The sequence below is a fragment of the Anopheles marshallii genome, chromosome X, assembly GCF_943734725.1.
Source record: "Anopheles marshallii chromosome X, idAnoMarsDA_429_01, whole genome shotgun sequence".
In the NCBI taxonomy this organism is placed as follows: domain Eukaryota; kingdom Metazoa; phylum Arthropoda; class Insecta; order Diptera; family Culicidae; genus Anopheles; species Anopheles marshallii.
The window spans coordinates 14,787,244-14,899,213 of NC_071325.1; the positions used below are offsets into that span (position 1 = coordinate 14,787,244).

The 111,970-nt window shown below is 40.7% G+C and overlaps 18 protein-coding genes across 20 annotated transcripts; 8 read left to right on the top strand and 10 right to left on the bottom strand.

Moving 5' to 3' along the window:
- Positions 1-22,242: 22,242 nt before the first annotated feature.
- Positions 22,243-30,012, bottom strand: LOC128718006 (katanin p80 WD40 repeat-containing subunit B1). Its single transcript, XM_053811684.1, has 6 exons — positions 29,976-30,012; positions 29,057-29,184; positions 28,634-28,967; positions 26,314-28,180; positions 26,152-26,226; positions 22,243-22,480 (listed from the first exon to the last, which is right to left on the bottom strand). The coding sequence occupies exons 1-6, from the start codon at positions 30,010-30,012 to the stop codon at positions 22,243-22,245; spliced, it is 2,679 nt and encodes an 892-aa protein (XP_053667659.1).
- Positions 30,013-31,095: 1,083 nt separating this feature from the next.
- Positions 31,096-32,421, top strand: LOC128712041 (serine--tRNA ligase, mitochondrial). Its single transcript, XM_053806939.1, has one exon. It carries the CDS (start codon positions 31,096-31,098, stop codon positions 32,419-32,421), a length of 1,326 nt encoding a protein of 441 aa, XP_053662914.1.
- Positions 32,422-34,271: 1,850 nt separating this feature from the next.
- LOC128707527 (uncharacterized) lies at positions 34,272-35,882 on the top strand. 3 transcript variants are annotated; one of them, XM_053802486.1, is made up of 3 exons: positions 34,272-34,893; positions 35,064-35,304; positions 35,765-35,882. In XM_053802486.1, exons 1-3 carry the CDS (start codon positions 34,272-34,274, stop codon positions 35,880-35,882), a joined length of 981 nt encoding a protein of 326 aa, XP_053658461.1. The 3 variants fall into 3 exon arrangements, with proteins under 3 accessions (XP_053658461.1, XP_053658469.1, XP_053658477.1); XM_053802494.1 differs by having other exon boundaries at positions 34,272-34,887; positions 35,061-35,304; XM_053802502.1 differs by having other exon boundaries at positions 34,272-34,887.
- A 1,499-nt stretch (positions 35,883-37,381) lies between these two features.
- On the bottom strand, positions 37,382-41,176 carry LOC128708116 (3'-5' RNA helicase YTHDC2-like). Its single transcript, XM_053803078.1, has 3 exons — positions 40,981-41,176; positions 39,387-40,502; positions 37,382-39,324 (listed from the first exon to the last, which is right to left on the bottom strand). Exons 1-3 carry the CDS (start codon positions 41,174-41,176, stop codon positions 37,382-37,384), a joined length of 3,255 nt encoding a protein of 1,084 aa, XP_053659053.1.
- A 1,524-nt stretch (positions 41,177-42,700) lies between these two features.
- Positions 42,701-44,992, bottom strand: LOC128717813 (uncharacterized). Its single transcript, XM_053811523.1, has 6 exons — positions 44,557-44,992; positions 43,793-44,197; positions 43,611-43,717; positions 43,305-43,473; positions 43,044-43,242; positions 42,701-42,943 (listed from the first exon to the last, which is right to left on the bottom strand). Exons 1-6 carry the CDS (start codon positions 44,987-44,989, stop codon positions 42,784-42,786), a joined length of 1,473 nt encoding a protein of 490 aa, XP_053667498.1. The 5' UTR covers positions 44,990-44,992; the 3' UTR covers positions 42,701-42,783.
- A 3,119-nt stretch (positions 44,993-48,111) lies between these two features.
- LOC128712153 (uncharacterized) lies at positions 48,112-50,004 on the top strand. The gene is made up of 3 exons (XM_053807050.1): positions 48,112-48,530; positions 48,607-48,779; positions 48,953-50,004. The coding sequence occupies exons 1-3, from the start codon at positions 48,112-48,114 to the stop codon at positions 50,002-50,004; spliced, it is 1,644 nt and encodes a 547-aa protein (XP_053663025.1).
- Positions 50,005-50,667: 663 nt separating this feature from the next.
- LOC128707463 (putative aldehyde dehydrogenase family 7 member A1 homolog) lies at positions 50,668-52,360 on the bottom strand. The gene is made up of 2 exons (XM_053802418.1): positions 50,951-52,360; positions 50,668-50,880 (listed from the first exon to the last, which is right to left on the bottom strand). Exons 1-2 carry the CDS (start codon positions 52,358-52,360, stop codon positions 50,668-50,670), a joined length of 1,623 nt encoding a protein of 540 aa, XP_053658393.1.
- Positions 52,361-53,114: 754 nt separating this feature from the next.
- Positions 53,115-54,323, bottom strand: LOC128709997 (short-chain dehydrogenase/reductase family 9C member 7). Its single transcript, XM_053805040.1, has 3 exons — positions 54,133-54,323; positions 53,833-54,041; positions 53,115-53,761 (listed from the first exon to the last, which is right to left on the bottom strand). Exons 1-3 carry the CDS (start codon positions 54,321-54,323, stop codon positions 53,115-53,117), a joined length of 1,047 nt encoding a protein of 348 aa, XP_053661015.1.
- A 1,738-nt stretch (positions 54,324-56,061) lies between these two features.
- On the bottom strand, positions 56,062-57,591 carry LOC128713859 (elongation factor 1-gamma). Its single transcript, XM_053808733.1, has 2 exons — positions 57,583-57,591; positions 56,062-57,333 (listed from the first exon to the last, which is right to left on the bottom strand). Exons 1-2 carry the CDS (start codon positions 57,589-57,591, stop codon positions 56,062-56,064), a joined length of 1,281 nt encoding a protein of 426 aa, XP_053664708.1.
- Positions 57,592-60,032: 2,441 nt separating this feature from the next.
- On the top strand, positions 60,033-64,042 carry LOC128709208 (uncharacterized). Its single transcript, XM_053804195.1, has 3 exons — positions 60,033-60,859; positions 60,981-61,488; positions 62,678-64,042. Exons 1-3 carry the CDS (start codon positions 60,033-60,035, stop codon positions 64,040-64,042), a joined length of 2,700 nt encoding a protein of 899 aa, XP_053660170.1.
- A 751-nt stretch (positions 64,043-64,793) lies between these two features.
- On the bottom strand, positions 64,794-67,809 carry LOC128719777 (aminopeptidase N). The gene is made up of 3 exons (XM_053813446.1): positions 67,615-67,809; positions 65,137-67,538; positions 64,794-65,067 (listed from the first exon to the last, which is right to left on the bottom strand). Exons 1-3 carry the CDS (start codon positions 67,807-67,809, stop codon positions 64,794-64,796), a joined length of 2,871 nt encoding a protein of 956 aa, XP_053669421.1.
- Positions 67,810-69,219: 1,410 nt separating this feature from the next.
- Positions 69,220-70,891, bottom strand: LOC128710490 (palmitoyltransferase ZDHHC6). Its single transcript, XM_053805548.1, has 4 exons — positions 70,825-70,891; positions 69,720-70,498; positions 69,456-69,646; positions 69,220-69,382 (listed from the first exon to the last, which is right to left on the bottom strand). The coding sequence occupies exons 1-4, from the start codon at positions 70,889-70,891 to the stop codon at positions 69,220-69,222; spliced, it is 1,200 nt and encodes a 399-aa protein (XP_053661523.1).
- Positions 70,892-71,541: 650 nt separating this feature from the next.
- On the top strand, positions 71,542-73,303 carry LOC128711788 (xaa-Pro aminopeptidase 3-like). The gene is made up of 4 exons (XM_053806678.1): positions 71,542-71,608; positions 71,682-71,917; positions 72,001-73,054; positions 73,119-73,303. The coding sequence occupies exons 1-4, from the start codon at positions 71,542-71,544 to the stop codon at positions 73,301-73,303; spliced, it is 1,542 nt and encodes a 513-aa protein (XP_053662653.1).
- A 683-nt stretch (positions 73,304-73,986) lies between these two features.
- Positions 73,987-74,760, bottom strand: LOC128706845 (glutathione S-transferase theta-1-like). Its single transcript, XM_053801790.1, has 2 exons — positions 74,643-74,760; positions 73,987-74,573 (listed from the first exon to the last, which is right to left on the bottom strand). Exons 1-2 carry the CDS (start codon positions 74,758-74,760, stop codon positions 73,987-73,989), a joined length of 705 nt encoding a protein of 234 aa, XP_053657765.1.
- A 5,092-nt stretch (positions 74,761-79,852) lies between these two features.
- Positions 79,853-86,752, top strand: LOC128707257 (coactosin-like protein). Its single transcript, XM_053802212.1, has 3 exons — positions 79,853-79,906; positions 86,247-86,570; positions 86,636-86,752. Exons 1-3 carry the CDS (start codon positions 79,856-79,858, stop codon positions 86,750-86,752), a joined length of 492 nt encoding a protein of 163 aa, XP_053658187.1. The 5' UTR covers positions 79,853-79,855.
- A 2,631-nt stretch (positions 86,753-89,383) lies between these two features.
- LOC128710328 (28S ribosomal protein S29, mitochondrial) lies at positions 89,384-90,589 on the bottom strand. The gene has a single exon (XM_053805382.1). The coding sequence runs from the start codon at positions 90,587-90,589 to the stop codon at positions 89,384-89,386; it is 1,206 nt and encodes a 401-aa protein (XP_053661357.1).
- Positions 90,590-91,440: 851 nt separating this feature from the next.
- LOC128712175 (phosphatidylinositol-3-phosphatase SAC1) lies at positions 91,441-93,751 on the top strand. The gene is made up of 6 exons (XM_053807073.1): positions 91,441-91,472; positions 91,699-91,790; positions 91,864-92,313; positions 92,392-93,125; positions 93,204-93,482; positions 93,566-93,751. Exons 1-6 carry the CDS (start codon positions 91,441-91,443, stop codon positions 93,749-93,751), a joined length of 1,773 nt encoding a protein of 590 aa, XP_053663048.1.
- A 2,964-nt stretch (positions 93,752-96,715) lies between these two features.
- On the top strand, positions 96,716-98,141 carry LOC128710501 (uncharacterized). Its single transcript, XM_053805560.1, has 3 exons — positions 96,716-96,721; positions 96,849-97,050; positions 97,285-98,141. The coding sequence occupies exons 1-3, from the start codon at positions 96,716-96,718 to the stop codon at positions 98,139-98,141; spliced, it is 1,065 nt and encodes a 354-aa protein (XP_053661535.1).
- The last annotated feature ends 13,829 nt before the right edge of the window (positions 98,142-111,970 follow it).

Here is a 111,970-nt window from a genome sequence, read left to right on the forward strand (position 1 = left end):
CCGCGTACGATGTACAGGCGTCGGCATCAGGCGGAACCAGGCGACAAATTGGATCTCGCAGGCCAATTACAGCGTGACCTGCTCGTCTAAAACTACTTCTCCGTGTCGAAATCAGCTCAAAGTTCAGTGGAACTGAAGCTTAGTCCAAAAGATTTATTTCACTCAACACAACCAATACTTGCGATTCGCATTCCTCTATTTCTACCCAACGTTGTCAACGCGCAGGAAGCTTTGCTTTAATTAATTTCCAACGCATTTCGTACATCCCTTGGCATGGCAATAAAAAGGCAATTGCCTAACCACGTCGAACACAAGACCCATTTCTCGCCCACAATTAGTTCCGGGGTAGGCAAATTAAACGCGCGGAATGCGTGAAATGCAGATGGAGGTTTGAAGAAAAACCCCAGACAGCAACAACCCTATTCTGTGCACATAGTGCAGAATAAAAAAGTCCCTTGGAGGGAATGCGAATAACTTCCAGCTTCAATCACGTAGCACTTGTGTCGTTGCTGGGTATGATGATGATGCGGAAGATCCGCCAGTTCTGTCCAACACCTGTGACGCTCACTGACCCAGGCGCGTGGAACAGATCTACAGGGAAAGGGCGATACCTCTTTTTTTTTTGGCCGGGGAAAACACTTGTTGACCCGAACAGTGATCAGAAAAAAAGCGATGAAGTGAGAAAACCCGAGTTGAAGAGATATCGGAAAATGCGGAAAAAGGAAAGGCTTCTCCAGGCGTGGGAATGGAACCTGCTGGTTGTCACCATTGCGTGGTAATTGGATTTTGACGCACACCCATCCGTGTGCTGGCGAATGTCCGTCGCGCATGATATGCATGAGGGTACCGTCGAGGCTACTTCCCTCGCCCCGAACTTCCCATCTCGCAACTAGCGAGTTTATGCAAAAACCCCCTAGAAAAAAAAAAACGAGAAAAAGTGGTACGAACATCGAAAGTGCATTTGACGTCTTTAGATCATGAGGGCGCAATGTAATCCACTTCATCATTCTCTTTCTCTCGCTCTCGCGCTCAGTTCAGCAGAGGATTTACCTTTCAGATTGCATCCTTGTGTTTCATGTCCGGAGCAGAGCACAAGTGCACCGAATCACGGCCCCCGTAGCTTAAAAAGGATAAACGTGTTTTTATTGATGTATTTCAGGGTGCACATGAACTATATGGGTGCGACCGATTTACCCAAACTCGTGTGAATCCGTCAGGTTGCTTAAAGTAGTAGTTTACGCTACTGTTGATTGAGTTGATTAAAATCCGTTTGCTAAACACTCAGGTCGGGAACAGAGCAAGGTCGCAAGCTGGGAAGTATTTCTCCATGTACGTCCTCTACGTCCCTTTACGGTTAGAACGTAGAGCAGAACTTTTCACGATATTATTATGCCTAATCGATGATGATGTAAGTATGTCGTCTCAACAGAATCACTCTAATTCTATGCTCATGTCTATTTCTACTGAAACTCAAATGCTGGAGCTAGTTTGAATTACCAGATTTTTTTAACCCATCTAGAAATGAAGTTAGACAATGTGCAAAAAATAAAACGAATGACTCTTAATACAACGACATACATTCGATTTCGATTCGAGAGCTGTGCAATGTTTATGGATGTCAATATCCCAATAGCTGAAGTTATTCGTAGATGACACCATTTTACCATCAAGGATCCAAGTCGGTTGTTCATTACTATACAGTAATTTCTTCCTTATTTACTCCGAATTCTACCTGACTCTGGAATGTACTCCGACTCCATCGTTGGAAACCCCTGCTCAAATCCGAAGAAATTCTAGATATCGAGTCGGGTGCTCCAGAATATTCCATACTGCTTCAAAGTACTGTATTTACCCCTTGTACAGAAAGATCTTCCGCCTCTAGTGGTTTTATATTGGGCAAAACTTCGAAATTGACAATTCACACGCCGATCATCTCAAATTTTGAGTGTATTAGAAATCGACTACAGAGTTCCTAAGAGTTGCACCAATGACTAAAGAAGCATTTTATTTATTACTTTAAAGCTTCATTCGACACCTCAAATCAGCCACAAATGCTCATTAATGTTTGTGTCACTAAGGTATTTCTGATGACGTTTGAATGTGTTTTGATTGTTATATGACACAAACAAAACATTAACGCCACCCTCGCAGAAGTGTTTATTACTTCATCTGAAGTACCACAGTAGTACCAATCTTGTGACCATATTTAACAGAATACTTGAAGCACTTCGCTACGATGATCTTATTTCACGAATTAGCTTAGGTACGAACCATTAAAAAGGAACATGTTCAGTTAACCAATGGTTTCACGGTTGAATAATAAACGAAAGAAATGTTAATATTCTATGAATTCATATGTTGCTTCAATGTTATTCTCGCTCCCGTTGACTGTTTTCAGCCACTTTTTTTTCTCTTCTTCTGCGAACAACTCAACCAAACCGTGCAATCTGTCACTTGAAACCGTTCAATGCACCCGCTGGGAGGCTACAAGGATCGCCGAGATACGGCCACTGCTTTCCCACTTCCTGCTCGTCTGCTCGTGGTTGTTGTTTCCAAACCCAGACATAAAGCGACACCTCTCACCAGCGGCAATGTGTCATAAAATTAACACCCTGTTGATGTAAATTCTTCCGAATAGTTGGCCCATCTATAAAATGTTCCGGTCGTAGCTGGCATGAATTGGCAGGCAACAGCCAACCTAAAGCAATCGTCCCAATTCCCTTACACACAGAGCAACCAACAACATTCACTCTTCACTTTCGCCTTTCACCCAGCAACAGTCGCGATGGGACTATCACTGCATGGACATATGCTTCTACCTGTTTGTGGTGGTTTTTCTTGTCTCTTTTTTTTTAAACAGCCAATTTGATGGCCAAATTGCATTCAAAAAGAACCACGCATAAATTGCCACCTCAATAAACCATTACGGCTCGGATGGAAATGGGACGGCAACCAAACAAATTCAACCCAAACTGTACCAATATTCCAGACACAACAGAAATATAAAATACAACAAAAGTATATATGAGTTTCATACAGCAGCGAATGATCAACCAGGTTGCGGTGAGCGAGCAATAGTTGTGTAGCACAAAAAGACAACAGTAGGAAACCCGCTCCGTCCGCAAATAAACCGTCTTGAGCTTCAATGCCCAATAACAAATGGATAGTTTTATGTAGTAAACTATATTTTTATATCCCTTCATTAGAGGAATTTGTATTTTATTTTATTTATTTTTAATCGTTCGGAAAACGCACTGGGGAAAAACATGTATTGGTAATCAGAAGCCATTTTGACACAGTAACATAATGTAGTATATTGACATCATTATCGAAGATGTTTGAACCGAGTGTTTCAAAGAAAAAGGAAAAAAGCCCGCAGTGTTGCAAAAACAATTATTACCTTAAGTATCTTGATAGTTCCAATTATTGCTTGAAGCACGTATCGTTAACTATCACTATATCAGATTTCAAAATATGCCGGAAACCCTTTATTACAAGTATCAATATGGAACCCGCGGGATGAAGCATTGATGACCTCAGAAAATTCGATAACGACGTTCAAACATGTTATTAAATATATTTGGATGAAGTTGGATCAACTTTTGAAGACATTTCAAAATTAGATAATAGGCGGAGTACACCCGGGATAAGGTGCTCTTGCATTGTTCGGAGAAAGAACTGCTTCCAAATTAATAAGAATTGAACTATGTATTACATCATTGGTTTACGGCTATCCTACGTAGCGGTTAATTACCAAAGGATTGAGCTGGCAGCAGAAAACCTCGGGTTGGAGATTAACGAGGCAAAAACCAAGTTAAGGGTGGTACTGCCAATGGCCCTGCTAACACATCCTAACTTACGCAGGTCGTCCAGAAATTCTACTATCTTGGGTCAAAAGTCAGCATTGACAGTAACATTGATGTTGAAATACGCGCTAGGCTGCTGGATGCCAACCGGTTATACTACGGTTTCGAACGACTCGAGTCTGAGGAAACTGCTCCACTCAAAGCACCTGTCGCGACGAACGAAGCTGGGTGTATGTAGAACTTATATAGTTCCAGTACTCACATACCCCTCTGAGACATAAACTTTTCTGCAAAACTGACGAAACCGTCTTAGCTGCGCTTGAGGGGAAGATGTTCAGAAGGATTTTTGGCCCCGTATGTGAGGAAGGACAATGGAGGAGACCCTTATGTGAGGAAGGACTATGGAGGAGCCGCCACAATGACGAGCTCTTTGAGCTGTACGGCGAACTTACTGTCGTACCGCGGATTTTCCACGTATGGGCTGATCATGTCATGAAAATGACACTGGACGACCCAGCCCGTAAAGTCCTTTTTGGTCGTCCACATGGAATGTGTAGGCGTGATAGCCCCAAATTGAGATGGGTTGATGGCGTTGATACATCCGCCAGAAAGGCGGAGATAATGGATTAGCTCGACCGTGAGGGGTTTAGAGGACTCCTGCAGCAGACCAAGACCACGTAGCGATTGTAGCGCCGGATAAGTAAGTAAGTAAAAATTATGGATTAAGATTAAGTAGTTCCTATGGTATAACAAATAGATATACCAGCATCTATCCTCGATCCTTACCGAAAAGAGTCAACGTATCAAGAACCTAAGGTAATCCAGTTTGTTTTCCCAATTTTAAGTCATTTTGTGATTTTTGTAGACGACCTTGAGAGGATGTGAAACTATCGTTTGTCGCCCGTAACGACAGTAACATATTACGAGTAACATATTACTCCAAACATATGAGATTCCAGGACTCTTTTTTTAATATTCAGAGAATTAGACAGTGTTATCGTTATGATAGTTAGATCTACAGGTATGAGAAGAGTTCAGGATTGATCAAACGTATCAAGTATCATCTAAGGAAGTTCTTCAGATGAGCAAACCCGAAGTCTAAATTGGAGTGATAACGCTCAACTCGCTAATTGTCTAGGAACTATGTTTAGTATTATTGAAAAAATAACGAAAAAATATGATATATTGCATTTTAATAATTTTGCTCAGGAACAATATGATAGAGTATGAATCTCTGTTATTTGTTCCTCTTCAAGCTTCTAGACTTGATCGAAGATCGTTATAGCTCTTCTAGTTGTATGAGTTATATTTTGCTATCTTCTGTAGCCAACACTGAAGAATTTGTAAACATTTAAAATGCAAATAAGGCTAGGAATTACTGGATGGTTGCCACTTTTTGTAAATTCTTCAATCAGAAACTCTAAATACTTTTCCTTCTGCCACAACTCACTGCTGTTGCGTTGTACGAAGTAAGCCAGGATACAGAAGTTGTCATGAGAGCGTGTAAGGACCAGCAAAGGACGAACTACCATTGCTCGCAGGCGGCTACCAATCGGCCTGTTGCTGCCGTTCGGCATCGGTACAGGGTCCAATTCGCTACCCAGAAGGAAAACCCCTCGGCTGCCGACGCTCGGTTTTGCCAGAACGTCCTAATTGAGGTGCGCACTGTATAAATATATGGTACAATAAAACTTTATACGACGCGCTCTAATGATAGTGTGTACACGTCTTGCCTTCGGTAGGCAGGCGGTGGACGGTTGGGCAAGCAGGGATGGTGCATCACACACCAGGGTAGGACCAGTATCCTGCCAATGTCCTGAGCATGAATTACCATTTTCGGGAAACCGCTCGGGCAACAAAAGCGTAGGAGCGGCGGCCAATAATGTAGCATGAAGCAAAACAGCAGCCAAAACATAAACAATGGGCTGCATTTGGCCAACGGGACGGCCAGCAAAGGGGCCCTTTTAACCTTTCCCCCTCGATCTTCTCCTTTCCCAAATCGAACACAAAAATGTGCATCCAGACGGATGCTTTTGCTGCCGTATTATATGGCCAACCGTTGCCCGTGTGGTTCGACGTGGGATCTCTCGCCCAAAAACCCGGAACGGTTTTCCACGCTGGAGGTGCAATGTCGAAATTTATTGCTGATGCTGCTACGGTCTCGAACGACTCGAGTACCAGGAGGTGCTAATATTGGCTGTGAATGATAAGCAGCGTACCTCTAAGTGTGTGTGTGTGTGTGTGTTTTGTAAATGTGTCGGGCGGAGCTTATTAGCGTTGAGCTGCCTCAATCAGCCGGCCACAACAAGGGGCCCAAAACATTCTGACAGAAACATCACTCGTAGGGGGAGTCCGTACCGTCCCGCTGCGTTGTCGGATCGCGTCCCAGAACCAGCGGGATCAACAATTGCACCGTACCGGCGTTTCAGGCCCGGCTGTCAACGGACCACCCCCAGCAGGTTGCCGTCCACGTCCTGGCATGTTGCTGTTGGGCACGCAAGGCGTGCGCAAGCATCCGTTCGGCCGTGTGCATTGCTGGATGCATACAATTAGCAAAAGCCATAGGCTGTCGGGCACAAGGTAGAACCGAACCTTCCGGAACGTGTCACAGCGCTGCCGAACGAATCGCTTCAAACCAAGCACACCGGAGATGGCAGAGTCCTCAAACTGCTGTTCAGATATGGATATGGATAAATAATGGTCTTCCAGAGGCAAGTTATTGGCAGTTTGAGACAACCATTTCCATGCTCATTGGACACAACATAATTACTGAGATGTACAACGCTCAAATGACATGAGAGCATACTAGCGAGTTGTCTACTATTGGAAATAGTTCGCAAGTTGGAACATCTGAACAGTATCTCCGGATACCGCATATTAATTGCCCTAATTCAGAACACCCAGCACGCTTTATTAGAATATAGAATTCAATAACTAAGACACAACGAACATTGGGCTTCCCCCCTTCGTACTAATTGCCTTTGTGCGAGTCAATATGCACCCAAGGGTGCTCATTAGACCATCACGCGAGCGCCACGATTTAGAACACTTGACAGCTCCGTTACACACCTGGACCGAGCCAGGACTCAATGATCCGAAGCTCAAAACCCGACCAACCGAGAACTTGCAGTTGAGCGGAATTAATGGCGTATCCGGGTTGGTTCGCTGTAACGCGCGTGTCCCAGAATACATTCAGCTGACACGTCGGCTTTACTCATGCGCGTCCAGCCAGCAATCGTCAGGTTTTATTTTTCTAGCGAGAGCAACAGTCGGCAGAGCTATCGGGAAAACATATGGGAAAACGAGCAAGTGGGGGTTGGAAGAAAAAACGGAAATTAATTTTCTCCAGTCAATAAAATAGCCTTTCGGGACGTATCTCCAGTGGAGGGTGAAGCAATAGCTAACAGGTACGACTGTCCGTTTTGATCTCTCCGCGTCCGTCATCGGTCCACCCAGCAAGTCTTGGTGCGTTCGGGGCGGCCCTTAAACTAGCCTTAATTAATTTGTCTTTCAATGGATGAACTTTAATTCCTGCGCTGGTCTAGAGATCCGATGCCATCTGCCTCATTGTGCATTTTGCATCGTAAGCCATCACTTCATTTTATTATTTGTGATTTTGCATCGCAATGCAGTCAGTAAAGGTGAAGGTTTTCAGTAGAACAATCCTAATTTGTGTACCGGTAGCTTCTGGTCGTATTTGCAAGCGGTTAAAAATCTCACCCTATATTGCGGTATTTGAAGGTCTCAAGGTCTTGAGGGTGGTAATGAGTGTTGGGAAAAGGTAAAAAATACCCTGCCTCACACACACACGCAGTGTTGTGGCAAACCGACCTGAAACAGGCGTTTTATTGACACATTGGAAACGTTTTACAGCGTCTAGTAAATGACGTTTGCCGGGGTGCTACCCTTTGCAACCGTCCACAACCTTTAAACTACCGCTTCGGGAACAATCACCTGCACCGTTTATAATATCGAAATCTTGCCGCTTCTGGGCAGGTTTTTACCGCACGACGGGTACACCCGGGCGGTTTCCCGCCGTGCCCGACAGGCTAATTTAAAATCAACTGACCGGACCGTGGAGTCGGGCTGTGTGGGCGTGACTGCTGCGCTCAAGGTAGCTGACCGCGGGCGCGCACGGATAAAGGGTTTGCCGGTGAACCGGGAAGGGGGAGGATTAACGGGCATGTTGACAAAACTCACACCGCCCGGTGATCGAACTGGGCCGGTGCGTTTGTTTTTAAAGATAGTTTTCCCTTGGGCACTGTTTGCGTCTTTCGGCAATACCGGCAATCCGTCCAGGGTAGTGAGAACAGAAATTATTCATACAGCACTTCCATTTGCTGCAATCAGCTGTGGTCAAAATGGAACACCCACCGTAGAAGGTTTACTGTTTACCATCGGCAGACCGGGCAGGCTTTGAAACTAGCGACCAAACGCCCTGTTTTGTGCCGGACAAGACCAGCAAAATCAATGCTTGTATTGTATACAATAAACAAAAGAATAGTGGTAAGAAGTGGACAAGAAAAATAAGGGCCGGTCACTAGATTGTACATCGTCATGATTACTATTGAATAGCTGTCGAACGGGGTATTTTCCCCCTGGGGAGAGAAGAAAGGGAACAAAAAACAATATATAAACAAATCGCGATATGAATAATCCCCATGAATCGAGAAAATAGAAAACGATGAACCGCTTAATCTATGCTCAGTCGTACACGGGTGCGTGAGCCGTAAGGACGAAAACAAGACATCAGTGCAACGTCGGTGGGTAAATAGAAACGTGTAAAAAGCGTCATCAGCCACGTGACCGCACGCGCTTCTTTACCGATTTCGGTGCATTACAGCGAGGATTCCGATTGATTGATTATAATCGCCTGCTGGTGCGCACAAGAGGTTACGTCTCTTATGCGAAAAAAAACAACAGAATTCCCCCCCATCGCAAAGGATTAACAACGCTGACGCCGGGTTTGATACCGATCATGCCGTCCTTGGTGAAAATCCTATCAAGAAGGTAAAATTGAATCTTGTTTTATGGTGGTATATGTGTGCTTTAGTTGATTAATTAAGAGTTCCCAACAAAAAAATACAGCTATTCAATATCAGTGACATCAGTAACCCTCCTTTAAAAGGGGTGATGTTATGCGTATGGCAACTAGTTGAACTTGTTGAACCTCTTCCAAACGGGGCTCTCATTCTTGATCGACAGCAACAGCATGTTACCACGCATTTGCCGTCAAAGTGGTACAACATCCCGGAAGCGCTCTGCCGACATCATTCTTCAAGGTTTGCCCTCCTTACCGTGAGGATCATCCCGAACGAAAAACGGACAACAATGCGCAGTTGAAGTCTGTCAACTCGAACCCGGTAGCTGGTAATGGTATTCCAACTCACGGAATCTTCCCGCGTTTACACACTGCCCAATACCGGCATGCTCTTAATCCTCCGCCCAAAAGCCCATAATGCAGCAGCACAAACGCACTGCAACAACCCAACCGTTTGACGGGCATGTTGGCCCGGTACATAACTCACTCAGCTCAAGCCGCCATCAGCATGTCGAAACAGTTTAAGAAACAACACCCCAAAAACGTCGTAAAACCCTATTTAGAGACCTCTGCGTCCACGGTAAAATGTGGAGTGAGCGTTGAAAACGAACAGTGTCTCTGCGGTGCGGTGTCTGTACAGTGCGCACCGCATCCTAACTTGCCGCACGTTTCGCGGCCAGATGAGCTAATGTAATCATCCGTAACCGTGCCCCCCCTGAAAGGGCAGCAGCCCCGGTTTTTAACGACTTTTCTGTCTCTGTGATGACTACAATGGGTCTTTCATCTGCAGCTGCATTTTTATTTACTCTACTGGCTACTGCCTCACCCGCAAACTGATCGGGCCGGGCGCGGGATACATTAGCAAACGAGCGGATGGTGGTTTGAAGTTGATCCAAATACCTACAGCAGCGTTACTTCAAATATCAAATAAACAGTACGTGATTGTGTCCATCGACGGCGGATTCGAGCTGGGGTTTACAGAAACCATCTCTACTTGCTTTGTGCCAAAGTACCGAAGAAGTAAAACTGGGCGAGTCGTCTTGTGAGCTTCACGTGAAACAATATCGGGGACAGTTGATGCTCCTACTAGGCAAGTTCAATTTTTCAATACTTCCTTTAACATCTTCGCTAGTGTTGGGTGAATCCGAATGAATCTTTTTAACTATTTCCAAACATTCATGAATTTTCAAATAGCCATGAATCATACAAGATCATACAAGATCAAAAAAAAATCACAACATTCTTCATAACACGCGATTTGGCGAAAAGCCATGGAGACTTTAATCCAAGTCACCAAATTGCTAACTCCAAGTTTTGAACAACTTTCAAGAATAGCTTGATTGAAAAATTTAACATTTTATAATAAATGAATGTAGCAATGATTGCGCCAAGAAGCAGAAGTTGTGCTGTTTCGTCTTCCGTTCTGCTTTATGTCTACATCTGCTGTCGAATGCTCGGTATTAGGTCGGATATGCCTGATTGAGTAAATCTGACGGACACTAAGTGACTCACTATGTCTAACGTTATTTAAAGGTTTTCCCAATGACAATTTCAAATTACGTCGACTTGTTAGCGTTATATTATATGACGCTGTCTGTGCACAACAGGATTGGTGCAAGACACGATGCATAGGTGGGTCCGTTACAGATGGCAAATAACTAATATGAAATATCAATAAAATCAAACCAATGCTAAATCTGACCATCAAAACTATCGTGTTAGCCGACCGTTTTCATGAAATGGAAATAGTCACAAATTGACAGTACGGAACCGAGAATATAGCGGCACAAGCAGCTGCAGGAGATCGCCTAATACGCATTTCCCGTCCGAGGGCTGACGTGCCGAAAAACCCGACGGGAGCTCGACTTTTTTAATCAACAAAATCAAATTTCTATAAAAACACAGCTCCTGCCGTGCACCATCTTCCGTTATTGTGGACCGTTTTTGCCGACGCGACATCGGTACGGTACCGAGCGGGAGAACCGGTGTGTCGGTAATAATGCTGCACTCGCAGTCTGTGACCTTCCGCGCCAACCAGCGAGTGCCCTCCGGAACGTACCGGTTTGTTGCTGATTTGTTGTATCTGATGGCGTCGAATCCCGCTGACTCTCGCGGGGCATCCAGGCACGTCCAAGAGGGGGTTTTGGGATTTTTTTTTTCCTTTTGAAGCCAATCCCCGCAAATGGCTGACTTTAGCGACGAAACCGTACCGCGCGCACCGTTCCACGCGAGAGCTGTAATTATCTGCCCGGCACGAAACGAATCAATCGAATGCTGGCATCACTCCTGTCAGCATCCCTTCGCGCGATTCATGTGCACCATTTGTTCCCAATTCTGCGAGAGGGTGATTGCAAAATTACTGCTCTTTACAAACCGGGGGTCTTGATTGTGTGTCAGTTTATATTTTCCTTTTTCCTTTCGCTACACCGAAATCAAACTTTATCGAATTTGTGTACGTACTCACGCCCTCCGCCGCCTGTATTGGAAGCTATTATCTACCGGATCTGCCCAGGTACTGCCCTTCGTGCGCTCGTCCAAATGAGTACGTTACCGTGCCGGGGCATCGCCGACACGCGAACACCGTGATGATGTACACCGTGTGGGGCCCGGAAAAAAAGGGCATCAAATTTACTGACGGGCAGGTCAGAACCAGCAGGCAAAACGATGGTGGCCCCGGTATAGTACGGCACGGTTCCGGACGTGGTCACCGATTTGGACGTCTGATTGACCTCCGGTGGACGGTGTTGGTCAGTTTGCACCACACGGGTGGGGTGATGAATGTAATAATTGTGGGTTTTGGGTATGCGGTATCTGCTACAGGAGTTACCGGAGAAGTAGCCCGATCCGAAACCAATCTAGTGCGACATGTTACCACACCAGGTACTCATTGGCATGATCTCTTGGGTAACGTGGGTCCGTAGGTTCCTAATCGAGCCCAATGCACACGAACGGTTACAGCACCTTTCGTGAGGTCTGACATTCTATGCGACGATTCTGTGAGATTTGCTTTTAATGTACTTTTTGTGAAGATTTATATACAGATATCACAGTCTCTTCAATTACTTACCGCCTGTCCAACAATTAACCGCTCTGTGCTAATTTTGTTGAGGTGAGATTTACATATACAAGTATATCATAATGGTACAATAAAAGCGTGTCTTTAACAACCTTGTTTTTTTTAAGTAACACATATTCAAGTACCTCATAATATCTTCGTATCGGTCGTCGATTAAGCGGTGCTACCATAGGGAAGGATTTGTTTGCAAGAAGCAAAAAATCCTATTAACCTCTGTTTCTGTTTGCGGCTGCTCATTCATAAATTTTGCCCGACATCATCAACGTCACATTCGTTTGTTGTAAATTACCTTTCCCCGGCAAAAGGAAAGTGGACGTGCCAAACCGAATGCCCCGCCACGCTCAACCGCATCCGTGAGGATGGTGGCAAGTTCAAGGTTGCTACTGTTTTGCGGATCCGCAAAACGGCAAACCGCCGACGACTGGTAGTTGTGGCTGTGGTGCGAACTTGCCGAACCCCCCTCCCCTACCCTACCTCCCGGGACGCTGGTGGCCCGGACCCAATGATCCGGGCGGAGAGGGGGAGGGAGGGGGGGGAGGGGGGAGGGGGGAGGCGGCGAATCCCGAAGCGATATACTGCGGTTACATCGACTGGTACAATTTGAGGTTAGATTACGGTGAGGTACAAATTGTGCTCTCTCGATTGTGTTCTGTGTGTGTGATTTTTTTAAGGTCTTCTTAATCTGTTATTGCCCCAGTGGCACTGCTAACTGGGTCTGGTAATCCTTCACCCGCAAACCTCGCCAAAAGATTGCTAACGAAGTAGGCGAGGCAAGAAAGAAAATACACATCAAGAATCGTGTAAAGCTTTGGCAAGAGGCAAGAAAACGCACTGGCCGATAAATCGATTTGTTCTGCTGTTGATTTGGTCCCGCTTCGATTGCTCCTATTTCGAAATGGATATTACAAGCTGGTGAACGCTATCATTACAAATCGACATTTGGAGGAGGTGCCTTTGTATGGAGAAGGTTAGGCAGAGTGGCGACCAGTAACTGCTCGATTACCGGCACCGGAACCAACCAGCACCAGACGCTGTGCATGAGTGCACGTATAAGAACGCAACTAGTGGGCATTGGGAGCGGTTTGCGAGATCTTCGTCTTCACCGCTGCAACGGAAGCAACCACTTTGCGGTGCGGACATAATCAACAGCATCATCATTTTGCATCGATATTGCCATTATCAGTCCCGTCCATGCTGTGGTTTGCTTGCGACAAGTTGCAGCCCGTTTCGAGGTGCGATAACTTCATCACCTGTTCACCCGCAGACATGACTACAAAAATTGAGAAGCACATCCGTCTCGGTCATCGGATCAATGGAGTGCACTTGGACGGAGAAGAAAAAGTATTCCAATTTTTCAAGCGGCGCAGTAAAAACGAATTGCACAAAGCAACAGAATAACTCAACAGATGGGAATGGCCCAACAGCTAGGACATTACTTTACCACTCAGGAATGCAAACACAATTGCATCTAGATTCACCGTGTCCATGGATTCTATCTGTTTTTTTGTTCTTTTAGGTACTTCTCTATGAAAAGAGGCCAAATTATGATCGCGCCGGTAATTCGGGAGATGTGTCATATTAATGATGAGCGAGAATTTGTTCTTGATTTTCTTTTGAAGCTATGGCTGGAGCTCTTTAATGACGCGCGAACCAGCCACCAGAGACTCGGACCAGATTCGACATCTTCATTTCGAGAAGGTCAATCGATCATCAGCCGCACAGTAACTGCGAAGTAACGACAGGCCCCAAAATGCGTGACCTTCGTAAGATCAGCTTCAGCAAATGATCAGGCGGTTCAAATGTGGCCTGCCAAGCTAAGCGTTATAATTGATGTCCAGACATAACTCATGACCGTGTGTTGCGAGAGTCAAGATTTATACCGACTCCATCACCCATGCCCACATGCTATGTTATTATGTTTGGGCACAAGTGTAGCATCTGTGTTGGAGCAGGCATTAGAGCTGAGAGGTGGTGGTGAAGTGGATAAAAATGAACAATGCAGGCCCAATCTGGTCCGCGCATCGATAAACTGCTCGGCAGATACCTTGCCGTGGAATGAATGGTATATTAATCTAATTTCACTGCCTATTTGGCTGGCCATAATAAGAATTCGTTGGGATTTTCCCTTTCCATCACCAGAATGGTAAGTTCTGAAGTTTAACAAACCTTCGAATCGTATAAGGTGGCAGCGAAAGTTCGTTCGGCAACAGCCCTCAATACGATACAACTCATTTCGTGCTCGTACCGGTTCTCTTGAGGAAGGTTCTGAGGTTAAGCATAAAAGTACAGCAAAGCCCTTATCTGCATTACACACCAAAAACTTCTCTATGCACCCAAGTACAGTAATCTCGAGCTTCTAACAGCAAATCCATTGTAACCTTCCGCATTCGCTTTTGTAAGCACTCGCTTCCAAACCCCTCTTAAGCCTCTTGACTTCCTCTTCGGCTAATCGGATCGTTTCAAGTTGGTGTTTTCTTTTCAACGACATTTCTTCTCAAATAAACACCTTTCGAGCTTTGTTTGATAAAAAATTGACATCTTCGCCCCGGTTGTAATAATGGAAGATACGAAACAAAAAAACCGAAAAATAGTTCGCGTTGCGTAAATCCCCACCCGTCCAACATCTGGAGAACTTCGCCGTTCTCTCAGGAATGTCACACCGATGCTTTATTTATTGCTTCTTGCTACCTTTTCATCTCCCCCGTGCGGTACTGCATCGACAGTATGCGATTGGGTCGTGGCGTGCAGCAGTATCAGAACTCATCAAATTCCCCGCGACAAAACTGGAGGCAATCCAGCTACCGGGGTACTACTCGGGGATCACAAATACCTCACCCCGGAGTCTGTTTTTTTTCTTCTTGTGTTTGTTTGGCTGTACGTGTCGGGTGCCGGAGTGTGATTTGTTCTTCTCTCGGGATTGTTGCGCTTCAAGTGACAGGCGACCTCACTTCTGGTCGATCTGCCGATCGAAGGGCAGGAAGGGACGGTATGTTTTGATAGTTGCCCACGAACGCCTCGACCGCCCGCTGCGCGTTCAAGTCTCGATCACCACGGGGTGGCGCACACACCGTAGGGCACTAGCCCATTATCGAGAAGCGGCGAATAATCTCAAGTAGCGTTGAGCGGATCGAAGCAGCAGGAGAACGAGAAGATCCTTTTCGAAGGAATGGCGTAAGAAGCGGCAATGGGACGACACGGTTTTCTGGATGTCTCTATTTCTCGGCTGATCATATTATATTCCATTAGACCAGTGGTTCATGTTCCTTTATTGCCTATCGGAACTGATTCTACCCCGAAGAAAAGTCGAAATGCCGTAGCCCCTTTTACCCTCTGCGCTCTTTTCAAATATGCCTTTTGTGTGTCCCTGCTGCTGTGATGTGACACGGTAAAGAAAGAAAGTTACGATTGATTGCATTTCGCTTCTTGGTAGAAGTAGTCGGTTATTGTCCATTATTGGATTATTTTTGCAGTAGTTCCATACATCAGCAGCGTTTAAAGATGTCCGCAACGAGTCATGTTTGTATATATGGGCTTTTGGGATCACAAAACAGACATATATTTCTTCGAAAGAGCAAACAGATCGTTTCCTACCTAGGAAGCGTGACACTTTTTCCAGCATTGAATTACATTAAATACCTTCCAAAATTAAGTCTAACAGCGATTTAGTGTCCAAACAGATTCTTCAGAAGGGCTTATGCCCCGTGCAACCTTCTCGGGGTCTCACAATAGATTGAGGAAAGGGTTTCTGAGTCAATCTATCGTGTAAATTATACACATTCCAGATGCCGTGAATACCTTGAATAACTTGATCATACTCGAGGCATGACAGGCGACGACCAACAAACCTTCAACATTCCTCACGAATATCTGACGTTCAATATATCCTCAAGAATTCTTGTGTTGTGGTGCTCAGCAAAGAAACGATATCGAATATCCTCATTTCGATGGAGAAAACCGAAACGTTTCAATTACCGTCAGATGCATCTGTTTGAAGCAAAAGATTATCATTACCATCTTTAACACTGATCTGTTCATGATTTTATTTTAAAACCACTTGGTGTTCTCGCTCAAGTATGCTGACCAAGTGAGTGTGAGCTGAGCTTTTGGTTGAGGCAGAATGATTATCGAACGATACATGGCATAAGATCTCGCTCCAATGCTTCACCTTTAATGAGAGTTGCTTTAGAAAAGTTTAACGCAATCCCTTGCAGAAGTGTTAAGCTCTTACACGACAGCTCTGCCTCACACTGCGACTCTTCCTACTCGAATATGACTTTAAGTATTCTTTCAATATCTCCGCATACACACACACCCGTTTCGGCACTCGAACCGAACAAGATGGCTGCTGTTTACACTCGGCTTGATGGTGCCATACTATGGTGCGTAGCTAAATGAACAGCAGCAAGTCGAACAGGTGCCATCGTCAAGGGAACGGGAATGAAGATAAGTAATTTCTCCAGCTGTATCCCCCGGTAGCATCTAGCAGAAGGGGTTGAGATGACGGTACCTTGTTTAAACTTCTCAAGCCTCGTTTGTTTCTGCGGAGAAGTGTGATAATAAGTATAAAAATAGGGAAAGGGGCGTTTCGGTACGAGCGAGCGTCAACGCCCCGAAGAAAAGACCGACCCGCTGGCCGGGAATGTTGCTGAAGGTTGCTAAATTAAAATTCCGCCTTGGCTGACAAGATTTATTTGCACAAAGTTCCGTACGTTTTATACCCGTTTTGCTGGATGGGTGGGAAGAGGGGGAGGGATGATGTCGGCTAAAATCTATTAGGTGTTTTGGCCCGAACCCTTAAATTCGATTGCGAAAGAGGCTACACCCATCAACAACAAGGCGACTTAGCATTTTGTTTACTTACGGTACAAGTTGAGCAGCAGCCTTCTCCATCCATTCGTATTCTATTGAATTTACTCATCCTACACACAAATTCACCACCAACTACACCATAATCCATTGTTGCACGTTCTTCCTCCTTATCAGATTGGCATTCCCTCGCACCTGCACGTTACTACCAGCAACCGCACCGTACGTTCACTATTAAACAATTAATTATTTTCACTCACTCGCACTCACATTCACTAAACAACGCACACGCCAGTCCGCAGGGTTTCACGCACACGCTCACAATGTCTTTACAGATTATTTTTATGACACGTAAATCTTCCTCGGCTCAAGTCGCTTGTAGTTTGGTTAAAACCACTAACTCCATCTCCAGCGCTCTCAACATTGTACGGGAGAAGGTCAACCTCGCCACAGCCACCATCGATCGATGTTTGAGTTCTCATGCGAAAAGCGAATCTTTGAAGTCATAAATCGTGACGGGAGCTAGAAGTATTTCATTTTTATTTAAACGCTATTCCCACCAGTCTCGGAAGTCTTCTGATCTGCGGCTGCTCTGGAACAAACAACAACATACAAAAAAACAAACTTCAAAAGCATTTCCAAGCACAAAACACAAGAAAGTGAAAAAACCCGGAACCCAAAAAACACAAATTCTTTGGCCAAACTGTGTGTGAGTTTACACTGTTATTTTTTTTACCGACTCGTAAGGAAGCTGCATCGTTAAGCGGATTAGCGGCAACCATCGTCGGGATCGGCGTTTCAAAACTGGACCCCGGTAATGAATACAGAGGTTCTTTTCTTTTTTTTTTTTTTTTGTTAATTATTATTATTATTGTCACGGATTAGGACGGTTAATATTAAACGGACCAGTGCGCCCATTTAGAAGGGAGGAAAAGACTTAGTTGTTTTGTGAACTTTTTTATCGAGAAAAAAAAGAAAATACGATAACGGAAGACGGACACTAAAAAACGGAGCGAGGGCGCAATTAAATCATCCTCAGTCCTAAGAGCAGAATCGTAAGCGATTTTTTTAATGTCTCGCGAGACCGACTATTCAGTTTTTTTTTTTTTTGCTTTTTTTGCTAGAACGTTTGCTAGAACATTTTAATCAATTACCTTCAAGTAAGATTTGTTTATACTCGTTTGCCTTCCATAGTCAGTGATAGTACTTGGGACAGGGTAAGTTGTTCTGCACGCTTACCTCCAAGTACCTCTGGAGGCTCCAAAGCTCCTGGCTCAAGCTTGTGTATATGATGACACTCTACTCGAGAAGGATGTGACGGAATAGGAGTTGAGTATAAGACAAGCAGGAGAGAACCTACCTTATTGCAGAGGACTTCATTCGGATCCGGAAGAATGGATTGAGCTGGTTTCAAAATAAGGCTGGAAATCTATATAGCTGCCAGCCCGGGGTCCTCTTGATGATCAATCTAACAAGCAGTTAGAGGCTCCACTAGCAAATTACATTATGCTACTGTCACCTAGCGTAGACGAAACTCTATAAGTCACCCATTGGATCAAGAATAAAAAGACACTAGGGATAGACGGAGTAGTAGCCGAAGTGATTAAAAAAAGGAGATGCAGCACTAGAGACTAAATTTTATCGAATTATTACTGAGGTATACGAGATACGATGCATTGTGATTGAACTCTAGACATCATTTATCGCGTATACAAAACGGGAGATATATATCATACAACATATTAAACTCGCCAAACTCCGAAAGGCATAATGATGCCCTCCTCATCCTTTCAGTTCTTCCATTTGGATAGAGCAGACGTGTAGGGCCAAAACTGAGATGGAGAGATGGTGTTAATGCATTCGTCAGCAAGACCGGAATAATGGATTGGCGCAGACACCCGACCGCCAGCGGCTGTAGCGTCGAATAAGCAACTAAGACATTATCATTACATTTGCATTCAATAAGAAATGAACACAACACGATGTAAATTAATAAAACGAAACATTTGTTTGTTTGTTTTTTTTTTTTAAATGAGTTTGCAATTAGTCATCACGAACTGCAACCAACCTGAACATCCTCGCCTTTGAAGTTAGCATTTCGTCTTTTTTATTATATTATTTTTAATTAAAACCATCGCAATTGTTGCCCCTTTTAATAATGTTTTCCCCTCAATTCACAACTGTCTTCATTAAGTCATCAGCTAATGTTTTGATTGCTATTTATGATTTTATCACGGGCACTGATATTGTTTTTTTCGGTTCTTTGCTTCGTTTTCAGTCGCTTATCACTTGCTATTGGTTTATGTGTATAGGCGAATGCAATTGCAAAATAAAATTCGGCAATACCGATCAATTAAAAACTGTAGTCACTGTAAAAAACATGTTCGTATGTAGCTACAACATTTTTTTTTAACGTTTGTTTCTGTATTTGAGAGAAGAAAGCAATTCTTTGTCGGCACGACAATCTTGTTCGGTTTAATAAGTGTTTTAATGAGATGTTTTAAAAAATGAACCAACAGCAATGTAATTCGGCAAGTTATTTTTGTACATTTTTACACGCGTACAGTTGTGTGTTGTTGTCAAACTGCTTTAGGCTGTAAGGTGCTGCAATATGGTAGTACGGTTGTTTGTTTTTTTTTTCTGTTTCTGTTGATTTGAGGTTTTTAAATATCTTTAACGTTGAGCAGTTCGTAATATAGTAAGGCCAACCTCAAATTTAGTTTTCCGTGTTATGCGCGCTCGCGCGCCGTGCTAAGAATGTGTTGTGCAGATTGAATATCTGAAGAGCTTCTAGGTAATGTGGTTCTTCGTCTACAACCAGATTGTTTGCCTGTTAGAGAAATAGTATCATATTGACAGTGGTATCGCAATTTCGCAAGTATGTCTGCGAGCGTGTAATTAGCCTTCTGTTTTTAAAACTGATTATCTCCCTTTTTACAACCCCTGTTATGCATATTACGTTCCATGCTTTTGTGTGTATCTTGATTTGCTTTTGAGGCGATTTATATACAGTCATTTCCCGAGTTACGCGACACTCGAGTTACGCGAATTTCAAAATTTTTACAGTTCGTGTAATTTTGTACATGGAATTAATTTTTTTATTTGTCAAATTTCTAATTCTCTCAAAAATATGTTTCATTTTAATATTTAAAACATTAATTTTGGAAAAAAAATCACTCTAATTGTCGAAATAAACTTAAAAATGTCAATGATTAATGTGCTTCGGAACGTGAAACGGAGAAATCGATCACTGATAACTAAATATAACCGACATTGTAAAGGATAGTCGAGTTACGCGAATTTCTCTGGCACGCATCATTCGCATAACTCGGGAAAAGACTGTACAAAATCACCCTTCGATATGCACTCTCCTGTTTTGCACTCTTTTTGTTATAAAATTGTAATCAATCGTAAAAGGGCGGAGAAGGTAGCTTGGGAAGAGGAGGGAGGAAGGGGAGGATGGACATGGTTTAGTATACTAGTAACATTGCTCATTATTGTCTAATTATCTACCGTTCGTTTCCGTGCTTTTCGTCAGGCGTAAATGTATATTGACTATACTTTTAGGCATGCAGCTATGTAAATGTAATTCTAGTATTTTTGGTTAGTGCCAATCACTACACACGTTCGCTCTCATGCTTAATCTTTTTTTCTTTTCTTTTCAAATCATCGAACCCTCAGTTTCCTGCCAATGCCGCTAAACTATCGAAACCGTTGAGTTCTCATCCAACAACACACGTCATTCATTCGTCTGCACTGCATTTTTTATCCATTTGCACGACCATACTGTACGTATTTCTATTTTGTTAACTTAATATTTTACAGCAAATGGTTCACGCCATTGCGCTTCATTAACTGCTATAACCTAGCGAGTTAGCTAATAAGATCGTAATTAGTCATTAGTGTACGACTCCTTTTTACCACCGTTCTGGTAATCAGTATCATGTTAACTTTACTTCCGTTTATTTCTTTTTTGCTTTTTTATTTTTGTTAATGTATATAGTATCAGGCCAGTTGCTAGACTCAACGATCATCAACAAACGACTTAACATCAGTCTTATTAGATATCGTAGTAGAAGAAAAGAAACGGGTTTTGTTCAGCAAAATTAAATTAAAAGCGAGCGCGACGCCTAAGTGTGTGTAAAGGCGCAACAAAAAAACAAGTACAGCCTAGATCAAAATGCGAGCGTAATATAATTTAAGGAATGGGAGAAATGGAAAAAAAAAACCAGGACAGCATATACATGAATCTTCATCCACTCTAATGCAGTTTAGCTCACAACTGTTTTGACGATCTATGGTTGGGTTAGTGTGAGATGGGTTAATGAACAGAGTGTGAAAAAGTTAGTGAACAGAGTGTCGGGTAAGTAATGCAGTACAGTCGCGTAACACGGTACGAGTCACGACACTCGAATTACGAGAATTTATCTGGATTACATTATTCGCGTAACCCGGGAAAGGATTGTATAACCAATAATGCACAGGGTTCAGTCCGCACCACAACTCATACGCTGGGTTGACTATTTACCTAATAAAGTAAGACCCAGCCAAAGAAGATAGCAAACTATTTAGACATAGTACAGACCTACAACGATTATGTAGTCAAAACCAAAACAAAAAAGTTCTCTCGTAGTGCAGTGACGATTTGGAATATTCATATTATTTTTGTTAGCTGACATAAAGAATTTTGCATAAAAAATAAATCTCCTGCACCACAAACCACGTACTGAGAACAGTTTTATCACTAAAAATTTGCCTGGAAATAATCAACACTGAGCTCAGCGACACAAACCGCCTTCAAGCTAGGAAACTGTAAGGCATCGGCAATAAGGCAAACAATTAAAACACCGAAACCCTATTGATGGCTATTGGTATATAGTTCAGATTACAATTGATGCACTACGCTTTTTGAAAGCTACAATTAATCACAGTGATCCTCTCCTAATTGAATTTGAGAGAATATGAACAATTCCAGTCAAGACGCTTGCTGCCGGGTTGCTGTGCACGTGACGTAAAGCCCATTTCCTGGCTCAGGTTTTGATCACATAACGGCGATCATGGTCTGGTGTCTAATGTCTGGCGTCTGAGTTAATGGATTCTAATTTATTTTTCTCATAATAGGTAGCTGCAATAACTTCACCTTGACATGTGCGCGATACGATGTGTTTATGATTAGATCAGAAGTGGAGAGGAGAGAGGGCTGTTCGATAAACGTTCAACTGTAAAGAGCATCGCAATACTCGCAAGGTTTAGAACAGATTTTTTACTGTACATAGCTATAGCCCGTACTGACCAAGCTTTCACATGCATGCCACGCACACATGGTTATCACTTTAGAGAGAAAAAACGAAAACAAATTAAAACGATCACGAGCATTGCTACAGGATCAAAGCTACTACGTTGATCACCAGCTAAGCAGATCAGAAAGAACAATTTGCAAATCCCTCAGGAATAATTTTTAATGAAACGGAGAAAACTGAAGAAAACTCTAAGCCAAAAGCATCAACGGTCTATCAGATGTCCACTATCATGTTCTGCAACTGCTGCAAGTTGCTGCCCATTTTGGGATTTTCCGGCAAACATCGTATTCGCAGCAGCCAGTTCTTGCACTCGAGACACTTGCTCTGGCGCTCTTCCCGGCTAACGTCCACGCCGATCGTACACGCCCCCCACGGGTCGGTGTTTTCGCGTATCACGGGCAGAAACGTGGACAGTATGACACGCAGCGTATCGCAGGCTCGGGTGCAATGGCTATAGAAAGAAAGAAAATGCAGATAGATATTAGCAAGGCAGATGATTGAGAAATAAAAGTGTTGTTTCTGTGTGTGTGTGTGTGTGTGTGTGTGTGTGTGTGTGTGTGTGTGTGTGTGTTTTATGTTGTTATTGCTTTAACGCTACAACAAGCTTGGAATGTCTTGCTATACTTTACATACTTAGCTTTGCGATACTTAAAAATCCAGATTAAAGGTACGATAAAACTGTGCTCTTAATCCAATTTGATCATTTGCATTTCCGGAAATTATAGTTAGTATTCAGTGATCGATTTCTTCTTTTCACGTCACGAAGCACATTAATAAATGATATTTTTACAATTATTTGGACAATTAGAGTAAGTTTTTACCAAAATTAATGTTTTTAATATCAACATAAAAAGTATTTTTGAGAAAATTTGACAAATCCAAACTTCAATTCCACATACAAAATTACACGAATTGTCAAAATTTTAGGATTCGCGTATCTCGAATTCGAAAAACCAGAAACAAAAAGCATCATCTAGTTTTTAATTAATCGTATTTTGAAGTTGTATTCGAACGCCCTTGACACGGGAAGCTACTCTATGGTTTTGTCGCTTCACCCGGGCAATCCTAAATGTCTGTTCATGTTTCGATAGATAGATAGATATTTCGAATTCTACCTTTACCAGTTATTACTAAAATTTTTCTCTTGATAATTAAGAATGTTTTTGGTATAAACAAATGAGTATTTTTATTGTACCAATGAATAGACAAAATAAATATTAAGTACGCCAATTGGTCGAATTGAAAAAAAAAACGATTATTTTTTAGGAAGTTTCAGAATTTTTCGATTGAGATGCTCCAAGTTCTTCATTTTGATTCATAGAACACTGAGTTACGACTAAGAACAAAACCAAGCAAACAATGTTGATGGTTATTGGATATTTTGATTGCCGAATGTATAGAACATTCGATAATACGAGTTTAACCATTCTTATCAAGAACATCGCCTATTCCATCGGAAAGTCATTGTAAATACTTCAAATATTTAAATACTGCAAACTATAAACTCTGAGTGGAAAATAATGGTAGCGTGGAATTTAAAATACAACCCCAATTAGTCCATTCGAAGGAGTACTTCTGAAATCTTCGTCATTATAGTGTTTAGTTAACAATACTGATGGAGCAAATAAAAGTCTCAAGACCTTTTGTGGAGTCAACGTAAACTCTAGAAATTTGCAACCGTATCAAATCCGTTTGTATAAATAACTCTCCAAAAAATTATTTATCTTTTCAAACGTATTTGCATCTAATAGCAAAAAAAAACACACACACAATTACAACTGCAAGTTTTTCGCAAAATACATCAAATTACAATGTCAAACATAACGCAGTAAATTTTTTTTGTTCCTTGGCAATATTGTACGGTAATTTGATATTGTTGATGCAACTGGCACATTAAACCGATCGGCACATTTAATGCCCAAAACATCCCTACAAACAGCAACGTGGTAAAGTTGTATTGTTCGAAGCCACGTCCCCGTTTCGAAATGTCCCAATCGGTACAAATCACAAAATGTACACATAAACAGGAAGCTTCATTCCGTATCCCTTAGGGCAGGGCACGAATATATGCCATTACTGCGAATTGCTGTTCTTCATTACCGTTGCAAAATAGTTACTATTGTTCGGCTGGGATTGCTCCGACACACAGGGAAGGCAGATTGCATGAAAACAAAATCATATCTCGCTTTTCCGCCATCCACTGCTGTAGCGATTTCCTGCTATCCTCATGTCGTGTTGATGATTGCACTCGTAGTACCGAGGCAAAACAAGCCAGAAGATAGAGGCTGCCGTAATAGATACTTTTCATAATCTTCCCATCAAATACCGGTTCGGTCGTTCCCGGCTAGCAATACCCGTGGGCTGACATTTGTTGCGATCGGCGAATAAAATGTCTGCGATATGCACCTAGGGACACACGGACGTCCTGTGCACCATATTTGGGTTGGACGCTTGTCGTTGGTCTGCCCATCAGGAAAGGGCCGACGCCATCAACAGCAATGGCGCATAAAGAGACACACGAGCAGCAGCGCAGTTCTTTTTTGTTTATTAATATTGATGTTGTGTGTTTGCTTGCTATCCCTCGGTACGCCATCCACTTCACACTCGAGAAGATGTTTCTTTTCCCCTGGTTACAGTTTTGTTGTGTAAGTGTTTTATACTATCGCTTACTTTCGGCAGGCTGCTGCTTAAAATATTATTATTACAGTAACTCATAACAATCCCTCATGTTGCATCTTACATCATGAGGTAAGTGAATGATGTATTTTACACATCTTAATATGACAAATAAAACCCCAGTCGTATAACTGCACTGATTATTTTTTAGACATATTATCATTTGATATAGCCCTTCATATAACTTAAAAAGTTATATTCTATCAGCTAATAAAGTTAAAAATATTATATTCTTAGCGTCGCATCGGTACCAGTTGGTATCGGTGTATCGGTGTTGTGTATCCATTAATCGCCATCGTACTTCGTCGCTAATAATGTTACACGCAATATATTGTTGCACTCTCTTTTCTGCAACCTCCGCTCGGCCCTTGCCAAACAGGGGAAACCACTCCCTCGAGGAAATCGCGCAAAACGCAGTACAATAATATCGAGGAGTGACAAAGAGTGACGTTTATTCGGCCGAGGGTTTCGATAATACCGGTCGCTGATCACAATCACTACGAGATGAAAGACAGGCAAGCGTGTACATGGCGGTGCCGGTTGGTTTTGCGATTGACCCCTCCCAATTCCTGCTCTGCGGCCGTGAAACTTTACCCTTATGTTTTGGGATGATGAGAATTGTGGCCCCTTCTAAGCCCTGCCGTACACAAATATTGCATACAACAAGCATAACAAGCAGGCAATAAGACAGTATCATTTTTGGTGAAAAAACATCTCAATTTTTTTAAATACTGTACAGGTTTAACTATGATACATTCACAAAACGTTACACTAACAAACGGTTAACACTATAATACATTCACAAAACGAAGAAAATGTATTCAAAGTTTGCTAACCGAAGATTGAACCTTTGCAAACCCAAGATATTCTAATCACACTTCAACACACAAAAGTATGCTACCTTATGCTGCTCAGGCAACATTTGATGATTAGCCTGCGCAAAATGTACTTCTCACACTAGGCCCCTATTATTTACGTCAATCATAGGCCCTTGAATATATATGTAACATATAGCAGTTACTATTATAAAGTTATTTGTCACTTCCTTGGACAATTAAGATATAAAATAAATTCCCAGTCATCTCGAATAAGTTTGGGCCTCTTCCGTTTCTTGTTTAACACTAGAGCTAGTGGACCAGTCATTTTGACTATCACGTTTCATTTTCATCATATTAATATTTGGGGTAAAGCAGTTTATCCAAAGTTGATGCGTGACTTTCACATATTTTTTCTGTTTTTCACATGACCTCAACAACGTTTTAAAACATGATCTTTAAAATTGTTTGTAAAGTGACCATCAACGTTAAAATCCATCAACGGTTAAAACGCGTGGTATTTCTAGTGTTAAATAAAAAATATATACGAAATAATCAACAAACGTTAAAATCAACATGCAAGTGCAATTACAAGAAAGAGAATTATTGGCAGTGAAAATATTTTACTTACAATTTATACTCGCTCTGTAGCAGATCATACACCTTTGGCAGTAGCAGCACGCACATATCAAGTGTCCATTGGGAACTATAACAAAAAATAAAGGCACATTTGGTTAAAACTATATGAGCTTTGTTGGGCCAATCGAATTGGCAGTTCCAATCGACCACTTACGTTTTCTCCAATATTGCGCCGAGCACGTCGACAAGGATATGCTGATCGTTCATGCGTACTGCCACCTTCAGCGCACCAGTTACGTCGCCTGATTTTGTGTAGTTCCGGATGGCAGATAACAGTGCGGTTCGATTACAAAGTGCCTGAAGCGTAGTGTCGTGCTCGTTTCGTAACACCTGTATTTCGTATTCCATGCTCGAACTCTCGTGACCACCGTACCGAAGGATAGTGGGTCCTACGGCCGGTTGGTCTAACATTAGTGCTCCCACATTCCCAACACTACCATAGTCTGTCTGCGCCTCCCCATGGGCGTTCATTCCCGCATTCTGGTTAATGCTGGATGCTCGCTGACCGTAAATTCCACCCGCCGGTCCAGCTGTCGTGCGATGGCGAATATCTAGCGACGTTTTCGAGCGTACCGGCTTGGTAACGATTTGTACCTTTACGTTCGCGTTATGTTGCCGAGAACGTTCAGTGCCCCCGTTCGTGCCGTTACGCATGCCCGTGATCTGAGCACTGCTCTCGCTACGCTGAATTTTGCTCATGCTCGACCCGGTGCCACTTTGGTACGGTGGCTGGTGGCTCTGGTGCCGGATAGGTGAGCTGCCGCGACTGATCGGCTTCTTGAACGTGACCGCTTCATCTGCCGGCAGTTTGTTTAGCTCAAGTGTACTTTTCGAGGTGGCAAGACGTCTTACAAGGTTCCCTGCCGATCGGCTGTGGCCTACGCCACCATGAATGCTGCCGGGTCGTCGCTGGTCTGACGCTGTGCTTCCCGACGCCCTCATGTTTCCAACTCGTCCGCTCGTCCCAGAACCACCGCTCTTTCCCGTGCCCGATGTGCCACCAGCCGTGCCGTTCACAAACGCCGAACCGGAACCACCAGTCATCTGTTGACTGGCACTTTTCGGTGCGTAATCCGGTGGTTGTGCATTGTTAACCGGAAAGTCTTCTTTTTCAACCTCTGGTACAATTCCCTTCGGTAGTGGGTAGTAGTCGAGGCTGTTCAGATTGTACATCTGCATCTCTTCCCGCACTAGATAGTGATTATTAACGAGCGGACCAGCCGAAGGTATTACCGTTTCTCCCGGGCCAGCCGGAAACGGTATGCCTACATTTGATCCATCAACCATTCCTCCATTTCCCAGCGCATCCAGCGAGCTTTTGGGTGGTGGAAGATTAAAATCGAACGCACTGCCATACGTGGCGTCCTCTTCGTCGATCATTTCGATGTTCAAGTTCGGTGACATACCGCCACCATTACCACTGCCCGCTTCTCCTTCCTGCGACTCCGATGCGACTCCTGCACCGGCACCACCTCCGCTGGCACCAATTGATAACCGCACCTTGCCGCTGCCTCTGCTGAAGCTCTTGCGAGACGTTTGATTGTGAGTGAATGATTGTGATTGATTTTGTGGATTGTAAAAGGCACGCAGATGCCCTAACGGTACAGCATGGATCGCAACCGAGGCTTCCTCGTACGTGCCAAACAACAGCTTTGACCCAGCAATTTTCATATCGCCCAACTGGCTCCAGTTCGAATCGATTCGATCGTACTCTCGATCCGGTTCCCATCCAACCACCGTAATACCTGCACCGGTACCGACGAACAAACATTTGCCACTCTCATCGAACGTGATGCAACGTACGGGCTGACCACTACCACCAGCGCCAGTACTGTGCTGTGCAGGCGTTTGTGTGATCAGTTGTCGTTTCTCGAGATCATACAAATCCACAGAACCGTCACTTCGACCGGCAGCCATTAGCAGATCTGTGGGATGATACTTTACGCACGTTGCAGGTGTCTGTCGTTCGGTAAACTCCATAAACAGTTTGCTCATTCTGATATCCCAGATAATTACACTTCCTGTAGAACAAAATTAATTAATACCTAATTAGTTTATGATCGATAGAAGGTATAATACAGATAATAATAAGAAAGATATAGAAAAAATAAATCAAAAAACTATCATAAATGTTCTACAGTAATACATATCAGTAAGTTATATTTTGTCTCACGGATCTCATTTTGACTGATACTATTCGTTCTGATCATGTTAATTTTTGCAATTGTTAAATTCTACCGTAGTTGGTGTATGACTTTTACATATCTGTTCTACAAGAACTCCACTTCTCTTTTCTCTTTAAATTGTTAAATGGAAAGAATGAGAGTTGAGTTTTAAAAGTAACTATGAATTAAAGCGCTTGAGAATGCCGACAATAATATGCAATCATAATAATCATAATTCATTTCAAAATATTCAATCAATTCGAGTAACATTAGCACAACAAGCACAACTTCTGTGACTTAGACGCTTACCTTCAGCACCGGCCGAAGCAATCCATGATCCATCCGGTGAAAACTTGACAGAGTTAACATGCGACATGTGACCCCGGTATCGTTTGATGCATACCTTCTCCCGGACATCCCAGAGTCGAATCGACGTATCATTGCTACCGGACACGAGATATGTGTCACTGTACGGATAAAAATCAAGCGTGCGGACACTCTTCATGTGTCCAAACAGCGAGATGGAGTCCGATGCGTTCAGATTCCATCGCTTTATTACACCGGTATCGTCCGCCGAGTAGACAAAGTCATCGGAATAGGCAAATTTCACACAATCGATAGACGAATTGTGCCCGGGAAGTGTCTATAAGAGTAATGAGTACCATGAGGCGATAAATATCAAATTATTGTTATAGTTATTTAATTTTCTTGGTATGATGCTACGAAGCTTACCATAAAACACTTTTCGTCACCGAATGTCCATAGCTTTAGGTTTCGATCTTGACCTCCAGTAACCAGAACGCGTCCAGTTTCTCCAATATCTAGGCATGTTACTTTACTGCTATGAGCTTGAATAGCATCTATAGGAAGGGAGAGTATAATAATCAGTAATTTATTTGATACTTTAACAAAATATATTTTAATTTCGATATGACGATAGGTATTGGACTGTGCTGGAAAATTGTTGACAGATCAAAGAAATGATTCACACTGTTGAAAACAAAAGCCTGTTGACGCTGAATTGGCGTTTGGTGAGCCACGCTGTGGTATTAGTATGTTTATAGAGATTTTGGGAACGGTGTAGTTTTTGTGAACGGTATTGTGTCTCTAAAATGTATCGAATCGCTTTGGGTTGTCTCCGTGCAAAAGCATCATTTTCGTACTTTTTTTTTTGTGCGCACCAACTAAACTAGGAGGATTGGTAGTAACAGAACCAGCAAATCGAACATTATGCCTAATTTGGTACAGGCGCATAACCTTGTGCTCCGTTGCACCAACACAACATCCGACCTTTTAGTGACGACGGTCTCAACACACAATCACTATGCCCGCTTTGAAGCTGGCAGCAAGGTGAGAAGCGGTACGGGAAGGGGAATCGTAGGGTCGCTGGTTGCTGTATTTATGTTGAGTTTTATATGCGATTCCGTAGTCGATATAAGCGATGTTTTCCCGAAACTTGGCAGAGCATTAGTGTTTGATAGATCTGATTGATAGGAGTTTCCGTTGTTTCCGGTTTATTATATGTCCGTCCGAGACGACAAAGAAAGGAAACCGATCGCGACGCGACAGTGAAGGACATAATGCAAACAGATGGGCACAGTAATCCACTAACAGTATTCGCACCCACCCACATCGAATCCCCAACACTCACATAGTTTGGACGGCAGCTTCTTAGACACCGATGCCATATCCTAGAGCGGGCCCCTGTTTTCCAACCACTGAATATCACCGTCCTGGTACGGACCTACAGCAAGTCAATGCCTTTTCGGTACGATCGTACGCGTTCCGAGCGGACAGGCCTGGGTGTAATCATTCGTGCAACCGAAGAAAAACGCTGCGCCAATTCCGTCGTTTATCCACCCTGTTACCTCTGCCTTCACAAGTTCGTTGGGTTTTGTTTTATTTTTTGCCACCAACTCCGGCTCTTCGCTTTGGGAGCCGTTGCGATGTTCTGATCCTATAAGAATCTTGTCTTTATTTTCGGATTGCCGAGACGAGTCACACTCTCGTTGCACTTTTTTCCTTCTTGCTGCTTCTAGGCCGAGTTTTTTTACAAACAAGGCCGACTGACAGCTACACATACAACAAAAACTTGCGCGATACGTTTGGTTTATAGGGGAAAGTTTATTTCTCACACATTGTTCAAGTCGCGGTCAGTCATCTCGCTCATTCTTGCAATTTTGGTGTGAATGTTGCTTGATGTCAAGGAAAAAAATCAGCTACGTAGAGTGCAATCCGCAGTTTTAAACAGATTTGGATATTCATATTTTGTTGTTTTTTTTGTTTAATATTCTACAAATTCATAGAACATATTTTATTGTATCATTTTATTCACATATAATCACCTTGAATAATGTATTTTAGGCTCAAACTGAAGCAAAGAAAGTAATACGGATGTTTTAAGGTAATGTATCGCTCAAATGCAGTGAAAATTTGCAACAGCTGCGATGAAAGGAACAAATAGCCTTGGAATAAAGCTAATCATTTGAAATTTGCTTCATTTTATGCATCTGCGACGATATTAAATGATACTATCATTGAGAATTTGCTGTAAATTGAAAAACGGCAATTTTTGTTCTCAAAAAATCCGGATGTCATTGCTGTCAAAAAAGAAACCGCAACAAATAGAACCTGACGGAGCCGGCGCGAATGCACGATTTCAAAACAACATGATACAGTAGGTAAAGGTTGAGGTAAAGTTTGCGTAACGAGAGAAATCACATATTGTTAATTTTTAGTCACTGTTTTAGGTGCTTCGTTTAATCTGCACAATGTTTGCACGAAAGTGTGTGGTATTAAAAGATATGAGGCACAGCATCTTACGGCTCTTTGCCCGGCGTATGTCCCAGCAACGTTTCAACCTGCAGGAAGCCTGCTTTGATACGGAATATCTGTTAAATCCTGCTAATATGCCAACTATTGAAACTAACATACAACACAGAAAGGGAATTGGTGATATACGACTCGTGCATAAAATTGATGAGCAGCTTTCCGCGGGAACAGCTCTAACAGAAAGCGAACGAGTCACCTTAAAATCCCAGCTTCAGTTGGAACTTAGCAAAATTCCCAATCGTACTCACCCCCAATTGCTTGAGTATGGCAACGAGCCAAGAATTTTGAGACGGTTCAATGAGCAGCACAAACGTGCCGATCGGAAATACTTCCAGTTCAATGATATCAGCAAGAAGATGAATTTATACCGGATGGAGAATTTGGGCAACTTTACCGGACATCGCTCGTACTATTTGACGGATGAGTTAGCTGAACTCGAACACGCCCTTATCAATTATACCGTAGAGGGTTTGCGCCGGCGAAATTTCCAGCTTATCACTGTGCCAGATTTGCTACCGGGACGCATTATAGAGAGTTGCGGTATGAGCGTTCATGGTGAACGCAATCAGGTGTACAAGTTGCAAAGCGATGCAAGGGAATCGCTGTGCCTTTCGGGCACATCGGAAATGGCACTGGCTGGTTACTTTGCTGGCCGTGTGATACCGGCAGAATCGTTACCATACAAGCTGATGGCTGTGAGTCGATGTTACCGGGCGGAGACATCAGCGCTGCAGGAGGAAAAAGGCATTTACCGGGTGCATCAGTTTACCAAGGTAGAAATGTTTGCCGTCTGCCGTCCTGATCAATCCGCTACCGTGCTCGAAGAGTTTCGTGATATCGAAGTGAACCTGTTTGACAAACTTGGACTGCACTTTCTTTTGCTGGACATGCCGCCGTGTGAGTTAGGTGCGCCAGCCTACCGAAAATATGACATTGAAGCTTGGATGCCTGGACGCGGCATGTATGGTGAAATATCGAGTTGCAGTGACTGCACGGACTACCAAGCACGCCGGCTTGGTATTCGCGTCTCAAACGATGTCAGAACGGACAGAATGGAAACATTTGCCCACACGGTCAATGGTACCGCATGTGCTATTCCGAGAATGTTAATCGCACTGCTGGAAAACTTTCAGAACGACAACTATACCGTAACTATCCCAGAAGTGTTGCGAAAGTTTATGAGTGAGAAGCAATTTATCCGTAGACGAAAGATGTTACCGGAGCTAAAGCTAACGAAACGGTTGATGCAAGAGGAAACGTTCTGAATAAAACATTTCGATACGCTACAAAAGTGCACACGATTCCCCGTTCTTTTGCACTTAGATTTAATTCAGCAAGAGGTTTTGAAAATCCTTTCACTAGTCTTTCATGTTTCACTAAATTGTGGAAACAATTAGTGGAAAATCGCGGGAAAAAAATTCCAAAAGAGTGAATCACTTGTCGGTGCATGAGAATGAGTGAGTTGAAGCGCGAAGGTGATTTTATGAATCTCAAAAGAGTAGGTAAACCTTTCAAATACTAATTACCAACCTTCCACTCTGATTTAGCTAACCGCGAAAAGAGCGATTATCCCCGTATCTAATGTAACAAAGAGAACAGAAAGAATACTTGGTGAAACTCTGGATACTATCACAGGCACAGATGGATAAGGGATAATCCAGACGTATTTCTGGAATTTCGTTGTAGCCTCACCCATGATGAGAAACAAAACAAAAAAGAACTCCATCCATGCAATGCAATGCAAAGAACCAGAAACGACAGAAAATTTGCAGAATTCCTTGTCGCACCGGATGTTAGTCGGCGCATTACATGAAAATTAAACCGATGTACGAGATTTATGAGCTACAAATGGTAGAAAAATGAAAAGCCAACAAACGGTACAAACCATTTAAAGCAAGAACAAAAAAGAAATAGTGACAGGCGGTTCCTCCCTGTCCATATGACGTAGGAAACACTATAAGAGTTTAACCGCCAACTGCAAAATCATAAGGCATGAGACAAGCTAAACGCCGCCGATATCCGACAGCTCAATGTGCAATGAGGCGTGAAAGTTATGCGATATTGAAATGGTATCGATATTCATCGCGAAGATGCGGTGTGCGTTTTTCTTGAAGCGAAAAGTAAGATACAATTTTTTATCGCTATCATATATATATGTATAAAACTGAATGGTCAGAGTATCAGTCAGGTTTTTGATTGCTCACAATGTTTAAAGCTCTTTCCCTGCCATTTTGTTCGATCTAAATGCAATGGATGCTGATAGATGCTGGCAATGAGCAGATACGTACATAGAACATAAATGATGAAGATTAAGCATAAATACGTCTTAAGAAATTTGATACGAATAGTAACCATCGATACCGAATGCGAACGAGTGAGGTAAAACAATTTTGTCAGTTACGTACCCCTCCAACCTGTTGGACTCCACATTCCCTTACGTATCATGTGATAAATGATGCACAACGGGCAATCGGGCTTGGTATGGTACATCCGTGGGCCAAAGATTGTGATCGAAGGTAGTGGTGTGCGCGCACATGGTCTGCAATTTGCGTGCGTGAACTCAAATTGATTTGAAACAATTCAAATTGTCTTCCAGTTTTTGGTGCTTTGTTCACCATGATGAGTGGTTGAACCTTCTCGCCCTGCTCTACGGTCGTCGAGATGATGGAGGCAACGATGGATGGCATGTGCGTTTCCTCGTCTACCATATCCAGCGGGGTCCCGAAAGGTTATTTAACCTACCCAGGCATAACCTTAAATCTGACGTGTGTGGTATAAAAGCAAACGGTTCGTGGTGTGTCTTCTCATTACGCCAGAAGTGGTGTAACATCCAGAATCGTGTTCTGTCTCTCAGAGCAGTGCGCAGCCGGCAAGGATTACCTCAAATCTCCTCTTCTATCAAACTACCCATCTACGCCTCCCGAGCGTTGGATCTCAGTGAGCTCTAATTGCCTCAGATATACATCAGCTATCCCCCGTTCGCTTGTGCATTCCTAGTTCCGGAACCGTGGTACCGTGTGCTAAGTGTTGTGGTATTACACACCAGTTTGTTGAGGAATTCAAAATTCTCGCGTTCGCTAAAAAATAGAATAAAACGGAGACCTTTTTTAAAAAAATGTCATACATTGGCAACACCTCAGATGTGGAGCAGGAGAAGAATCTGTCCGAATACCGACGGCAGCGCAGTTCTAGCAATCTGATGCCGACCGGCGCCAAACAATCGGTCGGCAGTCCGAAAATGTCCGATGTGCTGTGGAACGATAAACGTGCCGCGAGCCGTGCTGTGAATGCGAGCGATGACGACGACTCGGAAGTGTCAGACAGCGAGAACTTTCTCGCCAAGGGTGCCTTTCTGCTCACGCCCTCGCACGAACTGTCGATGGACCGTGCGGCTCTGATATGCGAAAAGATGAACTTTAAAGGTTGCTTCAGCCTGACGAAGACGGCCACCGGCATACTGTTTAAGTTTTCCAACCCGGAAGACTATCAGGCGGTGTTTAAGAAGGGCTTCCATAAGGTGACTGGGGCACGGTTCTACAAAAAGATTGCCATCCCGTGCCGGCCGCAGAAGACATTCATGCTGTACGTATTTGACGTACCGGAGGACCTGCCGGAGGAAGACATCCGGCACTCGCTGTATCGTTTCAACTCGGTGGTCGAGGTCGTCCGGCTGGTCGTGCAGTATCAGAAACCCGCGATCCAGCCGGATCCCGGTCAGATGCATGCGACCGGTAAGTGTACGCGAGCACGCGCCCGACTGATTCTGGTCTCTCTGTCTCTCTTTCCGTTTTTCTGCATTTTCTCTATCCCCATTTGTATGTCTTTGTATCTGTCTGTCGATCTACCTGTGTTCCGTTCATTTCTTCCCACGCGACCCACGGCGTAAACGATGCGCCAACGCCAGCAGCCGCCGGTGCGCCCCAAACGAAACCCCAGGTACCAAAGCTGCCGACTACCAAACCAATCGACGAGCAGGACGTGGCACTGCAGAAAGAATCGCCACCACCACCGATACGTATCACGCTCGCCTCGCTCGATGAGTACAATCACCTACTGCAGAACGGGTTGGACTTCTATGGAGCTACGTTTTTCCCCACCGAGGCCCAACTACCACCACACGCGGCCAAAATTGCTACTAAACGAGGAACGTAAGTAGAGTTGTTATTGATTGCTTATCGAGCATTCCAACTTCCTTTGGAGTCCTCTGTCGGTCTTTGCGAAGCAGAGAATACTTTGTACAACAATAATTACAGGATTCTGCAATAGTTGGGATAGAAAGAACACACTATACTCACCTCTCACGCACATTAATTAGCTATATAGAGCTGCAAGTTTTCATACAATTTGCCGGCAAATTTAAAAAGCCGAAAGCTGATTAACGAAGATTAACGAACAAAATTCAGTATAGTATGTTTGTTTCAAAGTCCTATCTATTGCAGATGCTAACTAATGTGTTCCGATTAAAGTCCTATTCAGTCTTTGGTGAAACAATGTTGAATCTGCTGTTGGCAATCTCGTACAGCTAAAAAAGATCACGCTCAGATCAGTTGTAAGCGTTGTGTTCATGCTAGATACTTATGTGTGTTCCCTTCTTCAAACTTCCATTAGACGCATGATTGACGGAAGCATTCCTGGGCGTGTGCGAGAGCTGCTCCCAGTATTTGATGCAGCGGGTTTCAGCAAAATTCCGCCGCCGGCATCGAAAACAATAAAACCGCGCCCATAAACCGCACAAGGACCAACATAAAGCAACGGCCAACTGCTTGGCTATCATCATCATTACCATCGTCATCGCAATGTCTTGCAGCGCCGAACATACAGCACGCACCATTCTCTTGCAACGCACATCTGAACACCGTTGCCGCCAACCGCGTGGCAGGAACCAATCAACCCGACACAGCTAATACCAAACCCCATTGCATGCTCCTTAGCGAAACAGTTTTTTACGTTGCCGCAACGTTGCGTGACGGATTGCGCTATGCGTGATTAGTTCAATGACTTGCCATCATCAAGATCTTCGCTCCGAAGCAAGAGCAGTTCAATAATCATTCCAGAATCCAGAGCATTGAGGCATGCAGTACACAAAACCATCATACAACCATATATCATATATATATATGTATATGTATATGCCCCGTTTCACTCCTTCCCTGCAAAGCCGCATACCTTCAACATCAACTTCCTGTTTTAAACTATTTCTCCTATGTTTGTTCCTACGTTCTAGCTTCCAACCTAGACGATCCATCATGTGCATAGCTTATGCAAATCCTATTCGAATAGTTGATGATTCCAAAAAGCCCTCCATAACCCTCATAATAGATCTACATTTTTGTTGGGAAAAAACAATAAAATTTTCTATCTCTATCACAGCACAAATTCTAATGACAATCCTTTGTTTGAGAAAAGAGTGAACGGAAACATTGTATGACCATTGATAACAACCGATGGGAGTAGTACGGATTATCAATATGTGATGTTATTTATATAATAAAAAAGTGATCCATTGTTAGGACAATGGAGGCCACTCGTACAACAGATTAGACAAATTGAGATTGAGATTTGGAGTGATGGCGTTGATAAGTCCGCCAGAAAGGCCGGGATAATGGATTGGCAGAGGACGGCGACCGTAAGCGGTTTAGAGGACTCCTGCAGCAGCCCACCGCGAAGCGATCGAAGTATAAGTTTAAGTATCGATAAGTAAGTAAGATGTTATTTAATCAAAATGATCTTTTATTATGGATGTTTTTCTTTAACACATCATTCGTTCATTTTCAAACAGATTTCCTATTGTCTCGGACGCGCTCCCGTATGGACCGAAGATGTATACGTACGACTTTCAAAAAGAGTGATATTCTAGGGTGAATACAGTCTACCATTCTACAACGAGTTTACTCCTTTCGTGTATTAGTCGTTATACGAAAAAAATTTAATTATAAAATATTGACCGAAAATGAGAAATAGCATTTGCCTAATGCGTTTCAAAATGATAGCCTCGATCAGTTTTTTTTTCTTTTTGAGGCCAACACCAAGCATTGAATATTTTTCAATAATTCAACTTATATTGTCGAGTATTGAAGTTATCTATTATGAAAGGAATTGAAAAATTTACTTGATTTTTTTATTGCTTTAAAAGATGAAGCAAATTTTCAACAAGAAATTCAAGATAACGGGATATGAAACAAGTTCTTACTCTGTGGCGCACCTAATACAAATACTGCCATAATTTTATCTCTTTCGTTGATATCCGCTCGATGGTTCCCGTTGCATATTAACAGGTTTTGCAAAATCTGGTAACTGATTTGTCACATGTATGGACGCATCCTCCGCAGCAAGTATTCTGCCCAAATAATCTAACATTTTGAGCTCATCCAAATTCATTTGATGGGCTCTGGGATTTTCAATAAATTTTAGAAAAAGCTCATTTAACGCTTGTCGAACGTGCAGTACGGACTTCGCAACTTTTTCCTTTGCCGTCAAATGAATCCAATCATCGATCGCTATTCGGCACTGTTTCTGACCTTTCTCGTCTTCATGTCTTACGATACACTCTGTTTCATCTAGTGAAAATGGTCCGGCAAAAATTGCTATAGTTATCGGTGATACGACCGTGTTGCACCGGATCATGGATCCTCTAACCGTTTTACATTTTTCCTCAAACGTCATCCACTTACTTGGTAGCGAAAGTGCATTATTCTGAACTTTGGCCTTTTTGGTCATATTCGCACCTACCACTGACGACGGGTGGATAAAAATTTTTTTCTCAAAGCGTGTTTTCAAGGTTTTTGAATACTTTTCCAAATAACACACGTTCGGGTACAGCCCTACGAGTAGTATACCTTTCACCAAGCTCCAGTTATAGGCATATACATTTAGCTCTTTTGCACTACTTGGCTCGTAAGATTTAACCATTCCGATCGTACACAAATGTCCGTGAAGTTTTTTACGCAAATCATGCACCATTAATAGCTTGCCATGATTTAAGAACAATCGATTGCACAATTCTTTGCGTTTGTGCATAGAACGAGTGCCCGACCAACGTTGATAAGCACGAATTAACGAGTAGCAATCGCTATACGAATTGTCTGACAAATCACGACGCATTTTTTTCGCCGTATCCTTATCGCCGGCAAATGGAGGTATCACGAAAAGATCGTTAACGCTCAAGATGCAAACAATCAACAATACAGACTCGTAACATTTCATCAATATACCGTATAGCAGCATTTTTCCCAACCTTGCGTCGACAGGCAACTCCGCTAGTGTGTATCCAAGATCGGTTACATTTTCGTCGTCATCCAACGCTCCTACTTTTTGGAGATATTTTATGCTCTGCTTGATGCTCATTGCTGCCGGTGGCGTTATTGCCTTATTTAGAAACTCCTGTATGGATGCATCCTTCATTATCATTGCTGTTTGCAAGCATATTTCTGTAAGCGGGACACGCAATATTTCCGGCAACGTATACTGATCCATTGCACAGTGGCGCGTTCTGCTGTACAACCGGAAACAGGTCCCCGGTCTCGTACGTCCAGCGCGGCCAGCACGTTGTGTGGCGCATGCCTGCGATATCCATGTAGCGTCTAATGAACTGGTAGATGTAAGCGAGTCATAATATTTTTGCTTCACCTTGCCACTATCGATCACGTACACCACGTCATCCATCGTTATGGACGTTTCAGCAATATTGGTCGAGAGAATTATTTTGCGTACTCCCGAAGGCACGGGCTTGAACACGGAATGCTGATCGGTCGTTTGCATTTTACTGTGTAGCATTAATATTTCTATGCAGTGCAAATTCGACGCTTTGCTACATAGCAACCCGTACTGCTCCTGTATGTCGTCGTAACCGGGCAAAAATACCAGTATGCCCCCTTCTGATTTTTGGTGGCAGATGTACATGATAATTTCGAAGATTAAATTATGATCGATTCTATCGTCACCGACGGAAGTATGATATGCATCCAACAATAGTTTGGCGTCGTTCGGTGCCAGCGTCGTAATGGGCATTGTTGGTAAATCGGTTTCCCCCATCGCTTGTTTCAGCAGATCAGAACATTTGCCACTTCCATTTACAAAGCAAGCCCAATCGCACGCGTTGTAGTTATTCTTTTCTTTTATGTTAGGATCCGCTCCCATATCCAGCAGCGTTTGCACGATTGCTGTATAATCTATTCGAGAAGAAAAAAAAACTTCAGATAACCACATTGAAAGTACATTTATGTTTAATTACCTTTCGCAGCTGCAATCATTAGTGCAGTCATTTGTGTTTCGGTATGCTGAAAGTCGATTGGAATGTTTTCCTCCTCGATCAGTACAAAAAAGTTACGAAAATCATTGGGATTGTTTTCTATCCAACATATCTCCAAAATATCGTTCATCAATAATATAGTTTCATCGTCGATATTGTCTGTTATCGGTTTAAATCGTTCGCCAAATTGGCCTACCGAATTTTTCATTATCCTCATCCGAGTATCGCGTACATTATGGTTACCGGTTTCTATGTTAAACAAAACATCTTCAAGAAAAACAATTTCTATAGGAAACAATCTGCCAGGTATCTCAATAACTGGACAGTTGTCAAAATATGTCGAAAATGTGTCTGACTCTATAGTGGCAGACATCAGAATAATGTTAAGGTGCGGATTTTTCGACAAATTGTCCTTCAAAGCTATCAGTAGAAAATCGGAATATTGATCTCGTTCGTGAACTTCATCAATAATAATGTGTGTAACATTTTTCAGAAAGTTTGAACACCCTTTACCCATCAAACATCGAAGCAACACACCGTTGGTACAAAATAATGCGTTCGTGGTGGGTTTTACTCGACTTTCCAATCGAATTTGATAACCCACCGTATCGCCCAACTGTTCATTCCTTTCGTAACATACTCGTTCCGATACTGTGATTGCACTGATGCGTCTTGGTTGCGTGCAAATGATCCGACAGGGTTGGTTTGTTTGTGCAGCCTCTTCTAAAATATACTGAGGAACTTGTGTAGTTTTGCCAGACCCAGTATTTCCTGATATTATAATGACTTGATTTTGTTGTATACACTTTAGTATTTCCTCGTGGAACTGCGCTATAGGCAATCGCTTACGGATGGCTTGTATCTCCGTGCAACCAGTCGGCAGTGGTGGAATTGAAGGCGAGACCGAAGTAACATTGATGGAATGTGATTGTAGAGGCTTTACTTTTCCCAAACGCTTGCAAGAGTTACGAAACGCGCTGTATGACTTCTCGATTCTGTCTAGCATCAGACCTGATTCCAGTGTTACATTTAGCACAGCATCATCGTGTGTAACATCCGGCAAACCTGTCTTGCATATGGTCAAGTATCTGTTTTCCCCTGAAGTAAAAGAAAAACATTTTAAGAATTTTCACCCAGTGTCAACCATTGCATTGGAATATTAGCCCATTATATCCCAGCGAATGGAATTTCATAAGCAAAAATACTTTCAAGGCTGTATTTATTAAACTAAATGGCCAAAAAATGTTTTTAATGGTATCAGATAATAATTTAAGAGTGCCTTAGTGCCAGGAACACAACAAATACTTTTTAGTAGTGTCCAAAGTTCGGGAAAAATTTAATCGAAAAAAATGATCATCTAAAATTTTGAAAAATTTGTAATTTAACTTTACTTTAACTTTTAAGACAAGCTTTAGAATCTATTTTTAAACAAAATTCGAAGAAAATCAAGACTATTATTTATTCTTCAGATATCTCACAATCTAGAAGGACCACAAAGCTTCATGCCATTTTGATTAATATTTCGTACCACTGGGATATCATGGGTTCTAGGATAATTCAATAGCAGAATGCTTACCTTTTCCGTGGGATCTTGATTTCAATTGCTTGTTCCGCACGTATTCGTGAATGTACGCACGATGTTGATTGGTTAGATCTGATGGAAAATCGTATTCCAGCTGATTCTCGTCTTGAAGAAACAGATCTATTTGCCTGTGTATTGATATTCGGATATCTTCTTCGATTTTTACGATAACCTTTTCTTTAGATGCCATCTTCAGCGAATTGTTCGCCCTGAACATGTGTGGACAGCATCAATCACAAAAAGCTGAATCATATGCGGTAAACAGTTGTTCACTTTTCAAGCATTTGTTCAATTGAATTTTTAAACTTTTTCGTTTGTTTCAATGTAGGATATATTTGATAGTAGTCTTCTACACGAATAAACCGCACACTTTTTATTAGCAATTAATAAATGTTCGGCTTATATTTTCGATATGCAAGCAAACCCCATATCACAAACTTCAACTCCTTTAGCTTCAAGAGACGTCAAGCAAGTCATCGAGCACAAAGTTGATACAACACAGGTGTAGCGAAAAGGCCTTTTTAAACGGTTCGAAGCAATGAAGAATCGAAAGGGAAAAAAGGAAAAAAAACGGTTTGTGTCTGTTCAACCCAACGATTGTATAATATCAATACAGTCATTTCCCAATTTACGCGACACTCGAGTTACGCGAATTCGAGATACGCGAATCTTAAAATTTTGATAGATCGTGTAATTTTCTATGTGGAAATATTTTTTTTATTTGTCATATTTTAAATTTTCTCAAAAATACGTTACAGCAATACGGCCTGGCTGACCTTAATGAATGAAAAAAATACGTTACATTTTACATATTAAAAACATTAATTTTGGTAATTTTTTTTTCTAATTGTCGAAACAATTGTAAAATATCATTTAACAATGTGCTTCGTAACGTGGTGATCACTGATCACAAAATACAAACGAAATTATAAAGGGGATTTGAGTTACGCGAATTTCTCTGGTACGCATTATTCGAGTAACTCGTTAGAGACTGTACTGAACTAGTTTAACTCGTTCAACTAGTACAATGTCTTGATACAAAATTCTAGATAATAGTTTTCAATTTTTTCTTTATGTGATTACCATAAAGCAAAAATACTCCTCCACGATCTCGAAATCACATCCCACTTAAGCACTTTCCTAATGGCTCTTAAACGCCAAAAATGCCGGTAGCACTAGAATCACACCGAGCTGTTCATTGACTTCAAGGCCTACGGTACCATAGATCAAATCGGGCTGACCTGATTCTTTTCAATCTTTTTGCTTTGCGGATAAGATCAACATCCTCGCCCATTAGCTGAAACGTGAGACATTAAGGATTAAATTAAAGTTCAATAAAACGAATACGGAGCATCTGATTGCCGGAGATTCTGACTGTGATAGAGCCCACCTGGGGCACAAAGTATTTGATGACAACGACAACCCGGTAGTTAAGGAACTCTGAAACCGTTTTGTAACGATCGTAACTTCGGACAATTTATGCAGCAAGGTAGCGCATAAGGAATCGTATTTGAATCGTAGAAATAGTGTGCTCCAAAAGACTTCAAGTAGGATATAATCTTTTTAATTCAGGACATTCCAATAACCTTCCTAGAGCAATATCCAAAAGTAGTTATTGACGTACAATATCTCAATAATACATCGTCTATGTTGCATTTCTCCAAATAAATAAATGAAATATTACCACAAAGTAGTTTTTTTACGAGGTTAGGTTATGTGTGTTTCAGTTTCTTTTTAATGGTTGTAATTTTATGTTTCATATCCACTATCAGGAAAAAAATGTTAATATTTTCCAATCTAACGGAGAATAATATTTGGTTTTTCCAAGCTGCTTAGTAAATCCACTTCAGTACGCTCCGAAAGACAGTTTTTGTAGCACAAATAGTCCAAAACTCTTCTCGGTAATGGAAGAGCTTGTATAAGATCTTTTCGCTTGATTGTTTTATGAATGACAAATCTGGAAAAAAAAATCGAAAATAAAATATTAAAATCCATTTGCGCGCTTTACCTAGGGAGTGAACTGAAACAAATAAAGGACAAACAGATGTTTTACTTACCTGCATATATGTTGCAAACTTTGCACATGTTTGAAACGCGAAACTGGTTTTGTTAATTGAACACGCATGGGGCCGTACTCAGGACGTCTATGCAGAAAAAATAAATATCTGCCGCTTCTCGAATGTTCAACGGCGTTTTCTATAAATTCCATTATTGTTCGTGATTTAAACTTAGCACATGATCCGAATGAAAATGATCCTGAGGAGTAGAAAAAGAGCATAGTCAATTTTTAATTCAAAACCCTAAATTTTTTCTTATACCTTGATCTTGATCTATTCGAACGTGTCGCACAGTGCCATTTAGTTTGAATGTTAGAGAAAATATGTAATGATCATCAGAGCTATCTCTAACTAAAAAGCTACCATCCGGTTCGTTTGACAGTATTTTTTCAGCACCTTCCGAAGTTATTGGACCCCAGTACCAACCGAACTAAAAAAGGGATGAAATGTAAGCAAATAACATTATAATCCAATTACAAACATTTTCCCTTCAGTTTACACTTTTCTGGCAAAGGTTAAAAATAATTCAACCTATTTGAGAAAAGTGGTTACAGTTTTCTACTTTACCTCTTGGACCTTTTCTATACTTGCAGTAAAGTCCATCGACGATTTTCTTTCACCTGATTTCCTTTTTTGGTCGCTAGTATCGCCCATTAGGTACCTTAAATCAGATTCTGCAAAATGTAAAGAGCAATATATGAAATAAATATCATCATCCAGAACCATTATCCTTGCTAATATGTACGTACCATTGGCAGGAAGTGGTGGCAGCTTCCGAGGAGTGTTTATCTTTTTGCCGATTGTGCTCTCATTTTTATCCTTAATGCACACGACATTATCCTTAGCTCTACTGGACACTATCGAACGTTTATTGCTCAAAAACGGTTTGTGATGTTGCTGTCGGCTCACTCGGAAAATGTTACAAAACTTTTGCTTAAGATTTACTGAAAAGTTTGACTTTTTGCACTGAGAACGTATCTCGTGTGAAATGGAATTGCGCTTGCTGTCTGACTTATCACTGGTATGTTTATCAACGACTTTAGATGATTTTCTGTCGAATATAATGTGGGGTTTATTGTTTTTACGCTCATGAATAGAGTTTATCTGTTCACTGTAGTTTAACAAATTATTCCAACTGTTTCTCTGTGATGCTTCTGAAAAAAATATCAACATACATTAGTGGATTCCATTATGCCGCACTATATAAAATACGTAGTTGTTTTCGGTTTGTTGTTAAATTAAACAATATGCATTCAATGCAAGGAACGACATATGCTTTCGAATAATTCACCCAGTGGCAACCACAAACAAAACCAACATAAATGATACATGCCCCCAATGCAATATTCTTTTCTTCATTTCTTTTTTTGTGTGGTTCACTGCTTTATCGAAACAATCACATCAATGTAAAGTAAGAAATCACAAAATTCATCTAAAAAAAAATCATACGAAACAAAGCTAATAGCATGGTTGTGTAATATACAATTCGCAGGTACGAGAGGATGAAACTTACCGTTCCGATTTCGATAAAAAGACGTTTCCGCATTGTACGTATTCCTGATTAAGTCAATTGGCGTTGTATAGATGTCGGAATCAATAGGAACGTTGTAAAAATCTAAAATTTTGTTGTCGTCTAAAGCATCGTGCGACATCGCTTGTGTTATGAACACGGAATCGTCTGCTTTATTTTTGATGGAATCTGTCAGCGAGTTATGTGAGCAAGATAAGCGAGTTCGAAGCGAATTGGAATTGCGTTGAATCGTAGAAATATTGCTTTTAGTATGACGGTATAGTGTGACAAAGCACTGCGACCGTTTGCCCGGACTCCATGTTTTAATTTTCAGCAAATACGTTTCAGATGTGTCAATTTTTGGTAAATGACAATTTAGCGGATCGTCGCTTACTTTACAAGCACTATTCTTTAGTTTACTCTTCTTCTCATTCATGGTGTTTTGCAGTTCAGTTATACCGTTTTACGTACGTATTCCTTGTAGTTGTTAAGAGACGATATTAATTCAATTAAACTGTTGATAAATATATACAATTTAAACTAGTATATCTGAAATGAGAGCAGAAATTGAGAAATCAATCGTTATGGACTTACATTCATTCAATAATACTTAATAGTATGAAACATTTTCCTATTGTTCTTTACATTAGTAAACTTTCAACTCTAATCTTTTCTTCAATAACTTCATGGCCACATACGATAGCATACACAGGGTAAATTTTTACGACGCAATGAGCTGTTTTGAAATCGCGGCCTAACTTACCAGACTAGTAAGAATGATAATGACCAACGTCACATACCAAGTGATGGTTAGTGGAAAGTTCTCATTGCTGTTTGCTACCACCTAGAACTAACGCCAAGGAAATGAGTTAGCTTGTCTATTTTTCAAACTAAACGCAGGATAGGGCCATCCGCGAATCTTGAGGTACCATCTTCTACAAGTCAATCTAAATCCTAAAAACAACTGATGACATAGCAATCATCAGTTCACGGATCTTCTATGAAGTGGATGCTTACCAGAGGATAGAGCAGCCAGCGAAAATCCTCAAGTTTGAAAATCCAAATTAATGATGACACCACCGGTGGCGCTGTTAACAAAACCATACTTATGCAGAAGTGAATTGCAGACAATGACCGTACCTTTTAAATCATCCTAAACTTTGCCTATTTTGGGTCAACGATTAGCATCAACAATAGCATTGATGTTAAGATATGCGATATAAAAACTAGCCTTATACATATTGAGTACGGTTTTGTTAACTACGTTTTATGAACTTGTGCTTTTACGCTCATTTTTAATGATACGATCATTTATGCAGTTGCAATGCATCTAAAATTGAATCGAATCGTATTGTTCAACCCGTATCCTATTGAAGATTTACACCTTCAGCAGCTACAATGAATTAAGCATTTGTTTTGGAAGATCTCATACAACATTATTAAGGAAAACATCTAAATGATTTATTATTGCAAAATTCTTCAAACAATTGTCTAACGTATGGAATGGTACTCTGAATTCTCTTAAAAAGAATTTATGTTGGATTTATCAAATGGAATGCTAAAGAATCTCCTACTGGTGGTGGTATCATGCAAACGAGCTTCAACTTTTGCTTGTTTTGCTAATTTTTTTCTCCATTTACCCGCCCGTATGGATGTGTACGTGTGGGCACTGGTGTGCAAGTTCGTGTGTGCGTATATTTGCGAGTGTATTGGCGATATATGTTCCACACAGATCCCAGAATAACCTTTCCAACACACATTTAACTATTGTTTGCACTCGATCAGAACTGTACCAAAATATTAATTCAAAGCTCATGTAACTCATTTCCAACCCCACTAGTCCATGAATGCCACTTGCATTTTCCTTTATGATACTAACACACATCGTGCCAGTTTCTTCCCCGTCGGACATTCCCTATAATGGTTGTAGACATTTCACATTTTGCAATATTATGCATAGCCTAATTTATGGTTATTCCAATCTATGCTACATCGTTACCAATGTATTCACACCTTAAATCACTTGAACACAGTATTCCTCACATTTGTTAGTTGCGTTGAAGATATGAAAAGGGTCACAAAGCACTATTAGCAATTTCTCTCTTCTATATATATATAAATATATATGTATATATATTTTTTATATTTTTCTTTCTTGAATACCTGTCAAGCTGACAGCTCAATGTTTATCGACAGCTATACTGGCTACTCAGTTTCTTGTTCGTAGGGCCAATTCCACGAGGTCTGTTTATTTTGTCTTTTATAACATTCCGGCAAACTTTAGACCGCTTTATGTAAGTAAACACTTAATTTTAATGTTAGTACAATATAAACCCCTAGTCGCGTATTTAGCCCGTGCCTGTCGTCGGTCATGGTGGTGTAATTCGATTTTGAAAATAATTTAACAAGCTACTCACAAAATACCGACTAACAATCTGGACGAAGTAATTTTAGATAGTTGGCAGTAGTTCTTATTGTAGGATTTCTTTCATTTAGTGATGTTCAAGTTCATTAAAATAACTAGCTCTGCTTCCAAGGCCCAAGTTGTCTGTGATGTTCTACAAGAACGGCCTATCGGTCTGTAATTGTGCACTCTACAGTCTGCATTGTGTCACTCAGAGGGTTATTTTCTTTGAACGAAGAAATAACGATTCCATCTTCATACGTTTATCCCTAGCTCTAGTAATACTCTAGCTACCTTCTAAACACTGCGATTAAAATGTATAAAAACCAAATCGTCTAGATAATTGTTTGGTTTCGTACTTGCTAAATGCCTACTTTTATCGGACGAATGAAAACATCTCCCCGCAAACCAATACAAAAGACTAGAATATAGAATAAAATGGTCTTTGTGTAATGAATAATATTTAAAAGCACATGATCTTTTATTCCTATGTCCGTATTTGTCACTCGATTTCAATTAAAAATAACATTTCTGAGAAATAGAGATTTTTTTGTTTTCCATGCTAAAAGAAAGTATTGTTTTCATTATACGAATCGGATTTGAAGCGGCTTCTAATAGGAACCGATATGTCAAAGCCTCATACGTCACGATGCTTGTATTCAACCGCCTGATTTCTTGCAAATATAACTTCAAGAGAAACGTTCTGCTTTTTGGTCCTCAGAGAAATAATAACAAAAATCGTAATTTGACGTGAAAAGTGAATGATTTGTGCCGTGGAACATCAAAAGCAGAATCTTGCCAAGCACCTGGTACGTGATATAATAAAAAAGAGGTATCTATTGTACTTTAAATTGTTGTAGGCGCCTGCTATTGTTGCTCCAAACGAATAAGCCCGATCAAAGTTGCAGCTACACCATTCAAAGTTGAACGAACAATAAAAATGCAACAATTTCTTGCGTCATCATCTAGTAAACATGTCGAATGGACGCTTATTAATATTTTCGTCACAATTACAGCGCTTTTATTCGTGTATGGGATGATCAGCGAGTAAACATTAATTGGAACATCGTGGCGACAATAACATCGAAGCACATTCAACATTCAGAGAAAACCCCAAAACAATAGGCAGAATTGAATTAGGAAAAGTTTTAACCATGAGTACCAAATTTGGCTCTATGGTAGGTTCCGAAAGTAATGACGATAGCAGCGATGACAATTCATCTCAAGACCGGGGTCGCACAAAGTGCTCGGAAAAGCGAAAGAAGCATAAAAAGCATAAGAAGCAGAAAAAATCTAAAAAACATAAAAGAGAACGATCGAATTCGTCCGATGGTGAGCGGCGCCACAGCAAAAGCGACACCCGCGTTGCCCTGAAAAGCAATGATTTGCTTGATCCATCGTTAATAAAGAGGGCTGCGAGAGATTCATATTCACCAGCAGAGAACAAATCCACTAAAGGTGGTAAACCAAATGCAAATGTAGTTGATGTGCTTAAACAGATATCATCGCGGTGGGATAGTTCCGGTGAAGGTGAACATTCCCGTCAAATGTTAGATAGCATGAATACCAGAATGTATGTGCATTAATTGGGAGAATCGTGAGTTTTATAAGGTTTCAAACAATTTATATTCATTTGAATACATTTACAGGCATCGTTCCGATTCCAGAGCGCCAAAAATTGATGGTTATGCTGATAAGGAACGTTTGCACCGGCACGGCTTATCTCATGAACAAAAATCAACAAAACCCATGATTGTTGTAGATGAGAGTGCTCATCACGTTGATACTAGAGAAAGAGACCATGCTTCTACAGCTCATCGAGGTAAGCACTCTAGAAAATATTTCCGCAAAATTAATGAACATAAAATGATTCACATACTAGTTGAGATACGCAATGTGATCGGTATGTTAAAATTCTTGACGAACCCATAACTTCATTTGATATAACATTTTCAATTCCTATATCAACCGTACAAACATGTTGATGATTTTCAGGTAATAGGAATGAAAACCATTATTCTCGTACATACAATAAACACGGGTCTAATCAACCGTATGAACGAGATAGTTATAATCGTAGTAGCCATCAAGCAAGTAATTCCCGCGATAATGGGAAAAAGTCCAGCAGTTCCGACCCGGCACATCACATTTATCAGACCAACAGGGATCTGCCGGGTGAACGATGTAACCAATCTACATCAGATAAATACAGCAGTGCCGGTAGTCGAAAACGCGGACATAACGATAGTCCTTACAAACAATCATCGGGAAGGGAACGCTCGTCGTCACAAAGACGAGACAACGTGGAACATCAGCATATCAGTAAGGCGCATATAAAATCAGAGAAAACCAGCCGTCATGATGAAGACAAACAACACGCATGGGGCAAACGAGGAGATAATAGATCAAATCCCTCTAAAACCATCGATAACGGCAAACGGGACAGTGAATCTGCTGTCGAGAACGATAAAACGGCAAGTCCTACCGAAAAAGAAAAACCAAATTTCGGTTTATCGGGGAAATTAACCGAAGAAACAAACAAGGTAAACGGGGTTGTCATTGCCTATTCGGAACCGCCCGGTGCCCGAAAACCAAAGCGTCGCTGGCGATTATATCCTTTCAAAGGCGAACAAGCATTGCCTACGCTCTACATACATCGTCAAACGTGTTACTTGGTCGGACGGGATAGAAGGATTTGTGATCTACCGGTCGATCATCCATCCTGTTCGAAGCAACATGCGGTTTTACAGTACCGTCTGGTGCCGTACGAACGTACTGACGGTACCAAAAGCCAATGCGTACGCCCATACATAATCGACCTGGAATCAGCTAATGGAACGTTCGTCAACAATAAGCAAATTGAACCAAAACGTTATCTTGAGTTGCGTGAAAAAGATGTGCTTAAGTTTGGGTTCAGTTCTCGTGAATACGTGCTGCTGCATGAAAACAGCAAAGAAGACAATGAGGCAGACGAAGGATACGATGCTTCTCCGGTGGTTAAATCTCCTAACGATTCTACGCATCTATCAAACGTAGAAACGAAGTAGACAACGTACAATTTATTAGGAGTATCTGACTAATTTACTCCTTTACAACGTGTAAGAGAAGAAACATGATAACAATAGGGAAGGAGACGAATTTGAATGACGTATACATTTCCTGATTGGTATAATTGATATAAACGTTATACGACGTAGCCAAATGAGCTGTGTCATAATTTACGAGGGATTAGCAATCGTAATAAGTTCAGTTAATGAAGTTCAATTCGTACATGCACGTTGTAAAGTTTATGTGTACATACAATCAGTTTATAATTAAAATATACTTTGGACTGTATGAAAAAAAAAAATCGATGCAGACAAATATTCAATGCATGTTGTGATAATCACCCTTACGATATTTAATATATCTATTTTATCTTAATATTTAAAATAATTTCAGACATGAATATCCCTAATGATTCACCTCTCATGATGGAAGACCGTTACTTTATCATTCACTAATAATCAAAGTAACTTTATAATACATGCATACAAAATAGTTACAGAGTTCGTTTTATATAGGATGTTCATTCTCTGTGGCATAAATACGCTTGAACCAACCCGAAAAGGAACTTAAATTTAATTTTTAAACAAAACAAATATGCATTTATTTATTTTCATATGTAAAATCGTTATGACATGGCATTGATGATCCCCTTCTAATCTTACTTATTCAAAAACTAGTCCCTGTGCCAGCGGCAAATCTTTAGAATGATTTACAGTAATTGTTGAACGACGGGCATACTGTTTCCAGGCATCGGATCCAGATTCTCGTCCACCTCCGGTGTGTTTTTCCCCACCAAAGGCTCCTCCGATTTCAGCACCAGAAGGTGAAGTGTTAATGTTTACTATGCCACAGTCAGAACCATTCTCTCCTATCCACTGTTGGGAGGAAAAGGGCAAATAGTTTGTTAAACCTTTTCACAATGAAATAATATTCTCAAACACTTACCTCGAAAGCAGACTGAATGTTATTGGTGAAAAGTGAGGAGGAAAGTCCTTGATCCACTTCGTTATTCCAGCTGATTGCTTCTTTTAAATTCTTGGTCTTGAAAACATACACAATCGGTGCGAACGTTTCTCGCCTAACAACAGGAGCATCGTGTGGCAAATTGGAAATAATGGTCGGTTCCACGTAAAATCCAGGTCGCTCAATAACTTTACCACCGCATTCTATTTTACCACCAAGGGAAACTGCTTCCTGCACAGTTTGCTTGTAATTGTCTACCGCCTGCTGGTTATGTACCGGTCCGTAAAGCGTAGCCTGATCCAACGGATGCCCGACACGTTGCATCAGATTAGTATATCGTTTGATTAGCTTCTGGACAAAACTGTCGTATAATTTTTCATGAATAATCAACCGTCTAGTCGTTGTGCAACGTTGGCCTGCGGTGCCAATGCAGCCAAAAAATGCGGCATCGAGAGCCATTTCCTGTGGCGCGTCTTCGTTGATGATAAGCGCATTGTTACCTCCGAGCTCAAGCAGACACCGACCGAAACGTCGCTGCATCTCAATACCGACGGTTTGGCCTACTGCAGTACTACCGGTGAATGACATCAATTTGACGCGTTCATCTTTAACCATTTGCTTGCCTATTTCATCACCACCCTGACAAAGTGTCACAATAGGTGGAAGATTGTTGCGCTTAATTACATCTGTCACGATTTTGGTAGTAGCAACGCTCACCAACGACGTACTTGGAGCACCTTTCCACACTACCGTATTTCCAACGGTAAGTGCGATTGCCGTATTCCACCCAAAAACTGCACATGGGAAGTTAAACGCCGATATCACACCGACCAATCCAAGCGGGTTCCATTTCTCCAGAATAGTGTGCTGTGCCCGCTCAGAAGGAAAAATGAATCCACCAAACATGCGCGACAATCCGACGGCGTAGTCGCATATATCCACAAACTCCTGTACCTCACCTACACCTTCCGGTAGAATTTTGCCCATCTCCAACGCTACCAACTTACCGAGCGGATCTCTAAACTTGCGCAACTCATCACCAATCTGACGAACGATCTCTCCTCGGAAGGGTGCTGGTAATTTTTTCCATTCTTGAAATGCAGATACACCAGCAGTAAGACACCGTTCCAAGTCCTGCTCCGTGCCCGTAGTTACTTCTGCTATTACTCGGCCAGTTCCCGGATCTATAGATTTAATCGTATTTGCTTTACCGGCAATCCATTCTCCATTGTAAACGCCGCTATTTATACGCTGCAGTCCGAGATCTTTCAAGAAACTGTAACTATCGTCTTCTACCAAGTAGGTTGCCATGCCTCTAGCGAATTTAGCACTGCTGACTTTATAGAACACGTTGGACAATTTGGGCGTTCTCTGTAACAGTGCACCTAACATGCTGCAAACTGAAGTAAATTCGATCGCTGGGATCACACAGGGATTGAATTACAGGCACTTACTCTACCTCGAAATATGCCTGTAGTCAGTTGGGGATCCTGTTGGCAACTGTGGCTGCTGATTCTCCTACCATGTGACACTATCTATTATTTGTTATCAGTTCGAAATACTTTCGCTTAATTGTATATTGCCTGCCCTCTTGAGCAGTTGAGAGACGGCAGTTCTCAGTGATAGTGCATGGTACCGTTGTGCTTTGAAAGCATGATAAGAGCAATAACACTGGTTATTTGAGAGTGCGTTACAAATACACCACTATGTTATCTGTGTGTTTCTAGGAGTCTGTTGCAAATGGTTTTATATACGTACACCCATGGATCAAGTGTTTCCTTGTATATTAGTGTTGCTCAGATTAGTTATCTCATCATTTTTCCATAACGTTTTCTGCTAGTTGCAATGCAATATTTGTTGCGATTGGAGGGAGCATTGGTAACGCAGCGACAAATAATCGTGCTGTGTGTTGTTTGTATTTGCATTAGCTTCTACCTGTGTAGTAAAGTATAGAAGATAAACTTGATTTGCAATCCCTAGCAGATTAAATAACCAAAGTATTTATGCTTCTAAAATACCGATAAGAGGTTTTTAATTCATTTAATTTATTAATGATGATACGAAATCTTTGTTAATTTCTTAAAATTTTTATTATTAATCATTGCGGAATTTCGAAGGATTAACGACTATTTGATATGCAACTGCATCAAAATACTGGCATTGCTAGAAACCTTCGTACAAGTCTATCCCGAATCGCTTGAGGAAACCAGCGAAAGGCATTGTAATAAAAGAAGTAGCGCCACGGCTCACATACATAATATGATTTAGGTATTTTATCAAATAGTACGCGACGAATGCAAACAGTTAATGGATCGGTTTCATTAAAGTTTTCCACCTGACGCCTTTGACAGAGTGGTTCAAGATATTCCCGATAACGGCTAAAGTAATCGTGATAAAATGTACGCTGCGTGGCATTCAGATTTAACCACATCTCGTCAAAGTATTTTACCTGTCGCGAACAGATATTGGAATGAAACACAAATGATCCTGGCATAAATTCTATGACCGGAACTTTATGACACGACAGTTCCATTCGTACTGCATCGGTCCAAGCACGGAGTGCTGCTTTGGTTGCAGAGTATACACTCAATCCTGGCAATGCTTGGCGCCCACAGTGGCTTGTAACGATAACCAATCGAGATCGAGACTCTCGCACCATATCGAGCAACGGTATGGTGAACAGCATAGTACCGATTGCGTTAACATTCAGTTGCAATTTGGCTAAATTGGTTGATAGCCATTCTGCTTCACCAAAACACATCACTCCGGCGTTATTAACAAGAGCGTATAAATCTGTAAAATGAGAAAAAAAGCAATTGAATGTTAATGGTCCGACCACTTTAGCCAGTGCGTATTCTACTTACGAGCAGAACCATTTGTTGCAAACCACTGTCGTATTTGTTGATGTGTGTGTACAATGCTTTCCTGGTCGTTCAGATCCAGTATAAAAATGATTACCTGTCCTCTTAGCTTTCCTTGAGATTGCAAATGTTTGTATCCTTCCGAATCTTGACTAACACACGTCGCCATCACTGTCATGCCTGCCTGCAGGCAAATACATGCCATATTGTAGCTGTGATTGAGACAGAGTACGCTTTTTACATTTTAACCAGATTTCTAAACTATGTTAAAAAAAAGAGATTAAAGTTCTGAAAGTTGCTTACCCTAATCCCGAGTCACAACCGGTAATAATGACTACTTCGTTGGTGCCTAGCCTGACCATGAAATTTGATCGTGTTCGCAGACTCTGCAGTAACTTAAAACCAACTATAGTCATGCAAGTACTTGCAAAAACAATGTTTCTATTTTTGCTGGTAGTATTGTTAAGCCAGTTGAAAAGTATATTCCAGCTCATGGTGTTATTGGTAGAATGTAATTTCTGTAAATTAGCGGAATAATATGCATATTAGAGAGATGTTGCAAGGATATTTCTTGATAAATGGAGTGATGGGATGAGCTTAGTGCAATGCAACGACTAATATGCCATCGTTGGCTGTACTATCATATATTCGGGCTTATAGCATGCCATAGTAACTTTAGCATAACAAACAAGCAAAAAAACATATGAGTTTCTTTTCGAAGAAATAATGTCTAAATGGAAACCAAAATAACATAACCATAAGAATACTCACAATTGCTCTGCACCACAACTGACAATGATTTCTAATTATGAATAGAATCTGAAATCATATAATGACTCGAAAGTATTCTCACTGTGCCTAAAAGAACTTGTTGCAAGGCACGGCTCAAATGGTACTGTAACCGATGAGGAATGCGATCTGTTTTTGGGGAATATGTGCATATTAATCATTCTACGCACACCACTTTATTAAGCCAAATGTAGAAGAATTATATAATCACCTCATCAGTATTTGTGCAGTCTCTAGAATAAAAAATATTTATCTTTCGGATAGCACCACTCTTCGCCCTTATGTACTCGTATTAATTACATTTGCACACATACTTCTGAAATGTTTTGAAGTGTAAACAAGTTTTGCACATTTCATTCTATTAATTTGCTACATTTATAATTCGAATTAGAAACACAGGCGAGCTGTAATTTATACGATCGATTGAACAACTTTATTCCACAAATACATTTTTTTAGGTAAGTCCATTTTTAATCGGTCGTTATTTGAAAGATTTGTCATCCGTTTCACGTGTATGCCTGATTCGATTTGATAATGAGAGCATGTTGACAATCGTTTAGATTGTTTATTCGCAGGTTAATAAATAAAAGCATTGGAAATGTTTTAAACAGAACTTTGAGAACGAGTTCAGTTTGGCAAATGAATTTGTATATTAATGTCAGCACAATTTTTGCTGTGTATTTTTAATTTAAATGTTATAAGTTTAACTAAATACAATTCATTACTTAACTGTTGTAAATTAACATAACTTCCACGCGATACACATTGATTAATATTCGACATTTTTCATAGATAAGTATGACAAAATAGGTGCATTTAATATTTAGCACAATCAAAACTGGACGTATTTAATTAGTTTTTGTAGTAATGCACGATTCAGATATTTGCCGGAAGATAGGTTAAAACCACTCAAATTAGTTAAGATAAGATCAACAACAGTGGACAAAGAAAAGAAAAAAAATATTGTTTCTTGCACTTTTATTAAGAAATGAGTCTATTGTTTCATCTGTATTGTGATCACTTTATTTTAATTGAATAAGACAAAAAACGAAGCCATATGTATAAAATATGTGAGTGGTGTTATTCGTTAGCCATGGTACATGTATTCAAATAAACAAAGATACAATTTTAATTCACTGTTACAAACAAAGGCCTGATTTGTTTTCGGTTCAAAGTTGGAAAACAAAAAAAAACCTTTTTGTATGCTTAATTGATTGATGGCAGCAGAAATACTGAAAGCTAGTAGGAGAGAAATCTGAAAAATGACGAAACCCGGACAATTAACCAAAAAGAATCACGACACTCATATTCTTCCTACATAACTTAACAGGATTGATAGTTGCTGTTTTATCCTTTCACTATACATTGATTGCAGTTAAATGACCAAAACCAACGGCTGAAACAGAACAAAAGTCTGCAAAATGACGGATTTAGGAAGATGAATTACTTGAATATTTTTCCCTGGTTGAATTTACGACCATTCTTATCGGCACCGGACCAGGAGAAGTATTGTGCAACCAGTTTCTTTGTTTCCTCCGAGGATGGGTCCAGCTTTTTCCAGTCGTAAACTTCATAGTCTACCTGCCAGTCTGGTGACAATTTAAAAGCCAAGTCTTGGCCACGCCAAACCCATACGCCGGAAATTGTACTGTTGTTGTCTTCACCAAACAAACAAACGGACGCAAAGCTTTGCTTGCGCATTTTATCTAAACGTTGAAACATGCCCGTAATCAGATTGCAGCTCATGAAGACCTTCGTTAACTCTTCCGGATATTTGTATTCGCCGTACCAAATCGAATAATGCGCCGGGTCGAATTTGGTCCAGAAGTAAGGAATTGATTTTTCCTCCTCTTCGTTCGAGTAGAAGCGCTTAAAATCATCGAAATTAAATGTACCTTTCGGTAACGTTTCGAACGGATCGTTTTGTTTCGGTTCAGCTGCAAGCAATTCATCGGCCGCATCCGGTTGTTCGACGGCGGCAGGTTCCGCCTTTTCTGGTGCTGGTTTCTTCTCTTTCTTCTCCTTTTTCTTTTCCACTGCGGCACTGCCACTCACTTTCGCTTGAAACTCGGCGTACTTCTTTGGATCGGCTTGCGCAACCTTGGCACACAGCGTTGGTGTTTTGACAACGGCTTGCACCTGCGGTTGATTCAAGATAGTTGTGAACCACCTAGTAACTGCTCCAAACGGTGTGCGGAAGGAAGGATCTAGCACATACTCGTACGCATGTAGCAGCGTGGCGAACACCACAACGTCAGCAAGTGTAACACGCTCTCCCACTAAAAACGTTTGCTTCAGCAATCGATTATTAAGGTAGGTTAATCCGCGGCGTAGCTCTTCCTTCGCTCGCTCAACGTTGTTCTTATTGTACGGCACAATGCCAATAATCGGGAACGTCCATCCTTGCACCGCAGGAAGTAGCTCGTTATCGGCGAAACTTAAGAAAGATTGTACTTCTGCACGATGGAAATCATTCGTTCCTCTTAGCTGTTCGTTGGCAACATAATAAGCAATAGCGTTGCTTTCCGTTAAGTATTTGCCATCCTTCGTTTCGTATGCCGGCACCTTTCCGCTTGGGAACTTCTGCAGGAATGATTCACTGCAGTTGGTTTCGCCAAAAACGAAGTCCCCAGCAACTTTCGCCACAACACCAGAATATTGAGCCGCAATCAGTACTTTGAAAGCACGAAAATTCTCCGGGTATGTATACAGAGTCTGCAAGTATAAAAGAAAAATCTTAAAACCTTGTCCAACAATAACAGCAATAGGTACGAAAATAATATTGGACTACAGTTAATTTGGAATAGAAACTAAAAAAGTACAACAGTACGCTTGAAGCCTATCGTCATTGCAATACACATCGGCACAACCCTATTACCCGGCTTACGCAAAAGATCAGTAGTATGCATCACAAAATGTGCACAGGTACAATACTAGAGGGCTTCAAACAAGCCGCTTACTTACACCGGCCATTTTGATGTTGTTTTCCGAGGAATTCGACAAAATGTACACGCTTTAAATAATTTTAAGTTAATTCGCGTGTTCACAAGTACGTGTCCGTCGGTGGCGGAAGTGAAAAGGAGGTCGCCACCGTCGAAAGAAACGGCGTTTGGCACATATTGTGGCCGAATCTCGTTTATCCGTGCCAATACCTACCGCCGAAATGTATATAATGAAGTTGTGATTAGGTGCATAGATGCTTCGCATAAATAACGATCATTTTTAAACAATTTTTAATCAAAATGGCAAAACTATCTAGAAAGAATACTAATGCAAACAATGGCAATTGCAATAAAAACTCGCATAGAACAATTTCACAATGCATTGTATGCGGTTTCGCAGATAACGGTTTTAATAAAAAATGGACCAATTTTAGAGATTTTTCCTACGAGATCTCTGCTACCTGAACCTGAATGAAGAACCCTGCAATGTCGTGTTTTGTATTATTTTGTAAAAATGATTATTTGTCAAAATATAAAATTTGAACGATTTTCTGTTTCAGTGCCACCCAAGCTTTGAGCACCTTGCTCAACACGGATAATCGAATATCCAGTAAATAGCCAGAACACTTGCCGATGAAAATCAAATACGGTTATATTATTTTATATTTTGTTGTTATACTATCACTCGTAGCAAATTTCTTTTTGTAATACAAAATTGTTCATCCTATCTTCTACATCAAATTAGATATTCTGGGATCTCCTTATCATTTTCATTCACAATTTGCTTGTTGAGCAAGCTTGAATTTTGGTTTGATTCATAATTGCGGCCATAGGTGTATGGGTATGGGGGTCAGAGTTTGACGAAATTAAACTATGCTAGTCAAATGTTAATATTTAGAAGTAAACATATACGAAACTATTTTAAATAAATTTAAATGAATAAATGGGTTTTTGACTCACATTACGAAAACAAAATTTCTTCATACTTGTTGTAAAAAAGGTTACTCTGGGGAAAGGTTTGTAAAATATGCGGACAACACTGAACGCGATGTAAACGCCGCTACATGATTTGATTGTTGGTATCGCATTCTAGGCTAATCAATGTGACATAAGGCTCCCTATGATGGCGTCATCAAAACTCGCTCTCTTTTTTGTTCGCTCTCTTTCTCTTTCTCCACTTGTTCTTTGGTTTCTTTTGGCCTATGCACCTTTTACAACAGGCACTGTCAGCTTACCGCATCCTACATGTCAAAAGTTTGGTGTGCAAAGTATGCCAGATACTGGTAAAGGAAAGTTGCGAATAATAACAATAAATAGTTTTCAATGGTTAAATTGCAACTAATTCAACAAAGTAGTATCTTGACGTGAGCTTGTCCAGTGCATGAACGACTAGACGCTTAATTAAAGGCCAATATGAATTCCCCTGCGTTGCTGTACGAGCTGTGACAACAAGAGTTGATGAACAGAACCGCTTCAGGTAGAGAAAATATTATACTTATCGGTTTCCAACATTCATCAAGTTGCGATATTCCCGAGAACTAGCAAATGGAGTAAAATCTCCATCATCAAACAGCTAAACAACGGTTTAAACGTGCAATTTACAGCGTAATTAAACAAATCAATAATCAATGTTTTTTTTTATAGATTCTTGCTTGTGGCAGCCTCCACTGCAAGGGTATTATATGCAGTACATGGAATAGCACATCTGTCCTCCGCTTCCCATTTGTTTAGTAAACATTTGTGTTTTACACGTATGACTTCCAAAAGTCTGAAACTGTAAGTATGTTTTATGTTTCACTAGTAAACTTAACCAACTTCTACTCCATCTCTGACGCGTTTTGTTTTTAATTACTTTATTTTGATATGCATTTGGTTTGTATTTGAGTTTGCAAGAGTTTTTCTTCTTTCTACCATTTCCTATGTTTCAATCTGCCAAAGGCTCCTTTTTATGTTTGCTACAATCGGAGAGTAGCTGCTTTTAGAAGATTTGTGTGCGAGGTAACGAGTCAAATACATTAGCAAGATTAGATAGATTCAATTAAAAACTACTATTGTTGATAAACTAAAGCATTAAGGCATGCCATTCATCACCGCAGCTTGTTTTCAAATACATGGATAGTTTTGAAATTTAGCTCTTCAGCTCTTCTGCAGGAAGATCACATTCCATATTACTACAAATCACACAAAATAATATCAAACTAATATATTCGGGTTAGTGGGGATTACGGATCAGAACAATGAGGAACCCGCTCAAATAACCAGTTCAATGAACTATATAACAATCACTACTATTGTGCAGCACCTACACTAGACGCCAACAAAAATGCTCGTGCCAATGAATAGATTTGTTTGTGTGTCCTTTTTATTTACAGATATCAAGACGAAGGCGTGGATGGAACGATTTTTGTTGTATCCCATTATCAAAGCAATTGAAGCGGATATTCAGTGGCAGATACTGCTATAAGGACTGTTATGAAAAGTCTCAACAGTATGGTAACACACACCATGAGTAATTCACTCGCAACGCTATGTAACATAGGCAACTCGTGTTATATGAATTCGGTGTTGTACACTTTACGATTTGCACCAAACTTTACACACAATTTACATCATCTCGTAGAATTTTTGGAGTTAGTGCTGCAAAAATCGATTGCAGATAGAAAGTACATAGTGCAACATGATGAGAATGCTCAAAATGAGTTAAATGTGATGAATTCTAAGCCGAAATCTTCCTTCCTCGGGCATAATGCAGCTGCGGGAGGAACGGATGGTGCGGCTGGACATTGGAATGCTAAAGATTTAATTCAACAGGACAGAAATGTGAATGGGTATGAGAAAGCGGCAACAAACAGAACATCTGTCTCATCCGATGGTTCTGCCATGCTCGGTGAAATAAGCTTTGGTGATAATGATAAATGTAGTGTGCTAAATAGTCCTACGCATAGTTGTAATTTCTGTAGTGCAGCAAAGCCTGCCTGTGCCGGTGATAATTGTAGTAGGTCAAGAAATTCTGATATTAGCTTTATTAATGGAAGCGGAGCAAAAAACAACCGACAGCTGGTTTGCGAAACATTGCATGAACTGTTCCACAACCTTGCCCGAAATGAGGCTTCCGATGTGATTGAACCCTTTCATGCCGGTGGATTGCTGCAGGCTGTACAAAGCGTTAGCAGTACATTCGAAGGAAATCAACAGCAAGACGCGCACGAGTTTCTGATGTGTATATTGGATAGCGTACGAGAATCCTGTCAAATACTGAACAAAAATCTAATAGAAAATCCGGATATTCTAAAGATTAGGTAAGGTTAAATATTGAAATGGCAACAATAGTCATAGATTTTAATTTTATTGCTGAATTTCGTAACTGTGAAATTTGAATGCATATAGTATGTTTATAACTGAATTTGTTTAACTTTTTAGCCCGTTTCCATCGCTTGAAAAAGCTGTTGCAACCGATGCAACGATAAATAATAGCAATACTACAGCTGCTAGTTCCGAGTCGAAAGTTAGTAACACACAGTTCATTACGCGCAATTTATTTCGTCGGCGCAAAGAATCATTGAAAAACACCAAGTCATGCATAAAAGATGGACGGTTTGATCCAGCGGCTGGCACCCTAGTTAACGTTCAAACCACTGCGGGAAGTAATTGTGTACATTCATGTACGGGGAAACAAAAGATTACTCTACCTAACGTAACTGCTGGTGTACAAGAATCAAGCGTAGTCCAAGAACGATTGAAGCAACGCATCCGGACATTGGGATTGAACTTTTTTTGTGAAGATTTTGAAGGTGTTACAGTATCGAGAACGAGATGCTTATCCTGCGAAACGGTAACCGAACAAAAGGAAACGATGATTGATATTGCCATTCCAATCACATCAAATGAAGTAAGCGATGCAGTTAAGAATCCTCAACAATTTTATCAGGTATGATATTTATAGAAGGCATTTTTTTATTAAGATTAGTACATTCTGCAATGTTAAATATTTTAACCGTTCACGGTGTTTATTTGATTTGACAATTCACGCATATTGTTGACGGCAAAACTCCGGAAGGTCATGCGAAGGAATGGCCTTAAAGTCCTTAGCTTTACCGCAAAAAAAAGGATAAGATTTCTGCCCGAAAGTAGTGTTATTGTATCCAATTGATAGTTAAACTTTCTGCTAGTGTTCTCGGTACGTGAGAACCTATGCCGCAAAAGTGTATCAATGGAAACTCTAACAGTTTGGATGAGGGCAAAAGACCCGGATAAGATTTCAAGCAAATCCTAGGAGAGGCCAAGAAAATTCATACGAAAGCTGAGACGTTCTCCTTTAAGGTTCTGAATTAAATCTACTTTATTAAACAAATTTTTGTTGCTTATATACCAATAGTGTTTTGTTGTTTTGGTACAGAATCACGACTCGACGACGTGTGGGTCTGTATATTTTCAGAATTTTATGATCTACGCTTATCTCTGGGTTTGTGTATCGAACCTTTCTCAAATATTTTCTTTTTTTCGGCCAGCGAAGTCGATTCCAATTGATAAGTTACAATTTGACACCAACCTAGCCGTTGTTTACGCAACACATGTATTAACCCACTTGGGACCATTTCGAATGTCGAATGATCGTACGACAACTTGAAGCCAAATTGTTGTTGCGTTTTGTATAAGCGAACGGTTGTACTTGTGCCTAGTAAATAATAACTGAATCAGTATACGAGAAGACAGTCGAGTTGTTTGCTACTCACACGTTTGAATTTATCTTAGGCGAGAGAGAAAGAGAGAGAGAGAGAGAGAGAGAGAGAGAGAGAGAGAGAGAGAGAGAGAGAGAGAGAGAGAGAGAGAGAGAGAGAGAGAGAGAGTTATAAGTAGTTAATTTGGATAATTTGATTGGTAAAGTTTTAATCTGATTAATGAAACATGATCTTCTTCTTTATCGATACAACAACCTCAAGAGGCCTGCAATTTCTATTTGTTTTACTTTATTTACACGTAGCCGGGTAATTAGTCTTACGTACGGATGGGATTTTTCACCGGTCCTGTCAAGTGAAGACCGGCGCCGCTACCAATACACCATCCATCCCTGAATATTTTGTTCAAATATGGTTCACCCATTTTTTTTTATTTCGCAGGACGCTTGCATAACCCAGGAATATTTTCGAGGGGATAATAAGTACAGATGTGAAGTTTGTTCCGGCTATACCGAAGCGTGTCGCACGATTTCGTTTGACATTTTACCACGGTTGTTGGTTCTACAACTCAAAAGATTCAATGGTGATATGGAAAAGATCAACAGCTATATTCCAACACCATTTATACTGCAGTGTTTCTGTGCGGAATGTATAGGAAAGTCGGACAACGAGAAGCGTCACATTTATCGACTATATAGCGTTATCACGCATGTAGGGGCACGAATGTCGGTAGGACATTATATCGCATATACCAGTTCACTCCAAATCCCACTGCATTACGTGAACTGTATTAAAGATCGTCAGAAAAGAGCTTTACTCGCAGCAGCCTCATTCGAGACGCAGGCGACACAGCATTCGGCAGATGGCATCAGCAATGCGGGAATCTCGAACAAAGGTCAAAGTGGCGCCGAAAAAAGCGCTTCCGGTCAATTAAAGAAGTTGTTCGGTAGCAAAAAAACATCAAGTGCAGGAGATATTAGCAAAAAGTTGAAAAACAATGTAATTAATCGTTTTTCCCCAATTAATGGCATGGAAACCTTGCAGCTACACACAAACGCAGATACCTGTCCTGAGAAGCCTGCCAGGGCGGGTTACATTGATAACTTCTACAGCATTCACAACATCGACGCAAATATCAATCATGCTCATGGTTCAGGCGATTTTCTAATCAGTGGGAGTGATACGTCCGGTCTGTCTTGTCAGAGCGTTGGGTGCTGTGCCGTGCTTGCAAAAGCTACGCATTCGAACGAAATACTGCATCCGGCGTCGAACAACGTGCGATATTTCGTCGACGATAGTTTGGCTAGTGAAAATGCACGAAACAATAGCATCCATAACGTATCGCCTGTTTCAACCGGGTCAATATGCAACAATAATTGTACCCATCACTCTCATAAGCCAGACGCTTCCAACGGCGAAGACCGTTCAAGTATAGTAGACTGTCACACTTCATTATTCGCCAACTCGGTGCATAACGAAGAAAGTAAAGATTTAGGCTATGGTAACGTTATCCATGATTCAATTACAAATCAGCCGCTTACATGGTACATGTGTGACGATGATAAGATAAAAATAATGACTCAGCTTGAGTTTGAAGAGGTTCTTTCACCAAATCGTCGTCACGTGACAACGCCATATTTGCTATTTTATGCTCGTTACGATGTAGCGCAAAATCAACATAATCAAGCAAAGGAGCAAACGATATCGCCTGCACAACATCAGCAGCAACCGTATGAACAAAAATTACACACGGCACTTACAAAACATGTGTCGCCAACAACAAAATCTGCCACAATATCTGTTTAGGTTGAGTAGCGTTGCAGATATACTTCGTAAAATGTCTTGTACAATTTTAAATGACTTAGTCCACTTATTTCAAAACAAAACGTAATATTTATGTTACAGCAAATAATTATGGCAAAATGCATAAAAACTCTGATTCTAAATCATCCCTACGGCTTACAGACGAACAATTATGAACAAATGTTAGATATTAGCTTCAAAAGAGATGAAAACCATGAAATCTGATATATGAAATGTATTAGAAATGAATAAAAAACTGAGCAATGTTCTATATATTTAAAGACTAATAAAATCATGTTTGATTGTTGTATCATGTTTGTTACTGCTATGAATAATATAATGTTTAACTTTAAAGTTGATTAACTTAACGTACATTTTAATGATGAAATCTTATGTAAATTGAAATTGAAGACAAACACGTAAAGCATTCATGACTAATATTGTTTTATTTCTTTGCTCTTTGTTTAATAAAGTAAATCAACTGTACAGTTTAAAACGTATAGAAATGCAATTAGAATGCAATTATCTTTATTTTGTTTATATTTTTTTATTTTTTTCTTTAACTTACACTATCCATTCATATTTTTGTTGCGCATAAACGACCGTTTATATGTAGCAGTTAACGTGTATTGAATTGTGTTCTTTTTTAATCAAACATATATATAGTAAAAGTTTGCAATAATATCGCAATGCCGTTTAAGTACTGTAACATTTCGGTGTGCTAAAATTAATACAAAAAAGCGCTTCATCGTACTTAGAAGTTATCGATTAAATTATCCAGAGTATTTGCAGCAGACCGTGTAGCTAAAATTGGAAGCAAACGTTCCATCTTGCCGAAATTGATCTTGGTCCATTTGTTGTTTGTCTGTGCCGTTTCCAATGCTTGCTTAACTCCTTGGTTTGCTTTCTCGAAGATGGTTGCCTTTTTCTGTATCAAATCGTTCAGCTCCTGTACTTCCTCGGTTGAAAACATTTGCTCCGCTAGTGGTTTGATGTAACGCGACAGTCGCGAAGTGTCCGGGCTCAAGCTGTGAAAAGTAGGTACATGTGAAAACTGTTTGTTTTTGAAGATAAGTTAGTACACAAATGCTACTTACAAATCGTAAATATCATTCGCCCGGTTTAGGAAAAAGCTTTTAGCTGCCATGAAACCAACGTCGTTTCGGGCAACACTACTGAACAGTATCGTTGCGTCCTGTTTACGCACACCGGACGTGCTGTTGAGCGACGATTGCAGGAAGCGCTCTACTAGTACTACCTGACGTGTGCAAGCAAGCGATCCAATGATCATGATCTTTTCCGCACCAACATTGCTTTGCAAATAGCGATGCCAAAGGAAATTCCACTGCGATTCGTTGCCCAAACGTATGGCGTTACAGTAAACCACTGGTCTTAGATCTATTGGGACCGGATTGCTTACGTCGGGATTCGTTTCCAGCATCCATCGTGAGAAAAGTTCAACAGAACGATTAACGCAATCGCCTACCTCGAACCGACATGCCCAGGAAGCAATTAAAGTTATTTGTTTGATGCCATCGAGTCGTTCAGTTGTCTTTTTCGCCTCGTTAAATACATCTAATTGTTCGTAGATGGGCTCTAGTATATACTGAACATAGCTTTTGAATATGTCATAGAGCGGGGTACGCTTTAGTATTCTGTTCAGACTGTTAAGGTTTGTCAATGCGGACTTCCACGGTATGTACGCCGTTTCCTGCCGCAGGTAGTTCATCATGGCGAAGGCAATGCCGTACTCCTGCTGACCAGTCCATGCCAGATCCATTGCATCGTCAATCAGTTGCGCACGGTTTAACAGCCCAATGTCGTGATATCGCGCACCATTCAACTGGGAGATAATCAAACGATAATTAGCCTTATCGTATTTAACCTTATATAAACCGGCTAGCTGTATATTAAAAATCACCCAGTGTTTGGGATCTGGCAAATCATCCAACACTTTGACCTGCTTTTCATGCTTCTCCTTCTCGCCCTTACATTCCATCCAACCCTTCGGGAGTGTATCGTTAAAGTCTAGCACCTTTGCTGTGGTATACGTTAAAGGTATCCACCAACAGTAGTCGGTAACGTTCTGATCTTTAGGTACTTCCGATGAGACGAAGCGCGTTTGCGTTACTTCTGCTGAGTTAGCATCATAGTTGCGCGTTACGGTTATAATCGGATAGCCTGTTTGCAGCGTCCACGAATCCATCACTTTCTTCACATCAATAAAATCCGGTAGCACACCGTTTGCATGTGCCTCCTCGGTTAACGACTCCCATAAGTTGTCCTGCTCCGCGTTACCGTAAGCATGTCGTTGCAGGTATCGGCTCACACCGTCACGGAACGTTTCCTCGCTCAGAAACAGATGCATCATGCGTATTACAATTGAACCTTTTTCGTACGAGATGGCATCAAATATTTGCGAAATTTGATTCGGATGCCCAATTTCTACCGATATGGGATGGCTTGACAGCAGTGCATCAAATTTGAAAATATCCAACGTGTTTGATATTGACTCCTCCTCAAGCGAATACCATTCCGGGTGCAAATAGTCCACTCCTAAGCTAGCGACGTACGTTGCAAAACCTTCGTTTAGCCACAAATCTGTCCACCAACGCATCGTGACTAAATTGCCAAACCACTGATGGGCCAACTCGTGGGCAATTACGGAAGCAACACGATGTTTATTGCTCGCGGTGGAGATGTTAGGATGGTACAGCAATGCCGTTTCACGGTACGTGATGAGACCCCAGTTTTCCATAGCACCCGAGGCAAAATCCGGGATGGCAATCATATCTATTTTGGGCAGAGGGAATTTCTGACGGAAGTAATCTTCGTAGAACCGTGTAACACGTGGCCCAATATCACGGGCATAGTCGACCTGATCGATCGCGTCTCGCCGTGCCCAAATCTTAAACACCACATCGCCCGGTTCCGTTGTCTTCGCCTCGCGGTATTCGAAATCATTCACAGTGTACGCTACCAAATAAGTAGACATCGGCACGGTAGTATTAAACTCGTCCAAAACCCATCCCGGCATACTATCCAGCGGCATTGAGCGGTTCAATGGCATGTTGCTTAGCGCAACGTATCGTTCGTGGTGTGCTAAGGATATATCGAACGTCGCTTTCATTTCCGGCTCATCAAAACATGGGAAAGCTTGGCGCGCATACGTTGGTTCGAACTGTGTCACAGCAAGCCAGGTTTTTTGCTTCGTTTTTTTGTCTATATAGCTGCTTCGGTAATATCCAATTAGTCCGGTGCTGAGATTACTCTCAAACGGGATGGATATTTCATATCTTTCACCTTTCTTCAACGGTGTGCTTACATGGAACACGGCATAGTCATGCTCTGTGACGTACTCCAGACTTTTGATATCTATTTGCTGCGACCGATTGGGTTGATTGTCCGATACAATCTCACGCAACAAAACTCGCTCTTCGGACAGTGTTAAATTTTTAGAATGTAACACAACTTTGTCCGTATCTTCCAGGCACAGGAACTGTAAAATAGAACATAATACAACACTATTGTAGAAGGCACAGCACATGCTTACGATCGATTTATTTCCAGCTTACCCGTATCACTACTTGTCCATAAAAAATAAATCCTCGTTCATCGCCGAGATGTGTGAATACTTGTAAATTGTAATGTTCTGGAGTGATTGATTTGGGTAGTCGGTAGCTGCTGTTCAGATTGCTTGAGTCACCTAAACTTGCTGCTATAACGGTTATAAGCAACGCCAATAGCATTACATTTCGTTCCATCGCCATAATGAATATTAAAAGGTATCTGAAACGAAATCAAACATTGCAGATTAATTTACAGTACTGCACACAACCTCCACTAATAAAATATGTATTATATCTATACACCCGGGTTGTACGTAACGTAGCCCAAATTTAATTGTTTGATAAAATACACCTAAAAATGTATATTAGAATTTAAAAATTCTAAAGTGTTTGACGCAAGCACATATAGGATTAAACTGCTTTAAGAAAAATCATTCGGACCGTTGTCAATACATCGCAAGATTTACACATGATTGGATAACTTGCCCATTCTGGGTTAAAACCTCCAACCATGAAAAAGGTAGGTTAAGGCTGACAACGGTTGCAGAGAGCCAAACAATGCGTATCGTCGCTTGGGTAACTAATATCCTTGAAACGTAAAAACCCTGAACTATTGGATTGCGAAATCAAGTCCACTCGCGATATAAATTCTATCGATTAACTTCACTTCTAGCAACAATAATTGATCTGATCTGCTAACTTCTTTGTAATAGACATGCACAGAACGTAACGCAATCTCTCTAACCGGACAGCGCACTGTACCAAACGATCGCGAAACAGTAGCAGTACGACCGAACTCACCAAGATCTTGACACCTTCTTCTCTCATCGCTCGACAACCAACATGGCATTTATATGCGAAATCATGCGGCGCTTCATAAAAAATGCGGGATGCGTTTAACGATGGAATAACTGAAACCAACAAACCACAATCATACTCTTTGGATCGTCAGTTGAAAAGAGAAAGGTTTACTTTACTGATTGATCAAACCACATCGTGGCACTTTCACGCAATCGAAGAAGTGATGGACACACATACAAAAACATTTTGTATGCTCGCCATTAAAGGTCCCTGGTCGAGCGGTCCCAGGTTGTGTAAAAAAGGTTTACTATTTTAAACCTAATAACCTAATACTTTAGTGAAATCGAATTCTAAACTTAGGTAGTTCTTAGATTGGGAATAAATTTAATTTTACATCGTTTTGGAAAAATATGAACCTGAACTTACATCACTAAAAAACCGGTTAGTTGGGTTTAGATAGTGTGTGTATAAGATGATCCCGTACGAATTTAAATCATAACCCTTAAAAAAGATCGTAAAATATTCCTCACTTGCACAAAAAAAAGTTTACATTTACAGTAAAGTGTACAGTTATGTTCACGCTAATCAATGGAAGATTAAAAGCATGATGTCAACAAGAGAAATGTTATGTACTAATTGTAGTAATGTACACGAACGCAGTTATTAACATTTAATTAGAACAATTTAGCGCTAATCCTCACAAAAACGGACGAGGGAAAAATCCTATCGAAAGATCTTCAAATGCCATTGGAAGTATAATTTCTCGATGACAAAAACCATTCGCTTGAACATGTGTAGTTTGGTGCGCTTTTAATCATCTTTTTTTATTTTATTGTCTAATGGTTGGGTTTCGGCTATTACATCATCGTACTCCGCATACTCTACAGCGCACTGACGAGGAAACCAACCGCGAATCCGTTTCAAATTAATATCACTGTCTGTTTCCTGTATCTTTTCACCAAACAACCAATGCCTGAAATGAATTGAATAATATATCAATTGACAAGACTCTTACAAACGTGTTAATCACATTACATGCAACATACTTCCTCCATCTAGTAACGCGAACGAGATCTCCAACAGCAAGCTTAATACGCGGTTCATCCGTTAGCGGCGGCGATAGGCATACCTTGAATCCTTGTGAAAAGATGGGTACCCAGCTGCCCGTGGCTGGGCGATGAATCGTATATGTTCGAGTTCGTGCTCTTTTCTCTTCTTTTTGTGCTAATTGCTCGCGCTAAATAAAAGAAAGAAGACATGGTATACTGGTAACATCGTAACGAAATCTAAGCACTCTTGTTTTCACGTACTGTTAAAGTGTACTGATCACATCCTTCCGCTACGGGCCAGTGTATTCCATTACCAGCGGAAGTACAGCTTATGTTGATTACCTGTTTCATATTGTTCCATTTTCCCAAATCATAGGGATAAACGAAAGTTTCATTAATGCGCTCTTTTCTAAAGCGTGCCTTTTCGAGTATCCAATCTTCAATTGCAGTACGATTGTTTAAAATTGCTCTCAGTTGGTATACTAACAGTGCGCCAACCGTGATTACAACACCGATAGCTAATCCAATATTAAACACGCATAAAACAAGACTCCAAATAGTCAGTTTCACGTTCACCTTGGAATAGTGGCCGTAATAAATGTACCAATCCCGATATAATCCAACATACAGTGAAGCGGCAAGAATCGTGGTTGCATGAAGACAACCGAGAACGGCGAATCCTAAAAAGGCCGTAAAATAGCCATGATTTGCCCAACCAACGCAATTGTTAATCCACGGACAATGGTGATCCATCTTGATCACACACCTGTTACACTTCCGGCAATGGTGAGATCTTGGTGCCTTGAAACCATCACAAACGTGACAAAACTGTAAATACTGTTCGTCTTTCTCTTGCTTAGGTTTCCATTTTAATTGTAAGTAACTAGGTCCTGTTAATGAAGCCATTATGAAGTAAAATCCAGTACTAAGCGATAAAGCTAAAAATACAGTTTGGTGTATGAATGCAGCCACGGAACTGTTTGCAGGCCACCACATTCCGTTCATATAAACTGTCATTACTGTTATAGATTGTATGATTCCTGAAATCAAAAATAGAAACCTTACTTAAATAATATGTGGAAGCGATTTATTATAAAAGCATTTTTGGTGTGGCATCTTATCATAAGAATTTTGCAATATGGTTAGATTTCTAATATTGGTGTTGTGCTGTATGCATCAATAACAAACAACTAAAAACTTAATGCACTTACAATACTTAATGAATTTTGGGTATTATATCTATGCGGTTGAATCATTCGTTAATCCCAATTCTTTGATAATTTATTTAAAAAAATAAGCGAAGAGATATTTCCGACCACATCATAAAAGGAAATGGTTATCTTATTTACTTTTTGAATGGACCTACCTATTGCAATCAATGGTCCCCAATGAAGGAAACGCCGGACTGGATTATTGGACCAATTGATGAACATTATGTCACACGAACAAATACTGCACCAAATATAGGATCTGTTGCAATGGATAAAGAAGCATATTAAGTTAAATGTTTAATATGACTCTCCTATTCTCAATTACCACTGCCACTGCTGTTGTTGAATGATGATCCGTTCGGATTTAGGTAAGCATCTAAAGATTTACAATAAATAAGGTGTTAGGTTTGAAGTTTTTTGAACGACACCCTTTGCACGAAATTTAGAAAACTGCATCAGTAAATAAATCTACTATATATTATACGAAAAAACAGGATTAATGTGTGTTGTAAGTATGATATTCCGTGAATCGTTCGTTCCTTTTGTCAAATAAAAGCAAAGCATTAGCAAAGATTTCTACAAGAAAGGTGTATACAACTAGAATATTTCATCGCTAGTGCTGTAGAAAAAAAAATTATTAAATTTGAAGAATGAATTTAGTGTTGATAGTAAAAATATTATCATTTCATAATCAGTAATAATGTTGGTATAGAATTTAGCGCGAAGCACTGGATGATTTCAATTTAATTTTATTGAAGTACCGAAATTTAATTACCAAATGTCATTTCTGCCACATCTTGCTCTACATACATTGGCTTTTTATTATGACTTTACTGTGTGTATTCTGTCATCCCAGGAACAGGTAGTCCACAATGTTCGGTGTTCCAAATATATTTCCAATGAATCGTACGAAGCACTGCAGTTTGCTGGTTAATAAATGTAATACAAATACTGTTTTCCTATTCATGTATGATGCCGATGTGATACTAACTTTTCATCTTTCATTGGTCAGTTTTCAGGTGGACAAATTATAAAACAAATCATGTATCGCCTGATGCAATCTTCAACCGGGCATGCCATCATGCAACGTTCGGTCAGCCAGTACATAGCACTCATCCACATTTAATTAGTCCGGGAGAAGTGTTGACAGGAATATCACTGAAAGAAGTTAAACTTAGACGACAAACATTTCTACATGCATTACGGGACTATGCGGCTCGGCAGATTGGTGCTGCTACAAATCATATTGTAAGTTTGTTAGAGTTGCTCATGGTTATGTTGTGATAGAGGTTAGAGGTTCTAGGTTATATACCTATCTTTAACATTTTTAGGTTATTATACCATCCGCTAATAAGAAGTACATGAGCCACAAGATTCCGTACGTTTTTCGTCAAAACACAGATTTCTTATATTTAAGCGGTTGCCAAGAACCAGATAGTGTGCTTGTGCTGGAAGTTGATTCAAATAACAATTGTAAAAATACAATTTTTGTTCGCCCGAAAGATAAAACTGCCGAGATGTGGGATGGACCCAGGACTGGTGTACAATTCGCTCAGGATGTGTTTGGAGTGGAGGAATCTTTTGATATTAATTGTTTAAAGGAATACTTGACGAAATACGGGTTTGCCAATCCCAACTCCATATACTGGTACGACGAAAAAGCGTCCGATTTGGCCGATGTATCTAAGATGGTTAGAGATGTAACCAACAATCAAACGAAATCACCAATCGAATTGATTCAAAGCCTTCGTCTGATAAAATCTGAAAGTGAGTGTGTGTTGATGAGAAAAACGTGTGAGATCGCCTCTAAAGCTATCAATACGACGCTTGAGAATAGCTATCCTGGCATTAGTGAACATGAAATATACGCCAATGTGGACTACTACACGCGTATCAATGGAGCGAACTTTTTAGCGTACCCACCAGTGGTAGCTGGAGGTTCCAATGCTACGATTATCCATTATATAAACAACAATCAAATTGTAAAGGGTGGCGAATTGATATTGATGGATGCGGGATGTGAATATCATGGTTACACAAGCGATATTACAAGAACTTGGCCTGTTGATGGCAAATTCAGCGATGCTCATCGAGTTCTGTACGAAGTTCTTTTACAAGTTCAAAAAGAACTTTTAGACTGTTTACAATATCAAGGAGGTGAAACGTTAGATCAACTCTTCGATACGATGTGTTCCAAAATAGGCAAATATTTACAAGAAATCAAGTTAATACCTTCCTCGCTTTCTGGTCTGGAACTGTCTCGAGCCGCCTACAAATTTTGTCCCCATCATGTGTCTCATTATCTAGGTATGGATGTTCACGATACTCCTCTGATATCTAGAAACATTAGGTTATGCCCCGGAATGGTGTGTACAGTAGAACCAGGTAACTATTAAACTGATGTATTAGTTATTGCACATCTATTGACAATATTTCTTTTTTTTGGCAGGCATTTACATACCAACACACAAATTAGATGTTCCGAGTGAATTCCGTGGTGTAGGGTTGCGCATCGAGGATGACGTGCTGATTAAGCCAAGAAAGGAAATAGAAATTTTAACTAAAGAATGCGTAAAAGATTCTACGCTACTAGAAGACTTGGTAAGCTGTAAAACAAGAGGCTCGTTGTCTTAGCTGACACAATTATGTTAAAGATTTAGTGTAAGTTAATAAATTTAAAATTTTGCTTAGATATTATATATCTATGTAGAAGGCAGATAAGTTTAATGTGTTTTCCATAATTTGGTCCCTTCTATACCAATCGCTCACTCAAACTAAAATATTCTTCATTGCCAGCCTTGTTCTGTATGCCATTGGTGCTCCATACCTGTTTGCCTTAATCAATCTTTATGTGTCAGCTTTCTTCTCCACTCTCTACTACAACCCAACCCAATAAAGGCCAACGAGTCGTTACTTTAAGTTATTTCAATCCCTCTTTGGATTTGTTCGATTTCATTTTCTCCTTGACCGTATTTCGTGCTCGCATTCAACTTCACCTTCTCATTTTTATAAATTCACTACCCAGGGTTGGGTATAATTTGAAATAAAATATTGGATAAATGTTCAGGCCTTAAAACATTTAGACGTAATCCAAAAAAAGTTTTTATTTATTATCATATTTTAACATTTTTTGTCTACATCGGCATAATTCACTGTGGATGCCTAAGCCCACTTATACTATTATGATTTGGAGAGAAAACAATATCACCACAACCATGCAACTTGTCAAAATATATTCCCATGTACTAATTAGCGAAAAATAGTTTTAAAAATCGTGGGCGAATATCAAACAATTTTGAATGTTTAGCATCCCCATCTCAGTCGTCATCAAGAACGGCAGGAGTAGCAATATGTTCTGGTGCCAGTCGATAAACATATTTATGGGCCTCATCATAGTACGGATTCGTACACTCCCGTACGGCTTTCAACCATTTGGCCAGATACGGCCTACCACTGCTTGGGTCGTACCCTGCTATTTTCACTTGTTCAATCTCACAAGCAGCCGATAGATCGGCTATGCTAATGGAATCTCCGGCGAGAAAAGGTTGCCTACCGTTGCATAATAAAGTTTGCTCGAAAAAGTTCAACCCGTTGTTCAATCGCTCAAGCAAACGATCCGTCTTGTCGGCATCCACTTCCTTACCCAGCAGTGGATTTAACCAAACGTGGAAAAAGTACAAGGATACGTCTGCGCGTATATTCAAATGCTGCCAGGAAAGGTATTCATCGATACGCGCCTTGCATACGGTGTCTTCCGGATACCAACTGGGCGATACTCGATACTCGCGGCATAGGTATTGGTAAATAGCAACGCTCTCTGCGAGTCGGAACTCCTGCTCCACAATGCAGGGCACTTTTCCATACCGGTTAACATTCGTTTTGTAATCGGTTGTTTTGTGTTCAACTAAAGAAGGAAAAACCAATTGTTATTATTATAGAACTAATCGTTCGTGACGCCAAACAATACTCATACGTTTTCTAAGCGCTACTGGGCATCGCTCGAAAGGAACCTTGTTGATCGACAAAAATATATAAAGCGCTCTTGATGGTTGCGACATGAAATCATAGTACAGCTTAAGACCACGGGACATTTTCCTTCGTTGTGTACAGCTCTGAATATGTTATAGGTTTGTTATTTACGTGTCCAATGTAGGAAAACACATCCGGATGAAGTAATAACATGAACAGAAATAACCTAGCTGAGGATCGTATCACTATTTTAATACACGAATATGCTGAAATGCAACGTAGCTTCAAGAAGTAATGAGAGGAACGAGTATGTTCACAAGCTGTAGCGTCAAATCATCCTCTTTATCAAATTGTTATCAAAAAGACCACTCCGTTGCAAATCTTCATCCAAAACCAGTTTGACACTTTGTTGACATAACATTTCACGTTGAAATCTCTGGATAAGCTTTTGTTTTAAAAACTGTTGTCTACTATGTTTGCGGTCGGAACCAAAATTTAAAATGTTTGAATCATATGTATTGTTTTTTTAACGAAATGATAATTGTTGAAAACTTGTAAAATTATCATTTGCGATGATAGCGAGATAATACATAAAAAAAGACAAGCATATCCGTGATCGGCCAGAAGCTATAAACCAAGGATCGATGTTTAGAATTAACATACGATACACTTTCAGGATCGGACTATCAATAGCAATAATATAGGCAAGGCGCGTCCAGGCCGTAAAAATCCACATCCAGGAAGATATTCGGTCTACACATTTAATCAGTGGATACTGATCATAAAACCTAGAGGTGCCACGATGCGATTGACGGGATCGATGAATGCACTAAACAAACAAGAGCCGTAAGAACGTGGAAATATACAGGAAAGGTTAGGAAATGCTCCGCTCGACAACTAGGACCAAGGTCTGGTCTTTAGGCAATTGTTTGTTTGGGATCAATATGAGAAAATCGTAGGTAAGAAATTCATGATAAGCTTAACTAACGTAAGCACAAAAACATTATATGAAAGTAGTATATAAACTATAGAATTTTCGCAATGAAGCATCATTTTAACTTCGGAAACGAACGGAAGTGTCAATTTCATTTGCAGAGTTGGATAATCTTTCTTTGACTTTCTTTCGGATGCTGGTTTCTTACACAACGTGTATTGACACACCACGCATGAATTCTTTCAGCCAACTTCAAGTCTATTATCAGCTTCTAGGTGACTGGCCTGTCCGATTGATTTAAATTTGAATACTTTAAATTAACTAGTGTATTGTAAAGATCAACGTTTAAATATGTGGTGGCGATCCATCACACGACACGAACCAGCACCAAATCACTACCGGGGCCGTTTTTTCGTAGCAAGTGTACTATGAAGAAAGTTTATATTATATAAGATACATGATCATTGAAGCGATTGAATTTAGCATTTATTTTCGCATTTTCTGGGATACATTGCAAGCATATTGATTATAAACTAAAGTAAGAAAATGAAAGCCGTACGATCGCGTAGAAATAATCATTTTCCTCGCTGCTATCAATACAGGTTCACACAATTCTCAAAATAAAGAATGGCAAAAAGCGCAAAACAAATATTAAAATAATATTTAGAACGGCCGGGCCGAGCAAAAGTTTAATATATGATGGATGATATAATGTGAGTAATGTAATGACATAAAATATATGATATAATGTGTATATGATGTAATGTATAATAGGTGAAATATAATTGTGAATAAGAAAAAAATATATACCTTGTAAGGTATTTTGAAAAAAATTATAAAAAATGTTCTCTGCATTATGCAATCGTTCAATAAATGATCGATCGATTGAATGCTGTGTTGAGTCGAAAGGAACGTCAATTATTTTATTTATTTATTATAATTATAATGAATAAATAAAATAACGTCAACGTCAATTATACTGGGTAATCTTCTGCATATATCATTTTCGTTACATTAATAAAACTCGTATGAAATGCAAAATTTCGAATTTTTGCAATTGCATTTTATAATCTATGCTAGATCGAGCTGGAAGGAACTTCAGCGGTAGAATAGGTGATTGGTGACAGATACACAACTGCCGTCGACTCACGACAAAATTTCGCTTTCATAATCACAGCCGCCTTCGGTATGGCTGATGTCGAAAAGTCGGTTTGGCACGAAACATCAATTTTGGTGGGCTGCTAATTCGGGCGGTGGTGATTTTGTGATGATAGTTCTAATGCAATCGGTGTTAGACAGTTCTGCCTGTAAATTGGCATTTCCCTGTTGCATTTCCTGCACGGTGCATGGTTCGCTTTGTCCATTGTCCACATTTACCGGGATATTGGCACCACTATTCGGTAACAAGTTACTGTTTGCATTACTTCCAGTATCTACCACGACGTGAATTTCAGTTTCAGATGCCTTAATCGGTTCAATTACGATATTCGGACGAATGTTTGAATTGTTCGGGGTTGTTTGCTGAACCAAACCCGCGTTAAAGTTGTTAAATGCCATGGTTTGAGGCATCAATGTCTACGAAGACCAAGTCAATAGAAATTATTAGGCATTTCCATGCAAAACGCATAGCATGTAACTATTAAATAGAAATGGCCAGAATACTTACAAATATCGGATATCCTTGTTGTGATGCTAATTGATTTGATACCGGCATTGATCCGACTCTGCCTGTAGTGGATAGTTGTATGTTTTGATATTGTTGACATTGTTGGATTGCAGGCACAACGGCAGCCGTTTGAGTTGCACAGTTGATTGCAGAAGTAACAAACGAATAGGGTGCAAATCTATTGCTCTGTACAATCGTTGGAAAGTTACGTATTGGACCTTCAAATGTGTGTTGTGCGCCTATAGGAGCCTGGACATTTACAAACTCTAAGATAGCTCCGCCTGATTGGATTATATTCGGCCATGCATTCCATTCCCCAGGGCGATTAATTTGCTGCTGTATGGAAATTGGTTTTAAATTAATAGAAAATTCTATTGTAAGATTGCAGAGTAAATAATATTTTACCTAGCCGTGATGTTATAAAACATAGACTTTGGCTGATACTTAACGTACTCAAGGATTTTTCCCAACTCCTTGAGCCGTGCAGTACCTTGCACAATTACCTTGAATGTGATTCGCTAGCTGCATAGATTTTTATCAAAGATTTCAAAACAATCGTATAGAGAATCAAGCTAACTACCCATATTAATCTTCCCAACATATTCACTCTAGTTGTAAATATTACAAACACTAATATAATTGAAAAATTAGATAAATACACTTACCACTGAATCGGTATCTTCAGACGACGAAGCTACAACTGAATCGGTATCTTCAGGCGACGAAGCTAGCATCGTACTATTATTGATAATCCCGTTTGAGCTCAACGTCCCTTCAAGAAGCAATCTGTAATATAACAAATCATTGGAAGGACAAATTATACGATAATATCTACTCATGGACAGCGAGTTTTCAATTTTCCCAAATCGACCAGGTTGTCTTTGCAATTAGCAAGAAATTTAGCAAAATTTTGCAATTTTGCTAATGTTTTGTTTCACGTTACCTTCCGCGACACAGCAAGGAAATTTGTTCGGGGAGATTCAGTTTCCGTGAGATAATTTCCTTCAAACGACGGATCGTAGCCATTTTATTAGTTATGAGATGTAAGTCGGTTTCACTTGCGGAGATAATTTTCAAAATTATTCTGTTATCCTCATCAAAACCAACGTTTTGCTCTCCGGAAGCTGATCCATCAGCAGCGGTTCTATTAACGCTGCCATTGTTGCTGGATGGGGTTGCCATTCTGTATGTAAACTTTTTACCCTAATTTTCCGTTCTACTGATAATTTTATTTCGATTCGTTCGACTTTGACTAGCCGTTGATCACACAAGGATATCGTTGTGGAAAACGATGAGCTTTATTCCGGCTTTTGATTTTGCTAGGTGAGCGTCACTCACGCGATCCGCGATCCGCGATTTTATGGCAGGGAACAACACAAAATGGGTCCCGGTTTTACGACTCTCGAATGGTACGATCGCCTGAGTTGGTTTCGATATTTGCGAAAGGTTTCTTTGTGTTCTCGTCGATTTATTAATTTGATTCCACTGAGCTCAGGGATGTTTTATCCTTAAACAAATGAAATATTATTAGAGAGCACACTTTTCTGCACCAAAACCCGATTCACCGAGCTGAACTGAAACCATGACCAAACCGTTTGAATTCCACCAATCCTGTGTCAGTGGAATTTTTCCAAAAGCTCATAAAATAAATTTGAAAAAAAAAGCTGCGTTAGCTTTGACAGTTCGGTGTGCTTTTGCTTAAATTTGACAGTTCGGGATAAACACTGCGCTTTGGCGAACTTACTGTAACAAGCTTTCTGGGACTCACTAAGCAAGACATGAGTTACAGCTTACATATTACAATTTATGGAATTATGAAGCAGCAGTACATCTCACCCTTGCACTTAAAACAAACCCTGAAAAATATTATTTTCGACTCAGCGGCTCGTCTAACATGGCGTCTCGCAAAAAGAATGACTAACCTGCCGGTAATCGGCTTCGTGCAAATGTGTGCGTGCGGTAACGGGTTGGAAAGAAAGGCACGAACCTAACTACCGAATAAAGGAAGAAACAAGACACGCACCCTTGTTGGTCTCTTTCTATCCCAAGCTTTGCAGCAGTAAGCAAATTTTGTGATTTTGGAATGGTGTAATTGTGTTGGTGTGTGCATTACGAACACAGGGTGGATGCGACGCACCGAACGCTGGAAAGATAAAGCGAGACAACAAGCGGTGCGATGATTCCATCTCTCTGTTTCTCCCGGGCGGCATAACGAAGCGAAAGGTTCGCTTGTACGGCACGTGTAAAATTGTGTACAATTTTAGCGCACGCTTTACCGTCAGTCTCTTTCGGAATTTGTTGTCTTGCAAAGCGTGTAGCGTTGACTGCCGGTGCACGGAGTATAGATTTTCAGTCTGATCATCTTTTTGTACTGTATTGTTTATGTGTTGGCGATCGTTGCTGGAAAGAAAACGCCGAACCAAGTGTGCAGTTACATTTAGTGTAATCGATTGTGCAGTTTAGATTTGGCAACTGGTGAAAAGAAAAAAAAGGTGAAAACACATCGAGCCCATTGCCCAACCCTCAAAGAAAGCGTTTCAATAATCTTCCAACACCGTCGTCTGGATTAATCACTATCAATCGTTGGTCGTACGGACAGTTTTCAAGTCAAGCAGCAATGTCGGATCCGGTTGAAGTAGAGCAAATGTCTGAGACAAAGCCCCGTAAGGTAAGTGTCGTTGCAAGGAAGATAACATTTACATCCATTCACCAAAGTGTCACCTAACATATAACTACTCCGCTGCAAATGCACTTCTCATGAACGGGGTTCGAATATGGAGGGCAGAGAATGCAACTTTGCATACATACATCTTGCGATGTAATAGCCAGAATAATCTTAAAGCGTAAAAAAAAACCATTGCACCATTGCATTAAAACTCATTCCGCACAAATTTGGTTCATTTTAAGGGTTTGAGGCGACGCTACTTGTGTAGCGCAACTCCTCAGCGTGATTCATATCGTTGTCAGCGAATTTCTCATTAACACGGTGTTCTGCGAATGGAAGAAAATTGCCGCAAAGGGCACATACTTGCGCTGGTGAATCAGCTAACTGTTCCTCGCGGTTGCGAGCGAATTCTTCCTCCTCTTCAGCCTTTGCGGCTGCCTTGCCTTTTACGGCCTTAGCCGATATCTGCGACGGTGTTTTGTGACTCACAGCCGGTTTAGTCATTTCTGGGTGTGAATCAGTACTGATGGGCGTTATACCTTTATTCTATTGACATTTGACTCTAGTAGTCGCAGCCCAGGTATCCTTGAATATGGCAGAGGCGGGGAAAGGTTCTTCGTCTTAGAGATGGTAAAATAAGACCCAAGTAAAATAAGAAGAAGAGCAGCTTTTATTCTAAGCCGGCTAATAATAAACGCTGAACAACATGAAAACGAAAATTCAAAAACAAAAATCGACCATCGCCATTGAAACTCGTGCACTTATGGTTGCTCTGCTGGCTGGCATGAAATTTGTCCACAGGCACCAAACTCCATCTTATACACAGGGAGGGAAAACAAGTTTCACCGCCGAACGGTGCAAACCAGCACACGTGTAATGCAGCCTCTCGCGGGAACCTTCGTCGCTTTTTTTTGTACGACGTGACTTTTTTTTGCTGTTGTACAATAAAGGAAGATGATGGCTTCATCGCGATGGTTGTCCCCTGTCTCCATAGGGGGACCAGTTTGCTGAACGCATGCACTTGTGTGCGATAAAACGAGTCACACACGAATAGTGGTGTGGTAAACAAGTGTGCATTGCAGTTATCGGTAAAAAATGTTGCCAACTGTTGGCAAGGATTATCAACAAGTTAAAAGCCACTTTAGAGCCAAAGACTTTATTCTGCCGTTTACCGGCTTTTTATTGCGCAATTCCTTCAGATATTCAGAACTTGAGACACGGATTGGACACTTCTGGATTGGTGGACATCCTATAGGCATCATGCATAGAGACAATATCTTTCCCCTTAATCTTTGTTATATTTCTTGTAATCGTAGGTAGGATTCACCCCCTTTGAGTATATTTCAATCTAATTGTGGGCGAAAGACACCCTTCGTATATTGCAATGCAAAAAAAAGGTGATTTAGTTTATTTGATTTGATGTGTACATTATCAATATCAAAAACTTGAGCTGCCGTGCCGAAGAGATATTGATTTGCTCTTCAGATTCAGAGAAAGTTAGCTCAAGCTTTCCTGAGTGAAAGGAGAATTTATGTAGCCTTTTTTTCCCTTGCCCTTAGCTTTTTCCCCAGTTGCCCAATACACCGCCATTGAAGCAATGCATCTCACCGCGAGTCGCTGGGCAACAGTTGCGTTTAATTCTCGGCGGTAGAAAGTGTTACAAAATCATACGAATTCTTTTGCCCGGACTTGCATGTGGGCAATAAACAGGTTGTCCTAAATTCATATTGAATATCATGCCACCTACAGGGCGAAATTTGGTGGGGGCTGAAGATGGCTCGTTCGGAACCAGCATATCTTTCAGATGGTTTCCTTTACCTTTTTTCCCTCGTGTTTCGCTCCGTTCCATTTTAGAGGCCCAATTGGGGCCAATGGCTCGTCGAAAGAAGAAATAACACAAACACACCAAAAAATGCGCCCACGCCTCTAATCTGTTTTCTCGCCTTTCCCCGCCGCGTGATAGTTGTGCTGCGCCAAGTGCTTTGTTGCGATCGCGTGGATCTTTTAAAATGCGTGGAGGATAATTTCACATTTTACTTAATTCATCTCCATCCTCTTTTGCGGCCAGGAGAAAGGGTCGGGTTTTTTTTATTATTTTTGTTTTTTGTCTAAAGAAGAGAGTTTTTGGAAACCTCGGCTGAGGTTTGGTAAGGTAGCCATGGGTAACTGTTTTTCTGAAATATGGAGCACAAGCTGAGCGAAACGCGAAACTGGAAAAAGTAAAAGAAAAAAACCCAGAAGGAACGAGAAAGAGAAAGACCCAGCAAACAAAAACCGCATGAAGGCACGATTGGAAATATGCACATATGCTTAAAAGCTTCCTTTCCTTTCGCGTAAGGGAAGATGTTTAAGATCGTTGGTCCGGCATTTTTGTTGTTGTTGTTATGTTTGCTAACCCTTTGAAACATTAAGCTTTCGGTGTCATTTATATCAATCAAAGAGCGACGAAGCGATGGGAAAAAGTGGGAAGATGTAGCTCACCAACGACGTACGTGTGTTATATCATTGCCAGCGTGTGCACCCAATTTAATCTCTCACCTGGGATCGAACCGACCAGATACACAGCGCTGATTATAAAAGATTACAACCCCGTGAGTTTTGCTGGCAACCTATCAAAAACTGAGAAACTTTGATGGGAAAGGAGGAGGAAAAGAAGGGTGAAAGAGGCCTAGAGCAACGGTTCTTTATACAGCACACCGGTCAGGCACGAGTGCCCTACGGTAAAAATCGATCAATCCACTGCATCTATACGGTACCCTGGAACGCCGAATATACTATTTTGGACGCACCGATGACTTTACGGGTGAAGGAACTCTGTACTGTAGTTGTAGTACGTGAATATTACATTATTTTTTTGGTAAAACTCTGGAACGGGGTGTGCAGTCTGGGCCTCCCCAACATATTGAGCAATAGATACAATCCGGAATATTGGGCGTCCAAAGTAAATTCTTTACCTCTGTGTAATTCTTTATGTAATGATATAACAATAGTAACCGGGGCCGCCACGATGGTGGATTTTGTAGCTGCATCAGTCTTCACACGAGAGGGCCGAACAAAAATCCCATCCGGACCAAAATAAACTCGAATCTGAAGTTACATTTTTTAATCTCCAAGAATTTATGAACTTTTGAAGAATCGGGAATCTTTGAAAATTGAATTATTGGGGAATGTGTCAGAACTTGTGATAGACTTGTTGAAGCATGGTAATTATAGCATGTTCTTTTTGTTCGATTATATTGGATTGGATATTGGAAATGCTCGAACTAGTGTTGTGCTTAAAGATTCGTTTGGGACATGCTTGAAATCTTCACTACAGAGTCATTCAAAACATGAGTTTACGCTCAATTCCTTCATCTCCTAGAATTTGTAAATCTCTGAAAGTGCATTTTTGGAGAATATTTTGCCCAACCACCAATCGGTTACTGAACTGTCGGCTGAAGTTGATGTTTTTGTAAATGTTGTTCATAGAATTGAATTATGTATCTTCAGAGATTCAGTATCAGATAGAAACGAGTTTAAACTGGATCTTTGGTGAAGTAGCACAGTCAGTTACACCTCAACGAAAACAGCATAATTACGAACACGATTTATTCAAATTATTGCGCTAAAAGAGACTCCATCCATGACATTCGCTATGCAAGACCGCAAGTGCATTCACGTGATTGATAGTAAACTGTCCAATGGAGTGTTATTTTCATGGATTCTTCAAATGAATTCTAAATTTCCACCGTCACCAGGAATATTTGACAGATGAAAATGATAAAAAAGATGTGAAATAAACAGCATATGGTTGATTACTGTTTCTATCTGCACGTGTTGCAAAAGGGGGAAATTGTATTACGTAATCCAATCGGTTCGGTATCAGTATCTTCGAGTAATGGCGACGGCTGTGCCGGACACCAAATATGGCCGGCGACAAGCAAACAACATTTCAACAGTATATGGTTCATGGCCGGATATGGTCGGCGACAATCGCATCGCAACAATGTTTCAAGGATCAAGGCTGCATAATGGGCTTCTGCTGTCCGATCATATCGTGCCGCGCCTGGGTGTGTTGGTGTCGGTAGGAAGCCATGACATAAAAAAACCGGTCAAGTTGCTCATTGAGACGGACGAACGTAGCTGAAACGCACCAGCTCTCAACAGTGGCGTTTCAGCTCCAAGGATATTTCCAGCCGTGTTGTTGCACACGGGCCCTCAGCAGAACACCACATTATCAGTTATGGACAACACATTCTGTGCGTCTGGTGGTAAAAGGTAATAAGGTTTTATTGAACGAGGGCTCAAGACCATCGGTAGCATTGGTGTTGGGATATCCGCAATTTGGCATAACCCATCAAATGTTGCTAAGAATTGAAGAACGTTAAACGAAATTGAAAATTCGGCTTATAGATGAAGTTACGCTATGTAAGATAGATAATTATAAGATGTATATTGCGATACTTCTGTCTTTACACGAAAAGACCGGTCAAAATCCCAACCGAACCAATGTCCCGACTACAACTTCGGGCATATAAAGTCCAAGATAGCCAGAAATGGTCAGGCAACTAGACCTCTTGAGGTTGTTGTGCCGGTAAAGTAGAAGAAGAGGATGGTTCCTCTGTCAGTTTGTAAAACCTTGTCTGCAGCACAATTCATCGGATACTAATTCACCGTTTGCAACTGCAATAGCAAAAACTCCTCTAGAATATCTAAAATAAGTGTAAAATAATATGCAGAAGCAAAATCCCATACATGTGTGTGTGTTGCAGCCATAGCGATGGTAGCGAAAAGATTATGCGAAACGTTTTGCAACTGCCTCACGTTGATCGACAAAGAGGATCAACGCGAAGAAAACATGAACACGCTGAAGCTAACGCCGCTTCTCTGTGATTTTCGCGAACGTCGAAGATTGTTTTACACCAACAGGAAGAAGCAACTGAAAGCAGTAAAGTTGAAAGGAAAAATGTATAAATCTTCGACTCCGGTTTTCGGTTCTTGTTGTGCCCCACGGTTGCTGGCATGTGTGCATTGCTGCCGGCCGCTGACTTGCGAACCTTTTTTATTTCCGGTCGTACAAGACAGGCGCTGACGTCAGTTTGCGCACCACGTTGTGGGCAATATAGTGAAACTTCGGCAACGCACCAACACACCGGCTGGCGAGAATCGTCGACCGATCGTGTGCTTGTAACTGTTATTTGTTGGAACCATAGTGCTTACATGGCTAAACGAACACAAATTTGCCCTAATTTGGAAATATATCACTTGAAAGCTCTTGCAGGGGGAAAACACGATCGGTTATTAGTGAGGAATGGCAGCTGTTATTAGTTATTAGAAATACTGTATTGGATCAATGTTCACTATATCAATAGCTATACAATCATTATATCAATAGCTGGAAACATAACATAGCTCTGCAAATATGGTTAATACAAACTAATAGCAATCAATATTTGTTGAAGGATACGGAATTGAGTGGCTTTAGTCAAGTTCGAGACTCGAGCGATAGAAACCGCACCGCACCAATCAGTCAGATAAGCTGCTGGATGAGTGGCAAAAACGAACAAGCGTTTATATGTTACAAATAGCGATAAGAGATGGTATTTGTGGTTCCTGATACTGTTATCTTGGTTTGCCCTTGCAATTCTTCATCAACCTGGGTGCGGCATGCTGTTGCTGCTTTAAGGCATTATGAATCATATATGGTTTTGAAACAAAAATGAGTAATGCGCGTTTCTTAGAACTCTTCAACCTCGTTTTTGGTTTTCGGTCTATAACTTTTTTTTTATCTTGAGTTAGCTTCTTGCATTACTGCTCAAAGCTAGCAAATGGACAGTATCAATACTTGAATCTAGCGAGGCACGCAGTTATTGAACCAGACATATCCGCTGACGGCGGACGGAGACATATAGGGTTCTGCTAACAAGAGTATAAATAATAATAACTTTCATTTTCCTTGTTATAGACTCTTAATTTACAATGTTTGACGTGTATTTTATATAATCTTATCCTTAGTTACCAGTTTATCCTAAGTAGCTTTATAATATTTACTATTATTACACCTGCTATAAAGTATTACAAGTGCATAATTAAATGTGCAAACATGCAGTTTTTGCTGATCTCCACAGTTTTGTTGTTCCATGGGATTAAGAAGGGCGAAGCTATCGTAAAGTTCTAGACGAAACCGTATTCTAACAATCTTTATTTTGCATCCAAAGTAAAAATTTTAGCGAGAAGAGTTAAAATTTGAAAGCATTTATTTTGGGGTCGTGCTTTTGTAGTGAGAAGTAATGTTAAGATGCGGAATTAAATGTGTGCAAATGATTAACAAATGTTTCAACAATCTTTTTTTTACCACTCCCAGATGGCATTACCAACTTCGCTCGATAAGGATGCGATTCGCGAAGCGTATGAGGACGTCCGCTCGAATCTGAGCGATCACGAGTGGGCCGTGTTTAAGTTTGACGGCTTAAAGATTGTTTGCTCGGCCAAGGGCCAGGGCTTCGACGAGTTCTGCGGCGAGTTCCATGATGACGAGCGCGCGTTCGGTTACATCCGGATACAGATGGGTGACGAGATGTCGAAACGCAGCAAGTTCCTTTTCTTGACCTGGATCGGACCGGAAGTGGGTGTTATGCAGCGCGCCAAAATGTCAACCGACAAATCTATCATCAAGGATGTGATCAACGTACGTGCGGGTAACCGGTATCGTCGACCGCAATGTCTAATTCTATTCTGTATCATCTACCGTAGAACTTTGCTGTGGAGCTGCAGGTGGAAACGAGCGTCGATCTGGATCTCGAGATGTTTAAGGCGCACCTCAACAAAGCTGGCGGCGCTAACTACGGGACGGGTGTGCGGGAGCTGTAAGGATATAGCTACACGCCAAACGATACATGGTGCGATACAGGCGAATAGAAATAGAGAGAATTGCGGGTGGATGATAGGGATGGATGCTCTAACAAATCGCTGTAGAATGTGATCTGTGCCAGACGGCTGCCTGCCTTTGCCATTCCATAGATTCACAATTCAATCAACCGAAACCCCTTTAGGATGTAGTGTGAGCACAGGTTTACGATAGCACTCAGGCCAACATGTAAGGTTAATGGGTTTGTTTTGTGATAATAACACAATAGTAAATCTGCACATTTCTAATGCCTGGTACGAGTAACGTTTGCGTAATGGAAACTTTCCGTCTCGCTTTTGCAGGTGACCGTTGAGCGGAGTAGCGAAAAATTTCCATCCGCACCCGCCAACAGATAGAATTTAACAAGAGTTATTTAAATATTTAATTTTACGCTTATACGCTTTTCGTTTTTTTTTCTTCGTACACTTTGTCAGATCAATTATTGTAGTGCGCAAACAAAAATCGTTATCATTAATATTTTGATTGGCCTTGAGCATTGTTTTAAACTTCATTAATTGAACAATCATTTGTCATTCATCGCACCTAAGTGTGTTATATTTTTTTGCTACGGTGGAGTGTAACGAAAGTGAGTGTTACAACCATTATGATCAGCTTTAATTTGTATTGCTGCTAGGTTTTCGGAAAGGACGCTGACCAATGCTTTCGGTCGGTTAATTCATACGAATCGTGTGTGGATGTGGATTATAGTATGTTTCAATGTTATTACTTCAATTATTTTTCTGGGCCAAGGTCCCAAGGTGCGTTATTTCGATGTTGTTTCAAAGACACGTGCCTTAAATTTGATCAAACGACGAATCAGGCATACGGCAAAAGTTTTTACAAAACGTCACAAGAAAATATGTACCACAACTGGTCAAGTGGTTTGTTTCAAGGTGAGTTTAAAGAAAACTACTGGAAGGAAATACTTGATGTATAAATCTAGGAAGACAAAAAAAACTACTTTACACTGCAATGTCACCTAAATTTCGCAAAAAATAGCTATATAAAATGTAGGGAAAGAACAAAGATGGCTCAAACATAAAAATTGAGAAGAACTGAAAGAAGGTCGTACGTATAAAAGGCACTTGATATTGAATTCTGGTCATGCAGCGCTTATCGATTACATTGGACTGTTGCGAAGCGAGCATTATACATAGACACGCTGTTCGATAAAGCTGGAAACAATCTTTTGGCATTGGAGTTATAGAAAAGCGATGTGATTTGAGCTTTTTGTTAAATTGCACAATTTGTAAAATTAGGTCTATTCTACGTTCGTTTCGAATGTTTCGAAAATTTCTTAAAACTATTGCACAAAGCGCATTCCTTTCCCCGGTCTGGTTGAAATTGATTCATAAGATAGCAACAACCTCATATCATTATTTGTATCTACCACAACTCTGTTTGAGCGAGAAACTTCTTTTCCGCATTAGAATGATTAGAATGATATAATACATTGCAATAAAAAAATCGCCTTCATAACGTCACTGATAGAGGAAATTTAAAATGAAAAAAAAGAACAACGTGTGTATGTTATTAAATCGACGGACTGAAAAAAACATGATAAAAACCCATTTTCATTATGCGAATGTAAAATGCCGTTACTGCTGTGACAACCGAGGCAATGTAACAAAATAAAAAAATATATAACCTTTAAAATTATCCTTGGGGTGCTGAGTATTAGGGCTCCTGAAGCCTAATAATATTTCGTCTTAGTGTACATTTTAATTGGGATAATTATACATTTTGAAGGTATTTGCTTCATTCTATTTATTTAACATGTGTCTAGTTTAACTCGACCCACATAAAGGCATGTTAACTATTTGTTCACTGGTAGAATATGTGAACTAAATGCACAACAAAATTTAGACCATTTTGTTCTCTTGTACATCTAGGGCCAGGAACTTTAACAGATTGGGCACAATCTTTCCACGGGACAAACGACTGTCCAGTAACGTGGATCAGTCTGAATCATCTTATCCTAACGATGGACCAACCCCGTTTACAATAGAAAAATAAAAACGAAAACAAACGTCTCAATAGGATTCAATGAACGTGTATTCCTTACTCTACTTCTTTAACATTAACTATATAATTTACTTATTACTTACGCTCTGAGTTTTATTCTATGTATACAAAATATGGAAAATTAAGTGTCTTCGTCAAGCTACTAACCTAACAAATAGTGCATAAAGATACGATCCGATTTCTCCTATTGTGCTCTATAGTCCACACAATATATTAGACAGAGGGCTTGAGCATTGCGATCAGGCCCCAAAGTCACTCTAGAGGGCCTCGTTCGGTCGATGGTCAAGAAGCTTAGAAACTTCGAGAAGGTCCGAAAGATTCAGATGGATCGATGGCTTCGATGTGACCACCAGAAAGACACATATTAGAATGAAATATAGATATTAGAAGTATAAGATTGTCAGACGACGGCACTTGGCGTAAGAAAGAGATTCTTGATCCGCAATAACAAACATTTCTTTACTGATGAAAAACAAGCTGTTATACATTGTCCTCGAATTGGTATTAGTTTTACCAATTATTCATTTATTAAAGCAACCTTTAATTTTAAACTTAACCGCTCTCCACTTCTACAACGAGGCGCATAGCTGCATCAGTTGGTACGGATTCTGGCAACTTAACATTTTAAGCTCATCGTCAAATCCCAACTCAGTTGTTTGAATCCATTTACGCTCAAGATAGTACTGGATGCAGCTGTAATATTCAGCGTCATCATAACCGACGACGCGCACCGGCACAAACGGGTCTAGATGTTCAAAGCATTCGCGCGAATCGATAACAGTTAGGGGAGGTTGAGAGGATGCATCCTCTGTGTTCGAGCCATTTAACTGAATTTGCGATTTATCTTTAAATTCTGCCACCATTTGATCAATAGTTACCACGCACACACCATTATGCCAGTCGTTGCGAGTGATGCTGAGGAATGGATCCGTCAGCGTGAGTTGTTCGGGCTTAACGCGTACTTTGTTTTCGGTTAGGAGGCGCGTGTGTGACTGAAAGAAAGCATTAAACCCATCGATCAGCACCATAGCACGGCAACGACCCTCATTCGAGTGTTCCTTAAGTTCATGCAACAGTGCAGCAATCGCATCGCAGGAGAATTTCGCTCGGTTAATACCGTGCTCGACCAGGTCCATCAGTGGCGCCCCTGCCGGTGTTATTTCGCGCTTCGTCCACACGTAATCGCGGCTCACTTTTAGGCCGAGATCTTTAAGTAATGATGCATTCTGGCTCTTAAAATGCAATAACCAAGCTGCACCGTCCAATGGTAAATCAATAGCACCCTCTTTTGTGGTCGAGTTGGCGGTTTCTTTTGCACGCTTCATCCAGTTCGGCACCCAGGGAACGTGTATCAGGACGTATTGCTGCTGGAATCCGTAGTGTAAAAGGTGAGCCAAGGTAAGCGATTTGCCGGCACCATCCTCGCCGTATAACACGAACCGGTTCACCGGTCGATTGAAATCAGTCCGCTTTATGTACTCGATAATCTCAACCGCTGGTAGACGAACCATCAAAGAGCATTCGTTGAATGTTTTAATCTGCTTTTCGAAGCTTTTTGGCAGTCCACCATGGCCAAAAATCATTTTCCGTACATCCGCCGGGATGGTGTAATACCGGCCAATAGTTGTGCGTTGGTGTTTTGCCACGGTTTGCTCGGTTGTACGAAATTCGTCCAACTTTGGGTTTATTTTAGTTGCAAGTGTGGCGGTAGCACTTGCCGTGACCGTCGAATAGAACAAACGCGCCTGCATCAAAGGCACCATGTTTCGTATCATTGTGGGACAGAATAAAGATGATAGATGTATAATCCAATTCCTACAAATCTGGCTACCTGCAGAATCGTGGTAATGAATAACAGAAAGTAGATAAGTTACAGAGAAAAATCGATACAAAATTAAATCTGTACATATTGGAGTTTGTTATCACAAATACCTTGCTTCTGGTAAAAACTATATAGAACAATAATTTGCTGAATTCATTTACAACGCATGGAATTTATAACCAATTCTTTGAGTAAACAAAATTTTCTCTCGCCTGCTGTTTGACATTTCTCAAAAGAGATTTATTGTTTTTTCTACACTTCGTTAGATAACAGGAAGGTGCAGCACCCTTCTGTTTGAGTTTTCCAATCAGTGGTGGTCAATTATTCTGAATACATCTTGGCAATTTTTTAAAGTTCGTATACAATCATCCATGTAAACGTAGAAGATGCATCATGTGCGTTTGGTTTGACAGTTAAATGAATTCGTATAGTTGTTTGATTTTCTCCGTATGCAAAAGCATTATTTATTTGCGGTGTATCTAAAGAGCATAATATATTGCCCATAAATTGCTTGAAGAATTAAACCCTTTACATCCCAATTAAGTTCAATCCGGCTGATATCTAATCATGATAAAAATATAAATAATCGTACTAAAAATTTAACTAGATGAAGAATAAATATTGGATATATCAGATATTGATAGATGTTCTGATAAATAGCACCACAACATGCAATTTTTTGTGTAAATGATTCAATTTGTCGGACTGTTCTCTCATCACACCTGCATTGTATTTATCGTGCGTATCTCAGCTTGTAAAACGTCAGCTATTTTCTTTGCCTCATTGTCGTACGATCGGGTAAAAATGGATTTACGTGTTTTTGATGATATGAATTTGTAAGTGAATTTAGCATAAATCTGAACTGTTTTGTGTAGATCATAAAAGTGTTGGTAATAGTAAACCATAGCAGCAAAGATAGGCACATTTTCGACTGCGAGGAAAACATACCCATGTTACTTTTTATTTTGCGTCAGCAGACGAAACAAGCCTGTGTTTGACGGAGTTGGAATTTTTGTTTATCGTTTCTAAAAATTGTGTGTTTTTTGCTTACAATGTTTGCAGTTATATTACACCGGATAGGTTCTTCATCGAGCCTACCGAATCGGAGCAATTTGTTATCATCGAACGTCCTAATGGAATTGTATCGTTACACAGTATGTATTTTGTTGGGATCTTGTTGCTTCGATTCTATACATTGATAATTTTTTTTACTTTCTTATCCTACAGCCTCAGAAAGTAAGGAACAGTTACCGATCCACGGTTACGAGTTACGGAAAATATGTGGTGTGTTGGGAATGGTTCGGTTGATCAGCGGTTTCTATCTGGTTGTGGTAACGCATCGAGTTTTCATCGGTCTTATCAATAACGAGCCAATCTGGCAGATGGCCGGATTCGATCTGATACCACTCACACAAACGCTTACCCATTTGAGTGAAGCCCAGAAGGAACAGAATGCCATTTATCTAGCTATGATGCGCCAGGTGCTTGATACGCCCTTCTTCTATTTTTCGTACGGCTATGATCTTACTAATACGATGCAAAGGATTGGCAGCAGTGCCGGTGGCGGTGAATCTGGGGGTCTCTACATGAAGAGTGACAAGCGTTTCATTTGGAACATTGGACTGCTGGAGCGGTTATCCCATCTGCACCGTTATGCTCTTCCCATCATCCACGGATGTGAGTAATGCTAGGACACGTGTTGGTTTTATCTAACAATCCATCCTTAATAATTTATTTTCTGGTTCATGATTGTAGTCGTTTCCATCAACGATGTGATAATAAACGGACATTCGCTCAGCTGGATACTGATTTCACGGCGCTCGGTACAATATGCAGGCACGCGGTTGTTTTGCCGTGGTATAAACGGCGATGGTCAAGTGGCTAACTACGTCGAGACAGAGCAGATCCTGATCACCGGACAAGATCGCGTGTCGTTCGTGCAAACACGAGGCAGCATTCCGCTCTTTTGGCAACAGAACCCAACGTTGCAATACAAACCTCGACCGCAATTGCTAACTGGACGAGACCATCTGATAGCCTGTTCGCGCCACTTTGACGAGCAGTGTAAACGGTACGGTGCACAGGGTTTAATCAACCTGATTGATCATAAGGGTGCAGAGGAGGTGCTAGAGAAGGCGTACGATGCGACGATCTCAGCACTCGCCAACCCACTGGTGAACTACGTATCGTTCGACTTCCATAAGGAGTGCAAAAAGATGCGTTACGATCGTTTGAGTCTTTTAATGTCGCGGATTGCCAGTCAGCAGGACAACTTTGGCGTTTACCACACAAGCAACGCCGGACAGGTATACTCCGTCCAGAAAGGTGTGTTTCGTACGAACTGCATTGACTGTTTGGACCGAACGAACGTCGTACAGAGCTTAATTGCAAAGCGTAGCCTTGAGCAATCGTTGGAAAAAATAGGCATTTTTAAACTAGGCGAGAAACACATCGATCCTACATCCCAGTTCGAAGCCATCTTCAAAGCGGTATGAGCGATGATAATGGTCCAATGATAATTTCCAGCACATTGCACTTAAACATTTCTCATTTAACATTGTGCATAGGTTTGGGCAGATAATGCGGACCTCATTTCGCTGCAATATTCCGGCACCGGTGCGTTGAAGACAGATTTTACCCGAACAGGGAAGCGCACATTTAAAGGATTGCTTCGCGACGGTTTGAACTCCCTGACGCGCTATGTGAAGAATAACTTTTACGACGGCTATCGTCAGGACAGTATCGAGCTGCTCCTAGGGTCGTATCGAGTGAATGAAGGTGAAGGTTTAGATTTTCCTTCTCCACTGACTGCCTCCGATCCTACCGTCGACATGAGGAAACGAATGGTAAATATGACTAAACCGAAGCAGCATCGAATTGTTTGGAAATGGACAAATAATAAACTTTTCCTAATATTCTCTTCCCACAGATGGCGTCAATGGTGTTGTTCGAGATAGCGGTGTTCTTCGTCATCCTGCTATATCCGACAGAGTATAGCCTCAAAACAGGTGTTATATTGTTTGGTTGGGGTATTGTATGTCTAGTAACGGAACGATTCTTTGCAAAGCATCGTACCGATTTTGTGGACTGGCCGAAACTGCTTTCAAAAAAGTAACTAGCCGGCGGGGGTCCCTACCTGTCCGGGGTGAGCTGTATGACGTGAATAAGTACTACACGATCGTTTAAGACGACGCGGAAGCAGCCTGAATAACCTGGAATAGTGGATATGGGAGCAACGAATGACCGGCCAAATATTTCGTACTTTTGTCGCATATGTTCGGTATGTTGGATTGAAGTCGCACTTGGTAGAAGTTTTTATATGTTAAAACACATTTAAGCTTCATTGTTATTTGCAACACTTTTTGGGATAGATACAAAAACAGACACGATGTGCGGATAAATTACCCGTTTTGCTACCGATGATCAATCAAATGTTAGATCACATCGCCACACATCAACAATTATAACATGAAGAAAGATAATACCTAGCGGTGGTGATGGTTTTGTTCGGTAGAGTGCTTGATCCTTTCGACCACCATTCGGCTCTAATGTTCCTTTAGGAGCTTGACGTTATAATCCTTCATCTATCTTCTTTGCACATCAGGTTCAATAATAAAACTACAACACTTCCTGTAGTCGTACCTTGCATATATAGGATAATAGAAATTTCTTCTCAAACAAATTAATGAAAAATTGCAGCGTATCGAGGATAAACATTCGATAATACCATCATAATACACAATAGTTATCGGAAAAGCAGATCAATCGCAAATGTTCTAATCATTCCTTGGTTTGTAAATGCGATAGTGAGAATTATCAATAGATAAATAAGTTGAATAATCGAATTTTCTTCAAGATTGTGTTATTCAAACATTCATATTACAGACACAGTTAATTCATATTATTTAACATCTTTCTATGGTAAACTACAATCAATTTTAGTGCCGAATACAGAATTCAATTGGTTTAGTGTACTTGTATTGTTTTTGTTACAATCTTGTTTAATAAAATTTTATTTTATTTTATTCACTCAATCTTTTAAAACTTTAGTGAAAATCTACGCTTCGTAAAAATAGGTAGAATCAGGAGGGTACATTTGGAATTGATAATAAAATCTTCCCATGCGTATAATGGTATTGACTCATTTGTTTTGCTGAGTATGTTCTGTAACACACGTTCGAATTGACTTTTGTTTATATTTCACATGATTTATTACAATTTTTTTTTAATTTATGTATGTGTGAGGGAATGTGTCCGATGAGGCGAGAATAATTTGCCATCACTTTAAAAAAAAAACTGACCACAATTCGCGTGTTGCAACACAAAGAGAGCATCCATCGAACGAGGTAACACTAATCTCATTTTTTGCATGTTATCAACTATCATGACAGCATCTGCTATTGTAATACAGTCGACAGGATTGCTATAAGTCTATAGCCGACTTACCAACACTAACACCAGTGTTTGGTAGTGGTGCGATAATAATAGGTAAAAGCAGTAGATCTATTATCAGGAAGTTTCATAACATGCGGTAAATCACAGGCTAGAATGGCAAATTGCGTATGTAGATTAGTGATATCTTCTTCTGGGGATACGCTTTTCGTATGAGCTACGCCGTCACATTCGTTTTTGGAGCAACTTTACTCAACCGTCAAGGTTAAAGACCGAGGACGTGATATAAAGAAAAAGAATAGGAACGCTTTCCGCTTAGCTGCACTACTATGAAAAATGGAGCTCGGTTCAAGTCAAGATAGCAATATAAGGTAATTTCCGTAATGTGCCAGATTCTTATTCCAGTTGTGATAAGATGTCGTTATGCTATTTCTGATACTGGAAACATACAAAATGAATGAAGCGCAGAAAATCGTTGGTTTGATATAACCTGACACCAGCAATGACCGGAGGTATGGATTTATTTAAAAATAGGATCGCTGCTATTTGGTCAGTTTGGACCAGTGCTATTTGGTCAGTCAGGCGACACATACAACTGACAGTGAAAGTATGCGGATTTAGCTGATAATGTATTATGTCGGCGAAAGCGCGATATCATCACCGATGCTCACACTGCTCTTCGGTTGGGCAGATGTGTGATGATGGGTGGCAACATTTTTAGCAAAATCGTCCCTCGGTGGGTCTATTAAGCTCGTGTAATAGTGTGAAAGAAAAATAAAAATGTAAATTAACGATTTTGGAATCGAAACGAAAGTAGTTACAGTTAAACCAGTTTGGATGTCACAAAGGAGTTGATTCAAAGCATTGATGAAGGTTAACATTATAGTTGGGCTTTATTCATGGATAAAATATCAAAACTCTTATGATGTTAAGGTTAGCCAATGCCAACCAGTATAACTAGCAAAAAAAATCATCAAGATCAATTCAATGAATTGTTTACCTTTTAAAGATAAAGAAATAAGAACAACAGGAGGTCTTGGAATCAGCTTCTGGTCGATCAAAGTCATTTAAGGCACTAGGACTACAATAGAGTGCTACAATAAATAAATCCCCAGCACTTTTAGGTTTATGTTTGCACAATCGTACAGAAATTCTTTGTTGCGTGAAAGATAGTTTAAATTAGACTTAGGTCTCGAACGCAAACGATGCCGAAGCCTTTAGCAGCACAAATTTACATTTTCTAAATATTCCACATACTAAAAAAATTCAAATTCGAGAATGATCATTGAATTTTTAATGATTTCCAATGCTATATCACTGCTGAGAGTTATCAACAAAAACTGTTTTTTTAAATAAGATTTCCCTGATGCTGTTTTGGTCGGGTTGATAAGGCCGAGGGTCATTCTGTTACCAACTCCACTAATATGGATGAGCACTATCGCCGCTGATGTTGTCTTTTCCCCCACCTGAAGAAGTCAGGTTCCTAAAACTTCGTAAAGAAAAACCATAACAAGGGGAAAGATTTAATAAACGGATGCAGATTAGGACAGGATCGAACACTTGTTTAGCATAAATTAAGCATAAAAGAGAGAAACCTTGAGCTTCGGATATAAAACGACATTTCTAATACATTTCGCCTCTCAGTTCGTCGGAAACATCGGATGTGCTGGCTGTGCTGTAGTGCGCAATGAAGGTATAGTGAATTTGGCGAACAATTAGTGCAGATTTAATCGAAGTGTAGTGGACTGTGGAGCCAAGCAAGTGTATAAAACGGCTATTTCAACGTCAGAAATGTTTTGCTTTCTTGTCTCATCCATCAGATTCTGAAAGTGTTACTGGTAGTGCTGCTTGTGGTGAATCTGACCACCGGATTTTTCTTTAAAAAGAAGAAAAAAGTGTACGTCCATCATCCACCGGCAGCACCGGCGCACCCACAATACACCGCACCATATCCGTACACCCACAGCCACAGCCATTACTATCAACCTGTTCCGTACTACTATTATGCACCTGTGCACGCTGCCCCTGCGGCTCCTGCTGTTCCGGTTGCCCCTGTAGCTCATGATGTCCCTGTTGCCTACGATGTACCTGCTGTCCCTGCTGTTCCTGTAGCTCCTGCTGTACCTGTGGTCCCTGCTGTCTCTGCAGTCCCTGCTGTATCTGCTCTACCTGCTGTCTCTCCTCCACCTGCTGTACCAGCTGTACTTGCTGTTCCTGCTGTACCTAGTGTGCCGGCTATCCCTGCTGTCGCTGCTATCCCTGCTGCTCCACCGGTACCAGTACCGAGTACAGATTCATCGCAAGTAACGCATTCGTCTAGCAAACAGGCACTGCCCGTCTTCGAGCCGGCAAGCTTCAACGCTGGTGCTTCGAAAAATGTAGAAATCGTACCATCGCTCGGATTCCAAATGGGTACAAAAACCGATGTTATAGAGATCTATAAATCGGAGGGTAGATACATTGAGTTACCCTCGGAAACCGTTCCAATCGATGATACCGATAGCATTGCACCAATCATCCCCTCGGTTATCCCGAATGTTGATAGCGGAGTACAACTCCCAACACAAACAACTTTAATCGAATTGAATAGTGCCGTACCCGTAGAATCGGACTCCTTACCGATCCTGCTGCCCAACGTGGAAACTGCCGTCCTAGACAGCAATGATAATTCCCCAGCCGTGCGCGTTGGCGTTGAAGCCATAGAGCCGAGAACGATGGATGAAAAAGTTGAGGAACCGCCGCAGTCCGTTCAAATTACTCAGAGCGACAGTTCTGAGCAGTTGATTACGACAGTTATTGAGGATACAAACCCTACCACCGAGGCTGCGACTGCAGGTGTATCAAACGATGAGCCACTATCCGATGTTGTGTTGCTTAATTCCGGAGGATCGGTGCAAGTCAGCCCTTCGACAGAAACCGGTGAGTTAGGTTCAACACCTTTGGATGTACTTCAATTCCCCGAGGTTCAGCAATTACTTAATGAGCTTATAAAAAACGAGCAGTTTGACGAAAAACGGTTTAATATTGGTACCATATCTAACGGTGACCTTGAATCAACGAAGCCGGTAGAAATTGATCCTCAGGTCAGCTATAGTCGAGTAGTGCGCCAATAAACTTAATGTTGCATGGATGAAATTGTATACAAAAATGATGAATGGCGGACGGACTCGCATGCAATTAAACGTGGCAAACATTACAGCAGACAACTACTACAGCAACGTAACGCAGCACCATGTAATGGTTATGATTTAAATACACTAAGAAGCGTCACGTTTCGCAAGTTCTGATACCAGGAAAGAGCATCCACAAAGAGGTAACACTAATCTGCTTCCGTCATATGCCGCTCTAGTGATTTTTTATAGCTGTATCTTTACAACAGCACTATCAAACATTGCCTCATTAGTATTGTATTATTGTCATACACATAAGGTGAACGATGAGTCGGCTAAGTCGATAGTAGAATATCTGCTGGCCTGATTTTTGAAAAAAAGAACAGCTATATGACATACTAAAAACAGATGGCTGATCGCCACGCTGAAGGAGATAAGTAATACCTCTTTCAAAGGACGCTCAGTTGGTGTCATAACTTGCGAAATATGATCATTTTTGAATAGCGAATACGCTCTATACGTGTGGAGCGTCTGGTAACTTATACGAATACTTCTTGTTTTGAAAATAAAACCAAACCAATAAGAGATACATATAAAGTTATGTCCTAGTAAAGTAAGTAAAATACGTCACGTCTTTGCATATTTCTTGACATTTATGCTATCAACATTACGGGGTTTTATCACCATCACTGTATGAACGCTAACAAATACTAATTGATTGGTTTTTCATAACCTATCATTGGCTGGGGCGTCCTGGTGTTACATTTGGTAGCAGCGCCGGTTCTCCCACAACTGAACCGAGACAAAAATCCATCCGGATCGTTCTTCCGTAGGAAGGACTGGCTATCCGGCAACGTGCATAAAGCAGTCTAGTAAATCAGAAATGGCGGAAATGGCCTAGCAGTAGGTTGTTACCTACCTACTATCGAGAAGTGACCAATAAGTAGAAGAATTTGTTTTAGGTTACAAAAATCCATTTTTGGACGAAGCTTCCGTTGAGATTTGCCATGTAGGGCGTGCAATTGGGCGGCCGGGTGGCATGATGGTAGCGGTGCCGGTCTTCACACGAACGGACCGGACTAAAAAACCCATCCGGACCAATCCCCCGTACGTAAGACTGACTGTCCATCTGTGGGTAAATGGAATCTCACAGAAAGCCATAAATGGCAAGCCTAGACCTCTTGAGATTGTTCTGCCGATAAAGAAGAAGAAGAAGGATGTTCAATAAGTTCACACACAAATTCACTATACAATGACAAAAAAAGATAATATTTTATATTTCTATTGCTGTTGGAAGCTATGTTTATACAAAACGTTTACAACATATGTTTAGAAAAAAAACCGTATTTCGTATTACATTACGAGCTTCACATGGTTCCCGTACCAGAACCAAGCGGCACACACGGCTTGCATGGGAACTTTGGAAAGGAATGTGGAATTAAATTAAATTAATTGTGCTGATCCCTCCGAAAGAACAAAAATTGACAGAAAGAAAAAACCATGTACGTTTTAATGCAAATATGTGTAGTTAAAACTGACCAAAATATCATAACAAATTATAGGCGTGGCGCAAAAGTAACGCTTAATTGAAAATACAAATTTGTATTCGAACTTATTGAACACCCTGTAGGCAGAACATTACGTTCAACTCAGAAGGATTTTCATGAATGTTTAAAATTGTTAACGATAATTTCAACCGAACCCCGGACATAGAAAGTATGGATGGAAGAAGCGGAATCGAATATAATAATGAATATTTTTAACAGCAACTGACTAAAGCACAGTCACGTCTAATCACTTTGGGAATGAGTAGTGCCAGGGTTCGTCTTTAACTATTCAAAATAAATGTTGGCATCTCTTTCAACGTTTTCGTCCGTAAATATTAAATACCTAAAGGTCACATCTTAGGTACCGTGGAAAGGATAACCGAATGATGCCGGAAGACGCGGACAGAGTACGGTTACGTCACCGTCGCGCTGGAAACGGTCTTTGCTGTAAGCTATTGTTTATCGATATGGGGTGTTGAAAAGCTGAACCGGCCAACTGGTTTTGCTTCTTCCTTCGTTTACCAGCCGATTCGTGCTGTTTTATTTACCCATCTATAAGTCAACTAATCAATCAACTTAGACACGGTCACAGCAAAATCGGCAGGTTCACACTTAACACACTTGAGGAAAAAGATTGCCTTCAAACGTGTACAGATTAAAGCACTGCAATCTAATGGACGATGGGCGATATTATCAAATGACATTGAATTACAAGCAATGTAAGCAATGCCGGGGTGTGTGCGGCACATACCGCACAGTAGAAATTGTTTACTGATGTATAAGGGCGTCGTAGCGTCTGCTAAAACGCCCACTCTTCAAGCGCAGCGTCACCGCAGGTGTACCACCCGAGGTCGCTTCACCGAAAGTGAAAGTGAATTCTCCTGCAATAGCAATACCGCCGCATTGTCATGACGCGATGTGCAAGATCATGGTCCAACGTTATATTTGCAGGATGTTTTAACCTTGAAGCGCGTCGAACGAAGCTGTAAAGAGAATATAGAGAAGAAATCATTATTATGCAACTGGTAAATATTATATTGCAGGTAGTGTAGGACACACCGGAAACAGTGTTGAAAGAGATAAAATGTATTTAATGAACACCGTAGCACCACTATGAAGCTGTATTTAATGACTTATTTAGCCTATTGTTGCAATCCTTAATACTTGGGTATGAGGATGGGAAAATAATTCCCATGCAACTATGCGATTATTTTACGCACGGCTGCTACTGCCCAGCAGGATATTGCCGATCTCATCGACCTATCGTATCCGAAAAGGTTACCAAAAGAGAGAGAAAGAGAGAAACTCCTAGCCGAAGATACCTGAACAATGTTAGGGAACTTGCGTAACTTCCTGCAGAGGAGGATTGGTATGACGGATCTACAGTTCATACGGATCTCCAGACGCGCGACTTGCCGCCGTTGAGCTAGTGCGTACGATGAAGCCACATACCTCCAGCCATCTAGTCGATGATAAAACAACGCAGCTTATCCCCCCAAAACATATTCATATCCACCCGTTCACCCCCTCCCGATATTCAGCTATCCTAGAAACCATCCAATTTTTTATGTCATCAGCAATGGTTCGATCTTGTTCCCAGTTTTCACCTTTCGAATTCGTCTCTAAAATTTCACGACCCATATATGTTTCGTCGGGTACGCCCATTGCGTAATTTCATCCCAACCGGCCCTGAGACTGAGTGTGTCCGAAATATGCTGAAACATTTTTATTTCCTCGCCCCAATCGCCATTCATCGGTGTCAGGAATTCGAAGCACGATGTTCGTAAACTATTATTTCAAATATATTAAACGGTTCTTAAGTTTGTTGTTTTTGAGATTCAACTGATGGTTGAATATACTTCCTGTTTAGAAGTCTGAACTATTCTTCACCACGAGTGAATAACTCTGAATCACTACTGTGAAGATTCATGGAATAGGTTTGTATAAGTTTACACCTTCGAACTAATTGTTTCATAAATTCCTTGGGGATTCATGATACATGAACCTTTACAGACGGAAGCTTCATGGATTTTATAATAATAAGTAAGAGATGTTTCAACAATATGTTTAAAATTTTCTAGTTATAATAATAAATTGTAAATGATCGCCAGAAAGCGAATATATCTTCATGCAGTTCAGAGGTCGTTCAGTTAAAAGTCACGAATCAATTCACGACCTGAATGCCACGACGTCGAAGCAAATACATGAGAAACTCTGAAAGATGATGAACTATATGAACTTAATGGCTATTTTGAGAGGAGCGTTATGATTCGAATAACTCTTCACTAAAGATTTGCCACGTACAAAACCTGAGTGACACGACGTCCTAGTAGATATATGAGAAACCCTGGAAGATCGCCAACTTTGCAAACGTTATGACTATTTTGAGAGTTGCCTTATGATTCGAATTACTTTTCACTAAAGATTCGCTACGCACAAAACCTTAGTGACACGACATCCTAGTAAATATATGAGAAACTCTGGAGGATCGCCAACTTTGCTAAAGTTTGCAACTGACTATTTTAAGAATAGCTATATGATAGAATCTTCACTAAAGATTCGCCACGCTCAAAATCTGAGTAACACGACCTCCCACGATGTCGTCGAAAATATCTGAGAAACTCTGGAGGATCGTCAACTTTGCAAACTTTATGACTATTTTGAGAGTAGCGATATGATTCGAATTACTCTGCATTAAAGATTCGCAACGTACCAACCTAGCTTAAATGTTCTATTGACTCTCACTCATATCCTGTTTAGCTAATGATCTAATACTGCTCACAATATCGCTAGTGGAGTGTACATTACAGCCATTTGTGTTTCCGCGTTTACTTGGGAATTATTATTCACCCATAGATCATTTATTGCTTCATGATCGTGGTGAAACATATTCCAAGCTATGCGCAAGAATTTATGATAATATCACCCAAATATTGACACTGATTGACATAATAAACATAACTGTTCAAATTGTCATTCGGTGGGCAAGAAACGTTTTGTTCTGCCGCAAATGAGGGACACGAACGCAAAGGTTGTCACATGTGTTGCTCGAACCAATTGATAAAGTACGAAGCCGAGACATGTGGACGCACCTTATTGAAGTTCCTATTGATTCCATGGTCAATGTGGGGCTCTCCTTGCACGGACTGTGTGTTTAAATGTGCTTGCAGTTCGACTAAACATGGTCTAATGACGAAAACATTGCCTATTGACATAAGCTTGCATTTGATCATCGATGATTTCGTTGTTAAACATACACGCGGCATTCAATACCATGCGGTGCGGAAAGGGACCAACACCTTCACAAGCCGATTTGGTGGACGAGGGCGTGTACCTCTGAACCGGGCAAGATGGCTCGGCCCCACCGGTTGCCTAACGTTGACGCTTAAGTGCCAAGGTTGTTTATCGTTTCAAACTTAACCAGCCTTCGGGGGTAGCTGAGTGTTATTGACATTAACATGGTAACCTGCGTGACGCGGATGTTGAAGAGTATTCTTTTTTTTCATTTTTTTCCCTTTTGCAGCATACTGACCAACCTGGTAAAGATGTCACCACCGGTAGAAAAGCACGCCGCTGACATCGAAAGTAAAATAGAAAGGACATAATCGGCTTTGCGCGGTTGCCGTTGCTGGCCCACGAGTGGTTTTGGGTGTTGTTTGCTTTTCCCCGATCGAGGGACACATGCATTACAAAATAATCGCAAATAATGAGAACGCTCGTTACCGCTGGGTGTTACACCGTATGCACGCATATTACATGATTCATACGCGTTGTTAGAGCCTTAGCCGGATTATCGACTTCCTAGGTCATGTCAAGACATGTAAGATTCGTCGGACGTAACTTGTATAAAGTTTTCATCACAACGTCTAAAGCAAATCCGTGCTTATAGCCGGTTTTCGCACAGCATCTTGCGCATCTTGACAACCCCTTCCAGAAAAAAAACAACAAATGGTCCAAAACAAGGTGCTTCTGTTGCAATTCCCCAATATTGCTCTGCATAAACATGTTTGCTATCTTTCGTCGTTCTGCTAAAGGTCACACGTAGTTTAGGCGCGTTTGATATCCGTTTCCGGAAAGGACATTTACATGCGATCGTACATAAATTTCTCCGTGCCGGGCGTCCCGGTTCAAAATCCCAACAAGCAGGTGGTGCTAAATATTCATGAAACCAATAGCCATAAAAAAAAACTTTCTACCGACATGCAGTAGATAGATACATATAGAGTGTGACACGAACATCTCAACGAGGCAATTTCGCTTTTTACGCATATACGTAAGGATTTGGCAGATTAAATAAGAAATATAAAAAAAAGGAAAAATTGCTACTTCTCACAGTATTGGAAATTTCCAGCCTGTTTGTTTCGATTTTTTACGCCCAACGAACTGATACGAGAAGCAGGTATTGAAGCGTACCGTCGTTATGATATATCCAGCAAAATGTTGAGCATGTGGTACACACTGGGGACCCTACAACAACAAATGAGGATTAAAATTTTCATCTACAATCGACAACTCATTTGCTCATCGACAACTCGACAACTCATTTGTTTGCTATCCCCAGGGGCAATGGGCCACTTCTAATGGCAACCTGCTGATCGGTGGCGCGGTGGTGTATTTGTAGCAGTGCCGATGTTCACACGTCAGGACAGGTTCAAAATCTAATCCGCGCCCAATCACTCGTACTCAGAATTAACCATCCAGTTTTTTTTTATTCTAGAAAAACGGCTAGGGCATATTGTTTATAGCTATTGGTAGATTAATACAGTTAAGTCTCTCTAACCTGCAAGCTGAAGAGACCGCTATCTTAGTTACGCGAGGAATGCGTGCCAGAGAAATTTCCGTAACTCGAATTCCCTTTATAATATCGTTTATAGTAAGTATTCAGTGATCGATTTCAGCTTTTCACGTTACGAAGCACATTGTTAATTGGTGTTTTTATGATTATATCAACAATTAGTATACATTTTCTCCTAAATTCATGTTTTAATATTAAAATGTAACGTATTTTTGGGAAAATTTGATAATTCCTTCTCCAAATAGTTAACGGACACCTTATCGGAGGGGAGGGAGGGGGGGTGGGGGGGGGGGGGGTTATATATCTCTAAAGAAGAATTACAGGCTGATCGGTGGACATCCTAGAGTTCGCAACATTAAAGCTAGAGCAAAAGCGATATATTTCCTTCCATCTTAGTTTCATTTTCTGCCATCGTATGAAGGATTTATTCATTAGGGTGAAATATTAAACATTTTCAACAGCTGACGGTGTTAATTTTACTTTAATTAGTTTAATAAGTTGTGGAATTTCTGCCCGACCTTGGCTTTCATGTATAAAACACTGTTTGGTAAAGAATAATTCAAGTCACATTCAGCTGTTATTGTAGTTATTTATTTTAACAGACAATGAGCCTTAGGGCCTTCGTTCGTCTCTTAGTCTAATATAGCCATTCGTCTGGTCTGGATATCTAACGTAGTATTTTAGATATTTGGTCATTGTAGTTGATCAGCCCTGAACCTTGATCGATTATCTCGATTGAAATATATCATAAAAGTATACGACACGTCCTGTTTGCTTTCAACTCTCACATAGACTGTGATGCCCATATGCAACGTATGAAAACTTCAAATTACACTTAAGCTGTTCTTAACAATCTTGCGTCAGATTATACCCCCTGCTGGAACCAATCCAGGAACAAATGACCAGGTTACGGGTAAATACAGTTAAAAAAGCCAGAATTAGCAGGTCTCTATCTCTTGAGGTGTGATTTGAACTGACGATTGTTACCTATGATTTAACCGAGCCTTCCATTCTAAAGATGGCGCCTGAAGTTTATGGCTATATTACATATTTTGCCTATTTGCATTTGATGGCATCTTGACCATTGGAACTTGGCTCTACAAAATTCTACATCTCCAGACACCCGGTAGCTCGGGAATGGGAATTTTATAGTGTTTATAATTCAATATAAACTCAGATGAAAACGACCTGTGGTAACTCGTGAAAATCTGTATCAAGTAACTCAATCAAATAGGGCAGAATATATTATTCTTAGCTGTTACTGAATTTGGCATCGCTTCCACTATATCAGGGATCTAAAAAATTGTCGTCCGATCGTCCGTGGTAAAAAGTTTAGATACATAAAAAATAACTTCCAATGATAAAACAACAGTACTCATCGAAAACTGCATTGTTAGCGCTGGGATCATAGTAGGCATTGAAAGAGGAAGTTTTGCAACAAAATGTGAAATGGTGAATGCACCACACAGAAAATGATCCAAGAGTGTGCGCAAAAACGATGTTACCATGGAAACGTTACGGCGTTACGTTACTACCAACTACAATTTGTATAGCGATGATGATCATCAAGAAATAACATTTAATTAGACCAAACGAACCGTTTTAAAACTATAATGTCCAACAAATAGCCGTCTTTTGGGACGGCCCGATGGTGTATTTGGTCGCGGCGCCGGTCTTCACACGAACGGACCGGTTCAAAATCCCATCCGGACCAATGCCCCGTAGCAAGGACTGGTTATCCTTCTTTTTCTTCATCGGCACAACTTCAGCAGACCTAGGCCTGCAATTTATGGCGTTCTTTGACTTTATTTGCACGTAGTTGGATAGTTAGTCCTGCATACGGGGGAATGGTCCGGATGGGATTTTAGTCTGGTCCGTTCGTGTGAAGACCGGCACCGCTACCAATACACCAACGACTGGACTGGTTATCCACCTACGGGTAAATAAAATCAAAGAGAAATGGCGGACCTCTAGACCTCTTACGATTGATGTGCCGAAAAAGAAGTTTCGAGATCGCACGAATGATCGTATTTAAAGCTTTGAGCCTTCACTGCTTCACTATACGTCCTATAACTGTGAAACGTAGTGTCTCAAGAATTTTCGGTAAAGTAGAGACTTCAAAAATTTCGATAATCCTCCAGTTTTTTTTAAATCTTGCAGAATGTATTACACCATTAAATAAAGTCTCTCTAGTTGGTACGATCGACAGACATAACCGTCGATCGTCCTTGCAGGAGGTATAACGATTGATACACCACATCCTCACACCCATTTGTGATGTAACGCGACCGGCGTGAACAACCGTTGCCCAGAGTCTTTAAAATGCCAGCGTCAATGAATTCAGCAGTGGTCACTTCTCATCTGGTCATCGTTGGCCAGATCCCGCTGGCGTTCGATGTGTGCCATGTTTACACACAAAAAAAAAAACAAGAAGTAACCCATAAGAGTATGCAGCAGCGATCGGCAAACAAATGACTGATTACAAGGAAGATGATCGTCGCGTGTGAACTATGTTTGGAATGATATGTGTTTCAAGTGCAGCAACCCATAACAACATAATTCCTCATCATCAGTTATTCCTTTTCATTCCTTCCTTGCCTGCGGTGGAGGGGCTTACATAATCGATACTACACAGTACACAGTGGGTCGCGCGTTCGGTTCCCGCAAAACAAAAAGTGGAGAAAGAAAAAAAAATACACACACACACAAATCACTTCCGAACACCAGTGCGTGCTCTTTCATATTAGATTCATCTTCGGTTCGATCGGACCGTTAATGCTCGGGCATGTTGCCACCATCCCCGTTTGTTCGGGGCCACGTTATGTGGTACCCCATTTTCCCCACTGGCTGCATGTTGTCGCTGGTTTGGGAGCGGGTTTTCACTTTTTGTGTTAAATTGCGCGTTGCCTAACCTCATCTCTCCTTTCCATCAATGCAATTCGAGCCAATTTTATTTGTTATATATTTCGCTACATTTGATACACCGTGTTTGTTTACGTCGAAGCAATCACCCTTGTACTTTGCGTTTGATCTTCCGACTTGGTTGAAGGATTGGTCTGAATGTCTGCTCTTTGCTCTAGTCAAAGTCTTTTTAGAGCTAGTTAACCATGAGAACAACATTGGAAAAGGATAATGCTGTCCGGGTTCCATGTTCGGAGAGTTAAATGTTGGTCCAATGTTCAACGATGCATTAATTAGTCTATAATCTACCTGTACTACCTGTTATTTGGAATGCGCTTCTCGATTGACTTCACTTTATCCATGTTGGAATTTTATGTAAATTAACGGACCATGAAAAACATAGGTAGACAGCGAGGCAACGTGTGATGGTCTTTGATTAACTCATCGTTAGCTTATTGTTATTGGTAAAATGCCACCAGCTGCAGCTATTCGGTTGACCTCGTCGAAAGACGTACGTCATATCCACCGAGTGCCATACTGCTACCAGTCGTGTCGAGTGTGGAATTTTGCGTTGGAAGGAAGTCCTGACCCATCCCCGGGGAAACCATCCTCACTATCTTGGCGAGTATACAACAAAAGCTGCGTGGTAGGGTGCCTTGTACATAGTTATGCAATATACGAACCTCAGGCACCGGGGCACGACGCGCGAAGTCTTTTTTGCTAGTTTCCACGCCCAACATCACCGAATGCCTGATACGTCGGATTCCGACCACAAATGGCTTGAGGCACAGGATAGTGTTTTCGTTGCGTACGTACGCAGAAACATGTCTAACTATGCTAACTATTTAAGCTTATCTATCCTACCGTGAAGTCAACGTTCTACGTTTTTGATAAAAAAAAACACCTGCACCTAAATGCATCAAAACGGTGGACCCATTAACGGCTACAAACATCCGTGTTGTAGTCCGAACAATGTACTCAACAAAACCCGTTCTCAATCCGGTTCGACTTTGGCTATCGGCCAAAGATGAGTTAATGTTTGGGAGCGTGCAATCGGTTACGAAATGTTCGAAAGAGAAATTTTATTCAAATCGTTGCCTCATTAGCCTTAACCAGGGAACATCGCTGTAGTCTACAATGTCTGCCGATTTGCCTGGTTGCGAATATGTGTTGACAGCAACGAGTCCGTTTCGAGGAATGCGTATGCGTGGTTGTTAGTGGACTCACTCACAGAATGCTCCATCAGTACACTTACACTACAAACTCTACATTATTGTTACAATCTTCTTCTTTTTTTTAAACGCACGGCAACCTCAAGAGGTGCAGAGGCCTGCCGTTTCTGGTTTTCTCAGTCAGTCCTGCGTACGAAGAGTTGATCCGGATTGGATTTTGGACCTGTCGTATGAAGACACTAGAGATTGGAATAACAACTCACTTTGAAGATTCAATTCAGAGTGAATGAGTTGCATACAAGAGTCAACTCATTTACCGACTCTTTCAAGAGTAATTGCTCAAAAATTTGCGAATGGGGGAAGGTGGAGGTGAAATACAGAATTGCTTTTAATGGGCAGGGGAAAGGACATCAAGATTATTAACTCTGCAAGCTAGTTTTATCACAAATGAGTTAAAACCACTCTTTGTCAAGATTCGAGTGAACTCACTCACTAACAAAATTTAATTTATTCATTCACTCTGACTCATTATGCACATCTCTAGAAGACACTACCAATCCACCACCAGACCCGCACCAATTCTTACAATGAACGTTTAATAACTAGAATCAGCTCTCCAGCACCTTCTAGAATTTGAATTCCAGGACTAGAATAAGCTAAAAATGATTCTTTGATTCGATTCTCCATTCCCTAGTGATGTGCACAATGATTCAGAATGATTGAATGATTTAAATATTTCTAGTGAGTGAGTTAATTCAAATCTTCTGGTAGAATATTTAAAACTCTTTGCTCACTCACTCACTCACTCACAAAACTCACTCACAAAGACTAAAATGATTCAAAATAATTAAGATTTAATTGTTCACGCCGACCTTTAAGTCACGACTTAAATCGTGACAATACTCACGATATAAATAGTGAGATGAAGGTGCAGAAGGCCACTTGAAATCTTGAAGAGTGAGTTTAAGAGTTAAATCTTCATTCCAACTCTTTAACTCGGATTAAAATCCTGGAAAAGAATAAAATTTCCCACCTTTAGACGTTATACAACTTGTCTGTCATTGTCTTTAGTTTGTCAAGAATTGTATCGTTCGGCCAAAAACATTACAGATGGAGGTGGTCTTTCCGCAGTTAAGATCTGCATCGATTATGCTTGTTAAATCTTTGTAGAAAATTTATCTCTATTAGTTTAAACTTGGAAAGATATTACTTAATTATTTTGTCAAAAAATCGCTAAAAACCTAGATTGGACTTCTGGTCAGTAGCGCATGAAAAACACAATCGAATCTAATAAGATTGGAACCAATGAATGCGGGAATGAGCAGGAATAGCGTGATACTAGCGAAGTTCACACAAAGTTCAACAAAAAGCTTTGTTCGATATTCAGCTATTAAGTAATCGAAACGAATTTCGCCTTTGGCTTTCCCAAAGTTGGTGGTGGGTTCGTCCAGGTCACTGTCATATTGATGGAAATCGTTATGGATACCGGTTAACTCACCGATCGGTGAAGAAGGTTGGAGGGGGGAGAGGGAGAGGGGAGGGGAAACTGCGCGTTGGGGGTGGTGGTGGGCAGAGGAGCGGTAGGACAGGGTCGTCTTCACACGGAACACTTGATCGTGGGGAATCGAAAAGCCCGACAAACAATTCCTCCTGCCATAAGGTTTTCGGCTCAGCGAGATGCAGAAAGAAGGAAGATGACAAAATAATCATTGACACACATAACAGCGGACGCACACCCGTGCGCCGTGTGGGTTCGACGTTATTAGACGATGCAAAGGCGCAGACGTTTTAAGGTGCACTATCATTGTATCCTACGTGGGGTGGGGCGAAATGCCGGAAAGATATACTGATACAGGTTGGTAGTTTGGTAAGGTTGTTTCATAATAGAAAAATGCAAATACATAAAAAAAACTACTCTCCACGTAGGAATGCTCATCGAATGGAAGGATATTAGGATTACTCATGCATCAATGCTGCTAGAATCATTTGCTAGATCACATTTAGGTATTATTAGGTTCCGATCATTGCTCTAATTAATTAGCAAAACTAATTTAATTAACTAGACAGACAAGAAGAATCTCCGCACAATTCTCAGTAAAAAAAGAAGTTTAATGTCAAATTGATCTTCGCTCGATGAAGCGCATACATTCGATCAGAAACAATATGTGCGTTAGACTTACTGGGCATTTACATGATGGTGGAGAGCATCTTCCTTCCCTTTCTGGATCCCAATTCCCACCTCAAAAAAAGAAGCTTTGTCGAACTGTTTTGTTCGCACGGCAACTTCGTGTGGAAGTGGAAACGATGGCGAAGCTGACAGCAAATCACACCATCCGGAGGAGACAGTTTGCGGGTGCGTTACACAATGATGCGTTGCCGAGATGAAACTTTCCACCGTCGGCGGGATATGAAGATGCTGCCCGCCGGTTTGGTTTATTTTTTTTCTCGGCCCCCTCCGATAGAGCAAACGGCCGATGCCTATTGTTTGGTACGAATGGCACCTGGTGGACCACGAACAGGGGATAGTATAAAATTGAGCGCAGATGCGTTACCAATTATCAGTGTGGCAGTGTCTCGTGGATCACAAACAGCACGCAGCCAACAATGAAGGTTAGTGTTCGGTAATATACCGAATTGCGACTGTAGCGATCGGTGTGTTGACGATCAGTGTGCCTGATTTAGGAAAACGTTCTGCTACACAACTAGAACATTGTTAGTGGCGTTACGCAATAACGCAATATTATTTGGTGGTTAATTATAGTTAACAAACGCAAAACAAAAAAACCGCTGCAATACGTACGAACAATAAGATAGCAAGTTATACGTAAAGTGTGCAACAAAGTTTCAAAAGCGAACTCCAGAATCAGTGTACTGTGTTTTGTGTGTGTGTCAGATATTTTTACAAAACTTTATGTGTTGAACACTACCAAGAATTGTGTTTTTTTTTTTGGGAGTAGAGTGGCTTTTATTTGTGCAGAATGCAAAAGGACAATAATTGCATAGACATCATCGCATCACCACCAGCATCGATCAAATTTTCATCACCATTCAAATAAAATCGTTTGAGAGTGCACAAGGATATAGGCAAAGAATAATGGAACGCATGGATAAGGTACCTTATAGCCTCCACCAACATGATGGATGGTTATGGAAGGTTACTTGCGCCATGATTCAGATAGCAAGATTCATTCAAAACGGTTGATATACGGGAGCTATTGTATATCCTTTATTGAGAGAATAGGATTTAGTATGATTTCTTTATTCTATTTGGTGGGCTCGGCCTTGAATCTTCAATTACTCAATTGCTGATAGTCCCACGCATTGTAGAGTAGGAACAGGATTTAGATAGATATCTTCTTTCTGTTCGGCTATTCCCATTATTAGACCCAAGACTCTCAAGATCTCAAGACTGATCCG

Coding starts and splice junctions, on each gene's coding strand:
- LOC128718006 (XM_053811684.1), bottom strand. CDS start 30,012: ATGGCATCGGTGTCTAAGAAGCTGCCGTCCAAACTAT. Junction 29,185..29,975: donor GAAGCTGCCGTCCAAACTAT/GTGAGTGTTGGG, acceptor CCCTTCCTATAG/ATGCTATTCAAGCTCATAGC. Junction 28,181..28,633: donor TGCTTCGGCCGGTGCTGAAG/GTAAGCGTCTAA, acceptor TTTGTTCTACAG/GAAGTGTAATTATCTGGGAT.
- LOC128712041 (XM_053806939.1), top strand. CDS start 31,096: ATGTTTGCACGAAAGTGTGTGGTATTAAAAGATATGAGGCACAGCATC.
- LOC128707527 (XM_053802486.1), top strand. CDS start 34,272: ATGTCATACATTGGCAACACCTCAGATGTGGAGCAGGAGAAGAATCTG. Junction 34,894..35,063: donor GATGCATGCGACCGGTAAGT/GTACGCGAGCAC, acceptor CAACGCCAGCAG/CCGCCGGTGCGCCCCAAACG. Junction 35,305..35,764: donor ATTGCTACTAAACGAGGAAC/GTAAGTAGAGTT, acceptor AACTTCCATTAG/ACGCATGATTGACGGAAGCA.
- LOC128708116 (XM_053803078.1), bottom strand. CDS start 41,176: ATGGCATCTAAAGAAAAGGTTATCGTAAAAATCGAAGAAGATATCCGA. Junction 40,503..40,980: donor ATCAAGATCCCACGGAAAAG/GTAAGCATTCTG, acceptor CTTTTACTTCAG/GGGAAAACAGATACTTGACC. Junction 39,325..39,386: donor AATGATTGCAGCTGCGAAAG/GTAATTAAACAT, acceptor CTTCTCGAATAG/ATTATACAGCAATCGTGCAA.
- LOC128717813 (XM_053811523.1), bottom strand. CDS start 44,989: ATGAATGAGAAGAAGAGTAAACTAAAGAATAGTGCTTGTAAAGTAAGC. Junction 43,718..43,792: donor GCCACCACTTCCTGCCAATG/GTACGTACATAT, acceptor TACATTTTGCAG/AATCTGATTTAAGGTACCTA. Junction 43,243..43,304: donor TCGAATAGATCAAGATCAAG/GTATAAGAAAAA, acceptor TCTACTCCTCAG/GATCATTTTCATTCGGATCA.
- LOC128712153 (XM_053807050.1), top strand. CDS start 48,112: ATGAGTACCAAATTTGGCTCTATGGTAGGTTCCGAAAGTAATGACGAT. Junction 48,531..48,606: donor GATAGCATGAATACCAGAAT/GTATGTGCATTA, acceptor ATACATTTACAG/GCATCGTTCCGATTCCAGAG. Junction 48,780..48,952: donor TGCTTCTACAGCTCATCGAG/GTAAGCACTCTA, acceptor GATGATTTTCAG/GTAATAGGAATGAAAACCAT.
- LOC128707463 (XM_053802418.1), bottom strand. CDS start 52,360: ATGTTAGGTGCACTGTTACAGAGAACGCCCAAATTGTCCAACGTGTTC. Junction 50,881..50,950: donor ACATTCAGTCTGCTTTCGAG/GTAAGTGTTTGA, acceptor TCCTCCCAACAG/TGGATAGGAGAGAATGGTTC.
- LOC128709997 (XM_053805040.1), bottom strand. CDS start 54,323: ATGAGCTGGAATATACTTTTCAACTGGCTTAACAATACTACCAGCAAA. Junction 54,042..54,132: donor GGTTGTGACTCGGGATTAGG/GTAAGCAACTTT, acceptor TCTCAATCACAG/CTACAATATGGCATGTATTT. Junction 53,762..53,832: donor TGCAACAAATGGTTCTGCTC/GTAAGTAGAATA, acceptor CTCATTTTACAG/ATTTATACGCTCTTGTTAAT.
- LOC128709208 (XM_053804195.1), top strand. CDS start 60,033: ATGAAAAGTCTCAACAGTATGGTAACACACACCATGAGTAATTCACTC. Junction 60,860..60,980: donor CCGGATATTCTAAAGATTAG/GTAAGGTTAAAT, acceptor TTAACTTTTTAG/CCCGTTTCCATCGCTTGAAA. Junction 61,489..62,677: donor ATCCTCAACAATTTTATCAG/GTATGATATTTA, acceptor TTTATTTCGCAG/GACGCTTGCATAACCCAGGA.
- LOC128719777 (XM_053813446.1), bottom strand. CDS start 67,809: ATGGCGATGGAACGAAATGTAATGCTATTGGCGTTGCTTATAACCGTT. Junction 67,539..67,614: donor ATGGACAAGTAGTGATACGG/GTAAGCTGGAAA, acceptor TCTATTTTACAG/TTCCTGTGCCTGGAAGATAC. Junction 65,068..65,136: donor GCGAATGATATTTACGATTT/GTAAGTAGCATT, acceptor TACTTTTCACAG/CTTGAGCCCGGACACTTCGC.
- LOC128710490 (XM_053805548.1), bottom strand. CDS start 70,891: ATGTTCATCAATTGGTCCAATAATCCAGTCCGGCGTTTCCTTCATTGG. Junction 70,499..70,824: donor GGGACCATTGATTGCAATAG/GTAGGTCCATTC, acceptor TTTTGATTTCAG/GAATCATACAATCTATAACA. Junction 69,647..69,719: donor GTGATCAGTACACTTTAACA/GTACGTGAAAAC, acceptor TCTTTTATTTAG/CGCGAGCAATTAGCACAAAA.
- LOC128711788 (XM_053806678.1), top strand. CDS start 71,542: ATGTTCGGTGTTCCAAATATATTTCCAATGAATCGTACGAAGCACTGC. Junction 71,609..71,681: donor CAGTTTGCTGGTTAATAAAT/GTAATACAAATA, acceptor TTCATTGGTCAG/TTTTCAGGTGGACAAATTAT. Junction 73,055..73,118: donor GGTGTGTACAGTAGAACCAG/GTAACTATTAAA, acceptor TTTTTTTGGCAG/GCATTTACATACCAACACAC.
- LOC128706845 (XM_053801790.1), bottom strand. CDS start 74,760: ATGTCCCGTGGTCTTAAGCTGTACTATGATTTCATGTCGCAACCATCA. Junction 74,574..74,642: donor CCCAGTAGCGCTTAGAAAAC/GTATGAGTATTG, acceptor TTCCTTCTTTAG/TTGAACACAAAACAACCGAT.
- LOC128707257 (XM_053802212.1), top strand. CDS start 79,856: ATGTCGGATCCGGTTGAAGTAGAGCAAATGTCTGAGACAAAGCCCCGT. Junction 79,907..86,246: donor CTGAGACAAAGCCCCGTAAG/GTAAGTGTCGTT, acceptor TACCACTCCCAG/ATGGCATTACCAACTTCGCT. Junction 86,571..86,635: donor TCATCAAGGATGTGATCAAC/GTACGTGCGGGT, acceptor CATCTACCGTAG/AACTTTGCTGTGGAGCTGCA.
- LOC128710328 (XM_053805382.1), bottom strand. CDS start 90,589: ATGATACGAAACATGGTGCCTTTGATGCAGGCGCGTTTGTTCTATTCG.
- LOC128712175 (XM_053807073.1), top strand. CDS start 91,441: ATGGATTTACGTGTTTTTGATGATATGAATTT. Junction 91,791..91,863: donor TGGAATTGTATCGTTACACA/GTATGTATTTTG, acceptor CTTATCCTACAG/CCTCAGAAAGTAAGGAACAG. Junction 93,126..93,203: donor TCGAAGCCATCTTCAAAGCG/GTATGAGCGATG, acceptor CATTGTGCATAG/GTTTGGGCAGATAATGCGGA.
- LOC128710501 (XM_053805560.1), top strand. Junction 97,051..97,284: donor TTATGCACCTGTGCACGCTG/CCCCTGCGGCTC, acceptor CTGTCGCTGCTA/TCCCTGCTGCTCCACCGGTA.